Here is a 105,591-nt window from a genome sequence, read left to right on the forward strand (position 1 = left end):
GGAGGAAATAAAGAGGGTAGATCTGATGGGTGAGTCTGTTCTCAGCCTAGAATTAAACACAGAGGTCTTTTGCATGTGAACAGTTATATAACATCTGTGATTAATATATGTGAGATGATATCTTGTTCAGTACCACCTAAAAATAAAGTGGCAGGGAAGGATTATCCAGTCAATAATGGAATAAAAAAATTGATGGAACTTTGATAGTCCTGTAGGAAGCAAGTTATTCTGGCCCTTCCATTTCCTGTGAATATCTTTAACTTTTAAAGCAGTCTGCTCATAACTGAGCATCCAACAGAATCAGAATGGAGCTTAAACTGTAAGAATTGTCTGCTGTTCAAACTGCAAGGCATAAGACTCTGAAACAGCAGTTTTCTAAATTATACACACTGTGTGCATAGAAAGAGGGTTTCATTCTTGCATGCTGTAAAGCTGAACATTTTTGGCATTCTTTCATTCATTTGTTAAAACAAAGCAAAAATTCAGAATGAAAATAGCTAAGCATAAGTGTATACATAGAAATAAGCATGAGACTAAGATCACAATAGCACTCTAAAAAGAAAAGCTGGTCTGAAAAGGGACTTGAGAGACCAATATGGAGTGGATATTCAGAATAGTTGTCAGTAATCTGTTGCACCCATGGACTCACCCATGGACTGTAAAATGCAGCCGACTATGAACTAGCTTGCCCTGCAAGGGAGAATCACCTAAAATATAAATACTAAAGTCTCTGGGGTTTGTTAGGAGAAATTTCCTGTAATGACAGTTGAAAATGTATGGCCCTTCAAGTATCAGTGAAGATGGACAACACCCTCCTCTCTTTCAGAAAGGAGTGTGCTTCAGATTGGCACTTTCTAATCATCTTCTCTAACTCTCTTTCAGAACATGAAAATCTTGCTTTACCATCTCTTATTTTCTCCCATACTTTGATACTGTTAGATATTCCCCATTTTGTCTCGATTTCCCCTTTGGTGCCCCCATTTGTGGCTGCACAGCCACCCACACAATCAAACCACGCAAGGTGCTTCAGCACAAGCCACACAGGAGGCGGCCTTGACATGTGCAGGAGCTGCAGCCTGGCACGCACAGCTGGGCAACTGCAATTACAGAGGCCAACTGACCCTCATGTGCAAACACACATGTTTATATTGTAAATTCTTTGTGCAGAGGCTGGGGGTTACCAAAGGTTTGCATTGTATCTCACACAACACTTTCCCAGTTTAGGCATGGACACTAGAAACCAAAATCTAAAGCAGTGGAAATGTCGATCCAAGTAATATATTTCAAAATTTTGATTCAGGTATTACTTTAGATTATTTTTTGTCTGAAAATAAGTCCTCCTCGTGCTTAAGGTCATTTACTCTTTAAGCTCAAAGCAAGTTTTCAGATGATTAATTAGGTACTCTAGAAATCAGTTAAAGTATTCAGGTTTAAATTTATGAAGGACTGTTTGTATTTACATATACTTAATAGCAGTATAATGAGATCTCATGTTCTCTATACCTTCTCTAAAATAACTGAAATTATGTGCATAAATTATATGTGGAGGAATTATCTGGTGATTAGCTTCACCAGCTCTATCATTTAATAGATAAGGTCAAAGGAGCAGATCACAAAACTTTCAGTGAAATCTCTGACATTAAAGGCAACAAATCCAAAATCTTCTTGACATATAACTTGCTTCAACTATTTGATTGTTAGAAATGTTCCATGTAGAAAGGATTCTTACTGCTAGACCAGCTGACTCAGACTACTGCAGTTCTTAAATGTTCTTCAATTACTTTGTTGATGTTATCAGGGTGTAGTATGCTACAGTTTACTCTAAATTGATTTTATCTAATTGAAGGCCAAAACTACTAACCTTTCTTAGGTTCAATTCCGTAATTACTGCACAGCTTCCTTACAGAACTACGGGTGCTCTAGGGGATTTTAGGAGGCATTTCAAGGGTTACTGGAATTGATCAGAATTTTCTAGGGGACTTGCAAGCATAGTTTTGAGATAACTAAATTATTCATGTGTTTACCCTTAAAAGCAAGTGATACTTGCTTTTACTTTCAACTGCTCTTTTACAGAGTATTTCTGGTGAGGAATATAAATAGTAGCTAATGATAGCTACATTTACTGCTATTTTTAAAAAAATATAAAGCATTTCTTCTCATTTATCCATCAGCCAGCATGTATTAGACAGATATTATGCCGCAGGTAAGCTTCTAAAAGGCTTGTATTTGAGAAGCTAATCTTTGAGTGGAATAAGCAGAGACAAAATCTTGTTTGAGTGGTGAAATGTAAGGAAATGCAAAGCAAAGGTAGCACTGATAAGGGATGAAAGAATTAAAAGTAATGACCACAATACTGTGATACCACTACAGATAAAGACAATTAGAGTGGGACTAACCCCTAAGCTAAAGAAAAAGGACACTAAAAGCCTGAGAAGAAGTGATTCTTTAAAAAGAAGCAGTCATACATAAATTACACATCTAGGTTTTTGAAGGCAGTATTTGCTATAGATATGTTACATAATAACTATGGGAAACTTCTCTGTCAAGGAGATACTGTTCAAATGAATGATAGAGACATATGAGTACAAACTGCCAATTTTTGGCTAAGTGATACATTACTGTTCCATTAAAAAAGGTGAAAAATGCAACAGAATTCTATAGGTACTTCTCCAGTGTAGTATCAAACTCAAAGTCAAAGCTAACATAAAAACTGATAGTCCTGAATAATTAATTATCTTGTGTGACTGAACTAATTTAAACAATAAAATTAATTAGGTTTTTGATCCAGCAAATACTTTGATTTTCTGTTGGAAGCTATGGTGTAAAAAAGATAGTTGATACATCTGTGAAGAATGAAAATCAGGATGAAGGTCAGGCAAATGCTCTGTGCAGCTGGACTCCCTCCAAAGCATTTGCAGCCTTTTCTCAGCTCCTATTCTCAATACACTGATTTACAAACCAGAATGTTTTCTGTAGGTGTGTGTAAAGGTGTCTGTAGCTTTTGTTTCCACCGAGGATGGGCTTAACAGTAAGAGAATCCCCCATTAGTTGCCCATTTTGTTACTCTCTACCTTCAACTGCAGTGCAGACAATTTGAGTGGTTTTGTTTGGGGTATTTTTTTCACAGTGGTTAGAGTGAGACTATGTTTTGTATTTGTGCTGAACATAGAGTTGATAATGTAGAAATGGTTTCGTTATTGCTGAGCAGGGCTTACACATAGTCAAGACCTTCTCTACTTTTTGTATCGCCATGCTGACAAGGAAAGTTGGAGTGCAAGTGAAGCTGGGAGGAGACACGACCAGGACAGCTGATCCCAACAGATCAAACGGATTTTCCAGATCATATGACACCATGCTCAGTATATAAAGTGGGGGTAAGAAGGAGAAAGTGGAGGATGTTTGGAGTGATGGTGTTTGTCTTCCCAAGTAACCATTAAACATGATGGAGCCCTGCTTCTCTGGAGATGGCTGAACACCCTCCTGCCCATGGGAAAAAGTGAATTAATTTTTTGTTTGCTTACTCAGCTTTTGCTTTCCCTATTAAACTCTGTCTCAACACACGAGCTCTCTACCTTTTACCTTCCTGATTCTGTCCCCAGCCCTGCTGATGGGGCAGTGAGCAAGCAGGTGCTGTGTGGGGCTGCGGTGAAACCACAAAAAATGGTAAAGGGCAAGGGAACGGGTTTGTAACAGCACTCTGTCAGCTCCTTGTCAAACCTACAATAGCAGATCCCAGAGGAAATGCGATACCCGTGGCTAGTGGTGAAGTTTGCTTTTATCAAGCTCTTCTGAAAGCACAGATTGATGGAAGTACAATTCCTTCCTGCTCTGACATATCTCTTCGCATTCCAGGTGACTGGTCTAAGCACTGAGCTGTAAAGTGGTATCTTTCTGTCAATCTGTGTTCCAATCAATTATTTATGTGAAGTGGAGCAAGGACAGAAGCTCACCCCGGGATGCCCTTCAGCCCCAGGGCTGTGTGTGAGGGGTGCTGGTGCCCTCACCATTGTCTTGGCATCCCCTCCGCTGACTGGAGGGTCCCTGTGCTCCCCCTCTCTGGTGCTGGCAGAGTAGTTTGTGTAGGCAGGATTGGTCTGGGCTGAAGTGATCTGCTTTCTTTTTTGAGGTGGAATTACAACTTCAGTGAAATAAAAACAGCCTATGCATATGTTCTCCACAACAAAAATAAATGTAACAAAGCTCCCGCTGAAATCAACACCAGAGTTGCAGCATTTCAAAGGAGATGAGCAGTAACCAAGGAGAGTACCTTGGAGAGAGCACACCTATGTGCTTTTTCCATGAAATTTGAATTAGTTTTCATTTTCAGAACCTGGATGAGCTAAAAGAGAAGCAAATACATTTTATATGGTTACAACTGCATTCATTGGTGCTTCTAGAGATGCAATGGTGCTAGCAGCAGTCCATTTGGGACTAGGTTAGGTATTAAAAAGGAATTCTTTATTCTGTGGCTGGTGAGACAGTGGGGCAGGTTGCCTAGAGAAGTTGTGGATGCCCCATCCCTGGTAGTGTTCAAGGCCAGGCTGGAAGACCTTGAACAACAGGTTTTAGTGGAAGCTGTTCCCCAACATGGCAGGGAAGTTTGGGCTAGTTGATATTTAAGGTCCCTTCCAACCCTTAATATTCTATGGTTCAATGATTTCATACAATACTTGCAAACCTACTCCTTTTCTGAGCATAAGCAATGGACGTGTCACTGCAAATCTTGCTGTGTGGTTTGCACATGCTCAGCACATTGGTGAATACAGTAGCGCAGACTCCTCTTTCCTCTCCCCCTCCCTTACACGTAAAAATGACCATATATACTAAAAAATGACCCAGCTTTCCAACTCAGCATGGCTCCACTTTAAGTCCTCATGTCTGGGCAATGTGTAAATCATAGATATATTTACACCTATTTGCTCAAATGAAACTCATGTCCATGTTGCAGAAGTTACTGCAATGATAGCTCAGAAAATGAAAGAGCTTTTCCCAGAGCTAAACCTGTTGCTGTTACTTTATGTAATGATGCCGTCTCTCAGTTTGCCCCTCACCCCCTGCCGCTGCTTTCCCTATCAGTGGTGGAGGTTGTTTCCTGTCACCATGGTATGTAAGTCACCATCATCCCACTTTCTGAGGTTTCCTAAGTTTCTGTGTGTTCCTCCTCCTTCAGAGTTTGCAGTATTGCCATCGTCTACTGCCTCATTCAACCAGTGATCCTTCTGAGCAAAGTCGTGGTTTTAGCATGGCGTGTCTGCTTTCTGTGCACAGACACCTCCGTAATTGTACTTCTCTGTTACATTTATTCATCCTTCCCTTGGTGTGTTTACGTTACACGTTGTTCAGGGCAAGGTTCGGATTCTCTTTCTTTACTATGTACACATTCTTACTCTGTAAGAATATGGTCTTAAAACCAGCTTAGTCTGTATAGACTACATGTCAACATAGAAATGGCCACAGTTACAACAATATGCCCGAGGACGCCCCCAGTGATCGGATCGGGGACGCAGGAAGGACACGGGGAGGACACGGGGAGGACACGGGGAGGACACGACGAGGATAAGAGGACATTCCCGGCCGGGACGAGCCCCCCCCCAGTCCCCTCACAACCGGCTGGCGCGGGCCTGCAGCGCCCCCTGGCGGCGCGGGCGGGGCGCTCGGTGGCTCGGCGCTCGGCCGGCGCTGCCTGCCACACCGCCAGGCGGCCCCGCGCCCGCCGCGCACGCGCGTCCCGCGCTCCCTGCGTGGCTGCCCCGGGAGCGGGGCCGGGAGCGGGGCCGGGGCCGCGTCCTGCGGGGCGGGAGCGGGGCCGGGAGGGGGAGCGGCGCGGGCAGTGCCGGGTGAGGGGAGCGGGCGGCAGCGGCGGCAGCAGCATGTCGGCGGCGGGCGGTGGTCCCTGCGGTCCGGGCGCGGCCGGTCCAGCCGGCCCGGCCTCGGCGGCCGCGGGCGGCGTGTCCATGTTCCGCTGGCTGGAGGTGCTGGAGAAGGAGTTCGACAAGGCGTTCGTGGACGTGGACCTGCTGCTGGGCGAGATCGACCCCGACCAGGCCGACATCACGTACGAGGGGCGGCAGAAGATGACGAGCCTGAGCTCGTGCTTCGCCCAGCTGTGCCACAAGGCTCAGACCGTGTCCCAGATCAACCACAAGCTGGAGGTGAGGGAGGGCGCTGCCCTGGCCGGGCCGGGCCGGGGGCGCATCCCCGGGCATGCCGGGGTGGCCGTGCCCTGTTCTGTCCTGCCCGGGTTTCATGCTGCTCGTTCCCTGCCCCGAAGCAGCTGAGGAAGGTTCGCCAGGCCCCACGTTTTGGGATTCGGGCCTGGCTGTGGCCATCCTCCCTCTGGGTTTGATAATTCCAGCTTGGCATGGAGCGGTGCCTGCCTAAGGAGTTTTCTGTGATGTTGAAAGCAGGAATCTTGGCCAATAGATGCTGCTGACTGGTCTCTTTGCAGTGAGTCAGGACGAAGGGATGGAGTCTTAAGCTGCTCCAGGGGAGGTTTAGCTTGGACATTATGAAAAAGCTCTTCTCAGAAAGGCTGGTTACTCATTGAAATGTGCTGTCGAGGGTATTGATGGGTTCACTGTCCCTGGAGGTGTTTAAGGAAAGACTTAGTCTGGTTGCCATGGTGTTGTTTGGTCACAGGTTGGACTTGATGATCCCAGAGTTCTTTTCCAGCCTCATTGACTCCTAGATTCTGTGAATTTGGAAAAACTTGTGAAAGAAAGGACAGAGACAAGATCGAGGTGCTTAAGCCTTAGAGTCAGTAGTCAAAATGAGGACATTGTTCCTCCTTTCAAGTAAAGGAAACAGAAAAGTGGATTTGGGATGGACTTTGACAGGTCCTCTTGTTCTTTCACACTTCAAAGCAGATCAGAGAGAGAGCTCTCTGACAAGCTTAGCAACTGAAAATAATAGCGGGGGTCGCACATTCTGTGAGGACAATAATAACTGGCCTTCCTGATGAAAGGTTTTCTTCATGCCTGATACAGTTTCAGTCAGGGTGGGAGAAAATGAGCCAGAGACAAGTTATCTGATCCTGGTGCTGCTGAGAAGCTGGGCTGCAGGTCCTTTGGCCTGTGAAAGAGCTGGAGTGCTGTGGAAAGAGGTCCTGGAGAACTTCATGGTCATTTTATATCTATGCAACCCACATTTCTCTGGTTTAGTAGGTGTTACTTGTGGTGTCCTCAACACCTGTGTGAGCTGCCCTCTTGTCTGTTAATTACGATTAGCAGGCTTTTGATATTTCTTCCTCAGCTACCTTTTTTCTGGACTAAAGCCTTCCATTTTTTTCACTGTCTTGTAGACCATGCTTTTTAGACTTCAATTGCTTGTTCTTTTAACTTCTAAGGGTGTAGGAGTAAGAAGGGAAATTCTGAGACACCGTGAAAATATGGGCTTGGTAGGAGCTTCAATAGACAGAATTCCCTTCTTCAGTTCTTTGTGTTACTCTTATTATAATAAAAGCATTTTAGAGTCTTCAAGCAATAACCTGCTCTTCTGAAGGTGTGGAGGAAGTACTTATTTCAGGAGGAAGTAAAGTAAGGAGATTGTCTTTGGTTTTAATCAGATTTCTTCCTGGTATGAGGACACTGTTATGCTAAAGAATCTGTGGAATTTTACAGAGGAGCAGGATTTTTCAGAGTAGAGCAAAGATCTCGTTAAAGTAGGAGTTTTTTTCATCTCATTCTTTATTTCACCAGAATGCTTACTGTAGTGATGTTTATGTTCCTCTATGTGTTTATATTGATGGACTGTCTTATATGTTTCAGTATTGGGGCTATATATATATGTATATACACAGATACACATACAGTACCAACCTAGTTTATGGTTGATAATCAGAATTTATTGCACACTACACAGGTATGGTCGATTCTTGCATACAGGCCTGTAAACCAAGTGAGTTTTCAGGTTCTTTTAAGAGAATGGATTTCTTTGAAAGGTTGTTTCAAGCTTAAATATTTTGAAAGGAAATTACGTAACTCAGATGCTGAAAGGTTTTTTCTATCTAATTAAAATCACAGGAGTATGTAAAGAACTGAAGATCTGTGCCTAAATCTCTTGTGAGTTGAAGAGCAAAGGAGCCCAGTTAGCAGTTGCTAATAATTAGCATAATTATTGTGTATATCTACATGTTTGAGGTAATTGTTTGATAAAAATGATACTGACAGTCTAGAGTGAGTGCTTTGGAAGTGAATGAAAAGTCTTACTTTGTAAAGTACAGTAAATTCACGAATACAAGCCGCACTGATTATAAGCCGCATCTCTGGGTCTTGGCAAATATTTCGGTTTTTGTCCATAGATAAGCCGCACCCGAATATAAGCCGCTTTGTCGTTCGCAGCGAGGACCCGCGTGCAATTAGTAACAGAACCGCGGGAGGGCGGGGTTTACTGGCTGAGCTAAGGCTGTGCAGGCTCGGCCCGCTAGGGGCCGCTGACGGGGCCAGGTGGGCCAGCCCGGCGCTGCCGCTCGGGGCCGGCCGCCACTGCCACTGGGCTCGGTCACCCCGGGTCGGCGCTGCCCCGCGGTGGCAGGCAGGGACGGAGCTTCCCCTGCTCCTACGGCAGCGGCGGCGGGCGGGGACGGAGCTTTCCCGCGCCCGTGGCGCCGGCGGCGGGCAGGGACGGAGTTTCCCCGCTCCTGCCGCGGCGGCGGCGGGCGGGGACAAAGCACCCCGTCGGCTCCCCGAGCCGCGGCAATGGCTGCGCGGGGCTCCTGTCGGCTCCCCGAGCCGCACCAATGGCGGCGCGCGCTTCCCCCCCCTCCCCGGGCCACAGCAATGGCTGCGCGGGGCTCCCGTCGGCTCCCCGAGCCGCACCAATGGCGGCGCGGGCTTCCCCCCCCTCCCCGGGCCGCGGTAGGGGCGGCCCGGGTCCCCCCTCTCCTCCCCGGGCCGCGGTAGGGGCGGCCCGGGTCCCCCCTCTCCTCCCCGGGCCGCAGCAATGGCGGCGCGGGCTTCCCCCCCCCTCCCCGGGCCGCGGTAGGGGCGGCCCGGGTCCCCCCTCTCCTCCCCGGGCCGCGGTAGGGGCGGCCCGGGTCCCCCCTCTCCTCCCCGGGCCGCGGTAGGGGCGGCCCGGGTCCCCCCTCTCCTCCCCGGGCCGCAGCAATGGCGGCGCGGGCTTCCCCCCCCCTCCCCGGGCCGCGGTAGGGGCGGCGCCGGGGCCCCCCCCGTCTCTCCCCTGGGCTGTGGCAGAGGAGGAAAGAGAGCTCTCCCGCCTCTCTCCCCGCCCCCCGTGCTGCCTGCAGGCAGCCAGGCTGCACCCACGGTGCAACAGAGTAGCGATTTGTAACAATCGCAAAATGCCGACTTTGCAGCTGCTCGGCTCAGCACTCTGGCAGGCACTTCTGAGGTTGTATTAGCCGCTCCTGATTATTAGCCGCATTTCCGGTTTAGGAGCAAAATCTTAGTCAAATTGGTGCGGCTTGTATTCGTGAAATTACTGTATTTTTATTACTGTGAGTAGTATTAGGTCTCATAGATATAAAGGAGATTTTATCTTTCAAATAGACCTTTAGAAGACTTTAGTATTGCCTTGAAGGTTGTTAATTTTAGGACCTTGTGTTTATTAGAGTCATAAACTTGAAATGAAAGCTGCCATTTAAAATCTCCAAAAGATGGAGCTGGAGCTGCTCTGTTGAAAATGAGTGTCTTGTCTTCTTATGTGTACAGATTTCTAATCAAAAGCCCCAGTGACCAATATGTAGAGTACAGTTACATCTTTTGAAAGAAATCACTAACATCAGTACTGACATTTAGGATGTGATTGGTGGTTTTACTTCTTTTTTATAATGTGAGTTACTGTACTTCATGTAACTTTTAAGATTACAATGATTTCTTAATAATTCACCATTGTAACTTTATATTGCTTGTACATTTTAATACTAAGCTTTTGTCAAAGTCACAAAAATAATAGTCAGTAGTAGTTTACTTTGGTATACTTATTAAAGCCAATAAATTAGATCAATCTTGACAATACTAAAATACTACTAATAAAACCTTTATTTGATTAAAATAGTACTTGGACTGAATATAAGTGTGTCTAAGCTTACTACTGCAGCTACATTTGAATGGACTTGTCTTACTGAATAAGTGATATTATTTCATAAAGGAAAACAATAAAAAGTTATTAATATAATTCTGTTGTTTGTGGATACCATTTCCTCAACCAAATTTGTTGAGTCTTATACCATTGCAGGCAAGAATAAAGAAATACAGTTCAGACTTTGATTTATCCACTTTTTTAGCTTAATACGCATTTTCTGATTGATACAATTGCTTTTAAAAGGCACAGCTTGAAGTTTGGCGGATGGAAGCTCCTACTGTAGGACTTCCCAAAAAAATTGTTGCCATCTTGCTGTATATCTACTGCTAGAGAGAGGAGTCTAGGTAAGATATTGTATGAAGGATGTTCGTGGATAGTGAAAGAAGTGTCCCAGGAAGATAGTAGTTTCCAAAGAGGCAGCTATATGTTGGCAATTCTGGGCCAGGTTATTTTTAGAAGGAACCAGAAGGTATTTCAGATGCACAGGGGATGTATGCAAATAAATTTACTTGTGCTTAGGGTGGGGAAAGTTTATAAATCTACTACTGTGCTAATAATATTTGCAGTGTTAAATTAAACTAATATGTTGGAGGGAAGATTTGTTTTCGTAATTTTCCTGCTGGTCACAGTAGGACAGAGTTGAATTAAGTAGCTTGTCAAAGAGGAGAAAAAAAAGGTGTTTGGCAATACAAGCCATTGTCTTTTCTGAGATCAGCCTCATTTAGTTGTGAACAAATGGAGAAGTCTATCTTGTTAGTAGGATGCTAAGGATCTCAGTCTTTTAGAACTGGTGACAGACGTTTTAAAGGAGATTTTTTGTGATGCACTGTTGGAAAACCATATAAATCAACAGATGCAGGCAGGTGGACAATGTCTAAGATTTTAGAAAATGTTTAACTGAAAAGCAGTTCATAGGTTTTGTTGTTCCTGTGTGACTGTTGCTTGACTATGATATTGTCTAAATGTCCGTTTCAAAAAAAAGAAAAGTTCTGTGTATCTGCATTTTTTTAGAAATAAAAGAAGTAGGTCAATGTGCCAGTGAAAACTGAGCTTGACTTTAACTCTGGCACTTTGACTGCCAATCTGATTCTGCAATTTAAAATGAACAAGCTAGAAAGGAATGTTTGGTGGAGCACACCCTGTATCTTGGCAGATGTGTTAAGCCTGTGTATATGCTAAAGCTAAGGAAAACATGTACGTCTAAGAAGTTAAATGTAGTTTTATGTCCGTGATTACGTTGGAATCAGCATGTTTAGCAGAACATGTTTCTATAAGCTGAATTCTTCTGTAAATAACTTGTAACCTATAAAGCACATGTAGAATCATGTGGGTAATATGAAGATGTATATATTAAAAAAACCCAACTGCAAACTGGAAAAGTAGGTAGGTGGCTTTATGTGTATGGTGACTTTCCATAAGCATGCAAGTCCGTCTTGTGGGACACACTGCAGAGGTGTAGTCCTGCTCTGTTGTTTGGCAGTGCTTTAATGAAGGTAGAACCATACACCTTCTTAGGAAGGTCTGTCTGGATTTTTTTTTGCCTCTCTCCTTTATTTTGTAGTGAGAAATGCACTTTTTGAAGACCAAGATTTTTTTTGGAATGCAGGTATGTATGGTGTGTATATACATACATACAGAATAGTTGCAATAGCTTACTTGCTTTTTTAAAAAGTCATTAATATTTCCAGAAGTTACTGAGGTATTGTTTTGTTAATTGGACTTTTAATATTTTTTCTCTTTTGGAATAGAAATCTGTTGGTACTAGATAGAGTATGGGTTTTTTTTTTGAAATATCAGTGTGAGTGAGATTTGAGCTAATTTGGTATCCTAAAATGTAAGTATTTTTCACATATTCAGGAAATATAGATTTGCATGCATTTTTCCAGTCAGTTGTCATTGGTGTGATACCTATAACTTCTATCAGAATCGTTATGCCCTTTCTAATTACAGTTATGCCTGTACTTAATTAATATTTTCCTGTATCAGAAACTTATTTACTTTTATACAAATTTAACTAGCCTACTTAATTTTCAGTCTGTATGTGGTAAACTGTTTTCCTTTTCTGTCTCATTTGTTGGAAACTGCCAAAGAGAAGGTGAGAGGAAACCAGTATATTAGTTTATATTTTTTAGGTTTTTTTATTGAGTTATGTTGCATAGGTAGTATGGATTTTAAAATAATGACAGTAATAAAACTATCAATATGACTTCTTTATGTCTTCCTGATAAGCGGCTAGAAGCAAGAGCAACCTGACAAAAATAGTAATTGTGAGTCAGTCAGAAATTTGTCCCTGTCAGCAAAGTGAAAAAAAAAAAAGTTATTTGTTCTTCTGTAAGTAGGTGTAAACAGAAGAGTAAAACACGAAGTAAAACAGTATTGAGAAACAGTAGCTGGTATTTTAATGATAGAGGTGAAAAACATCAGTCACAGGCTTAAAAATGTTGGTGACTGCATCCAGTTATGTAAATGGAAACCAAATTTTTAAGATGCTTTATTTAAGATGTGGTATTATTATTTATCCTATAATTGTTAGGAGGAAAAGTGTGCAGAAAATTGCATTTCCAGAATGGTCTTCAGCAGAGATGAAAATGTAGGAGTGTTGCTTTGCATCCTTTTAATTTGCTGACCCTGAATGTTTTGTCAGGACTAGAATAGAACCTGAGAAATGGAGCAACTTATTTGTCTTATGTCCTTTGTCTTCTCTGTGGGACACAAATGAAAATGGATTAAATTAATGTATGATTAATTTGTGTCTTCAGTGTCATACATTGCATTTTTACCAAGACTACTTATGTAGCTACGCTACCATACTGTTTATTTAGGGAGTCATTAGTCATAAATTTTGTTGTTCATGTTCTTATTAGCCACATGATAAAGACTGGTTTTTTAAATTCATTGTTAGCTAAAAATTGAAGTCATAAAGGTCCTTTTTGGGGTCACAATAATAAGGAAATAAAGGCTTTTAATATAATCTAATAATCTGTCAGTAGAGTCCTTTCCAATAATATCTTGAAACATTTTCATCTTTGACAAGTGGTAAGCACTGTGGTGAAATTGGGAGGATTATTATAAAAATACAGTTTTCAAGTGTATCATCTATTCAGAAACTCATTTTGTGCAGCATGTGCCGCACTCTCACATTGTTTAGTTTTGCAGGGAGCACCATGAGATTAAACAGGACTCTGCTCTGTTCCATGGTTTCTCATTCAAAACAGTCCATCGATTGTGTGACAAATTGCAGCAAATGCTGCTTAGTAGACAGGAAGAATCAATTAGTCAAGACTGAGGAAGAGTAGAGTGTTCTTGTCTTTTGGAGAGCTCTAGGCAAAGTGGTTAAGTGATACTGGTGAGGTAATGGAGACAATCCTTTCTCCAAGGAGTTAGAGAAACATAGTACAGTAAATTCACGAATACAAGCCGCACGGACTATAAGCCGCATCTCCGGGTGTTGGCAAACATTTCGCTCTTTGTCCATAAATAAGCCGCACCTGATTATAAGCTGCTCTGTCATTCGCAGCGAGGACCCGCGTGCAACAAAGTTGCCAAATAGTAACAGAACCGCGGGGTGGTGGGGTTTACTGGCTCGGCTAAGGCTGTGAGGCCTCGGCCTGCTCGGGGCTGGCGACGGGGCCAGGTGGCCCAGCTTGGCGGGGCCGCTCGGCGGGGCCGCTCGGGGCCAGCTGCCGCTGCCGCCGGGCTTGCTCGCCCACCCCGGCTCTGCCCCGTGGTGACAGGCAGGGACGGAGCCCGCCGGCACCTGCGATGGCAGGAGGGGAGGGAGCCCGCCGGCACCCACCGTGGCAGGCGGGGACGGAGCCTGCCTGCTCCTGCCGTGGCAGGCGGGGACAGGAGCCCCCCACTTACCCCACGGGCCGCAGGGATGGTAGCACGGAGCCCCCGCCTCCTCCCTGAGCTGCGGGGATGTCAGCACAGAGCCCCCCGCCTCTCCCCCGCCTGAAGGAAGGAGCTCCCCCTCCTCCCCCGCAGCCCCGCGCTGCCGGCACTGAGCTGGCCCCACCCGCCGCGCAACACAGTAACCAATTTGTAACAATCGTGAAATCCTGGGTTTTACTGGCAGGTGCTTGGCTCAGCACCCTGGCTGGCACTTCTGGGGTTGGAAATGTCAGAAAATTATTCACATATAAGCCGCTCCTGAGTGTAAGCCGCATTTCCGGGGTGGGAGCAAAATTTTAGTCAAAATGGTGCGGCTTGTATTCGTGAAATTACTGAATTAAGAACTCTGACTACTTTGCATCAAGGTGCTGATGCAAAGTTTGGGGACCTCATGAAAACTTGGCAATATGTGGACTGTGCAGGCCAGCTTGTGTTGTCGTCGTTGCATACCTGGTGTCTGAGTGTGCGTCTGCAGCTCTCATGTTCTGAAAAATTGTTTTCTGTCCTGCGCTTGTGTAATGTTATGGGAACACTAAGGAATAATGATTTCATTGTTTGTAAAGCACAGCTAAAGATTTTTATTTTTTTACCTGCATTTGCCTTTAAATGACATTTCTGTCTTTAAAAAAAATGACACCAGAATGAAATTATAAGCAAGTATGATAGTGCCATATCTTGATGTTTATACTGCTTTTTTATGCATGTGCTGGGACAGGAGCCATGAAGTAATTGCAGCATTGTAGTGTGCTTTGTTGTGTTTCATGATCCTAGGTCCTGCAGCCTTTAAATCAGAAGGTTAATAGTCCTGATCAGGAGTGAATTTTGAAATGCATAAATGCATATGGTGAATTTTATGGAGTTTAGTATAAATTACATAAGGACATACTGCTGAGGGAATAAAAGTACCTCATAAACTTGATTTGTCTGTGAATTTTGGTTTGATCCCATAGCAAGATACATAAGGACCTGCCCTTTAACTATTAAATATATGTATATGTACATTAGAGGTGTTTTATTAGTAACAGAATTAATGGAGCTTGAAAATCTCATGATTTGTGGGGAATGGAAGCATTGAACACTTTCTCAAGTCACTAAGACCTTCTGATTCAGGCAGTTCCTGTTCCTCTTGCATGATCTGGGAGTTTCTGCATCACAGCATCCTTTCCTGTGCCTTTTCATCCCTACATTTTTTGGTTAGTTGGCAGCAGCTCAGTCTTCTGCTCAGAATTACATGTGTGCTGCCTCTACACCAGGCTGTCAGCTTCTGTCTCTGTGTGGATTAAACAAGTTAGCTAAAATCTGACTCTTCCCACTTCTCTCTCTGAAGGGGCACTAATCTGTCACTCTTTCCTACTTTTACACTAGTTTAGTGTAAAAGTTTTATGTTGTAGGAACTTTAATAATACACATCTTTACCCCCCTAATAGATTCATTTGTATCTTGAAAATTAATTCAGTTCAAATCAACAGGGAAGGAAGGTGAAATAGGGAGCAATGTAGACATACAGATAAAGATAGCACCAGGTGGCCTTGTTTAGGTAACTAAAAAATTCTGGAATGAACTCATAGCTTCTTTCAATTGGAGATTATATGGTGGAAAAAATAATCTTTAGAAAGACAGTTTTCAGACCTTTATGGGTTTAGAAGGCTTGGCATAAAGGCCTGAAATTAAACAAAAACTAAAGACATTTGATGAGCATTTGGCTTATGACTTCTATTCACTTGAGGCTGGTAATGGATACTTTTGTATATATCTAGCTTTCTTTTGCTGAAAAACCTGTGAGTTTTCTACTATGATCGAATTATACTTAGATTTTTTTGAGCTAGAAATTACCAAGAAGTGCATTCATTACACTTTGAGGTCATTCAGGTCTTCCTCTCATTTTTATTTGGTGAATAATGCCGCTGTATTGCCCTAGTAGTATGCAGGCCTGTGGCCCAGCTTCCCAGTTCAGCTTGGCTCCATTTTGAGTGCTCATATCTGGGCAATGTGTAAGTCATAGATATCTTTTATATCTGTTAGCTCAAATGAAACTCATGTCCATGTTGCAGAAGTTACTGCAATGATAGCTCAGAAAATGAAAGAGCTTTTCCCAGAGCTAAACCTGTTGCTGTTACTTTATCTAATGATACCATCTCTCAGTTTGCCCCTCACCCCCTACTGCTGCTTTCCCTATCAGTGGTGGAGGTTGTTTCCTGTCACCATGGTATGTAAGTCACCATCATCCCACTTTCTGAGGTTTTCTCTGTTTCTGTGTGTTCCTCCTCATGCTTTAGATCTTCAGAGTTTGCAGTATTGCCATCGTCTAGTGCCTCATTCAACCAGTGATGCTTCTGAGCAGTCATATGTAACTTGTGGTTTTAGCATCTGTCTGCTTCCTGTTGTGCACTTCTACACAAAAATACCTCCGTAATTGTACTTCTCTGTTACATTTATTCATCCTTCCCTTGATGTACTTGCATTGTAAGCTGTTCAGGGGAAGGTCTACACTCTTGTTCTTTACAATGTATAAACTTAGTATAAATCTTTGAGTCTGTCTCTGAGATCTACTAGAAATAAGTTATTCTGATTATTCTGTTAGTATGACTAATGGTCACTTTTCTGTGAAAAATGTACAGATGAGAGTTCAGACCATCATAGGAAAAATATTATATAAATTAGTTGGAAGAGGCTTAAATGCTAGTATTTTGTTGTAAGACTCCTGATGAAAAACATTAGTTAAGACTTTAAGAACTCCATGACTATAAATGCAATTAACCTCAGCATTTAAGATGGCATTTATTTTATTGCCGGCTTAAAATACATAATCTGTATAAGATAATTGTAAAAAACTAATTTTTTTCTGATAATTTGTAACTGCTTGAACAGGAAATAATTTGATTAAAAATAGGACATTGTCTGGTCTCTTTTGCCTAGAGATTTTAATTTTTATTTTTTTAAATTTTTGCCATGTTCTGTGGAAGAAATATTAATTACTTAATGCCATGATTTCTTTTCTTTTGTCTTCTATGGGAATAAAAAGATTAGTTTATAAATTCTTGTGTTATTTCAGTTGAAACTGGCATTTAATTTTCATAGCTGTAAGAACTTTGAGAAATACAGAACACCCGGTTAATGGCAAAATAGTGCCAAAAATGACTAAATGTTAGCCTTTCTAAGCTATTTTTCTGGTATCATCTGGATGTTATACTGTGTGGAAGATAAATGCTGGGTTTTGGTGTTTTGTGAATTTGACCAAGCTCTCCAGTTTACTTTAGTTGTAAACTTTTATTTAAAATTCAGAAATAGCCTGTGGTGATAATCTGAAGGAGTAACTTCGTGTCCTGTCTACTTGATTCATGTAGGTCTCGATGCAGACTTTCATGATTAAAGACTACTTCCATGACCACAGTCTGGTTGTGCTCTTTGCTGTGCATTGGCTGGGGCAGAGACACAAACGATGGAGCAGAGAGAAACCAAGGTGTAACTTGCAGTGTGATGCTTGCTAATGAATGGTAATTGCTGTTCTGCACAGTTCTATTCTGCCAGAAGGGTTCCTTTTTTTGGCTGAATCAGCAAGGTACAGTTAAGAGGAGGTTGTGAAAGTGAGCACACTACCTTCTCTTCAACCTCTGCCCCTCATTGTTCAAAGTTTCTGTTCTGTTTTTGTTGTTTAGTGGCCCTTCCTGAGCTCGCCTAACCGTGAATCTCAGTGGTCTCCTGTGGGTGGATGTTTGTGTTTCTGCCCCCAGCTGACAAATTCTCTGCAAATTCTAGGGTAGTTGCAGGTGACCACCAAAATACGTGACATCTCTCTTTGACTGTCATGTTGGAGAGTACATTCAAATTATAATATTAGTACAGTTACTTGTGCAGCATTAATTTATCCTTGTGTTTATCCTATTATGTTTATAGAAATTTAAATATAATATTATCTGACGCCATCTTTTTCTGCAGAGCCCTTGCCTCATGCAATGAATGGTGCTCTGGGAAGGAGTGGTCTTACTGATAGTCCCTGTTTGTGCTTGTGATTTCATCTGCTGTCTCTGCCCCACCCCTGGTTTTTACTGAGTAGCTTCCAAAATTGAAGATAGAGAGACTGAATTTCCAAAAGTTTTTTCATATGTTTTCTTTATGACAAATGGAGGGAATTTGGATTAAAAAAACAGTGCTAGTAAGAGCAATATAAAGGAAAATTAAGTGAGCTAGCCAAGCTGAGAATGGCAGGACTTCTGTGAAGTAATGTAAAGATTTGTCAACCTTCATAGAGGTAGATCTCAAGATATGAAAGCAGCTGGTTGTGTTTGCATTTTTGTATGACTCTTGTGCCTGCATCTGTTCCTGAGGATAGATTTATGACTTCATAATGTGTATACAGATTAATTTCATGATATATGGTGTTACCATTTATCATTTTGCTTTTTTTATTTTGTGCTCCTTATTTATGCAGGCTTTATGGTACCTGGAGGGAGGCAAGAAAGATGGGAGAGGGACTTTTTACAAGAGCATGTTGTGACAGAGCGAGGGGCAGTGGTTTCAAACTGAGAGTATGTTTAGATTAGATAATAGGAAAAAATTCTTTATTGTGAAGGTGGTGGTGCACTGGAACACCTAGTCTGGAGTGCCCCATTCCTGGCAGTGTTCAAGGCCGGGTTGGATGGAGCTCTGAGCAACCTGGCCTAGTGCAAGGTGTCCCTGTCCATAGCAGAGGGGTTGGAACCAGATCTTTGAGGTCCCTCTCAACCCAGGCCATTCTGTGATTAAAGCAGGATACAAATTTAAATGTTAGGTTATATGCAGAGTACTGTTTTAAATTTTTATTACGTCTTTCACAATCTTTTTGTGATACTTTTGGGGCATCATTCACCCTGCAAAGCTGGTGGCTATCATTCTTGCTGCTTCATTATTTGCACAGGGAAATTAATTTGTTTTTCTTACCAAGAACTCCAATTGCCCTTCTCTGTTAGGTGAGGATGGACAATATTAAATTGGTCTAATTTAGCTGTTCTGTCACTTGACCATTCTACAGGTCTTTTGAATTAGAGTAGATGAGAGAGCATGTGTGTGTGTATAAAAAAGCAATAAAAGTCAGCATGTTAAGTGTTAGAAAGGAACAAGACAGTGGTGGTCTTATTTTTTTTTAAAGTAGGCTTGATATATATATATATAGTATGTTATAATAACAAATTCTGTTACTATGTGAAATTGTTACTGAGTCAAACTGTTTCTTTTTTATCAAGGTCTTCATTATCTGTTCTGTTCTGTATCATCAGCTTTTATGGTGGTGATATTTTTATTTGTTGTGTTAGTTCAGGTGTACGTCTGCTTTTGTTAGAAGGTAGGTAAACCACAGCAGGGAGACTTTAACTATGGCTGGTCACTGGGGACAACAATGCAGCTTTGTAATTAACTAATTTCTCTGAAATTATTTGGCTTTTTGGTATTTTAAATATTGTCTTACTGTAAAAGTCAATTTCTGCTTTAGAGTTCTGCAAGGGTTTGCAAATTTTTCAAGGTTTTTTTGCTATTCTGGAAGTTGGAAGGTGAAAATGCACGCTGCTCCATTTCTTTGGCTAAAAGTGAGTGCTGGCCTGATCTGTTCAAGGGATGGGGGCGGTAGTTCTGCTCTGTTCAGTCCCAGAGGCGTGAGACTGAAGGGCACAGCCAAGAGGCAGGAAGGGAGATTGTTCTTGGTAGCTGCACGCTGGAGGTTGGCTTGATCCATCTCATCACTTGCACTCGGGGTGCTCTGAATCACCCCTGGAAGTGCCTACTTCTCTCTGAATTACTCTGGAAGCTCGAGGAGGCTGTCCATCTAAATTATGTACCTGAAGTTAGACCCAGTAAGTCCTCCTTACTGATAGTCAAATCCTTCCTGCTTTCTTTTTCATTAACAGATACAGATGTTTTATACCAAGTTACCTTACAACTTGAGTTGCATGTTAATTTGAATGTTAGTATAATGTTATTTAAAAGCCTGAAATACTGTGCTTTAATATGAGAGGGCATTTTTAAAGAATTAGTCACTTACTCATTTTGGTCTTTAGTTCCAAATCTTTTGCATGCAAAACATTCTCTGGGAATTTACCTAAAAATCCCCTGAAATCGTATTCTGTGTTTTTTTTGGCAAATAGTAGCTTTAAAGCTTATCTTAATGTAATTTATGTTACAAAATGCTGCTTGAACTAGGATAACAGGTAACTTTGTAAACATGTTAATATTTGTTCTTTCATTAGATATTTCTGCTTCTTAACAGAAACCCTACGTGAAAATGTTTTTTAAAATGTTTAAAAACCACTTTTTTTTCAAGAGTTAACTATTTCTTGTTTTCTAAATATGCATTTTAGGGGCATTTCATGGCTTCTGGTTTACCCAACTAATTTTCTATTTCAGTTAAACTGTTGATGATAGACCAGCTGTAAATAGGATTATTTGACTTCAGCATCGGATAAATACTTGCCACTTTGCTTTGAGCAAATTTTTTTCAGTAAAATAAATAATTTTGCAATTTTAAATTGTGTTTACATTGCTGTGGGTATAAATCCTACATAGGTTTAATGCCTTGTTTTGGAGTGGAGATCAGCATCGCATGCCATTGTCTGCATGAGGGAAAAGTTAGCTGTTGTTGCTCTTGGCAGTATGGTCATTTGATGCTGGTTCTGTGGCTGCATGAATTTTGTGGCAAGTTGGAGAGAAAATCCTGCAAATGATCCAGTGTTAAAGCTGGGCTACAGAGGAATGTGTGACAGCAGGTATTCTTAGCCTGTATTGCACCACGTACAGCATCCATGTACCAGCAAATGCTGTTACATGTCAGAGTTCTGATGACCCCATTTAATGCTTACTCTGTTACATGATGGATTATATCTTCGCAGGCACAGCTGGTTGATCTGAAGTCTGAACTGACAGAAACACAGGCAGAGAAAGCTGTGTTGGAAAAGGAAGTGCACGATCAGCTTTTGCAACTCCATGCTGTTCAGCTTCAGCTCCATGCCAAGACTGGTCAGAATGTTGACTCCGGGGCTATTAAGGCAAAACTGGTGAGTATGGCAACTTGAACTTGAAACTCTTCCTCTCCTGACTGCAGTTCTTCCTTGGAAAGTGTGAGTTAGCTGATTACAAATTTTCATGTTAAAAATATTCACTATTTTGCTTTTAAATAACATTTATAGTTGGTTGGTAACAATAATGAAAAAGAAAGATGAATAATATCAGAATGAAGAATAAGGATTTAAGAGTTTTTTTTTAAATAAATCATTTTTAGTGGTTTCTGAATATAAAAAAAGAAAATGTTTTTGTGATTTATAAAACTTTTCTGAAGACTGAAGTTGCAAAATATAATAGAAGAAGACTGTAATAGAAGGACTCAGTAAACTACATGTTTTTTAAAAATTCAGATCTTTACAAAGCCCACCAAAGGCTAACAATAATTAATCTGTGCAGTTAGTTGTCATTGACTTGACAACCTGGACATAGACTGCCTTGTTACTAGCCACACTGCAGATTCAGGCTCTAATAGTATTTAGGCTCTATCTGAAAAAGTGGAGTAGAGTTACATACATGTGATTTGTAACTGTTGGTACGAATCAAAGTCTGTCTCTGACTTTCTAAAGTTGCTTCACAGTTTAGTTGCAAATTCCTACTCCCAACATATGTGGATCATTAGCTTAGTCTCTTTTGCTATTTTGTTCTGTTAATTAATGTACAATAAAACACAGCAGTAAACTATACATTTTAAAGGATGTCTAGGCTAATCACTGAACAACAGAAGTAACCCAATTTCTTTGTGTTTCAGATTCAAAAGCTGTAATTACAGCTGTCCTCCTAAGGCTACATAGTTGTATATTTAGTATAAGAGCAACATTTTCTGGATTGTCCACATATAATTTATTCTGTACTGAATTATGGCTACAGTATGGTGAAGTATATTTAGAGCTCTAAATAATTCTCATGGCTTTTAAATGCGCATTAGTTAAATATCACCAGTATTTTTCTAAGTGTTAAACTACAGGTTTACTTGTAGAAAATTTTTTAAGTTAACACATCACTGTGAGTGATTTTGGTTCCCAGATTTTTTTAGTTAACTTTTGACTGACACAGACTAATACTTTTAAGTTTTTTGTTTCTAGTTACCTTGTTGTAAATGATTTCTAAAGATATATTAAATTTCCATGCTCTTGACAGCAGTCTTCTCACAGGTGACATAAATACATTTTACATACATTGTTTCAGGTTTATCTGTGTTGAAATTGAACTTTATTAACAACTTAGACTGATGTTCTATGCTTAATTTTCTTTAGTTTTTATAAATATGAAGACTAGTGTTTTGAATTTGTTTTACCTTGCCTTTAGGGAATTCATAGCTTTAATGGACAGAAGCTCAACTTTAAACTCTTCTAGATAAACAAGCCTATGAAAGTTTGCAAAGCTAGAACAAGCAAAACTGAGGCTGTTTAATAAAATGGGACCTCTGATATTAGGGTAAATGAAACTGTTGTGCTGACCTGCTGGCCATCAGAAGGTCTCTGAGGGCAAAGAAGAACTGTGTCAACAGAATGTGCAATGAGGAAATAAAGCTCTGCTGCTTGACTTCCTGCTTTCTTGAGGGAGAGACACTCTTATTTTGTATGTAGACTCTTTAGATTCTTAGCATAAATTAATACTCTGTAATCTGTAAAACTGCACATAGTGGTGAACTAGGACATTTTAAAATGATTAGATGGCTAAGCAATTGTTAATTGTGTAGTTTAGGCCAAATCCAGTTTTAGGAATGGGGAATCTTTTTAGTGCAGTCATAATAATTCTTTGTGAGAGTATGAAGTGGCCTAGTTGAATTTTTTTTGTGTTTTTGCACTCAATGCCTTTTCTGATAATTCTACCTGTCCTTTATGTCCATCTTGTAGCTCATATTATGTTCTTTCTGAAAGGAAAAAAAATCTGTTACCTGTATAACATTATATTACAGAATGGGTTTTCTTTGATTCTTTCATGTATATTGTATTATCTTGCTATTTATAGAGATCCTTGGTATTTTAGGAGAAGGTATTGTTTTCAATACTACACTAAAGTTAAGTTTTTCATAAGATTTTTAAATAAATTTCACCACAAAATGCCAAAATTGTTGCTAAATAGAATTGTAGCAGTGTGCTTGTTCTTTATATCTAATGAAATGCGCAATCTGCTGGTGAAGTAGTTTTGGAATGAGTAATTTATGTTGCATTTTCTTGAAGTTCCTATTGCCCGTTTCTCTAATTATGGAACTCTTTTCTTCTGTCTTAAGTCTGTCCTTTCTGTGGATGAAATGGTAAGTATGCTGACTGCAATTTTTTTTAATGTTTAAGCAGTGCTTTTGTTTTGTGCAACAACTTGTATATATGTTGGCCTCAGAAACTGGCAAAACAGATCTGGCTTGTTTCTTCTTCCCAACAGTTGGCAAGATGCTGTCTAAAGAATTTCCTTTGCATTTTAATTTTTCTTTTCTAGATGTGGTGCCCTCTTTTCTAATTCTGTATGTATTCTGTTTATTATTGCTACAGCTAGTTGGGATGGTATCTGGCAACTTGGCATTCTGAAGGATTGTTCTGGCAGTATCTCAAAAAATGTTAAGGTGTTATACAATTGCTAAAGCATAAACACTGTACACATCTATGAGTGTAATATGAAGTATTCTGCATGTTGTATTTTTTAAAAATCCTGTCAACTTTTCCTTTTTTCCCCTTTTATTCATGGGCAGGATTTAATATGGTTTACTGGCTGATGTAACAGCCAAAAGCATATGAACTCAATAATACATAGATATAAAGAAAAAGTGAAGCAAACTTGACTTTTATCTTTTCACAGTGATAGACTTGAAAGGTTTTTAAACAGATTTTCTACTTTTATTATGTTGCATGCTTCGCTGTCATTACTCCATATTTGATTTTTTGAAAAGCCACAGGATAGCTGATAACTATAAGCTTTAGTCTTCAACCTTACTGTAACTTTTTTTAATGTATTACCAACAGAAAATAAATTTTCTGTTTTCAGAATCTATGCCATATTATGGACACTAGGAAGCATGAAACTATTCTGTAACTTCCTTGATTTCTTTAAACATTTGTGAGACTTTTGTCAAATCTTTTGACAGTCATTCAAAACAGGACATGCTCTTTCAGGACATCTTCAGAGATTCTGTATTGCAAACCTTTTAATTTTTTTTCTTTTTTTAATTCATGTGGTGATCATTTGAAGGCAGTCCATAAAAGATTGGCTTCTGGGCATAATTTTTCACCTCTGTCACAAAAGAGTAGTCATAAAAATGGAGAAAATAGGTAGAAAATACTTCTGTGGCATTGCATTTGGCTTGTATTTTAGGTGTAACATTAAAATGCTTGACTAAAAGTGATTCTATGTAGAAATGTGACATTTGGCTTCCTGTTTAATTTAAATGACAAACGAAATTCAGAGAAAATCACTGGAAAATATGAGTCTAGATGAGGGTGCTTAAGCAGGCAGCTTTGTGTAAAGACTGTAAAATGTGCTGCATGAAATTCGCTGACATAATCAAGCATCTTTGATCACTTCAGCAACTCACTTTTCTGAGGGAGGTTGGAATATGCCTATCTTAAATTCTAGTCTTTGTCTTTTTATATTTGTCAAATGAAAGATGTTTTAAAAGGACAAACAGGGAGTCTGTTCTGCTATTAAGATCACCTTAATGCAATATTGACAATAGGAACAGAGCTAACAGGAACACTGTATTTGTATATGAACTTTATAGCTACTGTAAAACAGGTGTTAAGTCTGAATTGTGACCCTTCTTTCTTCTCAAGTGTGTGGCAGAGACAACACAGCATGGTGGCACACTTGAATTCTTTTAATGAAAACCCAAGACTAAAATAATAATAGAAAAAAACTGGTATAATCTTAGCTACTCTTGTTCTTTAAATGTAGATTAGTCAAAATTCTTGACTTAGGAGTGATCCTGCAGTTCAGAAAGAGATCTGCTGCAGAGTCATTTTCGCAAGAGCCCCAACCCAAAGGTCAGAGACCAGAAGTGGCTTTGTGTGACATGTTTTCTAACATGCGTGTGGAGCCAAACTTGATCTGAAGGTGGGTCATCATGGGAACTGCAGGAAATGAAATGCCAGTGATTTCAATCAATCTTTGAGCTGTTCCTCCTGAGCACTGTTCTGGGCAATTCTTGACCAACATGTATGTAGGTGTGTACTCTGTTCTTCTAAGCTGATAAAAGTATTTAACAGGTGAGGGAGGCAGTAGAGTCTGTCAAGGTCAGAGGTGACTTTCTGGCAAAATCAGTAAATGCTTCCATGTATCTGTTGTGAAAATAACTCCATTTGGAAGGACCAACCTTGTGTGATTTCTCAAATGTGGTAATATCGACCATATTAATGGTTTTATATCCAGACTTGGAATAGGGAATAGCATATGCACAATTTGATAACAGATTTGTCTTGCCAGTTCTGTAAAATTTTGTATCTGTCCTGTTGCTTCTTTAGTAGCACTTCCTGGTTTAATTTGTTTAACAATGTAATTGGTACAGGTACAGAGATCTGGGGTTTTTGGGTACTCCAGATGTTTTCAAAAATGCATTATGGTGAATTTAGTTTTTATTGCTGTTTCAGTTGACAGCTATTTTTGAAAGGAAACAGTATTAGACCCTGTGTCTTTACTGTAATTTTCCTGGTTTGTGGTGGGGGTTTTCCACCACTTTGTAAAGAGAAGCAAAGCAAAATATTAAAGATACAAGTTATCAAGTATGCTCTCCTTAAAGTAGATTTTGTGGATTAGCAATATAATTCCTTTTGCACCAGTACCCTGGGCATTAAAACAGGTAATGACTATGCAGTTTCTGTCCATTTGGGATGGAGCAATGTGGGACTAGTTTATATTTCTGTAATTCCTGGTAAGGCAGATAGCTTGCTTAAAGTGTGGTTTTAGTGTGGGTTTTGTTTTTGTTTTGTTTGGTTGTTGTTTGGTTTTGTTTTTTTTTACCAGAACTATTTTGCACTAATTTTCTTTTAGTTTTGTCAAGGTGGGCATCTTCATGTGTAGAATCCTTGGCTTTATTTATGTGGTCTTCAGACTGTCATCTGGAAATGTCCCTGGCTGGACGTTTCTTGGTTGTTTGCATGAAAATAATTGTCATTTTAAGCACATACAGACTTGCATTTGCATGTCATCATCATAATAATAATAGTTAAAGAATTTAGTTAAATTGAAACAAGTTAAATTGAAATATTTACTAGTTTCATGGTTGCTCTTTAATTTTAAAAATAGTATTGCTTAACTTTGAATCTCCTATTTCCAAGACAAGAAAATGTAAGGATGATATTCAGGCTATTTAAATTTTGCCACCTTTGTGTAGCATAGTATGCAAACCACTAGCTGTAGTGCCAGAGTCCCCGCTTTCTTTTTTTTTATTTCTTTTCCTGCATGCCTGTCTTGTACACAGGAAAATAATTTCAGATTGTGTATGCAGAAACAGTAGGTGTTCTTTCATTATTAAATTGGATAAAAGCTTTTTAACATTCTTTTCTTGTTTGTTTTTTGTTTGTTTGTTTGTTTGTCATTATAAAGGAGAGAGAACTTGAAGCTAACAAGAAGGAAAAAGTGAAAGAAGCTCAACTGGAAGCTGAGGTGAAGTTGCTGAGGAAGGAGAATGAAGCCCTCCGTAGACACATAGCTGTGCTTCAGGCTGAGGTTTATGGAGCAAGATTGGCAGCCAAGTATTTAGATAAGGAGCTAGCTGGAAGGTATGTGGAATCAATCCATGGCCCCTAGCATATTTGTTGTTGTTTCCTTCCTTTGCATCCCCAGAGGCAGGTTCAAGGTTAAGACTAGATACGAAAAGCCTCTCATTTCCAGTTAATTAACAAAAGGAAGAACAAAAGTACCCAGGGTTCTTGTGCCGATTGCTGAGTGACCATGTGCTGTAGCCACATGAGGTGTACGAGTCCTACAGTGCATTGCTTTTTCAGTCATAGTGCAGCATTGTTTTACTTCTTGTCACTATGTAGGGTCCAGCAGATTCAGTTACTGGGCCGGGATATGAAAGGACCTGCTCATGACAAGCTGTGGAATCAGCTGGAAGCCGAAATACACCTTCACCGCCACAAAACTGTTATTAGAGCTTGTCGAGGTCGGAATGATCTCAAACGACCAATGCAAGCACCACCAGGACATGTAAGTTGAAAAGATGAGCCGCTTCTCCATGATTTCCAGACATGAGTTACTTCTTCATCTTTGTGATTGTTTTCACTTCCGTGTTGTGTTTTTTTCAAGTGTCACTTGTAAATATGTTGTTCTTTTGTATGCTGAAGGACAGATCAGTGCTGAATATCGTATCGCTCTATATGACCCCAGAAGGTGACACAATTCCTTTGACTTACCTAGGAACACTCAGTTCTTTTGTAGACTGAGCCTCTGATATAAATAAAAATGTTTATGTGTATAAATACAACTCAAAGAGCAGAATTTGTAACCTAGGTTTTAAAATGTGGATCAAACTTATTTACAAAAACAGAGAATAAAGTTTTTAGCATTAGATTGAGCTGAAATTGGTTTTAATTTCTTTTCTTAAAAGGCCAGATAAATTGACGCTCTGTAAAATAATTATTTATTCCTCCTGATGGTACTTTTTAATACAAAACCTTTAAACAGCATTTCACTATGGATATCTTTGGTAGAACTCACCCAGCTTGGGATGTCCCGTGTTCAGTACATAAACCCAGACGTTTTCAGCAAAGTGCTTTACTTTGATCTGTTCTAAATACCTTAGTTGGTCAGATGAGTCTTACTGCTTATGTTGCTAATTGCATATAAAACATTGGTGGACAAATTTATTTAATCTCTCTTTTAGATTTGTGTTCAATGGCTTTTGGTGTGGTTTATTTTTTATTACAATAAAAATAAACTTGAGCAAGCAACCTCTTCCTTGGGAATATATTACATCATCTTCTGTCATTTGGTTACTTTTAAGAGGAGTTTTCATCATATAACATTTCAGCAGTGATCAGCACTTCTTCATGTAGTCCCTTAGTATTTTTAATATGTGACTAATTTCCTTCTTTTGAAGTTAAGTTCTGTGTTGTGTGTTAATCAGCAGTGAAGTAATTTAAATAATTATTCTCATCAGAGGTGCATAAGAGGAATCTTTTATGATTTCATTCCCTTTCTGTAAAGGGGCACTGTACGTATGTCCTGCCTGGAGCTAGTCTAAAACTCTGTTGCTCATAACACTGCCTGTATATAATTACATAAATGCAAAATGCTGAAATGCATCAGTTTTTTGGTCACATATTTATGTTTGTTTTTTATCAAACTAGGATCCTGATGCCTTAAAGAAGAGTCAAGGTGTTGGTCCAATCAGAAAAGTTTTGCTAGTTAAAGAAGACCACGAAGGACTAGGAATTTCAATCACAGTAAGTATTTGCATTTATTTTCTATGACACGGAAGCAGCAATTCAAGTTTGTATTCCTACTTCTGTAAAATAAATGGATCAGTAAATGTGTGGTTAGAAGAAATGAAAAAAGCTTGCACAAATCCATAATTCTGGTCATAGAACTTCAAGACTCATTTTGATAGATTAGGAAATAGATAATTTCTACTTCATGTTAAACTTAAGATTTTGACTTATGTGTAGGATAGAGACACTTTAGATTAGCCAGTGGTGATTCCAGGTGTAAGTATTTAGAAAAGCAGAAGCAATCTGAGACCTGACTTCCAGAGCTTAGCTGTTGTGATTGTAACTTTTTTTAAAGTATCTGTATTGGCATCTCTCACCTAACAAAAGCTGTGTAAACGTTTTGCAACAAATTTGGAAAATCTGACTATTACATTTTTATTCTAAATATGAATATTGTTTCTTGAAAGTCAATATAGTGCATGATAAGCTTTTTTAGTGAGGTTTTCAGCTTTTCATTAGTTTGTATGTGATTTTACAGTTTTATTAGTATTCAGATTTGCATATTCAAAATTTTCTATTCTTCTGTGGGGAGAAGAATTAAGGGAAGCAGTTCATTCATTCTTAAACATTCTTTGTTTGAAGAATGATTTCTAATTTTCAAAAACAGAAGTTTAAATAAACACTTCAGGATCTACTATCTGAATTTTATGTTAAATTTAATGTCAATTTTATGTTAAATGGCATCTCAGTAAATTAAAATTTGCTTCTTTTTTTTTTAACAGGGTGGAAAGGAGCATGGTGTTCCAATACTGATCTCTGAAATCCATCCTGGGCAGCCTGCTGATCGATGTGGAGGACTGCACGTTGGTGATGCTATTCTGGCAGTAAATGGAGTTAATCTAAGGGATGCCAAGCATAAAGAAGCCGTAACTATTCTTTCCCAACAGGTCAGTTTGGACCTGTTATCCATAGGCATGTTTAGGTGCTTCCTGTGTTCTGCCTGTCGAATTTCCTAGAATTTTAATGTTTACTGTTAAGTACAATGTAATGCTAAGCTACAGTGATTCTTGAGGCTCTATCACCTTACACTTAATCCTCTTACGTTTTGCAATTTAAGGAGAAGAACGCTGGGCAGTAGCATTTTTCTGTGTTATCTTCTGGCAGTCCTATTAACCTATAGTTGTCTTACTGTTGAAGCAAAATGTTACTCCCTTTGTGAGAGCAGTGTATCTTAAACATGTATTGGCTAATCATTATTCAGTAAGGCTGATGAAAATCAATTTATTAATCAAATTATTGTCCCACAGAAATAACTATTTAATAACATATGCTTTACTCTTACAACTGAACAACCCCAGCCAAAGAATGTTTCTCATATGCTTTGTGGTCTAGAATCTTCTTGATTTGCTTCCCATTTTCAGACAGTGAACAGATGTGCTTAATTTATCAGAAAACTTCCTCTTTAGAAATCACTGTTTGAAATGTACTGGCATAAAATAAATATGGGTAGTTTTGGTAAAGCTTAGCTATAGAGCTGTTCTACTTTAGTCAGTAAAAACTTAGATATCTATCCAAAATATTCAACATAACTGTAAGTGTGTTTACAACACTAAAGTGTATTTGTTTTAGTAACCTAGCTCATCTTGGTGATCTTGCTGGGTAGCTGTGCAATAGAAAGTAAATTTGTATTTTTGGCTGCATTTTAGAGAGGTGAAATCGAATTTGAAGTAGTGTACGTTGCTCCAGAAGTTGATTCAGATGATGAAAATGTAGAATATGAGGATGAGAGTGGACACCGTTACCGTTTATATCTTGATGAATTGGAAGAAGGTGCAAATTCAAGTTCTCATAGGAAAGATGCAAATGTAGATGTCAAACCCTCACAAGGTAAACCTTCTAAAATGTATTACATGCAGTTTAATTCTGAAGTCTCAATATGCAAACCAATTTCTGGAAAATACTGTTTTTATATTCATTGTAAAATTAATCTGCTGTCAATTCAATTAACCTACTAATAGGCTGTCAGTTCATCTGGTTGGTCCCTCACTGTTTGGCCTGGTTTACTTAGATACCACTGAATTAACTGAATTAACTTATGAACTTTTTTCATGGTCATGTTTTCCCAAAGGTTGAAATTCAAATTTATGCTTATATTCTGCTACTTCTGACTAGGAGTTGTTAATTCCCCTTAACACTTCATGTTGGTGGCTTCTTCAGATACATTTTTTAAATCAGAAAAGCAAAGAAACAGTTCCTATTTTCCTGCCGTACTATATTCTGCTAAAAACCTGTCAGCTTTAATTTTAATAGTAATTTCAGCAAGCATTCCAGCTTTTGAAACAAGGATCACTGATCTGTCCTTCTCAAGATTACTTCTTTCCTTACAATTGATTTTCTTTTTAACTTGCAGTGTTTGATAAGAAGCTGAATATTGATGGACATGAAAATGGAGACCTGGGGAATTCAGTGGAAGCTTCATTAGAAGACACTGCACCCAAATTAGCCCGTTCTGCTGAGTCTTTATCCTAAAAACAAACAATCAAAAAAAAAAAGCAAAACCTGGACAGATCCCATCTTTGGGAACAATTGATAATCAATATTGACTGCTTAAAGTTGCATATACTAGTGTAGGTTGTAAAAGGATGATTAAATGTCAAAAGGAACTGTTTTACTGTTGCCTGGAAAAAAGGCGGTTACCTCAGGGCTTCATTGTGAGCAATTCTAAATGTGGAAAACTGTCTTTTGCGTGACACACAGTAGTTATCAAACACACAGCATGTGAAATGAATTTCTTTTAATAATAAGAGAGGAGTCCCACCAAAGTGTGGGATTTTTAAAGTGGATAACCTCAGTACGTTCCACTTTTAATCTCATTGATGTCCCTAAGGAAGCAGAATAGTGTATGACTAGCCTAATTTTGACCCTTGGATGTTTTAAAGGGACAGCTGATGTTCAGTTTGGTGTGAAACATGCTTTAATCCTAGACAGATGGGGGGACACTTGTTCTGTTGCATCCATGTGTTTTGTATTTAGGATTTTTGGACTGTAACTTTAAAAAACACTTTTTTTTTTCTTAGAATAGTAAAGATGAGAACTTTTATTTGAGCAAAGACTGTCAAAACCCACGTAAGCAGTGGAGCTCTTGCTAATTATCATCGTTCAGCCCATGATAATTTTACAAGTGAGGTTTTTGGATTTGTTGTGTTTATTTAAATTCACCATCATTTGTACCATTTGAAACCTGCTCCAAAAGTAGTTAAACAGAGTAGTGTGGGGTTTTAAAAGTGAAATTAGATGAAAAATTACTCACAATTAATGTGAGCCCTTTGGTATTTTTTTTCTGAGCATCATCAATTTAGTGTTTCTTTTTGTATGGATATGGTTACTGCTAATGCAGAATTGTTTGAGTTGATCATCGTTAGCTTGACTTTATGAAATGATGAGTGCTTTTGATGGGTACTGAACATACTCATTTCACATTAAAATAATCCTTAAAGAAGTAGAAATTGAGTGCACAGTACTTAACAGGAGGTTCTCAGAATAACACGGTGCCTGGCCCTATCTGTTATGTTATTGCAGTCCTATTAACCTATAATTGTCTTACTGTTGAAGCAAAATGTTACTCCCTTTGTGAGAGCAGTGTATCTTAAAATAGTTTTTATATTGGTGTGCATCTAAAGGCCCCCAGCGTGGCTGCAGATGGGGAGGTTGAGGATGGTGTCTTGAGCAGTTTGTCATGCTCCATTTGTAGCTCTCTTGGTGAAGTGCAGCACACTCCACAGACAAGCTCTGCATTGTCTTCGCACTTACTATTTCAGCATGCAGTGCCATCTTTCCTGTTCACTACTCTGCAGGCTGTTGAACTGTAACGTAAAATGTACATTGAAAGAGGAACTAATGTGAAAAGACATCTTTGCAAGTGTTAACTGTGTAGGGTATAAATACATAAGAAAAAACCCTCAAAGGCCTTTAGAGTAACATCAATTAATCTTATGTTCTAAGTTGTGATGTAGAACACAGTTACCTTGTCTCTCCTAGGAGCACTATATATATATATTTATAGAAAAAGCCTAAAAATGTATATACTTTATTCAAAGATTTTGCTATTTATAAATTCCTTAACTTCGCTATTTACATGATCATTTTGTGTGTGTGTGTGTGTGCATGAGTTCCATTTACTCAGTGGAGTAACATTATTTGGTTCATTTTTTATACTAGTGTTCATCATGCAGCATACTGTTGAAGGTTTTTAAAATAGTCAAGGCTGTACAGTTTTCACCGAGCAGAAACTAGTATTTAAAAATAAAGCTGTGTGAAGAAGAAACAGGTCCCCAGGCATGTTTCTTTTTCTGAAGCTTCAGAGACTTGAGGACACATTGACTGTGTGTTAGCAGATGAATCCACTGCCAGAACTTTTGCATCCAGATTTGTGTTTTTCCCACAGCTACTCAAGCAGAGTGCACTCTGAAACTGTCTGTGGCCTGGAACGCTCAATGTCCTCTGTCAGGAAGGGACAGTTCAAAGCTAAGTTGTGGTCATCTTATCTTTGAAAATCCTTGCTGTGTGAAATCTTCCTGCAGTTCTTAGAAATTAGACTTGTCCAACTAGTCTTGTAACTTTTTTTAAAAGACATTCAATTTTCCTGTACAGTTTCCCTTTATTTGAGGGAAAGGTGAAATTTTTAATTTATTTTTTCTTCCTTACTTCATGGCGCACTGTATTTTCTGTTCAATGCATTTGATCAGTTTTAGCCTGAAGTGGAAAAGTGTTTCTAGAGTTATTTTCCTAACATTCCTCATCTGCCAGTTTCATGAGATGCTGTGCTCTCTTCTTTATCTGCTGGACCTTTGCTCTTACCTTCTTTACTTTTATCTCTATATGAGATCAGAAGAACAATTGCTGAGGAAAATTACTGGGAGCAGACATATCAGGTAGCAGTAAATTATCACCAGATTTCCTTCCCAGGAGTTTTTACAATCTTTGTTTAGGAAACTGTGGATGGGAGGATTTTGCTCAGACACTACATTCTGTCTCCACGTACGCTGTACTTGTTACCAGCTGATTTAACGTACTGTTTTATTTGCAATCATACTGAAATGCTTAGAGAATAATATTTAAACTGAGAAAAGTTTTGCAAGTTGAGATTTCCAGATTCAATGGACAAATGTGTATTCTCTCCTTTGTCAGTAACTGGAAGACTCAGTCCTGCTGATTCCCAGAGATTGAATGAGTTAGATTTGGAAGAATTTCTGAGGAAAGTCAGTGTTCAGACTCCATTTTTATTTTTTAAAGTGTAAAACAGTTTACTTGCGTGTGTATATATATTTTTACTTAAAAATAAAATAATATTCTGAAGATAATTTTGCAGTTTTTTTGGTATATAATTCTTTTCCTATTAAAATCTTCAGTAAGACAATTGTATTTTAAGCTAAAGGTGGACAGTGTTGGCATCTGGGACCAATGTTAATTAAAAGCATGTAAGATAAGGAAAGTGCTTTATGGCAATAAATTTAAGTCTGATCAAAGGTTGTATGTAGTATTTTCTTTGTAGAAGTGTTTTCTTGGCAGTGAAGAGGGCTTGTATTACATCCAACAAAATACGGATATTTATTGTATTTGTCCAAACATAATTACATCATGGGTTACTCTAATTTCTGTAGCAGATGGAACATTTTGCAAAACATGTATACACCTAGCTAAGCTGAATATATTTTTATTATCCTGTAAATAAATATAGTCTTCTGCATTGCAGTGATTTCTGCACCTAATTCAGAGTTGTATTTCGTTTTCTTCTCTTTTTATATATAAAAAAGACCCAACCCTGTGTGCATTTTTGTCTGTTAAGCCTGTAGTCCACACTTGGCCAAAAAACTAATATGGGGGAAACCAAAGTAGCATACTGTGAAGTTTGACTCTAATCTAGTCTTGGCTGGCAATAGTTAAGAACGAGCAAAATACTTTTTTTTGAAAGACGTAGTTATAGGACAAATTTCACTGAGATGCATTTTCTTCTGAATGTTTTTCAGTTAAAAAACAAAAAATATTTGCAGTGTCTGACTGTATAATAATACCATAAATATTCTGAAACCCTTGACTAGGAAGAGCTATAAAGACCTAGTCCTGTCAAAAGGTTAAGTCATTTGGCTAAAATTGTGGAAACTGCACTTTATCTCTCTTTTTTTTGGTTGGTGTTTGTTTTCCATGCATTTTGAAATACTCTGTTTTCCAGTGAAGTTACAAAACACTTCCCTTTAGGTTACAACTTTTAGTCCTGATATATAAGTCCTTTTGTTCAGATTGAGTGTCTATTTTGTATTTTAAATTATATTTTAAAAGAAATAATCTCTCACCTATACTTGTGATCATCTCACCCTAAAACATGAAGTTCAACTGAATGAGCAGAGAGCTCAAGTGAAAGGCAATAGTGTGGTAACTGGTAGTAGTATAATTATGGTAGTGTTTAAGGATTTATTGGGAGTGTGTAAGCAGAGGGCAGAAAACTGTGAGCGTAGGAACTGTCTCAATAGACAAGGCTGAGTCATGTTGGATGAAAAGATGTAGAATGTACAATTGGTAAGGGCTGAAACTGTTAACTATTTATTTTTGAGCTCTAAATTTCTTGGAGGTTTTAGATATGGGTGACTTCAGCAGATGGAAGGAAGAGGGAGAGTGTTGTAAAACAAGCAGAGGAATAGAGGCAGCTATGAATGAAGATGATGGAAAGAGGAGAAACAAAATTACTTCTTTATGTTACCTGAGGTCAAAGAAGATCATTCAAAATTTCTTTCTGTTCTAGTGGCCTGCTGGAGGAGCTCAGATGCTGCTCCCAGTGACTGTGGAGTCCTCTGCATTTTTTTCTTCCACAGACCCACACGTGATAGAAGAGAAATGCATCCTGACTTTGGAGATGTATAAGAAGTCTGTTTTTGCTGATTGAAACTCAGCTCAATGGCCTAGAAAAGAACAGGCTAATATATTTCAAGCTTGCCTTTATAAGCTTGAATTTACACTACAATAATTGGAAAATACTTCCACCTTGTCCAGTGTGTCTTTTCCAACAGGAAGCAGTTCCTAATTCTTTAGAAGTTTTGCAGTTGGAAGGGAACCAAGGAGTTGAGAAATGGAAAACATGCTGACTTTGAAAGCTAAATACTCTATTTATTTGGATTTTCTTTTCTCGTAGTTTTTTTTTCCCTCATGTTGCTTTTAATGCTTCAGGGTAGCCTTGTCCTAGCTACTCTGTTCACCTGGTGTTCCCTTTGTACTTTGGAATTAGTTTGTGATGCCCGCTCTTGTGTATGGTGCAGTGCTTCCGAGTCAAATGGTTGAAAAAGGCCAAGTAGTATTTTTTGAGGATTTTCAATTCCTTGGTGAAAACTTTAGGTCATTTGGGTAAATTTTCCACACTCCATTGAAGCATTTGATTCAATTGGCTCCAAATTATTAGGTGTCTCTTTGTCAGCCTTCTGTCTCAATCTAAGGCTTACATTTCCCTAGCTAAGCATTGGAGCTGCCAGTGTTTTGAAGGCTCTGCAGGAGTATGATCTTCCAGTCAGCTGCAAGTACAGCTTCCATGCGCTGTGGCAGGTATGTTAAAAGTCCATGTAATGATCCCAGGAACACTGGTTACAGTTTTTCTTTGTAACTTTCTACTGGAGATGATGATCACAATTCCCATCTCAGTTTTTGGCACTTTGTATTTCTTCAAAATTCCTTTTTGAAATGCAAAAGCACTGCAGCCTTAGCTGGCTCCCCAGTTTCTCCTGCATCCAGTGGGGGTCCGTCAGCTCTCTGCTGCCTGGTTTTCAATGGCTGTGTCTCTCAATCAGGCGGTTAGGAAAATGGAAATACAAGTAAAGTGAAAGTACAGGCATTCAGACATGTTTTGATTGCCTGTAGTGCTAGAAGTCAGGGGTGCTTGGGAGACAGCTGGTAACTTTTCTGTTAAAACTGCAAGTCTTCAAATATATCTGTAAGTCTCTGTAAATCCTGTTCATTAAATCTTCATTTGCCTATGAACTGTCTAAATATTTGCATAGATATTACTTCTGTCAAATGAAGTAAGTCAGATTCCCATGAAAATATTTTTTCTAATGTTACTTTACTTGCTGTTGTCCAAGTGTTTCTGTCTGTCATCAATTTATTTAGGGGAATGGAAGCATTAAAAGTCATGCTGAACTGGAATAGTTACATATTTGGTCCGCTGGGCTTACACTGCGGGAAATATCCTTGACTTGAATGCTTTCTCTTCCAATAAGGAATGGAGTGTCCCTATTCAACCCCACTGTAACAACCTGTAGAGAGTGCCACTATTGACTCTTCTTCTGCTAAAGGTCAGGAAAGTAGGTTGCTGTAGGTTGCCCATGCTGATCCTCTTGTAGAAGTGAAGCCTTTGAGTTATGTCCATAAAAGCACCAGTTCTTCTTGGTTTAATTTATAATTTGCATGGTAGTCTGTGGTTCTGTGAGAAGGGGTTCCCCATGGGTGCTGCAATTTATACCCTGCAGTGGGTACCCTCAGCTTCTGAGGATAGCAGGTTTGGGCTTGGGACTGAGATATTGGCTTTTTATATATGACAAATGGGGATTTCTGTATAGCTGTCAATTGAATGCTGCTATAGGCTTTCCTGTTTATTTGATCTTCCTTTTTTATCCAGTGTAGCAGTTTAGGTGTTCTCCTAATTTGTGAGAAATGTGAGATTTTATAAGGCAATTCAGGAAGCCAGCAGAATTAGGGTGCTCCTTTAAGTATTATTTGAAGTGCTATTTTTAATCCAGGTCAGTAACTTTTATTTTAAAATTAAAGACATGGCAATTCTATGTATTATGGCCTCCACATCTTACTAAGTTAATGGGGTTGTCTTGAGTCGTCTGGGTAAGTAGCAAGTGTACTTGGGGCTGTGTCAGTTTTTATGCTGTTTTCCACGTCCAAACTTATCTATTACTTAGTAATTGCAATTTGTGACCAAAATCTTCTTTTTTCGGGCTAAGTATTTGCATTTGTATGTGGTGCCAAGAGGGGGCAGCAGTTTTCTTCCAATTTTCAGCATTAACGAGCCTTTGAGAAACAGAACCTAATGTTTCATGGGTTGGTTTTTTTGTGGTTTGGTTGGTTGGTTGTGGTTTTTAATTAAAAAGAAAATAGAAAAACTTTATTCATTAGAACTATTTCTAGAAACACATAACCTTAAAATAATTAGCATCCAGTCTAATTGACATCCTGTAGCAAGTAGTTTGCAGATGGCACATATTACAGTTAAAAATTGTCCTCTCTATATATCAGTATAGCATATGTCCAAACACACATAAACACAGACATGTATAATCACATACAGCTCTGCATTCATGACTTGCTAAAAACCACAATTACTTTAAAAAAATGAGTGCTCTGCTCTCTTATAAGCTCAGAGACAAGCAGTGAAATGTTTTATCTCTTGTTTGTGCATGGGTTAAGGCTTTCCAATAGAAGGGACCGAATGCACTGATAAAACATGAAGTGAGATGCCAGGGAGGTTCGTAAATACTCCTGCTTGCGCTTTGCCAGTGCCCTTCAACCATGGTACAGAACCAGCCTTGTCACTTTCCTGGAATCTTTGCTGGAACGGAGACTGTCTGTGGTAATGTCAGGTGAGAAGCGGGAGAAAAAGGAGATGACAATTCTGTTTTGCTCTAGTCCAGGTTCATACAGAAGCCTCTTGGTTGGAGAAAGAGGAAGGTCAGTTCATGTTGACCCATCACTGTCTTTTCTTTACTGGTGCTCCTTTCCAGAGACAACCAAATGATAGTCCAGTCTGCAGATCTTGTTTGTTGTCATTAACCAGGTGCACAATAGACCTGTCAGCAGAGACATATTTATGTCCTTGGTGCTGGTCCTTGTACATTGTGTATTACAAGCTTGTATTGTAAAGGGGGAAGATTTCATATGTTAAAAAGTTACCAATATACGTGAATACTTACCTTAAAGGAGTATGAATGCCATCTGCAAGGTCATTGTAAGATAGTAGAAAACTTACTGCAGCATTGTTATCAAAAGCATGGCTCACTTTGTGTTGTGGCATGTCAGATAAGGCTTGTGTGGCCTTTTATGATGAGATGCTGAAAGTGCTTGATGCGTGAACCATCCACAACCTTTCCACATCCACGTATGACACTGGCATTTCCATATAACAGGCATGCTTTATCCAGGTCACCTTATTAAAATTTTATAAAACTGTCTGTCAGAACAGATGGTGTCACTTAAGGATAAAAAGCTTAGCCATAGATGTGAAGAAAAGCTGCCTCTTCAAGTGAGGTCTGCTAGCTCGTCTTTATTGCCCCTGTTTTCCCTGCTCAACAGAGGACTTTTCACAGGTTTGTGGTTGGTGTTTTCAGAGGCCTTTGCATTTTTGGATAGGTTTGATTTGTTGCTACAGCTCTGGACAGGTGGCAGCATATCTGTCTATCTCAGTTCACCCATCTGTGAAATGGTGTTTGCCTGGGCCAGAGAAATTAAGATGCACAAAACACATTTGTAAAGACTGGTTTGTAGTATATGCTCAGGGGTGTTCAGACCAGGGGCAGGGTAGTGGATATATTACTGTCTTTCTGGGTCTCTTCTCCCCTTGTTTAATGGCAAACATCACCATCTTCTCTGCTATCTGCCACTTCTCATAGAGGGGGACTTCTGATAAGCTCCCTGTCATGGCTCAGGCATCATTCATTGCTGTGTGTTTCTACAGTGCTTGTTTTAAATTGGTCTTGGTGTTTCTTTTAAACCTAGAATTTTTGGCTCACTCCGTACCTTTTTGCCTGCCTTCTAGTAGGCAACGTACATGTGTTTTCAAAGTCTATTATTGTCTGTCGTCATCTGATTTGGCTGAGAGAATGTTACGAGCTTTGAATAATTTGTTATGTTTGTACATTTTCTCGTTCTTTTTGGTAGCTCAGATTTAGTAGGAGGAAATGCTGGGTATTCAGAGTATTGTTCCTCTTTGGGTTAGCCAATAATGAAGATCATTAGTACATTAAGGGAGCTTTTCCAGTAAAGTCTGTTAAAATTTTTGCATCAAGGCAAAATTATGGATTCTTGAGGTCTGTTCAGGGTGACTATTCAGGGCACAAATGCCTTAGTAACACTACTATGTCATATTTGTTGACTTTTTTTTTTTGACTATGGTAAAAATTTATGTTGTGCTTTAACTTGATTAAGTTGTCTCCTTCCTGGATTTCTCTTTTTTATACTTGTGACTATACAAAAATAAACAGGATGATAATCTCTTGGATGTCACATGGCAGAACAGTAGCTGAGTTGTGAATGTTTAAGTAATGAATTAACTGAGCCCAGGACAAGAGGTTACTGTAGATGGCAAAGGTTTTTTCAGGCCTTACAGCCACTTAATATGAGGCAAAGCCTAAACAAATTGGTGACGTCTCCAAATCCTCATGTCCAGACTATACAATGAGATAGCACAGAAAGTCAGATGTGAGGCATCCTCCTTATCACGGGTAGCATGAATTTTTTCCAACAAAGGATGTCTTCCCTCTTGTCTTTATCTAGTTTAGAAATACTTCATTTGACTCCTTGTCGCATGTCCTTAATGGATTATAGGACTGTACCGGGGGGAGGAAGGGGGCTTCAAAAAAAGGAAGCCCTCAGGAGAGCTTTCTATTTTAAGTTTGAAACTGGTTGTGCAGAGATGGCACCTTCCTTTTAAATCAGTATGTTCTCATGCTCTATCTTCAGTAATTCATAGGCATTGCAATGGTAGTCTTGTTAACCCCACGTAGCTATGGCAGCGCAATTTTCAGTGTGGATATCAACAACGCTGATGAGTTTCAAATGAAATGGTAAATTCTGCTTTCACACTGTACTAATCACAGTGGAGGCTGGAGGTCAGTACAAACTTGCATCATCACTGACATTGGAAAGAAAAGGTCAGTACACAATTTTTTATTATGGAAAATAATAAGGGAAAAGGAATGCAACAACATAACCTTGTCATTCCTTCAGTCTGGCCTGATTACAGGCTGGGATTACAGTCTCACTTGCTGAGCAAAGCTAACGTGATTTTGCAGAGAGAGTGGACAGAAGAATACAGATGGATTTCCACAAGGTTACTTTTCAGTGGGCATCTGATCCTGCATGACTGCTGTGAGACCATAGATTCCCTTCTTAGAACTCTCATTTTTTCACTTTTTGTTTTAATGGTAGTGATCTACCGAACAGGTAAGCACAGTTAGGTATCTGCTCCAGTAAAGGGACCCATAGCCTGATATTCCCATGTAGGGAATATTTTGTGCTTCAGACAGGGTTCCACTAAAATCTGCCCATGGAGTGAAGGACTGCCAGTTCTCTGGCAGGCAGTGGGAAAAATCTGATAGAAGTCTGTATCAAAAATTTAATCTTCCCAGGTTTTAGCCATGCCAATAATGCAGACCAGCCATTGGATTCACAAGCTGATTCTAATCAATGGAATCCAACCTCCTGTGCTTTTTCAACACAAGGAAGCAGGAATCTGTCCTTTACATACAGGTGCTAGAGACACTGCTGTGACTGCTACCATTTTAGCTCAGTGCTCACAGAACTCAGATGCCAGGGGTGCAGATGGGCCTCAGGGCTTTCCCTGCCTGCCCCCATCTCTGCAGACTGCTGTAATGAGGGCTACTGAGCTGGTTGAACCCATCTTGTGCATGGTGTCTGGAGAGGGAGGTGAGGCCAGGCTGTTGATCCAAAGATCATAAAAGTGATGTTCTAACCAGGACATACCCTGAGTCAGGAAATCGTAATTCCAGTCTAGGGCTAATTTTAATCTCTTACCTGTTGGATGTAAAGATCATGGTAGGTACTAAGGTAAGGTTTAATATCTGGTGTTTAGGAACTGAAAGTAATTGAAAAATACTGTTCAGAATTACACTTGATAGAAAAAAAATGTTTTTGTATTGAGCATTAGAAAGGTACTTGATAGAAGAAATAAGAATTTGTGATCTATTTGCCGGTCTAAGGAGGTCAGGGCAAAGAAAATTTGTGGTTTTGCTGTGGTATCTTTGGAACCTTTGTTGTAGTTGGGGGTTTTTTTTGTAAATTTTTTGTGTTTTAAATATAAGGCGCCAGCTGGAAATGCATGCTGTCATTTTTTGAGTTGTAGGTAGCTGACACCATTTTTTACATTTTCTTACTTCAAGAGCCACCTCCTTCGGTTCCCTTGGTCAGATATGCAGTTAGAGCTGTTCCCTCGTTCCCAGCAAAGTCAGCAACTTGCTGTCAACATCAATGGGGCAGACAGGTCCCAAGTGCCAGAAGCAGTTAATATTTAACCATCTTGTGGACTCTGACTTGGCTTTACTGTTCCAACCCACTGGGAGTGCCTGCTCAGGGAAGAAGTTTGGTACCAAAACTCCACTGAAAGTCTCTGTTGACCAGAGGATCAGACTCTGCTCTCACACAATCTCTAGAGATGCTGGAGAAACATCCAAGAGCTAACAGGCCTTCTGAGTGTGGAAATATCCCAAAATGGTGCATACTCTAACCTTCACTGTGGAACAAAGGCTTTTAAACCTGTGATGTTTTATAAGGCTGCCTATGTTATACCTGCGTCTGGCTTTGGCAGTGAGGATAGGCTGATGTACACAAGCTGGCGTTTGATGTGTCATTATGTAAAAAGCCATTCAGAGGATGGACCTGAGGATGGTCACTGGCACTGCTGAGGTTCAGGCAATCCTCTTTCATTCCTACACCAGGATTTTGTGTCTCTACCATTAGGGTACAGAGATGTAGGAAGTTCTCTTGTATATCTGCTGCTAGGGTTGCTAAAAATTTCCTAGGCCAAGATGGAGAGGCCTGAGGCTTTTAGTGTTAACCACGCTCAGCAGTCACTCAGATGTGAACCATGAAGCACCATGGTAGTGACCAGGAGATGTGCTGCCTCTGTCCTTGTCAGCACTAAGCCGCTGTGAAGGGAGGCTGAAGATGTTTGGGGATCTATTTTAAGCCACCTTTGCAGGTTTGTTAGGTTTCTTTTGAGGGGGGTAGGGATGAAGGCAAAGTGTAAATTGAGACCAAGCTTTCCATTAGGCTAAATCAGCAGAAATGGGCAGATGCTGCCAAGAAGCTTTTGACACTTGTATCATGCTGCAGATGTGCCAAGCATGTGGCAGAAATATGCAAAAAGTTCATTATAATACAAGTAGTGTCATCTGCTGCCTGGTCCTCTTGCTTTGCTGAGTTACTTAGCTGCCTCATTAGGTGGGGAGTAGGCCTGATTACTGACTTGTTTGTCAAGTGACAAGTCAGGCTAATTAGTTGTGTGGGCAGGGATTGGTTTCAAGCTCATCAGGAGGGCATCCTCATCCTTTCCTCAATCATATGCATCCAGCAGTGGCGTTTGGCGCAGGAGTCTGTTTGTGGGTTCTTCTCTAGAGCTTATGGACAGAAAATCTGGGCTAAATGGGGCACTGAGAGGATCTTTTTTTAGCCTGTCACACTGGGGCCGTGAATTGCAGCAGCGCAGCTGGCACTTTTGCAGGGCGCGAGGAACACTTCCTTCTCACCCTGCAGGGTATGTGGCGGGAGTGGGCGTGCAGTGACGATCGAGTCACCGAGTGAAGTGGCAGAACTGTGTGGCTGATTTACAAATACCAGTGTTCTTTATTTACACAGACATGTAAACAACAGAAGGTAAACAACACCGCCCAGCTCGGTCTAACAAACAGGCTGCTGCTGTTTCACTTCAGGACCTGAGGTGTTTTAGACATTTCACAGAAACAGTATTGACAGCAAACACAGGAAGGCTACGAGGTTACCTTGACTCTTTCTTCTTTGCACGGGAATCGCATGCACGGTGCGGCAGCGCGGGGGATGGCACCACCTGAGGCCGCAGAACAAGGGTACAAAGAGCCCACTCAGAGCTTGCCTCGAGTTCAGGTCTGGCTGGAGTTAGCAGTATTCATGAGCAGTACCACTGCAACCAGTCTGTCCTCTGACAGCACTTTGCACCCAGAGATCTGAAAGCACTCCGATCAATCTTTGTTGCGTCCTTTGCAAATCATCCCATTTATATACAAGGAAATAAAGGGAGAGCCTTCAAAGGGCGACTTTCCCAGAGCTCAGGTTTTGCTGGTCTCGTTTCCCAACCTTGTGCTTTGAGTATAGCACCACTCTTTCTTCACAGAAGTATATAGCTTCTTGACATTTTAGGACAAGCTTTTGAATTCAAAGAAATGCCCCAAGCACTGGAGGTAGAAGGGCAGTGAACGGTCCCAGTCACGACCAGAAGCTGTTCTGCTCCAAAGTTGCCCCTGCTGAAAGAGGAGCCAGCTGCTGTGCGATACATTGCACCCAATCCCAAGCTTTTTCAAGTTTGTCTGAAAACGGAACTAAGGGAAACATTAGCTGTAAAAGAAAAACTATTGGAAAACAACAGTGCTGATCTGCTGTCTTGCAAATTTAACTGCAACTCTAACCTATACACACACCGTGTTTTAATTAGTTGAAATACTTCTAACAGAAACATTACACTAAATTTGTAAGACAGAAAAATACCTAGTGGAGAAATGAGGAGTTCAGGAAGTTTGCTGCTTTGTGCCAAGGAACAAATTTCCCTATAGTTTAGCAGCAAAAGAATCAGCTAGGGCTTGAACAGCATTGAATTCTCAGCCGCAAATTCACATTTTGGTTACACACACACTTTCTAAATAAAAAATTTAAAAGAACTTCCCCAGATTAACTGGTATTGGATATGTTATTTGGTTCTGGTTTTTTTTTTTTTTGGTTTGGGGTTTGTTGTTGGTTTTTTTTTTCTGTTGTGTAGTGATAACCATGGCTTGAACCCAAAACCAGTTTCAGCCTTTCTACCTGTTTTCTAACATGAATTGCAAGTTAGATGGGCTCAGCTTGTATGCTAGATCAAATTCAAGCATGTGAGAATTGCTGCTAAAAAAGCAGCTGGGAAGTTGTGTTTGAGCACAGTATTTAAATACTCAGCTGCCTTCTCTCATGCACATTATGCAGAAAGTAATTTAACTTCTATCCTCCCAGTTAGAGCTACAGCCCTATCTTCAGTTATCATAGGAAAGGAAATGAATCAACACAACCATAAGATACACCATTTACAGCTGCCAGTACAGCAGCAGGTAAGATAAAGACAGAAAAAGAGGACTGTTTTTCTTAAATAGGCATTCTTGCAATCCTTTCAAACCCCCAGGTGAAAAGGAAACCTAAGAAATTCTCCTTAAATAAAAGCTATGTACAAATTGCACACATTGCAAATGGAGCACTGAGATCAGTTACAGAAAATAAGATGTACAGTCTTCACTGATAACATCTCTCTTGCTATAAACAGTGATAAACAGCATATGCTTTCTTCAGATGTCAGAACCCAGCAAGACAGCAATATTATGTACACAGGGCTTGTTTGCCTTCTGCCTCCCACAGCAGAGTCCCTCCAAACTCTGTTTTCACTTCAGAAAGCTGTGCAGCGACGTTCCTGCGCACCGTGCCGCTCCTGCTCAGCAAATCACAAGAGAGCTGTCATTGCTGTCTGGCTTATGGGCTTTAGGCAGTCCCTGGGCGTGGAGTAACCCTCGCCCCCCAGAGCAGTTTGCTGCGGTTTCTGGTAGTCTGTGCTGTAGCTCACGGAGGTCAGAACACCATTAGCTTTGGGTTTGTCATAGTTTATGACACTCTGGGGTGTCTGATAGTCTCCATTCCTGGTGTCGGTTTTACAGGAGCTGGAGAAGCTGCCAGTAGTAAGGGTATGTATCTGAGAGGAGGCGACAGGAACGTTGTAGCCGTTCTCAGAGGGGAAATTATTTTCTCTTGCTATGTGCCGCTCTATGATGGGGGTGGCATACTCGGGCTCTTGGCTGGTCAGGGGCAGAGCATATTCATGCCTGTTAGCTCTGTGAGGGCAGTGATAGTGATTTTCGAACTCAGAACTCCCCCTTCTTCCCTCCTCTTTGGTGTCCATGGGGCGAAAAGTAGATCCTTTACGTGTTACCGTCCCAGTTCCGATCATGAGAGGCTGCTGATAATCTAAAAGGAAGCATGAAATGCTCAATAATGCATAGATTGGTTATCTTATGTATATAATACTTATGTATGGATTGGTGTTTTATATTGAAAAGCTGCTCTGTTATTTTATCAAATGTGTGGTTATTGGGGATGCGGAGAAACCTTTCCCCAACAGCAATCCCGTAACCTCCTTCAGCGAGCAAGAGTTGCAGAACATGGCAGAAGCTATTCCACAGAGAAGCTCCAATCTGCCACCTCTTTTTCTACTCCTTCCCTCCCTTTGCCTACCTACCCTCCCAAATAAATTAATGTTTCCGGAGTATACTTGAAAGCCCTTAAAGAGAGTGAGGTCAACAAAATATTAGCAACAAACTGGACAAAGGACACTGCATGAAGATCCACAAGCGAGAAGTTCTCCAAAACGAGTGCTCCACTTTTGGAATAATTAAAATGCCCAGAGGATTCTTAACCAGCCGGCTTTATTTAAAAGGCATCTCACAGTAGCTGACTGACAAGAAGGATGAAGTTAGGCAAAACGGCAGCCAAGAGAGTCAATGGAAGTGTGAAATGTGCTAAGCCAGCTCAGCACGGCTGCAGGCGTGCCAGGGGGGATGAGCTTGGGGAGAGAAGTGGGAATGGTGCTGCTGGAGGCACTGGGCAGTCACCCTGTCAAGGGGGATGGCAGGGATAGAGCTGGCCTAAGGCAAACGGCCTGAGCAGGAGCAAGGAGTGAGAAACAGGGCCTCAAGAAGTGCATGTTTGCACCTCTGGTTAAGGTAGGTGCCAGGCTGCGTGTGAGGAGATCTGAACAAGAAGGTTTTCTGAAAAAACAAGTCACATTTTTATGAGAAAAGTGAATGTTCTAACTTTCTCGCTTTGGCGCTGGTGACAATCTTTTACAGATACATACGGTGGCCTGAACAGCTCTAGTAAGTGACACTGCTAAAGTATCGTGTTTTCATGCAGGCGTGAAGAAGTTAGCTTGGTTTTTGTTCTGGCATCGCAGTTCATCTGACATGAGCGTCGAATTCGATCCCATATGTCCTGTGAATCTTTCTGGCAGTTTCTGGCTATGTCCCAAACTTCAGCATGTAGGGCGAAGGTGTTATGATATTTCACTAAGTAAGTAGTGCAGCTCTCCCCAGCATTGCTGCTGCCATCCCCAGAAATCTCTCTCGCTCAGGATGAAGCATCTCGACTTCCTCCTGGCTGCCTTTGGGAACCAGCAGTCAGCTGGGAGTCTGAAGTGAGGGAATTCCATGTAGCATGAAAACCTATATGAAAATCGTGTGCTCCCTGGAATTGAATTATTAAATGGCACATTGCTAGGTTGCACTCACACACTTATTTCATGGTTTTTGTTTCTAAGGAGACTGCAGGTGAAATGCTAAGGCTGGGAATATGCCTGAGCCAGGCTGAGAGTTCAAGACTTCCCACAAACACAGCACAAGGGGATGGTGGAGAGAACAAAGATTTCCCAGACATGGCCAGGGAACCAAATAACCATATTTTGTGAGCAACCTTTATTCATTCTCTTTCCTTAAAACTTCTTTATAGGTTTCCGCATATTTATATTGAAAGTTTCTATAAATGACTGAAACTGTCTTTGAAAGATATTGAGAGCAGCACCATATGGAATTACAGTAACCACCTATTTGTTTTTTTAATCTATTTCTCTGCCAAACACAATGAAGAAATTCTATGGAAATTCTAAGATCTGGAGGCTGGAAACTGCAAACTAATCTTTCTTCAAGAGTGCTGATCACTGATCCTATGAAATGGCTGGTCTCACTAGTCTTACCAGACAGACTAGACTAGGCGGGGATAAGATGTGCTAAGAGGATGAATTAAAAAAAAAATCATCCCTTTGGGATGCAAATAGTACTGATGCTCTTTCATTGGGATTTGCTCTACCCAAACAGTGACCTGGAGCCAAGGTAGCAAAGGAGAGAAGTGCTGTGGTTGGCTTTCTTCTTCTCTCTCATCTGCCTGCCTCCTCTTCGGGAGGCCTTATCTCCCAGATAGTTTAAGAAAGCTGCACAGGGATCTCAGCACAACTTCCAGCTAGGCATGAAATCCTACCATAAACCAACTTTTTCTGTTTGATCAAATATTCAAATTTTTCTATTTGATCAGCAGCAAGGGGCATCATATTTTGTTTCATTTCCAGAGACACTTGTGTTTGAATAGAAACACAAAAATTAGTCAGCTATGGGAACCAATCCTATCCCAGGCATATTCTTGCACTTCACCCATGCCTAAGTGCCTTCCATCATTACCTTCAGCTGTAACTATTTCAGAGTCAGAACTCCAAGAAAACAAATTTCCAAAATAGTGTGTCTTTCCCTGCCTAATATATTTAGCTGCTTGACTATACATTTGGGATGAACATGAATAAATCTATTCCTGGTCCTCAGTTTTCATAAAAGCTGAAGCTCGTAACATTGCTGGGCCATTCCTCTTCCCAGTGCTGACTCTGCACACAGAGCAAAAAGAAGCATCTGAAGGGGAGCAGCTGTTACCTGCCATGTCACTGGTGACCAGATCCAGCTTTTGTGGTGTCTCCTTCTCGTTGTTATAGCTGATGGTAAATTCGGTTGACTGATGTCTGGTAAAGGGCTGCTTGATTTGTTTCCAACAACCTATGAAAAAGAAATAAAAATAGAAGGCTTATCAGCAAGTTAAATGCTTAGAATCATAAGACTTAGCAGAAAGTTTAATTTTTGGTATACACATTGCTGTCAATATATTAAAATAGTTAAAAAACATGACTAAAATGGGCTGTTTGTTTAAAAAAAGCCCCCTAAATATGGAGGGTGAAGGAAGAAGTGAATCATCAACTGGGATTTCCAAGTTTATATAAGATTTTTTGGCAAGAAGGGCTCAAACTCTGTAGGTGCCTACAGCAATGCCTTAGCAAAGTATATTGATAAAATACCAATTTTAAGTCAGTTATGTTTTGGCATTGAATATGTTGCAAAAATAATGCTTAAAATGTCTCCTTTTTTCAGTAGATTAGTGTGGCTTGCATTTCATTGGTATCTGAGCACCTGCCCTCATGAATTGACTTGTTCTCAAAACATCCTTGTAGGACAGAAAAAAAAAGAAATGCACAGTGTCAGGGACTTGCTGGAGCCTGTGCCAGGAGGTCTGTGGAGAGGTGAGTTTGATTCACAGTTTTCTAAGCCCCAAGTCTGGTTCACAAGGGCTTAGGAGCTTGATTTATGAATCAGACATACAACAAATCAACTGACTGGGTAAGAGGCTATCTCCAATTTCTTGGGATTTGTCCTCATTAGCAAGTGAGAAAGGATTATGATGTGACCTTGAAAAATCATATTAGCAAATATGATGTTAAGTACAAATTAATTTTCTAATGAGGGCGAGCTGCAGTGGGTAACAGCACTCCTTTCACTGACGTCAGCACCTGCTGAGGGATGAAATTTTGGAGCTGAGCTACTGCAAGAGACTTGTCAAGAGACATATGAAGTGCTTAGTGGTTTGGGTTTTTTATGGAAAGCTGAGTTTCAGAAGAATATTCCTCTACAGAACTGGTTGGCCAGGACAAACACCCCAACTGCCAAGCTGATGGGAACCCCACTCTAGAAAATGTTATTAAGCAAGACAAAGAAAATACTTCATCGGGATTTCGCAGTCATCTCCTAAAGCAGTGTGCTCAAGCCAATCCCTCATTCAATACAGTTTAATGTTGTTAGGTTTTATAAATACAGTTTCAACCAGGCAGGGCAGTGAGAAGAAAATATTAAAGCCATAAAAAATTATTATCCCTTGCTCTCTTAGAGAAAGGCAATCCCCTCTGCTGTGGGGAAAAGAAAAGCAGCAATTTTCTGCAAAATAGGTATTTTGGAAGTGGGAAGGAAAAGGAGGGCACCTGGGAGCACTCTTACATGCTAATTTATGCACTCTGTATAATAGATCTTTTGTTAATTGCCTTTCTGTCATAGAAACCAAATTATATTGTTTCTCAGGGCACTGTGCTAGGATGACACAAGTGGGACTATCATTTGCTGTTTCCCTTGTATGAAGAGGTGAATTTGAATGAGGAAATGTGGATGCTGTTCCACAAGAATTAAATGCTTGGTTGCATAAACCCCTTCCTGCTGGCCCAGTGGACAGGACAGGACAGGACAAAGTGCATGATTCTCCACTAACCTGATTTCTGAGTACTGGATAATCCATAGGAAAGTCCTTTGGCTTCTCGCCTGCAAGGAGAGGAAAGGATTTATAAACATCAGTACTTACAGCATTTCAGCTTCATGCCTTAGCTCCAGCACAGCCTTTTTACTTAGGGGCTGAGGACAAGGCTTCATTTCAAGTTCCTGGAGGTTGCTGTTTACTAGAACCTCAGGCATGCAAAGCGGCACTTTGACATTTTCTTTTTCTCCATCTATGTACAAGCTGTGAGTGCTGGTGTCCAAATTTCTGCGGCTGGCATTCATCAGTTTGATGTGTCTATGTCTATATGTGTCACTCTGGGCTATGTTTGGGTCTGCTCTTCTGAACTGTTTGGCTATTTTATAGATTTAATGGCAACCCAGGGGAGAACTTGAGCATCACTGGTGATGAAGCAGCATCACCAGAGCATTGCTTACACTTCCAAATCCCCATCTGCTGACAGAAGCATTTCCTTGTTCAACATGCAAGTGCAGTTTCATAGGAATGGGCATCTAGCAGGAAGCATAGTTAGCAGTGCTTCCTCCACTCCTCAGTCTTGTGAGATGAAATAGCTTTATTTTAGCTGCTCACACCAGTGTATGTGTGTGACTCCATAGAGCCAAGCTCTACTTTCAGCCTGCTAGGTTATGTGCTCTGACTTAAGGGACTGGGAAGCAGAAACACAACAGGAAGGAAATAAAAGAAAATGATCCATATAGATAGCTCAAATCTTGCCTTCACTGAATTTTTATTTGGCTTTGGTGTGGAAAGTATCCTGTCTTTGACTACTTTACACCTCAATGCTTGTGGGTATGTGCTGGTTATGCACAGTTCTGCTTTACCTTCATTTTTCTCTGACTAGGGGAGGCATACAGTAAGAAATACAATTTACAGGGACAGATGAGTTCTACTATAAAGACTGACAAACAGGATCAATTCCCAACTCCCTGGTAAGGAGGTTATGGAAAGATTTGGACATGCTAGCTAGGTACCCACAAACACCTCCTTTGACAAAAACCAGTATCTTACTTGCGTAGGGCTGCACAGATACAAATTCCAGAGAACACAAACAGAAACAGCACGATGAGGATGGGAGCAATTATAGCTGTAAGCTTTAAACCTGCATGAGAAAAAAAAGGGGTAAAAGTTTAAAAGGTAAATTACTCTAAAGCCGGTAATTTTTACTACAGCAAAAGGTAGATAATGCTTTTTGAAGAGAGCATGAAAATATAAAACTGTTAAACTAAAAGACCACTCCTCAGCCATGGCTGGACGGCACATACCTTGTGTCGAACAATGTTGAAACAAAACAGTTGAATAGACTTTCTCAAGGGTTACACTTGACTTGGCATCTATATGCATCCTTACAAAGAGCAGTTCTTTCTTATTACACACTAGATGACTTTTTAAAAGCCACTCATACACACTCTGTTTGCAGTTGCTTATAAATCTGCCAAAGGAGACTGCAATTTTACACGCCAAGTATCTGGCTCATGCTGAACTGGCTGAAACATTTCAGTCAAAATAGTTCAAAGATTTCCATGAGGGAACCTAGGGAAAAACCTGTTTAGCCACTGTTAAATTCTAACACAACATGCTTTAGAGCAAGGATTTGAAAATTAGCAGAGGGGTGGCTCTTGTGTAAGGAGTGTGGCATTCCCTGTTTCTACAGACACTTGCCAGCTGTGAGAATAAGGCAGTAGAAGTGTCCACAGGGTATTTACAATTTAGCACATGAAATCTCAGTAGGTTTAGTTTTCATTGAACATGGATATGGTTTACTCATACCATTGCACAGATAAACCAAGCTTGTTTGCTCTTGGAAAGCAGCTTCAGGACTTTTTTTTTTTCTTCCTCTGATTGCTTCTTACAACCAGTTTTGTCACAGAAGCATTTCTACAACTATCAGCTACCTAATGGGTAGTAGCATTTGGTACAGTGGGTCTGGAAATTCCTGCATGGCTATGAGCCCATGAAACAGCCAGTATAAACACCCAATTTTGTTTGTTTGCTTTTTAAGGTCTAAGAAGTTAGCTCCACAACATTAAACGATGAAGACTGCAATATCATGGAGAATTACACAAAGTAAAGTTGTCTCAGCCCCCATGAACACAGGCATTATGGAAGACTGTTTAATTACATAATCTGGCACTAGTGTATGCTACTTTCAGCTGGGAACTCGCTCTGGAAGGACTCATGGTTGTGTGGAGAGAAGATAACACTTTCGTGAGACGACTACTTCACATACTAAAAAATTCTAAAATACAGGATGAGAGTGAGGAAGAACTCTCCCAAAAATTGCTGCTGAGTGCTCACTGTATTCCCTTGAGCCACCCACCAGGCATGGCAAATCAACCAATATGACAGGGAAACCAAAGCCCAATGTTTAACACATCAAGGAAAATTAGGGCTTTCAATCTCTTTCTGCGCCTTAAGACAAAAAGAACCCATTGCTCCTCCTTCTCTCTGTCATTAATAAAGTCTGAAGGGAAAATAAAAGTTTTGATTTGTGAGAAAGTTTAAAGTTCACTCAGATTGGGCTGAAGACACAACGAAAATGCAGCACAAGGTAGTGTTACCCAAGTTAGTTTCTTCAGAGGGGATGGGCTCTGTAACAGTCCTATCTTCTTTTCCAAGGGAGGTTTCTGTGCTCTGGCTCGGTTTCTGCCACATCGAATGTGTAAAGGAGCTGTTGGCTGCAAGAGAGAAGGGGGCATCAGTGGCACTGGGGCAGCACAGTGGGCTTTAGAGGCAGTGTGCACCCCATACCTGGCATTATTCGACAGCCCATCAGCTCCAGCTTCAGTGCTATTCTTTGGTTCCAGGTTTGAGGGATAATCCGCACATAGCGGGCCACTATGGGAGGGATGAAGTTATTGCGCACTACTTCAGCAGAGTTGGAGTTGCCTTGGAATACCTGCAATGAAAGGTGCACACTTTGTCTGCCCTGTTTTAAAAGTCTCTTTCTTCAGAGTGCTCCTGATATCCAACTTCAAAGGTTTGCATCCTAAGACTGACACACTGATAACCTGGGATTCAGCCACAGGATTTTAGGATTTGAGTGTTTTCAAATCCTGAAAGAAATAATCTTTTTAGTTGTTCCAGATGACCACATTTTTCTGTTAGCTCGGAGGGGAAACATTATCACCATTTCAATACTGTGTAATTTCCAGTTAATGTATGCTGGTATAACATTTTTTTATTTAAGAGCACTGCAGCACACTTTCTTTGAAATAGGGGATAGAAACATAAAAAGAAAAAAAACCTGAGGTGAACCATTTCTAGACATTTTAGTAAAATGGTCAGTTTTCTATGTCAAGCTTGAAAAATTACTATTAACTACACAGTTGTAACTGCACTTATACAGTATTTCCCAGAATCAGCTCAGCCCCTTGTGCAGAACAGTCATCCTTGCAATATTAGTTCTTGGAGATGCTTCAGCACAATCTAGGAAAACTTAAAAGCCTGATGAGATAGAGAAGTGAGCTCAGCATATCTTAGATAAAATGCCAGGCCACATGGGGCTCTGATGGGACAGGTTCTGGCATGCACCTTAGTTGAATGAAGCTAAGATCACATATAATACTTTCAAAGGATATTTGTATATAACAAGTCACTGTGGGAAACTGCAAGCCTGCACATTTAAAATAGCTAACCTTTGCAGTTCACCCACTACTAGGCTGATTCGTCACTCTTTGGGCCAGCATCCCCTCAGTTTAACATTTATAAAAATATTAACCCCATTAACATTGGGCTTGCCATGCAAGCTAAGAAAATCAGAGCTAGCAGGAAATCTCTCTTCAGCTCTGCCAAATTTTCAAAAACTGCCATCAGGCCTGAGGACCAGGTAGAGCCTTCTCCTGAGGCAAACTGAGATCCCTCAGGAATGATGAGTGGAGGTCTGACTTTGAACACTGTGGGGACAGGGAGAAAGGCTTTTGGGTTTTCTTTTGTTTGAAAGGAACATGAGATTTTCAGGGGAAAATGTTTTCAGACAAATTCCACCAGGAGCTCTGCCCTTCACCCGAGGGGTTGTCTCATTTGGCAGGAGGAGGTGGACTGACCATCCTGATGCAGCTGGAGCTGACCCTCATCTTTGCTGGTGCCATGCCAACAGCATCCCTGGCATGGGCAAACACTGAGCTGAGCTAAGGACTTGCCCCAACAGCTGCTGTACAGCTCCAATTACATTGCTTTTTAAAAAGAAGGGTGCAGACATACACATACCTCCCTGTGTGTGTCCCACAGCTTCACCAATCCCTGGATAACTCCCTTGTTTCAACAAGCTCGCTATCTTCTCTGTAGCCATAAATTACACTGGTGAAGACAGCCCAAGTCTAGACAAGTTTGAAACTCCTAATCTTTCTTGACAGTGAAAGCCTGCCCTTCAATGCCAAGACAGCATACACATTGTTTTTGTTTTCCTACCCTTCCCACTTTCCCTTACCTTTTCTTCATTGCTCAGAATCCCTTTGTAAGTTCTCCATTTTGAATTGTTATTTTTATAGTTCATTGTAAATGTCTTCACATAAAAGTTGAAATTCATGGATCCAGAACCAGTGGTCTTAATCCCTTTTAAGAAAATGCAAGAAACATATTCATTTGCTATGTGCCTGTTTTAAGGGAACATTTTCACATGCAAACACAGAAGCCAAAACAATTCAGAAAACTTGGTCTTCAAGATGTTTATTTTTCAAATTGCATTGAAATCGAGTTTAAAAGTAAGGTGAAGAATGTTTTAAATTGTGAACTTAGAGCAATGGACATTTTTTACAGAGCACAAAAGGCTGGGAGCTGGGTCTCCTGTTCAGCCTTGAGAAGAGATGACTGAGGGGACCTCATCAATGTCCATCAGTATCTAAAAGGGGGATGTCATGAGGATGGATCCAGGCTCTGGTCAGTGGTGCCAAGCAACAGGACAAGAGGCAATGGGCAGAAACTGATGCACTGAAAGTTCCACCTGAACATGAGACAGAACTTCTTCACTGCGCTGGTGACTGAGCACTGGAACAGGTTGCCCAGGGAGGTTGTGGAGTCTCCTTCACTGGACGTATCCAAGAACTACCTGGACACCATCCTGCACTGTGTGCTCTAGGATCACCCTGCTTGAGGTTGGACCATATGACCCACTGTGGTGCCTTCCAATTTTACTCATTCTGTAACTCCAAAACAGAAATTGCTTTTTGATATTATGGTTTGTATCAGCCATCTTTACATCTTTAACAGCAACTGCAATTTACATTTTTACAACTAAACCAGGAGATCGAAACAGGAATTTCTTTCACCTAGGCCTGGTTTCAAAGGCTTTCATGATATTGATTCCTGATCATCCACCCAGACTCTACTGCTCCCTGTGCAAGTATTTTGTTCTTTCAGCATGTTTACAGATCAGATGTGCAAGACAGTTGAGTTCAATCCTATATCCCCAGTGGAATACCAGTCTTGCAAACAGCCATGATGTTTCAAATAGGAAATTAATATTCCTAAGTGCAGAACATTTCATTACATTTAACAAAAGAAATGTTGCATTAGTGCACTGTTGGCTTTTCAGCTGCATTTCGGTTTCTTCTCCAGATTTAGCACCCATTTCTAAGAACCAGAGAGTGACATACCTGTTATTCTCTTCTTCTCTCCCAGGTCTATCTCCAGCCATTCACGGTTGCTGCTGTGGTTAGAGGCCCAAGACAGTCCCGGAACTTGTAGCCAAGCCTTGTCTGGAGACCAGAGAAGCAGCTGCCCAAACTCATTGGTCTCCTCCCAGTAGGAAGATGCAGTAACCTGGCTCTTGGAGAGGAATCCCTCTTCCAGACTGAGAGATTTGTTGCAGCCTAGGAGTCCCCACACAGACAGGCAGAAGGAGTTATTTTGCATTTTCACAGGATATTTTTATATTAGGCTAGCAACATTTGAAGACCACCCACAACAGCAAAGTCAGACGTAGCTGAATCTAGTGCTAGCCTGATGCTCTCCATTAGCTGTGGTGTTTACCAGTCAATTTGTAGTGTATGATCCAGTACCAGAGTGCTGCAGTACCAATCCTTTACCAGTCTAACTCCTACATACATGACACCTTCTGACTACATCTGCTATTTTTGCCATTTAGTTTTTTAATTTCTGCACTTTTGTCTATTCCTGTGAAGACATTTTTTATTTTTAAATTTTTCCTTCTGAAACATAATATTTATGTTTTGAGATTGGCATTAACTTATTCTGCTGCACAAAACATTTCACAGATGAAGGCACTGTACTGAGAGGAATACTTTACTGTAAATATTTCATGATTCCCACCTGCAATTAGGGCTAGGAAAGTTACTCATTAGAGAAGCTCCTTGATACTGCTGCCAAGATGTGATATCATGAAGATAATATCTGCGGGTAAGTACTACAAACTCCACCAAAGTCTCTGCACATCAAGGTTCTTCAGAGAAAACACGCCAGTGGAATATGGTTCAATGAAGTTAAAAATAAATCCTTGGCAGATTCAAAGGCCTATACATGCTCCACAGTTTGCAGTAGAATAGTAAATGATTTTATCTCAAATGAGTGAAATATAATTCAAATGAACGAATGCAAACTTTCCCCCCTCCTCTCTGCTGTGTTTTATGCAAATGAATGGCTTGACAGATTAAAAGAGGATTTTGCATCTTGGAAAGCCATAAACAAAACCTCCTTCTGTATCAGTGCAATATAAATATATTTTCATTTCTCCTATGTTTTCTTTCTCTGCTTGTATGATGAAGATGGAAATTACAAATGTCTTAAGAAAAACTGCTTTCATTTTCTGTGGCCTAAAGTACATAAAAATGGGATTATCTGATTGTCATTTTTCATATGCTGGCACCAGAAATGTAACAGCAGAATACTATTTCTGTTTCTCATCTATGTGCGTGTGACCGCACCGCACATATTCTGTGGCTTTTTTTTTCTAGCTCACTTCACATCCTTTCAATTTTTTTATTCACTTGCCAATTTTAAAAAACTACTGTCCTAAAATATCCTTCCTAGACAGAGCCTGACATTCTCCTAATTATTTTTTAAAACTTTTACAGAAAATATTTAAATAGCTAAAAACAAAGCAATTATTCTTACCATTTGAAGTAAAGGTAAACCGCTTATCTGATAGAGAACCACTGCAAGAAAAGAAAAAATAATTCAGCCTTTCATGAGGTGGTCACAGGAGTGCCTGAGGTAGAGCTTCAGAATCACTGTTTACCCAGTAAAATATCCCTGGCCAGACAGCCACTTTCTCTGCTGGCTGGATACTGACCCCTTTAAGAGCACTCTTACTTTGATTGAATTCAGGTAATTTTTTAATGGTTTTGAGCATTTTTTAGAGCTTTGAAGTGACTTCCCATTGCATCACCCTGTTACTCCTGCTGCTTGTGAAAGAGTTACACTTGATGGAGACTAAACCACACCAGCTATGACCACTCCCACTTGGGCTACAGGTGTGCCATAGGATGAAAATGGGATGAAAACTACTCCTTGTTTTAATCTGGGTGGGAATCAGTTCAGTTATAACCATGGCCAACATCTCCCATCAGGAATGGCTCTTCATGCTCCATTAACCACATCCTTGGCTCCCTTTTTCTTCCTTCTCCTGACATGGACTATTTTGCTTCAGGGGAAAAGCCATTTGCCATTTCTTGGGCCACTCCACATCCTTGCCCTTGAAGCAGATCAAAGTGTCCTACACATGTGCAGCCCCGCACAATGCAGGACAAGATAAAATTACCACTCTAAGGGAAAGCTGAGTTTTCCTTGGCCTCTCGGGGAGCCGCTTTTTTTTCCCAAGGAGATGCCCCTGAGGTATCATTCCAGAAGCAATGACTCCAACTGGCTGCCTAATAAAAAGCCAAGCCAGGGTTTTAACATGAAATTAGTTTGGATTTCTTGAAAATCTGCCCCCTCCGCTGTCACTTTGATTAGCTGCACACATCACTGGCCCCTTTTGAAAAGCCTTGGCCAGCATGACTAAGCAATAAAACAACTTCTGCACTAAGCATGGAGACAGCTCCCTTTAAGGCTGCTCTTTCTTTGTTTTTGGCCAGGAAAATTTCCCCCAAGGTACTGTCAGCAGCCTTACCGTGGTGTGCAGGGCTATATGTTTTGAGAGCACTGCAAATGGAAAACAGGAAAGTAGTCCTATGTCAAGGTCAATAAAAACACTGCCTTTTTTTGTCACTGAGGGAAAACTAATGACTACAGGCAAACGAAGCCCTTCAGAGCTCTGGGTGGGAGCTGATTTATTTGGGCATGTAGGTGACTGAGTAGCTAGAAGGGGAAACACAAGCCCTCCCTCCCACATCTTCCCCACAGGCAATCCTCAGGGGCGATCAGATACGCTCTGCTCACTTCAAACCAGTTCGACATCACAGCCAAAACAGTTGTTGATATTTTAGTGCATGCAAAGTAATTAATTTCAAGAGAAAAGAAGAAAATAAATACCTATGTAATCAGTAAAACAGCAATCACAGTGCTCCTTGAATATTTATAATGAAAAAAAGTCAACCAGAACCCTTTCAAACAGAGGGCTGCAAACTTAGCAAGTAGAGGAGGTTAGCATTTCTAAGGTCTACAAAGCTATGAAATCAAGCTGATAAATTTCTACTGTAATTCACTAAAGAGAACAAGCCAATTCAGTAAGTGGTAATTCATCAGTTTCCTAATGTGACTGCCAGAACTTGTCAAACAGGCTCCACTTTGTCCTTTAAGGGAGGGTATTGCCCCATGTTCCTCATTTGCCTGACAACCTTCAGGATCCTGCCTTTTATTTTTTTTTTGCCAGAACTGGTCTCAAGCAAGCTTTTCCTAAGCAGTCCAGGTTAACCCAGAACCTCATCTTTCACTGTTGACAAGCATGCAGTCTCTTGCATTTTCAAAGGCAAATGATTCCATGAGTGCAGATGCATAGTCACAGGCCAGGCATGTTACAACACCCTATGTATTTGCACTGGGGTATCAGAACCGCCCAATAAATCCACCCAATAAATCAGTCTTCATTACATCATCTGGGGGTGCAGGTTTGCACATGGATCATGGGAAGGGATGCTGGAGCGTAACAAACACACTGAGAAGTGGAGTGGGGAGGCCAAGGTCAGCTCTTGCAGGGTGGAGGGTGAGGGAGACATAACTCCACGTTAACAACACAGATACTTAACAGCTCGATGCACTCCAGCAGAGCTTTTGATGAGGTCAATTTCAGCTAAAGTCGCTAAATAATTTAAAGCTTTAATACTGAAATCCACTACAAATGAGATTTTAAAAGCTTCAGCAAGCTCTTATTTAAGAGCATCTAAAAAGCTCTTAAGGCACTTCTGCTCAAGCACCAATTTTTTCTTGCAGGGTCTTATCTGCAGGATTTTCTTCAGCATGCAGGTACTGCAGAACAGGGAAACCATGCAGCTTTGTAGATACCTCTTATAAAAGATTTTTTAAAGTACAAAATGCATTGGTATATTTTCTTAGTAATCAGGCCTACTGTTTTGAGGAGCACTTTTTCGTGTTCTGAAACAAAAGCATTTCCCCACATACTCCAGTTTCCCTTCTCCTGGGCTCACACCAACAGTTCATCTGTTCTAGAGGCTGTCCCAGCTGCCAGGTGTGGCAGACGCATCCTAGGAAGCGCTGTGCTGACACTCCCATTTTTCTCAAATTCTGTGCCATCTAGTTTGTAGGCATACAGTCCAGTGTGAGCCTGTGGCTCCCTGTATTACCTGTAGAAAGCTACAGGTGTCTCCTCAGGGCAATTCTGTCTCTTGGAGATGCTCGAGGAGTACCTCTGTCTGCCCTTATAGACAGGAGAGCTACAGGGGCTCTGCTCCTCCTTAGAGTGCTCTCTCACATTAAATGGGCTAAACCCCCCAGCACGTGCACACTTGCAGTCTCATACACTTCATTCTTTGCCCACTGGCTCTTGTGCTTGGAAAAAAAGTAAAAATGGGAATCATGACTCTCACTATATAATTTTATGTGCTACCGTCCGAGTTACCCCACTGGGATTATCAAGGCTCACAAGCATACAAATGTATGTGAACAGTTCTGTAACATCTTTAGATAGGGTACAAAATATTTAATTTAGGGTTTCCTTAAGCTGGTATGTGTGATGGAAAGAATCTGTGTTGTTTTACGGAAGGGCTTTGTGCCTGAGCAGAGTTCTCAGTCTTGCTTTGCTTGAGACAAGTTTATACTAATTTTCTTTGGCAACTAACTTTCAAGAAAAATAGAAAATATTTAGGCTGTACAGTTCTTTGGCTATTATCTACATACTACTCAGCTTTGTATACTCCAGTGCCATTGTACAGAAAGCATTTCAGTCTGTGCTGAAGTTTAAGCACAGAGCACATGAATGCCTTTTTTTTTTTAATGAATGAAAACTTGATTGTAAAACTGTCAGGAGGGTGTGAGAAATCATAGAGAAAACAGGAAAATAGTATAATAAATACATATTGCCTTAGCTCTCATAGGCTATGGGATGGAAATTTCCCTTCTTAAAAAAGAAAAAAAAAAGGCCTCATGTAAAATCCAGATAACATTTGAAAATTAAAAATTATAAACCAACAGGAATGACAGAAGCAGTTGCTGGAAGGTCTTACTGTGCTGGATAGAGATTAGAGGATTTATTTCTACTTCAACAGCAGTACAATTAAAAGTCAGAAGATAAGTGGTAAATATAACACCCTTGCTATAAATACTGTAAAAGAGAAAAACTCTGAACATGTCAAAAGCACAATATTTAAGAAGTTATTCATTAAATCCCCTATAGTTCAATGGCACTTTTTACTTACTAATTTTTCCTAGCTTTTTTAAACTTCAACATGAATTTACCATGATTTATTAGCACATTGATTAAAGTAGTTTGTTGCAGAACATCATACTCTCATATGTCTGCTAACAAAGTAATTTGCAAAATATGTTTCAGAAGAAACAGAAGAAAAAAAAAAAAAGAAAATACCACCCTACATGGTGTAGGGGCACTGAAAACCTGGAACCTCTTCCTATCTCCACTGCCATTTTAATAAAGCCCTAGAAACACACCTAACATCTTTTTCTCTCCAAAAGCATGTCTCCACCTGCTTGTGCTGATGGTGGGCAGTGCCCCTGTGCCTCAGTTGTGCCCCTGTGCCTGCCCCAGCCCTGGTACTCACTCGAGGGAGGGGACACCGTTGGCCACGACGCCCTCGTAGCGGCTGATGCCCTTGTGCTGGGTGACGCTGATCTGGCCGCCCAGCTCGTCCGCCACCACGCCGGCGTGGATTGCAGCTTTGCACAGCAGGGACGTCTGAAAGGCAGGAGTCAAGGCTCAGGAAATCAATCTGACAAACTGCTAATGCCTTCCCTCCCAAGCCACCGGTATACAGGTGTTACAGCTCATAAAATCCAGCAAAAGCTCCAGAGGAATAAGAGGCAGGGGAGGGAGAAAGAGCAAGTAATTTTTCTGCTCAAACAAGAAACCAAATAATCTGCTTCTGAGAAGGTGCTGAAGGATTGTCACTCCTCTGGGAAAAAAAGCCAAAGGCAAGGCAATACTTCCTTGGGAAGATAAATCAATAATTCCTTGGTGTTCTTGCCCGAAGAGAGACCTATCTATTACTGCACCTTAGGATTTGAGTTGTGGTATACATTAGGAGACTTGGCTATGTGTTGAGTAGCTGCTGCTGAGTTTAAGTGCATCCCATTCCCCAGTATCTTGGGTGGGATAGTGCTGAAAAATACAGGCAGGACAACTCATGTGCCAGCTAGGTGGCAATAACAGGACCAGGCCAAAGCAGGAAAGGGACAGAGAAAGGTACAAAGGAGACTTTCCTAGGGGCTGCAGGCAGAGGTTCACACTGTCCCAGTTTGAGTTGTGCTACTGTACAAGCTGGGGTGCTGGGCTGTTCCCTCCAGGGAGGGGTGGGGAGAGTGGAGGCACAGAGGCAGCACATCTCCAGGGGAGCCCTGCAGGTTCTTCCCATCAGAAAATCCTCCTTAATGGTGGAGGGAAAATTTCTTTTGCAAATTCCTCAGTGCAGATAAAATCTGCATGAGGTCATGCCATGTGCTGCTTTTCTGCCCTAATCATTGGAACTAAGGGCAGAATAACTCCAGCTAATGAGAATGTAATGTGGCTTTTCTTTGTTTCTTCAGCTCTGCCACTTTCCAGGCTGGAGCTAGCATGCTTGAATAACTGGATGAACAGGTTAAACGTGAGCAATGACTTTTTGGAAACTCAGTGACTGTGATAGGGTAGGATTTTTCTTCAGTGGTATGATGAGGCTTACTGCTCTGTGAGAGAGGTAAAGATTTCACAGACATGACAGGAGAAGAGTCCCGGGTGAGGGGCACAGAGAGGGCAGAGCTCTGAGTGATATGAACCATGGATAAATGGAAGCACTTCAACTCTTTCACTTTAAAGAACAAGAAGCTAAAACAATCCAAGAGGTTGGTAGTTACCAGTGGGATGTGGTAAGGCAGTGTGCAATATTTATTTCATCTCAGAGCATATGCTAGGATAGTGCAGGCATAATCTTAAAGAAAACCCACGTGTTACTTTTTGTATCTTTTTCAAATATGAACATCAAACAAGTAAAAGCTAAAATCATAGAAATATTTTGTACATGGATGAGCACTGCCCCAAGAAGGACAAACACTAGGCAGGCTTTTTCCAGAAAGCCAGAAACCACAAGTCAGTAGGTATATTTGACAATCAGTGGACTTTGTTCTCACACAATTGATGTCTGTTTGAAAAGTATCTCTGTGTGCTTATATACTGATAACTTACTTATATACTGATAATAAAAGGTGTAGCAAAACAGCCCAGAAGAATTACTAACAAAAGTCAAGCAGTAAAAGTTGAAACCAAGTGGTTCTACTCTGGTTTCTTTTGTCTTTATAAATTTCCCCCCATTATCCTGTGTACTTACATCTCTGTATCCTTCTCCAATATTCCCAGAAATGTCACCTGCTATGTCTCTGCAGCCAGCAGGACAGTACCTGCTGCAGTGAGAGAAGAAAGGTTTGTTTAAGGCATGAACTGTAGTGAAAATACACACAAACAAACTCGTATAAAAGAAATGCTCTCAAACCAATAAATATTTTAGCTTCTGGCTGTTAGTGAGCATCATCTAGGAGCTAAATAAATGGGCCCTTGAGTTCATAGGTGGACAGAACACAGTAGCACAAAAGAACCACAAAAGCACTTTAGCAAGGGCATTTCTGTTTAATTCTCTTGTTCTAGAAATGCTACCACACAAGTTTTCAGAGTAAGATAAGAAGCCTATATGCACATCCAGAGAGCAGCCAGAAGAGCACAATTTATTACCATTTCAAACCTATCACAAAGTTCAAGGTACCGAGAAATTATAGCTTGTCCTCAGATAATCTTGTATCAGCTGGGATGTGATCTGCTCCCAAAGGAAGCACTGGAATTTGAGGTTACTTTGAATTTCAAAGTGGAAATTCTTTTAACATATACCATGTATATGTATGCACTTAATGAGAATTGCTGAGAGCTCTGCAACTTCGTTCCATCACTTTTCTGGGCCACAGTCTTCCATTCTGCACTACTGCTTCTCACAACCAGGATTCAGACCGTTACAGCACTGGGGCCCAACAAACTTCCCTTCTCCAGAAAACCAAGACTCTTTAACATTTTCTAACAATTGAATCAGTTGCCAGATATTGTAAAGCAAGCCAGAATGCAGAGCTGCAAACCTTCTTTACCTGAATTCAGTCTTTGTGTAGTGGTTTGCTCGTTCCAAACAGGTGATTAGATCTGTGAAAAGTTTACAAATGTCAATTCCCGTTGTAGGATGTAAAACTACAAATATTTGCCCGAACATGAAATTACATTTAAAGACCTCTCTGTATAATACTTAAGCAATTTTATTAGACTCTAAGCAACAGCTATGATTTTCTTTCAATATTTTCAACTTCCTCTTCTACTCTTCTTATGCTTTATAACTTCTTCAAAGTTGAACAGACCTCCAGAACATTGAATGTGGGAATGAAAACCTAAATCCCTCCTACTTCTCCATTCTATCACAGTGTGATTGGGTGCTGGAGCTCAAAACACAGCAGAGCTTCAAGGAGAAGGTGTTATTTCCCCCCTCCATTGGCCCTGTATTTCAAATGGCCTAGGTAGGATTTCAGAAGCTATTATATCTGGTTAATGTTACAACTGTTTCTTGCACACATGCTATTAAAAATACCATGGCTCATGCTAATCTGGAAATATTTAGGAACAAACATTTAGGCTAAAGCTCTATATGTGTAGAGATAATAATTAAACAGGGGGAACTATGCCACTGATCTTTTACTATTTTTGGATATCACCTTACCTGGATGATCACTGCTGGCATAGGACAACAGAAAACCTCGTCCTGACACGTGGGATCCACTCTCAAAGTGAATAGTTGCCTCATTGCTATCTAGAATGATTTCTTTGGGGACAGGCATCACATTACCACAGTACGGCCCTACAGACAGAACAAAGAAGATTTCAAAAGTTTAGATGACATAATTGGGCTGGAAAAGTCTCATGATTAGAAAAGAATTTCATAACATACTCATTCTCTTTCAGTATCAATCCAAATGTTGACAAAAGGGTTTTGGCTTCAGTCCTTTACGGGTATGAGCTCTAAAGCTACCCTGACAAGGAGTGGCCAGGATCCAGTTGTCTCTGCATGGCAGCAATTCCAGCATCCACATTTCTCATCACATAAGCTTTAGGAGAAAGATTAATGCCTTCTGACCTTTGAAGTACAGCATGCTTACAACCAGTAGTAAGTCATTAGAGAAAATGACACTACATTCAAAAGCAATCCAAGGGATCTAGGCAGGGTCCCCAAGATAAACCCTCCAAACACACACAGCTCATGCCATTGTGGCACAGCAGCCAGTCAGAAAGGATTAAGATCAGAAACAGAGCACCTGGTTTTCAAAGACCTGCATGCCACAAGCTGAATTGTACTACAAGGTAGTAACGCTTCCCTCAGAACAATTCCTAGGCATTTTCCATTTAAAAACACCATTAGACCATGGAAGTACACAGTTCAGGTCTCTAGAGTTTAAAAAAAAAAAGAGAGGGAAAGGGGAAGATGAAGGGAGTGGGGCAGGGAGACAACAGCCTTGCACTTACAGTGAATTAGATAAGGGTTTTATAGCTACCAACTGCAGTATCTTGGACCAGCCTTTGGGACACTCCTTTCTTGTGACAGCAGGTGTGCCCAGGACTCCTAGCTGCTTCCTCAGAAAGTAATTTCCTGAGGGGAGTGTTCCTTTGAGACTGCCACAGTCTTTGCCCTTCCCTTCTGTCACCGTACCTGGGTGCAAACACCCATCCCTAGCTGCCCTCAGGCACAGATAATACCGAAAATTCAAAGCACTTTGGATATATTTGTTCAAACCTATGAGTCTATTTGCAATATAAACTGCAAAGAAGAGGTTTCTGTAAAATGGCAAACAGACATTTTTCCCCAAAGGAAAAAAAATCCAAATGACCCTTTACAAGCCCTCAGCCCATCAGTTCTGTTGAGGTGAATGACAGCTTTTGTGTCCTACAGCAAATCTTTGGGATGAAAAACAATCACTTTGATTTTTTCTAGACAACCTTATCTTGGTGGTGGTGGCTACTTTAGGGCAACTTGGAACTGACTTCTGAGACACAAGAAATTACATTCACATCATGACGCAAATTTGATGAGTGATACCCATCGTAACAGGCTCCTAAAAGCTTCTTCATTTTGCTTGAATACTCTTTGGTAAGGAAGGCTCTTTTCCAAATACTTCATTTGGCTTACAACAACTATAAAGTCAGCCTACAGAGTATCCCAATCAGAGCCAACAACAACCAGCTGTCAGGAGAATGGGACAAACAAAAGGAGGAACTCTTGTCCTTTTGGCTTATAAAAATCATATGGTGAAGCCAGGCAGGCAGAGAAACAAGCGACGAGTGTGACATTTCCCTGGAGTACTCATGTGTTGAGAAATGACTCACGACTTAGTCAGAGAAAACAATGTCTATAAAAAGGGTTAAACAAATTGCTTAGGAAATGAACTTATCAAAAAGACAGCATCTGACACTGTGTCATACCAGACAACTGCACGAGTGATTTATTTGAGAAGGTCTTTTGTGTCAGGTTGCAGTGGGAGAAGTAAAGTGCTAACTTAGATTTCTTTTGAGAGAGAGAGAGAGAGAAATGGGGAAAAGACAGGGAGCATTGCATGTCTTCGAAATAAAACACCTGAGAAAGCTTTAGTCCTTTTTCTCCTCTTAAGGACTGTCTCTACATATTTTCTTACAAGTGTTCTTTGGCTTTCTCCCTGGCAGCAATTGGCAGTGACCTATCTACTCTGGAGGTATAATTTAGATGGCTGATTCATGCAGCCACACATCAGCTGGATCAGGGATGAGTGTCTCCTCCAGCAGCAAGTCTACATACGTTCCAGATAATTATACAAACAAATCATACATCATGAGCAAAACCAATAAAATAAAATAAAATAAAATACAAAATAGTCTAGACACACAGACATGTATAGTCCAAACTATAAAGCAAGAAATTCAGAATCAATCAGCTAAAGAAACCAACATTCAGTGTCTAAAGACAAGTTTCTGCTATTAAGTAATAAATCCAAAAAGCTACCAGGCTATGGTTATCTCCTGCCAAGAGCAGTGCTGGCGTACCAAGAGATTCCTATGGGTAGCTCAAAATAAAGGGAGCCTAGGATTAATCCCTTAAAGGATATAGAAGCAAGAAAGAATATATAGTCAAGCAAGGAATATTTTCTAAAGGTTTATAAGATTTTGCAAAGATTTGTAAGAAAAAAAGAGGGGAGGGGGCAGGTGGAATTTATTAATACTATAAATCATTCACTTGTTCTTTTGTTGCAAACTGAAGAAGCCTTGAAAAACACTCCAATATATTTCTTCTCAATAATTCAGGTAATACCACATAAGCACTACACTGTCAGGTCTCAGACTTGCCTGGGATCTAGCAGAGTTTATTTCCATGTTACCAAATAGCAAAATAAGTGCTGAGAGGGAGGGTTCAGGAAAAAGTGTAAGCATTATCTCACCCCTAAACTGCAGCTCTTAGAGAAAGTGATCAGACACCAGTTTGACTCACAGGTTCTTTACTCCCTGAAAGAACTAGAGATGTGCACAGTCTGTTTTTTAGGAAAGGTGTTAATCCACCCTTTTTGGTGCTTACTGTGTTTAATATGACCAGTGTAAAAGTACCCCTCTGATTTGATTTACCTAATAATACTGGGTTTGGTTAAGCAGCATCTCTCTCCATTTTGCCAAGTATTTGCAGAGTGGTCTTTTTAACTTTAAATTCCCATTCTTCCCCTAATCAATTTATTTTACATCGATGGTCTTCCAGAAAGCTTGCTAAGGAGACAATAGTAATGCTTAGAAAATAAAACTGATTCAGGAACAAAAAAAAATTTTTTTGGGTTCAGTTTTGACTGATGAGAGATATGTTTTCATCTGTTTGTAAATTTTCCTTAGAATAGTGGTTTTTTTGTACTTTTCCTATGCACTTCCGTACGTCAGTCCTCTTATTTCCTTTCATGTTGTAAAGGCAGAGACAGGACAGTCTCCCAGGCTCTGCATTTTGGCTTGTGGCGTGTCTGGTTAGATGCACTTGCTATAGACACAACAATACCTGGTAGGTTTGCTCTCCATGGACTCACTATTACTTCAAATATTTATATTGTGAGAATTTATAGACATTAGAAGACTAAACCTAGCCAACATCTATACACATTAGACTTCATCTGAAAACTGTATTTAATCTACTCAGTATTCTCCACCTGCAATTAAAGTGACAAAAATACCTTCACTGTTTACTTTAAAAACTCATTCATATGTGCTCCTCATCTTGTCTGTCCATCCCACCTGAGATTCATTGATTTCCCTGGGCTTTCTATATGAATACTGTACAACCATAGTAAAGATGAGAGATGATGAAGAAAGCCCAGTATGAAAATGAGAAACTTGCTTATAGGGCCCTGTTAATTTTTACTACAGCATTTGGACTTGACTCTGGATAAATATTTAATTCCTAAACCTGGGACTTAGCCAGAAGTTTTTTAAGATCACTTTTGAGAACTGCCAGATCACGTTATCAGTTTTTCATCTTCTAATGTTAGTTGTGAGGTGGGTTGTTTTGCATATTCGGCTTGAAGAACGAGTCATGAATGCTGATCTCTCTCAGCTTCCTGTTAAAGTGACTTGGCTGGAGCTCTGCTGGGGTAAGTAGGCAGGAGTATTTGGTTTGTTTATAAGAACAAAGGAAAGAGTTTGATTTAATAAACAGATGTGTTACATGTGATGAAGCTGAGTAGGTGTTCTCCATATTTCAATATTGCTATATCTAGATGCCAGGGCCTGTTCTTCTTTCCATGTCTCATTAAGAAGTTGACCCAACTGTGGTTCCGTCTGGTCACTCCAGATTCCTTTTATATATATTTATAATAATTCTACAGGAGAGATATTAGAGGTCTAAGGATTTCAAGTACACTAATTTTAATATTCTCCATAATTGAAGTAACTTTTAATGCCTTTCATGCAGAAGATTTGATCTGTTTGTATGGTTTAGGTGGCTTAAATGAAACACTTTTGTTTCCAAGCAGTATTAACATCCTGCAAGTTACACAGTAAATTGTCTCGTGGATATCCCTTGGCCGGCCCCGCTGGAGACTGAAGAGACTATTTTACATGTTGTTTATTTTTTAAATGTTAGCAATAGCCTACTACTTTTGTCTTTTTCATAATAGTGTTGTTTTGCAAATCTGATGATCTTTACAGCATTGTCTGGTTTTATGAGGTCTAGTTTACTTCTATTGTCAACCAGGCTCTGGCACAGCTCCTGAGCTTTCTTTGTTGAATTATATTCCTTTATTTTCTCTATTTCCCTTAAGATGTACCGTGCCCAGAGGACTCTTCTTTCACACCAGCTGGCAATGCCTACATGCTGCTTATTTCTTTAGTTCTTAATACTTTCTGCCTCTTCTGTAAGGCTTTTTCTTCCTTTTAGCAGCAACTATTTCCCTCTTCAGCTACTGAATTGCCAGTTCACTATGCTCATTCTCTTTCAAATTCTTCACATCATTTGAAATCTGCAGCTTGACATTTGCAGGTCTTTAAGAAACTTGGTTTGGATATTAAATAATGACATCCTGTTCAACAGAGACTCTTCTCCCTTTTTTCAGTCTTTACTTGCAAAGTAAGCCCCAGCAGGCAGGCAAGATGCAACAATCCATGGATGTGCCTCTAAAAGATTATCATGTCTTAATGCATTTGTTTGGGGAAAACAATGTTTTACATTGTAGCCTTTTCTCAACTAAATCAATTTGGAATTACCTCAGTTGCTGGGAAAGGACAGAGGATAAAATGAACACAGATCACACTTGTTTCACTTCAGAGCTAAATACTCATCCATAGTGCAAGTCTTTCATGAATAGCTCACAAAACAAGCAAGGATCTGTTGTACGAAAACACCTTCAGTCTCAAAATTCATCTCCATCCCACATTCACACAAATACTTTGATAAGCAGTAATTGCCTGTCCCCCTTACCAAGAAAGCTCCTCTTTGCTCCAGCCCTCACACACACACACACCTGCAGTGGGAACCAGCAGGACCCTGCGAGGACACAAAGTGCTGCTCTGTGTCCTTCTTTGCAGGATGAAGGGAAGGTGTTTAACACGCTGCAGACCCGAGATGACAGAGTGGGTAGTCAGGACGAGACAGCCTGGTTATTCAATGTTTAACTCTGTGCAACACAGTCTGACCTCAGGTTTAGTGGTAAGCATTTCTTGTTTTAGGAAAAACAAATATAACTTTCGGTTAACATTTCCAAAGGGTCGCCAAAGACTGTGATAAAGGAAAGAAAAAAGCATCAGAGGTTGGAGAAGTAATCACAACTTTAAAATGGAGTGTCTGGGCCACCTGCACAGGCTGATCTGCCTGCTTGACCTCAGGTGAGATCCTGCCTTTTAACACTGGTGTGGTTTTAGCCAAATCCAAAGACAGAAACACAGCAAGAGCTAGGAATCATAAACGAAGATCTGTAGTTTAACAAAAAACAGGGACTAATACACTGTATGCAGCTAACAGGAAAAAGGGTCCAACATCAATCAATTTGTTGCATCAATTCTTCCTGAAAACTCAGAATGCTGCAACCACTCAGGTGAAACTGTTAAAAGTGTTTTGAGTGTTTAGAAACTGCTCAACTTGATCTTCAGCAAGAACTTGTCTGGGCATTTCTCTGGGTTTCCTGAAATACCAGAAACAATACAGTAATAACAAGTTTCCTTTGAGGGATGAAAAAGAAACCTGGACACACCTTTTATTCAAACAAGACGTTTATTTCAATACACAATAAGGAGTGACTGGTTTGATGAATCCCCTCAAGTGATAATGACAGGTAGGAGGCATCCAAAGGCACTCTGTACCTTTAGTGATGGGGTGTGGGGAGAAGAAAGCGTTTTCAGTAAATTCTCTATTTCATGTTAGTTACCAGCTGTAAATTATGCAAGAACAAGTCAACTGCACTAACTCTCCAAATTATTACTAGTCACTCAGCAGCTCTGACATCCACCCCAGAGGAACACATCAACCTCCTACTGACTGCAAGTGAATGAGGAAGTAAGTAGGCACTTATCTCTTCTTTTGGCTTTCTCTCCAGTCAAGACTGATGATCATCTCACAAAATTAAGGGAAAAAATACCAAGCCATTAGAAGAGGAAGAGATAGAAAAAAGAAAAGAAAAAGGGGTCAAAAGAGGTACAGAAATCTGATAGAGACATGAAAAGAAGCAGACTAAAAGCAGCTCCTGTCGAACTTTTAAAACATTTATGATCCACCTTCATAAGCGTGCAAATTTTGTTCTTGAGAACTACAGGGCTGACATGGTTAATCTTGTTTTCACATATCCCTTTAACTAATTAAAAAATCAGAAGCTCTACTTCAGAGCTCAGTATTTTTAATATGCTCAGATAATGCAATTAACTCGAGAAGAAAAGCATTTTGGTAAAGGCTGCACCTTGTCTGCACTGTGAGATTATGCTCATATTAATTTTCTGTGGGACTAAAAACACCATATTTTAATCCAGTCGAAAGCTGTGCCTTTGCAACAGAACATGATCATCTATTTATTTCTCCTAGAGACAACATGTGCAAAGCTGTGCTAATATTTAAATGTTTGTCAGACAAAGGTGACTCAGTTTCACCAAAACGGGTGTTAGACTCCCTTTGCTGACTGATGATTAATATTTTCACAGCTACGTCTGGATACAGAGCTAACAGCTTGAAAGAAAAGGCTTGCTGCAGGTTCCTTTCTCCACTGAACACTAAATAAAATAATTTGCAGAGTAATAACTCAGACATACAGTGTTCTGACACTGTATGACTCCAGTTTTAGAGTTTCATTAAAATTATTTATCTTTTAATTGCAATATTGGAGAAATCTAAAATCAATAGCTGTTTTCACAAGTCCATCAAAATTGAGAATTACCAAAGGTGACAAGAACTGTAGTGTCACATTTGTGTCTTAGTTGAGACTGAGAAAGGCTTCAGCAGATCAGCACACAGCAACACTACATGTTTTTCTAGGAATGAATCATACTCTTCTATCCATCTGCAGAATTCAAGGAATGCCTTGGACTTTTATAAAATTTGCATGCAAGTGCTCCAATTTGTAGTCACCAACTTAAAAAAGTATCGTCAATGTTCCCGGTAACATAAATCAATTAATCCCTTAATTTGTATTTAACAGCTTCCCTATACTGCATGGAACATAAATACCCCAAAGACAAATAGAGTTACTCCTTGCTGTATTGCAAGAATCCCTGCAGATGGTTATAATGATGAATGAATCACAGTTAAATGTAAAGACAGGAATAAATCTGAAAGGAAAACAATACTTTATCATCTGGAGTCTTCTTCACACTAATTTTATATTTGTACACACAATCTAGTATTTTGCCTCTGACCGATTTTCTAAGCTTCACATACACTCCTTTACAGATGTTTGTAGTCATACTGACATTCATGTTGTTGTCTTCTGTAGAGCTGAAGAAATCAGCATGACGTTTAAAACATATTTCCCTTTGGACCTTATTGTCTTGTAATTGCAAACCTCCTAAATAAAGAGCAAAGGCTGCTCAGACTAATTTGAAACATGAGCAGTATTCACATTGCCAGCTTTCATACTTTGCTTTTTAGGTTTTCGTTTTTAAACCTAGGTCAAAAACACACAAAGATTAGTTTTTAATTGCTCAGATGTTTTCAGTGTTTGCAAAATATTTTCAGCTCTTCATCATCTCATGAAAGAATTTTGATGTCTAAGGTCAGTATCTCCTTGGCCAGAGGGAAGATGTTGACTGCCTGTAGATGTTCATGAACAGAAAAGGGTTGCAAAGAGGAGATGTGAGTCCAAAACAGCTGTCTAAAAGGACACTAAACAGACTGAATGGATGTAGCAGAGCTTATTCACAAGGCTTCTTTTGCTTGCAGAAAAGCATATTGAAACCCAAAGCTACAGCAAGACTGTTGAAAAAAATGACTTAGAGAAGCCCTAACCTCATCTAAGAATTCACGTGTCTTTTAAAACATAAGCAACATCATTAATTTATGCCTGTAGAACTATTTCCACATCCACTCTGCATGAATTTGCCTGAATGTAGAATAGACACTCTGTAGGTATGCTGGTGGGAAAGTTTACAGTGAGCTGCAGACCACAAAAACCATTACAGAAGGTATGCCTGCCTAAACTATAAGACTGGTTTAATCAGATATGACCAAAATCTGCTAATTGTGCAAGAATGCAAATTACAGTCCACATGCATCAGACATTACCAATCAGATCTGAAAATGGGTGTGGGAATACTTTCAAAAAATTAATTATGTGGACTTGATTGCATAATACACAGCTATTCTGTGCTTATAGGTGGAATGACTGCAGTATAAATAATGTGAAGATGTCTTCAGGCTGATCTGTAAGGAGTCAGAATTTCAATCAACATCCAAGTTTCATTTTTCACTTCAAAAAACAATATATTGATTTATTCCTCTTTCTGAGAAGATCCTTAGATTAGAAATGTCAAGACAGTATCAATAAAAATTATTCAAAGATATACTAGTGCAATAATAGCCACTTATTTCTTACTGTGAAGTACAGACAGACTGCTTCAGCGAACACAGCTCATTACTTAGTTATGAAATGGATCACAGAACCGCAGAACAGCTTAGGTTGTAAGGGATCTTAAAGGGCATCTAATTCCAATCCTCCCTGACATGGGCAGTGACCTTCCATTAGATTAGGTTGGCCAGGTCCCCATCCAACCTGGCCTTGAACATTTCCAGGGATGGGGCAGGCACAATTTCTCTGGGCAACCTGTTCCAGTGCCTCACCACTCTCACAGTGAAGAGATACATAAATAGCATTAAAAAATCCCAGCACACATGAAGAGATGCTCCTTATGCCTCAAATCAAGCTCTGTGCAGGCTTAGATATCAGCATGTTGCTGCCCACTCTTAGTGAAGGTTGTTTCAAAATGTAATACCTCCCCCAGGAGAACAATAATTACCTTTACCTTCCTTTGTGAGCAAGCCTTTAATACCTCACTTGATCTTCTCTTACCAGATGAGTGATAAGCCTATCATGCCGATAAATGAAAGGCAATCAACCCTCCTTACTCCTAAGATATCCTATGAGATCTCATCTTTTGAGAACTACATACTTTTCTGAGCCAAGCAGCGAGGTGGGAAACCTGCAGAGGCTCTGTGCAGCTCATAACTTCATCACATTTTTCCCTTGAATCCATTCTGCTTGTTAAGTCCAGTATAGCACATTTAGCCTCAGCTGACTGAAGGGCTACACAGCCCACTCCCAGCAGGCAAAAATTTATGAACTGTCAATGCAGGAGTGTATTCCTATATTGCAGAACTCCTTGCAGCTTTGAATTTAAATTGGATTTCTGAAAAAGGGTGCATGACTTGAAAAATCAGTTTGACTCTTCTAGAAAGTGCAGATCAAAAGCTTCAGTGACAACTGCTTGGGAAAACCATTTTGAGGAAGGCCTCAGGTTCTCCCTGGAGAGAATCCTGTTGCTGTTATGATTGTTTTAAGTGCACAGCTGTAGCAGATTATTTGCTTATCTTCCTGTGCAAATCTCTTACAGGAGTGCAGTCTGGCTGTATGCATTTAATATCTGCAAGTATTAAAGCCTGTACATTAGTAAAGGTCTTTGAGCCATGGACTGCCTAAGGAAGAGAAACACACAGGGTGATTGACTCCTATTTTTGAGTTTGTGAGGAAGCTCTTCCCCTACAAAGGAAGGGAACAGGGCTGACATAGATCTAGGGACTTGCTATACCAAAACTGTGATGGCCCAGCTCTGCAGGTCTGAAGGCAGAGCCCCCCTGCAGCACAGCATGGCAGCACCCTCAGCCTTGGCAGAACTACACACAGTGGGACAATGGCTTCCAACACAGGGAACAAAACACTTGAGCACAAAAAGGAGGAGGAGAGGACAAAGGCTGACATTTCTTGCATTTTGCTAAGCTGCCTTTTACTCACACTTTTATCAGTTCATGGATTCACCATGGCGTTGTGTCTTGGGTCTCTTACATACCATGCAATGTTGAAGAGCTCTGGATGGTAAGGTAGCTGGACTCGCATTTCTGTGATTCAATATCCAGGTCTCCAATTTTCAAGATCAGGCGTTTTCCTGGAGGTACTTGGATTTTCTTTTCACAAAGAGTGTAGTTTGGGTATGTCCCAGGATAGTTCTTGGATGCCAGTGTCCCACTGTCTTGATACATCACTGTGTGCCCACATCCATCCCCTGCAGTAGGAAAATAGGAAGAAAAACAGAATGTATTCCTCAATAAAATAAATGTAAGAAAATAGCAGCTGCATAATCATGTCTTGTGCACTTTTCCCTTTTAAATAAGTATTTTGTAATACTCCACCTCAGTTCTGCTGCTGTTGGAACATAGGTAACTGAAATAAATATAGTCACATTTCTCTTGTAAAGCAGTAGAAAGAAAGCTTGGAAACACTCATGAACTAGGGTGTATTTGACAGTAATGTAGAAATAGTGTCTCTCTGGCTTTCTGCTTTACAGCCAAACTCTACTAAATCCCTGAAGATACAATTCCACATGTAAGAAGCAGGATCCTTCCATAACTAATTTTCTCCCAGTTATCAGTCATCATTTAATTTCCATAGCAATAGCCACCACAGAGAGGGTAACTGAGTCATACATAAAAGCACAGACATGATTTAACTGTGTGCTATCACAGACCCAACACTTATTAAAATCTTACTTTCCTGTTGCTTTTATTGTGCCACTTGCACAATACTAACAGCACAGGGGACCAGGTAAAGACACAAGAGTGGCTCCCAAAGTGGGGTGTGCACTGTTAATGGTACACAGGCTACTTTGCAGCAGCATGCCCAGAAACACACATGCTGCTGCCTCTTTGCTCGAGGGGTGAGGGTAGGGGTCCTCAAAGCATGTCTTCATGGCACTGTGTAGGAGCCAGCTCAGCTTTGGAACCTTTCCTTGGTGGAGAGGCATCTGAGGACCAGCTGCAGCAGATCAGAGGACAACAGGAAAAGGCGCATGGAAATACATGGGGGGATGTGCGGACTGACATGGAAAACAGGAAGCATCCACAGAGGGGAAAGGAAGCAGGTATCAGATAAGAGACCTTGACTACCGAAGGAAGTAATTTTTACCGAACTATTTAAAAGCATACTAATAACTTAAAATTTGTATACTAAAGCTTAAGTCATTTTGTTCTGCTCAATCTTCCAAATAATCAAAAAATTTCTGACAATGGACTAGTGTCACATACACATACATCTAAGAGGCAGTCCTCAGTGTCAGGTCATTTAGGGTGTAAGCACTTTCCATAGGAGTCTTGCATATGGTTATCCTTTATCTTGGAAAACTGGAGGTAATCCAAGAAGTGTTAACAAAATAAAGAATCCTTCAGAGCTGGGAACTCACAATGTTCGCTTTAACTACCCACAATTTTATTTTTGGGGATATTTTGGTTAAACTCTTTTGGTCTGTGGCATTTAAATTACTACCTGGATTTCCTTCTAAAATCATTAGGAAAAGCAAACTTAAGGTTTGATAGGATTATTTAAAAAGGAACAAATAGGAAGGAAGTGTTGAAAAAGAAACATGCCATACCAAGGGATGGGGGGAGAGTGGCATGCTGTGCTAAGATAAGCTCCAAGCTATCAAACTTTGACTTGCTACTGTATAATTACACTGCCATTTCATCCAACTCACTCATCTGCTTTTTCACAAGCAACCACATTTATTTTGAAGCTTTGGCATTACTACTAGCTTTGTTGCCTGCTATTTATTTTTGTCATGGGTTCATGCTGGGAATAGAGGTGAATTGGAGATGTAGATCCAAAATCATATCACCATAAAACATATTCAATATGGTTTTTTTCAGATCTCCTTTTTCACATGCTTTGAAAAACATCTGTTGTTCAGGCTTTTTAACCAAGGGCTATTGATTTTAGGATGCCTAGGAAAATACTCAAGATGAAAGGCAAGCCAGCCACATAAGCAAATCACCTTTTAATGGAAACTCTTGGCAATAGGAACGAAGAGATAAAGATTATGGTAGATGAGCTGCCAATCTTCTGAACAGAGAGAGGGGTCCATAGAGGTCTAGCCAGTGTAAAATCAGATTGCTTCCAGCAGGACACAGGACAACCTTGATGCCTGTGTTGTCAACTGCTACAGTAAAAAAAGAACTGCCTATAGCCTTCAATTTAAACTCCATGTTTCTAACTGTGAGAATTTATTTTAACTGGAATAAAGAAACTACAATATTGAGTTTCGTTTGCAACTTACACTTATTAGGGAAGAAAAGGAGAAACAAAGAGAAAGTGACAGAACCACATGGGGATGAATTCCTTAAAATGGAAAGTCCAGTGCTCACACAGACTTCATCTTACTAGGCTGTGCTCCGGCTGTGCCACCTCTGTACAACACCAAAGATCTTTTGTGGTGCAAAACACTGTTCAAAAAACTGTAAAGACCTCGCTATCATGATAAGACCTTGATGACAGTCCAGGTCACAGAGCTTTAAATCTCCGCAGAAAGTGCACAGGCAAAACTGTGCATGAGAGCCTGCCATCCTCCTCTGTGAGGTTATACAAGGTCTTGTTCCCAGGGAAACTTTTTTATTCCTTTTTTCTTTTTTTTTTTTTTTTGGTTGTTAAATCTGTCTTTGAGCAAGAGCATTAACACCAGAACATCTTTTGAGCTACGAAAGCAAAAATGCTCTTTTCTGACTTTTCACTGGTGGAGCACGGCCATCCAAACACTCCAGCTGAGGACAGGAAGCCTCAGCATCAGCCTGCACCTATAACATCCCTTTCTGCCTCAGTTCTGCCTGCCTGCCACAAAGCAAAAGCTAATGATAAAAGCTTGTTTGCCACAAGAACCAAAGTAGTGTCCTAAAATCAGACCAAGTCCTAGTAACTACTACTTCTAACAGAGAAGGCTGGCTGCAGCTCTGAATTCTGTTTCTCAGCAAGATTAAGATTTTTCTTTCCTCTGGTACACAGAAATTTGCTGGAAAACACACCCAAAAGAAGGAGTCAGAAGGTAAAGAGGGAATGTAGAATAAAAGTCAAGATCTGACACCTCAAAGAGTGAATTAATGACTAAATGTCAGTAAAAAACTCACAAATATAACATCGCTATATAACAAGGGCTCAGAAATGGAGGCAAGTTGTAGAGATTCAAGTACATCCCTAGTCACATTATCAAATGCAAAATGTGAACAACACTGCCATTAATTTTGTTCATATTATTTTTCACAGGAAATTTTGATTTTCAGTAGAAATGTGTTGGCCAAACTTAAAATATACTGAGTTGAAAACACAACTCCCCCATCCCTATGAAAACTATCATTTAAACACCCGATGTCACACACTTTTCTATAGGCACAGCTCTTCTGGATGGAAATGCACTTTTTTTAACCAGTCAGTCTGACAGACTTTCTTACTGACACTAAGTTTTCACTTATCATTACTTCCGAGAACTGTTTCCTATCACCCCATTTGGCAAGAAGCTGGCAGCCTTGCCTCAGACATCCAGGTTTCATCACTTCTCACTGGACAGGAGCAAAGCAACATATTTGAGGACAAGCATTAAACAACCAGAGAATCTAAACCTACTCAGATTAAATAAAATCTCTCCTAAGCACCAGGAGTTATTGAAAACACATCAAACAGGTTTTTAGAACAAGTTCCCACGGGCATTTGAATCAAGACCAAGATCATGATCTCTGAATCGTGGGCAACCATCTATTGGCCTACATGCAGGTTGTACCAAAGATCACACAGCACTGGAATTAAGGCAGTTTACCAGAAACAGAAATAATCTCCCATGGCAGATGATGGAAACAACGCCCCAAGAAGAAAGAACCACAACTGGCACCTTCTGCCACAGCAGAGGCACACCACTCACACCTTGCCCTCTCTCACACCAAGAGGCAGTGCCAAGAGCAGCGCATGTTTGTAAACCCAAACCTGGGACTCCACCAGGACACACCAGCACATGAGGCTGTGGAGAGGGCAAGAGGAGACACCAAGGGGCTGGCAGGTATCCCACCCTCAGACACTCAAGTAATGGATGCATGTGGGACAAGGTGGAGAAGTATCTCCAAGCAGCTGTGTCTGGGCTGAGTCTGACCATGGCTGCTGGTACACAGGCAGGAGGGCCTCCTCCAGGATCTAACCTGCCCAGGAAGGACAGAGGTGATGAAATCAATGCCCACAAACAAGTTCTGGCCCCATCCTGTGAGCTGCCTGGGACACAGCCCTTGACAGATACTGGGGCTTTAGCACAGTGGTGGAGGTACCAGAAGCAGTACAGAGATCCCTGAAGATGATGCTTCAGGTACCCTCTTGTCATGCAGAACCTGACTGGACAGACTCTCTCCTTATTCCTTCCAAGGCCCAGCACACAAGCTGAGCCATGGTGTCTCACTCCTCTACTCCCTGGGCTTTTCCATCCCTTGGCTGCACACACATGTGGATGCACACAGTGCCTTCAAACAACCATTCCCTTCTGAGATAGGGAAAAGGTTGCAGTTTTTCAAATAAGTGCTATAAAAAGTTTCCATGTGCTGCACCTTTCAGAAACATGTCGAACTGGCCAACTACAAAACAGTTACAGAGTAGGATATCAAAGCATTTTCCAAAGCATTGCTACAATATCCTGGCAGCAAACAGCTGCCTTTTTCATCCTTCTGATTCACCCTCATGAAGCAATTCATAACAGCCTTGGACTCACTCCAGTGCTAAATACATGTTATACCTAGGCGTGATCACGCACTCAGCCTGCAGCTCCCTGCCCTCTTCCATTCTATGGGACGAGCCCTGGGAGCCCCAGCATTTCCCACTTGGACTCCCTGGTTACAGACTACTGCTACCTGATGTCCCTTGGCTGCCCATCTTTCCACCAGGATAAAGTCCCTCCAAAGTAACCCTATTTCCCTCCCTGCCTCCTCTCTCCCAGTCTGACATCCTTTTGAAGGTCACCTCCATGGTGGTTCTTGGAGAAGGCAAGCTCTCCCTACTCCACTATGGCTCTGAGAGCTCTGATGAGAAGCCCCACAAGGGGAAAAGAGATTTGTCTCATCTTCCACATTGTTTTCACTGAAGTAATAACTCCAACTTATTAAAAACTACAATAATAATTGAGTCAAGGAGTTTTGCATCTGTGTTTGAAATAAGATTTGAGTTATGCACAAGAACAGATAAGTATCTAAAAAATAAAAAAAAAATCAACTCCTTCCAGTCAAACCTGTGCCCTCTCTGCTCACATGGGATAGGAGAAAAGACAGAAAATCCAAGTTTCTTGTCAGATGCCATCCAAATCCACTGATGTAGTCTGAAAACACTTTAGGTTTTCATACAGCAACTCTAACCTTCATCACTAACAGAACCATGCATGCTGCAAACACAAACGGGTTCATGCCTTCACTGCTTTCTGAGGTGATGGGGTAAAATGCAGAGGTAAGTGTTTAATCTCTAACCTCTCTGCTGCCAAACCTGGGCCATGAGCATCAGCTCTTTACTGTGCCATTGTAACAGAAGAGGCACCTCCATGAAACCAGGACCTACATCTATTCCACAGAGAATGGTGAGATGTCAGAGCGTTGTGCTTCTCCTGGCAGTGAGCTCAAAGCGCAACACCAGAGCCCCGAGGCATTGCTGGGCAGGTGAAAATCCCCAATCCTCCTCCCCAGCAGCGCTGGGGCCCAGAGCCACAGGCACCATGGGGAAGGTAGAGAGAGAAATGGCCACACATTTGGGGATTTCACAAGCCCCTGGGTTCAGGGCAGATGCCATTTACACCAGCCAAGCAACTGGCTGAGTCCTGCTTCAAAAGTATATAAATCCACAGCAGGATTTTTTCAGAAGTCCAGTTTTATGTTCTTCACAATATTTTGTGGATACAGAAAAAAATATTTTTAAATAATGAAAGAAATAATTAAAAATCAAGGCAAGTCTGTAAAGAAACAAAAAAAAACCCCAAAAAAGCAAAAAACCAAACAACCAAGAAGTGACTGTCATCCTCCATGGCTTTCAAATTAGTATTAATATCTTTTTAAGGGAAAAAGTCTCCCACATCACAGTATGCCCTATTGCAAAAGGAAAAACAAATAGCACGTAAATATTTTCTTTGAGTGGCATTTTAATTTAACTCCATTGGGAAGTCAGGAAACATTTTATTCTCTGTGCTGCAGCAGTTCCTAAGGACACTTGTTTTGCTGCACAAGATAACCAAGCAGTGGCTGGCAGGAGGGCCAAGAGCAGGAAGGGAACGTAGAGCAGCAGAAGAAACAAAGGAACACCACTGAGTGCTGATTTTGTTGCCCAAATTATTTATTTACCAACATCAAAGGGATGCAAAAGGAGAAGGAGGTCAAACAAACAATGGCATGTTTTCCCCTCCTCTTCACAGGCATTATTTACTGTAATGTCCCTCTTAAAGCAGAAATGAGAAAGAAGCAAATGACCTCCAATTGGTTCCGCAGTGTTTCCACAAACCACAAATTCCTACCACGTGCTCTGCTGCAACCACCCCACAGCCATTCAGACTGTGGCTGGGAACTGGCTTTCCTCAGGATGTCCCCTGCAGCCAGCCTCAGGAGATGCTCAGCCTCAAACATATGAAAAGTTATTTTGGTAACTAGTTGGATTGCCACCATCAGGTAAAGGAAAAAAAAAAAAAAACCCTGACAACCCTCCTGTCTTATCTAGCAGCATAACTTACATCCATACTAGCATTTCTCAAAGTCTGAGGTTTTAACCATTGCAGCACAGCCATCTGGGAGCAGTCGGGGAAATCCTTCCAGCTGGGCAGTGACTTTTCTGCAACTGACCTGGGTAGCATTTAGCACCCAAGAAGCCTCTCACCTTTGGAGAGGTTCACAAAGACAAATACATACCAAGATCTGAGATTTTGTTTATTTAGCTGCTAAAAGGTCAAAAGAAAGCAAAAGGTATCTCCTTATAAGCAACTTCTATCAACAGGAAGCCATGTCTATTAACAGAACTTTACACTCAGCATGCAGGTTTGACACCTGAACAAGTAGTAAAGTCTTTCTTACACTAACACAAATGTGAATCACGATCTGGTTCCAATGCAATCTGTGAAAGACAGACAGTACCAGAGTACATGTCAAAAATAAGCATGTTTTAGTCACTGCTTCCAGGACTTAGGCACTATACCCAAATGTAGCCCGCCAGAGAAGCAAGCTTCAGTACTGTAATTTGCTTTTCAGCACTCTAAATACAGCAGTCTTGAGCTTGTGGGTGTGAGAAAACTTCTATGCCTTTTTAACTGCTGAAACAAAAGAGATTTGTAATATTGCACAGCTTCATTTAAATATTTTTCAATGATTTCCTTTTATGAAGGTGGCATACTGCTGCAACTGACCACATCAACATTTTATTGTTGTGCGGATTTGGACAAATACGAGAATGGAGCTACAAATATATGGAAATTATATGGAAATTTCAGAGGAATCTTAGAGTCCCATTTTTCCAAAAGGGAAACTAATGTTTTGGTTTATATATAAATAAATTATTACTATGGCACATGTCCATATTACAAACCTCAAGTGCAGAGAAGGCACCAAGTCCATTGCCAAGCACTTCTTGTACCTGCATGCTCAGAAAGAGCCGTGAAGGACCATAAATAAATGGGAAAATGGCCATATTCCTCCATCAGCCACCCATGCAGAGTAACTCAGGACCCTGGTGATGGTTCAGAGCTCTGAAGGCTATGAGGAGCAAATATGCCACAGACAGCAGTTTATTCCCTGCCCCTCTGCCTACCAGAAATGCGTCAACAACTCAGGGCTGGAGCAGGAGATGGAGCTCCCTCCCACCCTGTGCTAGGGGGACATTTTGCCATTAGGGCATCTCCTCTGGTTCTGCTGACTTGAGGCAAACATGAAGTTGGATTTTTATTAAGGGCTTTTCAGGCAAAGTGGGAAATGCTAATCTTAACTAAGAGTCATATCATATATATGCAAATTGTTTGCTCTACTTTCTCCATCTGTTTTCTTCCCAGGTTTTTCTCTGCGCTATGCTTTACTGGAGATTAACTTACAGTATATTGCACCAAATTTGGACTGTGTGGGAAACATATGCTGCAAGCTCAAGGCCAGACTCGAATATTGGGTTGCACAGGAATAGGAATATTCACAGCAGTGCTAAGGACTGACAAACCCACAGGGACAGGAAATTCAGAGACACCAGGGTAAGGAGAGGCTGAAGCAGAACTGTTCCAGTTACAGTAGCAGGTGGGAAGGCAAGATTTCAAAACAGTTTTAATTTGGGCAAGAGGAAGTGGTTGAACATGATAGAATTAAACCACACACTCCTCTCATTTTAATATGCAATTACCTTGTTAGTGTGATACACATCAAGCAAGATACAAAGCTATCAATGATGGAGGATGGTCTTTTTTTTCCTAGAAATCACACCTGTCCTGACTTACTTGAAAAATCACGCATCCGCCTTTCATGCCTGTACACCTGGGTGGAATGCGATTTGTTAATAAGAAAGGACAAGAGAAAGGACGCTACTTTTCTCAAAGTGAATTATACAAACACCCCATTATCCCCAAGATGTAAAATAACAAATATCTCAAGAGAAAACAAATTGATTTGTGATGGAAATGATAATTGTCATTTATCAGCACAACAAATTTTATGTCTTTTGATTCAGTGAACCCAGTGTCTAAGAAACTATTTCCTCCATGGTTACTGCAAATTAACAAAATGGTTTCTTGCAACTCCAGTAGAAATGGAAGTAAAATTTAACTGATCTATGATGAAGAACCAATCAAAGAACTACTCTGACCTGATGCACTGAAAGCAAGAAATGTCTTTTATCAGTATTGTCACACAACGAGCCTGCTTGATACTCATCCTCAAGGTACTAAACAAAACGGCACATGCAGAACATCCATAAACTTCTGTGATCTTCCCAGTTCATTGTGATTACATATAGTTGTCGTGAAAGATTGAAAGATGTTTTAAATTTGAAAAAAAAAAAAAAAAAAAAAAAAAAAAAAAAGGAAAGCAGCTACGTAATTTCTTATGTACTATAGCATTGGTTGTGGCACCACCTGTGACCCACAGCATAATTTCTGTGTCTTCTGTGACATATTAATGAAAGGTATTTACTTATGGATGTGGAAAACAGCAGAGAGAAGTTTATTTTATGCCACCCTGTGTACACTTATACTGAAAACTCCACAATTCTACTTTGACCAGATTCTTTTGATTAGCAGTAGTATTAAACAATCACATTCTCAACTTCTGAAACAGGATACAGCAGAAAGGTCTGAACAGTTTTTCACTCAACCCAAGAGTGACTCAGTGTAACTGCTCAGTTTATTTTGATACAGTTTTACTTTGCTTTCCACCTACAAAACACAGCAGCTAACTTTCATCTAAAAAAGAAAAGTGGATTCATTTTCAAAACATGAGCATTAGCAAGGACCATGAGTCTAACCATGTTTCTTCTGTCTGTGCTAAATCACTAGATCAGTAAGTGCTGATTCCTTGGGTTTGAAAATGTTAACACGACCACCCAAAAAGCCTTCAGTAGCTCAGAGGCATTTGAACTTCAGTTCCCCTGTAGCATGTTGACACAAGAAACATGGACTAATGCAAACCCCTGCCTTTGGGAGAAAGCTGACAAAACAGGGAAGGCGACAGCTCAAATGCAAGCCATGGACCTCGCTGCTAAAGCATCTCAGCAGAGGGAGACCCATAAGATAACTGAATTTATTTCAAAAGTTAAAATATATTTTTGCAGACCTGGAGGAGAAAGTGGATTTTTGTTGTTCTTGTTATGAGTTCATTTTACAAGAGAGGCATTGCTGACTATTTAGGCGAAACAACACCACCACAGAACTGGTGTGGCATCAGAGCAAAACACGAGTAACTTCAGGCAGAAGCCACACATCTCCTTTCTGCACAGTTAGTGCAGCTGCAACAACAAGGCTCAGGCACGTAACAAAGCCATTTTGTTCGGGTGGGTGAAGAAATCCACCTATGTTTCCAGCCTTTTGAAGCCTCTCCTGCTACTCCATGAAGAAAAGTTTTGTTTGATTTCTGACAGGACACACACAGGCCTTTGTATAGCATGAGGGATCACATCCAGAATTCCCCATGTGTTTTTGTAATTTGAAATAAAACAAACAAACAAAATTTTTATTCAGTAGACATGAACATCTGGAAGATGACATCAACATGACTTCAACTTTAATGTCAAAGCATTAGACTGAAATCCAATATTGTTGAACAATTTGTGGTGGAAATGCCAGAAACCTGAACATCATGGAATAAAACTGTGATAGATATGAGGTTTCTGCAGCAACTGAAGGAAGAAACAATGTTTTAGAGCTTAACTAAATGCCTGATGAACACGAATGCAATTACAGATGCAGCTTGGGCTGAAATGCAAGATACTAAATATAAAAATAACCACCCTGGTCCTGTAGGAGGCCTGGGAACTGGGATTCTAGCCTTGCTCTGCTTTCCCCATTTATTCTTCTGTCTTTTATCATGGTTGGCTTGAAAATACCTTCACTGAAGCTGTTTGGAGATGGGCAAATACTGCGTAGCATGGGTGCACTCATCCTCCTCTGTGCCTGTTTGTGGGAGCAGAATGGAAATGCCACCAGACAGCAATCCTGTCCCATTAGGGAACGAGAAATAACAGATACGGTCACGGTGGAACTGGAAATCTTGCTCAAAGAGTATGAGAAAGTACCACCACCAAACTAAGCCTTCATATCTTGGAAGGAAACTCCTGAGAGGCAAGTCCTGGGTCTGCCAAAAGAAGAGATAGGGAGAGAGGCAATGCTTCCTCTCCTCAAAACACTCAGCTCCCAGGCCTAATTATACAGGATCAACAATCCTAACCAAAACTACTGGCAGCCTCTCTCTATGTACAAGCATCCAGCCAACCTCAAAAATGTGGCTTTAGTACTCACACAATTTTCACAGACAAAATCAGTTTAATTAGATAGTTTGTAATTTCTTTTGAAACCAAAAATAAAGGTATATGTATACTCTTTAAACTAGTCAAACCACTATCCCTTTTTTATTTAAGCATCACTATTAGCTTGTCCCAATTTGAAGTTTCCCACTCCCAGTTGTAACACTAATTAAACCTTTTGGGGAAGTTGTGTGCTCATTCTTATGCATTGCTATTAATATTTTTTATTGCAGTTAGTTGGGATCCAACACCATTCCACTGAATCCAGTCAGAAGGACTTTATTTTGATTTTGTCTGGCTTGTTTTATTCTTAGCAGATGGTGCAAACCCATATGTTGATGAGTACATGCCACAGGAGAGCATCTGATCCGATACAGCCAGCCCCAAACTACAGTGATGCCTATGCTGAGGACTTCAGTGCCTGCCACCACACAGGACCACACTTCTCACCATGTTGTGAGAGCTCAGATGGGCTTTCAAAACTACACTAGTCCTGGTACCTAAGATACTTTTGAAAAGGTACCTTAGACATCCCCATACAGTAGCACGACAGTCCTCAAAACTGGCATTCTTTCAAACAAATTTTTACCGTGCTACCCACATACCTCAGATGGACTAAAGGTGACACAGTGCTGATGAATATAAATTAATATATTTTTGCATATGCAAACCAACAAATAATTTTCATGAAATATGATTCAACAGCCATGCAGGTAACAACTTTTCCAAAGCATCTTTTTCTCCCTGCATTGTCAAAGAGGCTCTCGCTGCCCTCCCTGTCTTTGATTTTGTTTGAAATACATCCCCTGATAACCTAAAGAGAAGTACTTACAAAGAGCTCAGACCTATTTATAGCAAAGTCTGTGTGACAGAAAACATTGCAGTTTTCTTGTGGTGGGTACGCGCATTGCTTATGAACTGCAACTGGAAAACTGTTGCCTCCCTCTTTAGCAATTCTAGTCAGCATTCCCAAGGCAAGAGAGAGGGAGCCAAGGAAGGAAACAGACATAAGGACAAAACGCAAACAAACTGAAAATTTACCAATCACTTATATTCAGAAACTGTAGCACGGGGTTTGGGTACAAGAAAGACTCATCTCAATCTGCATTTCAAACTGCTGGAAACGGGCATACAAAGTGGATTAGCATGATCACACCAGTATTCTTCAGCAAGGGTTTTGTGCAAGCCCCTGAGAACAGGCATAATCTCTGGTAATTACTGGATACACTGTTGTCACATTGAATAACAGCCTTTCCTCAAAACACATAAAAGTCTACTCCCCATCGATTCTTCCAACTGGGCACTGGGTGCAACTGTCAACAGATCCAGGAATACGGCAAGCAAAGCTCTCTCCTGGATGCTGATCTGCAAATCCCACATGAACTAGTTTCATAGCTGTGTTTTAAGTGAAAATAAATGAGGTACAGCAAGAGCAGTAGCTTAAATCTTGTACTTAGTAGATTAAAATCCTCATTCCTCTTATGCCCTCCTACAAACAACCAACCTTCAGATCAGTTTTAAGTCCTACTGGCCAGAAATGCAATAGAAAATGAGTCAAAACTATGAAAGATTCAGATTCAACTCTGACTTCTGTTGCCCACAATTACATGGTTCAATGTTTTGCTCAACACCACCAGAAGAAAAAGCAGGGAATGGTGAAAGGCAAAGATAGTACGTTCAGGGTTGCCTCCCTTCTGCCTTGGGTTCTAACCACTGGAGGAGATGCTTAGAAGAGATACCAGGATAAGGGGTAGCTGTGTGAGGTTGGCAGATGGGAAACAAGGTTTGTTTTGTAGTTCTCTGTAAAGAACTGGCAACTGAAACCCCAAGAGAAGATTGGTGTACAGCAGAATAAAAGAGAAAAGAACTGCCTTTTATTATAAATCCCAAAGCTATATATTACTCACGGACAGTCATAGATGTAGTACTTGTTCCCAGGCGAGAGCTACTAAGCCCATAAATATTTTTTAATTAAAATAGTTTTCCTTGATGCTTAGCCTTCCGTATTATCATTTTATGGACAACAAAATTCCACATTCATAGACTCCTCAAACACACATTTAACATATTTTCAAGAACAGAAAGAGTGCTGACACCCAGACTCTACACAATCACACTCAGATACAAGCCATTCTCTGAAATAACCAAGAACAGGTAAAAAAAGGTTTTTCCTTAATTTGAAACTGAGGTAAAAGAACAGAAGCTGTAACAGCCACTTCATCCTTGTTCTGTAGCACCCCTCAAGAAAAAGTTAAAAGGGAGGTAAAGGCTGCATGTTGTGCAGTTAGCTTATGAAGAGTCAGAAAAATGTAATGCTTCATTTTTTAAAATCAATATACTAAAACCAGTGCATCTTTGAACCCGGTGGTTGGAAACACCAGTGGTGAAGAGATACAGAATTATCTGAAACTCGAGCCTGATTCACTCTGGCACTTCTCCTGCTCCATTACAACTTCTAAATCAAGTCAAGAAGCTTGTGTAACAGGAAGTTTGTATCCACTTATCCTTATCTCCTTTCTCCACTGGTGTGACTTCAGAACACTCAGCCCTTAATTTATAAGGTAACAGTAATAAACAAACACAGAAGAGCTCCCCCTGTGGAGAAATGAAGTGGAGGGGGATCAACATCTTTTCTGCTTTCTAGACATTGGACAGATAATCTTGTAAATCCGAGTTTGGTCCAAAGAGAACCAGGCAAAATAGTACTTGTGTTTCCATTCTGTTGATTGTAGAAAAATTTTTAGCACGGATAAAACAAAAGTGCTTTTACCAATTAATTTGGGAATGTGGACAAGAAGGGACATTCATACTTACTACTGTGTTACTGTATGCACCAAAGCCCCCTGAAATCCCAACAGATTTACTATTACCCACTTGCCTCCCAAATAACTTTCTTCTCCCTGGTGCCATTGAGTGAGCGAAAAACATCGGTGAAAGAGAAAACAAATAAAACCCACTCCAAATAGTGATGAAAAGAGGGAATTAAGGGAATGCTTTTTCTTTGCTACATATGTTTCCTGAAACATATCAAATCGGAGTCCCAGTACATCGAGGACAGAACAGCAAAATTACCAAGAAGGTGGCAAGTGGCAGGACGACTCATACCAACTTCTCCCTTTTGTGGAGATGCATATCAGGAACCTCTGTTAACAGGAGGTTATGGGAAGAACAGGTATTAATCAGCCGAAGTACTTTCTGCCAATGCCTGTATACAATGCCTGTATACAGCTAATGGCACGGCGCTGGGTTCTGGAATGTGCAGCCAAGTCTGAACATTAATACAGGACTTCTGAGTTATCTGAATGCATTGTCGAGCTCATTATGATGCTTAGTTTCCAGTATTAGCTATTTTATCGGTAGCTGCCAGCTAAGTCTTCCAAGACGGATGCATCAGGCCATGCAATGCAACAGTCAAGAGGTTGCAACTCCGCGGTCGGAGATGTCAGCTGTAGTGGTAATTTACACAGGAAGTTTAAAAACACAGAAGAGCACCCGCACTCTATTTGCAACAAACTGCACTACCACAAAAAGGCTCGTAACGTCTCCTAGAGATGCCTACTAAACTTCGTCCCGGCACAAGTACGGGCATTTCACTCTCTCCCCGAGGCGGTGTGAGAGCAGAGCTGCCGTCCGCGGCTGTGGGGCAGGGGCTGCTGGCCCCAGCCCCGGACGGAGCAGCCCCGGCATTGCCGCTGACCGAGCGCCGCCCGCCGCGCCCGGGGCTCCCGCCGGGGCTGCCGAGGCGCGGCCACAGCGGGCGCCCAGGTGGCCTCTCCCTACCTCCTGCACGCAACTTTTTCGCCGCTTATCCGACTTATTACAAAAATAAATTTTAAAAAAAGTCCTAATTAACAAAGATCAAGAAAGTCGTAGTATAAATTTACCGTAAGGCTGGTTACCACTCTAATCTCGCAGCTACTCAGACACAGGGATAAACCCGGCGAGGATTAACCAGGTCAGCTATATACAGCCCTGAGAGCAGCTCAGGCTACGCTCCCGCAGAGCAGCGAGGCGAGGACGGCGGGGGTAGCCCGCAGCACCCCTCGCTCGCCCAGCGCCGCGCCCGCCGCCCGTCCCCGCCCGGCCCCGCACTCACCCAGCGTCTCCGCCCGCAGCCAGAGCGGGGCCGAGGCTCCGAGCAGCAGCGAGAGCAGCAGCGAGGGGGCGGCCCGCGCCCCCCCGGCCGAGCCCATGGCTCCGGCTCTCGGCGGGGCGGGCAAGGCACAACTTCCCCACTTCCCTCCTGCTCCTTTCTCTGCCTCTCCCCTTCCTCCTCCTCCTTCTGGCTGGGGCGGCTCCGGAGCCAGCCCGCGCTCCCGCGGCGGGGGGCGGCCCCCTCCCGGCATCCTTCCCCCCGCAGGTGTTTCTGCGGAGGCGGAGAAGGGGCCGTGCGGGGCTGCCTCTGGCCCCGTGCCCCGCCGGTGGCCGGGCTGCAGCGCTGCCGCTCCCGCCTCCCCGGCCTGGGGCTGGGGGTGGAGAGAGGAAACGGGAGAAGGGGAAGCGCCACTATTCCCATTGGGCTGCCGCTCGGGGTATCTCCTCCTCCTGCCGTGGACCGAGGGGCCGGCCGCCCCCTCCCCTCGCCGAGTGCTGCTTCTCCCGCCCGCCGCCGCTCCGGGGTGCTGCACTGGGGTCGCGGCTTTCCCCAAACCGTGCAGCCCCCAGCATCGCCTGCGAGCCCCCGAAGTTTGCAAGCCACGTACATGCCCGTATATATATATTTATATATATATATATATGTGTGTGTGTGTCTGTATACACACACAGAGACACTCATATATACGTGTATGTTCTTGAGGAAACAGGATCATTTTGCCGTTTGCAGGCTAATTCCCGCGCGTCGCTGCCGCTGCCAGGCGGGAAGGGGCGCGGGGATGCCGCAGGGTGTGCGCGGGGGCGGACACAGCGGGGGCAGCGCGGCCGGACGGGGCGAGCGGGAGCGCCCGGCCCCTTCGGCACAGCTGGGATAGTGGTCGGGCTCCTCGGTCCTGAGGAGGTATCTCCACGCAGGTTTGCAAACCGTATGGTTAACCTGTGCCAGCACTGTTTGTTACAAATATGGGCTGAATTAAATAGGAGTTTTTAAAGTATGCTGTGGGCATGTCTTTGTCTGAGTAGGACCTTGGCTGCCCGGCTCTGAAGAAACCTGTGGCACAGGGAGGGTTATAGCTGCACGATAGGGAGCACAGTGCCAGCAGCCACAGGAGACCCGAATGTTAAGCGGGCCCCAGTGGTTTGCCTTTTAAAAGTACGCTGGAGAATGGAAGGTGGGCTGTCTGACCCTGTACAGCCTTTTCGGGGATGGATTGCTGTGAACCAGGTGGATTCACACTGCTGGCAGGTCAGGAGCACTATGCTGCTATGCTAAAATGAAGTATAGGTTTAACATGTATGTCAGAGATAACATTGCTAGATTTTATATTATGTTAGAAAAAGTCGAGTTTGGTAAACCTTTATTCTAATTGAGCTCTTGTTTTGTAAGTGTTAATGTCTGTTTTTTAACTTTTCAGACACCATATGTGATCAGGCATATTTTTTGCCATGTACCCAGTACATTATATTCTTGGTATATGTATTTAACACACGTTGTTAGTATCTGAGACCTACCCTTCATTTCAAAGCAGAGTTTGAAATCTAGACTAAAATGTTAGAGATGGTATAAGGCAGAGAGAGAGTCTGTTAGTGCAGCAGTTTGGCGGTCAGACTGATCCTCACTGGATTTTGCCAACAAATGCCAGCATCCTTCTGGTTGAAGAAGGTTGAGATGGGTGTCACTCTCTTCAAGACTCTGAAGGCTGAGAGACTTTTAAAGAGGAGTGGGTCCATGTGGATAAAAGTGGCCTGTTGTACTTGTCTCACAGATTGTCAGGAGCAAATCCGTACAAATTAGGGTGGTTATGGAGACAAAGAAAGAAAGTCAAACTCTGCAACAGCCTCAAGACTGGATTTAAAGACCCCACAGGAGTGGTGAAAATATTGTGGTCGCAGAAAATAGTTTTTCTGATACCAAATTCTGGTTCAAAACCTACAAATGAGACTCAGTATAAATGGAAACATGGGGGAGAGAGATGGATAGGATAATATATATATTGCAAAACATATATCATCTTTCACAGGGTGGTAGTTGTTGAAAAGCAATATAACAACATATGAGTGTGCATTGTTTTGTATTAGTCTCAGCAGGAAATCAAAACCAGTCAGTCCTACACGGGTTGATACTGGGAATTATACTGATTTGTATTCCATCAACTGAGATCTCAGATAGATTGTCTAGTAATACTGCCAGGTTCTAGTTATATTTGTTATGGGTTATCATAAACACGGACAGAACAGTCCTGTAGGTCAATCCCAGCTAACCTTAGGGAAGCAGTACTGTGATAAACCAGGTTTAGTCATCTTGGCCAGTTTAATGTGCAAAACACTTTGCCGTGGAGCTCGAAGATAATGTCAAAGTGCTGATCTCTCCACAGAACTTGGATGGCTGGTAATTGGTAGAAGAAAGTTAGGAGCCTTGGAAGACCACAACATTTTTTACCTGTCACACACCTCTAGGAGGTTTGGAACAAGAGGGAAGGTAGGCTGGCAGTTACCATGAAAGGAGGCTTTCTTCATCTCCTGGGCTTGGCAGTGCCCTCTTCGACAGAGAGATAATGATTCAATTCACAGTTATTTTTATTTCAATGATTCGTAGTGAAATGATAAGTCATTGCCCTTGAGACTGGGGCTGTAAAATGTCTGGGAGTGGTATTTGTTTTCTGTTCGTGGCCAGTAAGGAGAGCACTGGTGGAGGGAACGCGTGCAGGCTGCCTTTTCAATCTTCTCACCACTCTGGGCGCAGCCAGAGCCGGTCACTTGTCCAAGGCCACGTGTTTCCTGTTGCAAACATGTAGTGCTCAGGGGGAAGCCCTGCTCCTCTGGCAGGTGTTGGGAGCACAGCTTTCCTATTGACTTCAGCAGGATAATAATAATGCAATCAGTGAAGAAGCTTCTGTATTATTTATTTTGCTATTAAATTCTCATTACTATGCCCTCTCTCTGTCAGTTTTCAATATGCTGTAGGCAAAGAACTTACTGTCAGCTTCCACCATTAAATAATAATCAAGATGAATGAAGTAGTTTATAGCTCTCAAAGCTGCTATTCACAAAGACTCGTGTAACCCTTGTCACATTGCTATACCGGTTCATGTGTGCTTTTCCAAATTTCCTTTTGTAAGGAGGAGAGTGAAAACCAGCTTTTCAATAAATACAGTTTTAAAGGCAAGTGCTTTGAGTTAAGGCAAAAGATTAGTTCAGAATGAAGACATACATTGAGCCTGACTGATACTTTGTCACACAGTGGGAGCTTCACAACGGGAAAACTTCCTGCCAAACCACTTCTGACAGCTAAATGCAACTGATTTTGGTCACTAATACTGGCTTAATTTGGAAGAGACCTGATTCACCCAAACACTACTTTTTAGCATGAGCATATGCCTTTCTTTTACAGGTAGTTTTCCAAGGGTACAAGTTAGGAGTATTTTGTGTGTTTGTTGCAAATGATATTAACAGACTCACCTACAAGAAGATAATGTGTCTCATCGTTCATTGTATGGATACCTTTACAGTGCAGCCACCTGCAAATGAGTAATTGAGTTCTTACTCCACGAACCTTTGACCACAAGAGATGAACAAACAGCAAGTGAGGACTTCAGGACAAAATCAGCTCAAAATACTTTAGAAGGTGGATGGTCGGTTTGGGGACATACCCAGGTTTCATTTGTAGACTGGTAGTTTGTCTGGGACAAGGGGCAGAGGAGGAAGGAAAAACACACCACCTAAGCTTATCTTGCAAGCTTGACACTGTATATATTCTTCCTTTCAAAAGCACCTTGATCTGTGCAGGTTCTAGGGAAAAAAATAGAAACTGAAAGCTTGATTTATACGAAGAGGTTTAAGCTTCATCTTAATGGAGCAGGCTTACTTTTGTGCAGCCAACAGGAAAGTTCCTGTTCTGAGTAAGTGGAAAGCTTTTTTTTTTTTTGCATAGAAGAAGGGGGAGGGATTGAAAACACAATGAGGTGGAGAGGACCTGAGGTTGCAAATTACAAAACGGCAAGAACAATTCTAGATATTGAGAGGTATGTTAATCTCTTCATTAGCAGAAGGATAGCTTGCAGACTGAGGCCTTTTAGCAGTCTTTATACATGGGCCGGGTTTTGCATTTTCACTGGGGCAAAAGCAAATGGTATAGTGGATTTACAGAATAAAGCTGAGAACAAAATGCTGTGATTGCTGATCTCTATGTGTTCAGGGACTGTGTTCTGCCAGAAGTGTATGTATGTGGTGGTTATATAAAATATTCAGAAAATAAAACACATTAAGTAAAATCATGATGTGTGCCTAGATGCAACATTTATATACACTACGTGTATACACTACTGTTAAAAATGATCAGATTACAAAAGCAAAGTCAGTGCTGCCACAAGGCAGCTTAGAAGTTTAGCAAATTCCTTGAGATATACATGAATTATTCTACGTATGTAGAGTATTTTATGGACACAATGCTTGATGCTTTGTTTTTATCATTGGATCTAAGGGCTTGCCCATGGAAGCAGCACAAAATTTCAGCCACCTCCACTAAGGTCTGCATACCATTAAATCAGGAGATGGATTGACCTCCAGGACTCCTCTGGATATTCACCTAGCTACTGTTGCAAAAAAAAAAAATTTTGCAATTTACCCATTGCGATCAGAAAAAATCTATCCATTAGTAGTACACTGTGGGACTGTGCCCTCCTTCTCAGAGCCAGCCTGGGTTCTGGTGAAGTTCATGTTAGCAGCTTCCCTCCTGGCTTAATGCAAGCATCCCTCTCCAGGTGTGAAAATGCCCAGGAGGGAAGGAGTCAGTAAAATAACATTTCCACTTTTCAAGTAGTTCTGACCAAGTAGCTAGGAGAATATTGTGACTGAATGCTTCCTTTTGTACTTTAAGGTAAACATGAGGCAAGAACCAGACAGAAAAAAAAAATCTTCTGATAGAAGAAAGAGAAGACACTTGCACTAGCACAGGTCACTGACTGCACCCATATGGATGAGTTGGAATCATATAGTGTCATTATGTAATTACACTGGTAGCAAAAATCCCCAGGGGGGAGAGACCGTAAATTTTCTTAGACCTTAAGAACATGGAAAAAGAAATTACAGGCAATAAATTCTGGGAGAGAAAACTAAACTGCAGCAGGCTTCAAGACTTTTGTCTTTTCAGGAGCCTATAGGTCTTGTCTGAGTAGGGGTGATATCAGGGCTCTCCCCAGCACTGGTAGGGAATGTCTGTGGGATAATTGGATGCTAAGAGATAGGCAGCCTCATTCACTGCAAGAGCAGCAGTTGGGTGTAACTCTAATGAGAGTCATATAGGGGATGAATGTGCACTTTTCATCACTTTAATTGCTGTAACCTATCCAATCATGTCACCTATTATGATGTAATTATGAGATCAAGTTGAAGACTAATCATTTGTCCCACTGCCACATATTTTGCAGTTTCTCACAGCTGCTTGGGAGTCTTAGGTCATAATTTTTCATACTTTCAAGGAAAAAGAAATAAAGTTGCTAATCATCTGGATTTTGAAGACAATCAACCAAACATACTATGCTGCTGTCAAGAAATATGGGGCAGAATGTTCCTTTTCATTTAAACATATTGTTTTAGGGGTGCCTTGAAAAATCTTATTATCTAAAGATTAATGACGCTCTGTCAAAACAGAGCCTACTATTTTATAACTTACCAGTTGGCAGCATCTTTGGTCATTGTCAGTGACAAAGCTCAGATTGTTTTTTATAAGTGTTTTCAAGAGTTTTTGTGTTTCTGCAAGGTATTAGTCCTCATACTTTTAAAAAATCTCAGATTTTGCCTGTTAATACATAAATACTATGTAATTTTTAACACTAGCATGTTTGGGGTTTTAAAGACAGAGTTCACAGCTGAATTTGCACAGGCTGCAGAGTTTTTTCCATGGGAAACAGGTAGTCTTAATCATTTAGTCATGTTTAGGAGGTTACATCCAAGTAGGAGCTAAGAAACTACTTGTGCAAAATATGAAGCAATCCAGTGGTCACTTCCAGGAACAACCAATTATGTTTGAATCACATGTCTTTTAAATAAAGTTAGCAATTGATCTAGTTATAATCTTTCCCCAAAGATGTGAAGTAATGGGAGATAAATGCAAGTTGATGATTTCTAATAGAGACAGTGTACCATTTACTGGACAGGGCGGTTGATATGCTGGTTTATTGATCATGATTGATGGCTGTATAACTAAGAGAGCTGAAAGCAAATATAAGTATGAGCTGAGTGACTGCTTGAATTAAAAGAAGTCATCCAGTTTACTCCAGATCTAGATCATCTTCCTAACTTCAGGTGTATATGCCATGTTGCAGTTTCTTTGCAGGGTGTGATACGAACTCAGGCTGAAAGTCTCAGGAGTTGAAAAGTAAGACCTTCTTTCTCTTCAGTTCCATTTGTTTCAAGAGAGAGGGATGGGAATCATGCTTATTAATTTAGCAATTATCATGTGTGGGACTGTGGTCCCTCCCCCCTCCCTGTGCTCTGTACAGGCCCTGTGGAAGCCTGCACAGAAGTAAGCCAGTTGTGCATACTGGAAGCATAGCTCATAAATCTGCAATAATCATTATGTGTGGAGAAAAACCTTCTTGTGCAACTTTTCTGCATAGCATTGGGCCACTACGCCAATGAATCACAAGGTCAAATTCTTGTAATTCATACTGTCACAGCTGTGGTTCACAACTGTATATATAGTTAAAGGATTCACTATTAAATGCTTTTGAAGCCAGGCTATTTATTAAATGTAAAAGCCTGATCAAATATAATCTGTCGCTGTAAAAACTTTTTGCCTTTTTGCAAATAATTAGAAAAATGTGAGTTTGAGTGAATATTTTCTCATATTTTAATTACTTTAATTAAATTCATTTTAATATAGTATTTTAATGTGCCTGTTTATGAAATACAAAAAATTAGGGCCTACTTTAGCTTCCTTGTCAAAGATAACTGCACAACAGAAGTAAATATAGCATGTTGGTGAACATTGAAATCAGTTTTGAATATTCCTTCTTCATAAGATAATAAACATCAATAATTGAAATTTGTTGCTATTTAAAGTTAGGTTTGTGTGGACAGTATATATTCCTTCCCAAAGCAAGAACTTCTCTTCTGTCTTCTTTTCATTAAAGATACTGTATTCTTAGTTATGTCAGACATGCATACTGGTAGTTGTTCTTGGCCCTGGGGTCATAAATTGTCCTAAAAGTCTTTTTCCAAATGTGATATACAGTAATTTCACGAATACAAGCTGCACCATTTTGACTAAAATTTTGCTCCCACACCGGAAATGTGGCTAACACTCAGGAGCGGCTAATATGTGAATAATATTCTGACATTTCCACCCCCAGAAGTGGTGGGTGCCGAGTCGAGCAACCCGCCGGTAAAAGCCGGTAAAAGCCGGCATTTCGTGATTGTTACAAATTGTTACTCTGTTGCACCGCAGGTGGAGCTGCTCCGTGCAGGCAGCACGGGGGGCAGAGAGAGAGGCGGGAGAGCTCTCTCCTTCCCTCCTCTGCCGCAGCCCGGGGGAGAGACGGGGGGGGCCCATGCTGCCATCCCTGTGGCCTGGGGGGAAGGCGGGGGGCTGCTGTCCCTGCCTGCCGTGGCAGGAGCAGGCAGGCTCCGTCCCCGCCTGCCGCCACTGCCACGGGAGCGCTCCATCCCTGCCTGCCACCACGGGGCAGCACCGGGCCGGGGCGAGTGAGCCCAGTGACAGCAGTGGCCGGCCCTGAGCGGCCCCGCCGAGTGGCCCCACCGGGCTGGGCCACCTGGCCCCGTCGGCAGCCCCGAGCAGGCCTAACCTGCACAGCCCGAGCCAAGCCAGTAAACCCCGCCATGCTGCGGTTCTGTTAGTATTTGGCAACTTTGTTGCACGCAGGTCCTCGCTGTGAACGACAGAGCGGCTTATACTCAGGTGTGGCTTATTTATGGACAAAGAGCGAAATATTTGCCAACACCCAGAGATACGGCTTATAGTCTGTGTGGCTTGTATTCGTGAAATTACTGTACATTGAGCTTGAGTTAGGTCTGCTTCCAAGACTTCAATTCAGCCTGTATTTAAATTTTTTGCTCTATATCCAGTATGGCATTTGTCCACCAAAATCAGACGTTCTTCCCCTCCTTCCCTTGGGCTTGATGAAGGTTTTGGTGCTGGGTGGTGGGGTTGGGCTGACTGTCCATGTGGATTCAGCCCAGCCATTCACTTCCTGTGGGCTGCTTGCCTGCACAGGTGAGAGATGTTAGGGCCAGGACCAGGCATTCACTCTGTGAGCAGCTCTGCTCTCTAACCTTGGTTTCTATCTCCTGCTACCTAAGCATGTCGAGTTCCCACACTTAGTGTTGTCTATTTCATATGCATTTGTCCTCAATAGCTTAAAAAGTTTGTGTGAACCCATAACGGCTTCATTCTCCAGAGAATGAATGGTGCTGAGCATCTGGGAACAAGAAAACCTTCATCTGTCATGACCAGCTGTGGCAGAGAACCCCTGTTTGGGGCCAAACAAGTCCCTTAACAACGCCCACCACCCAGCCGGAGTTCCTCATGTGTCGAGAATCAGAGAGCTTCACAGAGGAGATGCCTTGGGACAGTGAGGATTAGTCTGGCATGGAAGGATGCAGGATGCACACCCAGAATGCCAAATGGTGGGCATGGTGTTGGTGCAGTCAGGCACAGCTAAGACTTTTCAGCTGCTCCAACCAGGCCAAAACTAACCCTGGTAACAATTCCCTACTCAGGTTCTGCAGTTACCTCTTCTCTCCAGAGAACATCTGAGTCCCTGCAGTTTCTGGCTTTCTCATGCAGCACCCTGTTTGTGAGGGGTTTACAAGGAATCAGCACCTTTTCAGGAGTTACCATAGTCTTTTAGGCTCAGCCTTCAGCTATATGCATTTGAGCACTGTACCACCTAGGCACTTGCAGGTATTTGACTTACTGTTTCAATAAAGATGAACATGATATATTAATCAACCATTGGGATTCATGTGAGCATGTGGAACTGTTTTCTAGCTGACTTTGTAGCTTTTACTTGGAAAAGAGTGATCAAGTGGATTTTGATTAATTTTCATGGCATTATCTGATTCCTCTCCCTCACTCCCACCAATACGCTCCTATTACTAGGGATCTAGAGAGGCAAATCCTATCCTCTAAATGAGCAGGAGCAGGAAGCCTGGCTGCTCTTCAGCCTCCTCAGTTACAAACCACTCTGGAGCACATGTAGGTAATTTCACATTGGTTTCTGCTGGTCACAGCCTGGATTTGGTGGACCATGAACCTTCACTTGCTTCTTTGCATCTTATGCCCAATATTTTTTTCTTGATGTTCCTTGTACTGTGTTACCGTCCCAGGAATTTTTTGTTGTTGTTGCTTTGATCTGTAGAATTACATTAATGCAATAAAATAGCAAACACTGAAGCAAAGGAAACAAAACCAGCATGACAGAGATACCATAGTCAGAAAATAATGATAACATTTGCAGACAACCATTCTACCAAGTGAAGGCTAACTTGTTACTACATAAAGGAAATATTTATAGCTGTTTTGTTGTACTAGTTTTATAAAGACACACTTATAGACTATTTCTCATATGTATTATATTTATCTGAAAAGCTTGTGTGAAAATGCAGTGACTATTTTTACTGGCATACAGATATTGAAGTACATCTACCTGGGCACTCTGTGCACCTGGAATCGCCACTAAATGAAACATTACTGCTTAGCAGTCCTGTTTGGGCAGGGTCTCCTTCTTCAGATTAGTTCTTGGGTCTAATCTAAAGTACCTTGAAATTACTGGGGGAACCTCTGTTGAGAGAAGGACCAAGTGCTCATTTGGGTCCATGCCTTCTAGATTCTGATGCTGTAATATTTCAAGATTGTGCTGTATCCATACCTCTTCACTCTGCTCAACTTCTGCAGGTTGCAGAACAATGGAAGACAGCATATGTCTGCACCTCATTTAAATTGCTGTTAGAATGGGTATCTGCCAGTACACTGGACTGAGAACACAAATGCCCAAGGAGGTTGAAGGATATGGTCTTTATTTAATCTGTGGATTACCACAAAGGGGCACATTAACCTTTTATTCAGAGAATAGTTTTTCTCTGGTCTGTAATTTAGTATAAATCCAAAACATACCTGGAAAATAAATTTTTAAAAAACCAAACAACACCCCACCCAACCAAACTGGAAGAATCTTCTCAGAAATAATTGTTTTAGTTATTGTTTTAAAAAGATTCATTCTCTTATATCCATTTTGGTATAGAGATTTCCTCTTTTTAGTGCATCCCTTTCTTCTTTGAGCTCCACTGAGTCCTTTCAGCCTTAGAAAAGGCATATCATTGTGTTTGTGTAAGTAATACTGGAAAAATAAAGAACATTTCATAAACCAATTTAGATCTTTAATCTTGGGACCAAAAACATGTGAACCTGTATGGCATCCCTTGTTTAATGTTTCTCCTGTCTTAGCCTGCTTTACATGGAGATAGTGTTTGTCATTACAGCTTAAGCATGTCATTGTTCTGCAAATCTTTTAGGAGTCCAGATGCACTCACAATTAAAGGCCACCTCTCACTATTTGTGTTATCATAATGCAGAGAGAGGTCACTGCTCTGTTGTACAGGATCACATTTAAACATGTCATGAGCAACAGACCCTGCTCCCCAGGCTTCCCTCTGTTAAGGGACAATGATGTATCAGACCTAAATTTAGTTAACAATAGCAGCTGTTAGAGTGAAGGCTCAAACCAGCTGGGTCAAAGGGTTCTTTTCTTTGCCTTACTTCCCCTCTTCCTGAAGCTCACCTGATGTTGTGTTGAGCTAATTCAATTTGCTGAGGTAGCAGAACATTCTGTCGACAACAAGGTGGATGGCTTTCCGTTGTGATGGGGACCTGAATTAGCTCAGTGGAGGATCAAAACAGCACCAAAGCTGGTGCAAGGGGGAGGGAGGGACCACACTGCTAGGGCAGGGCAGGAAAACAGGTCTGAGACCATGACAGGGAATGTCAGGGCTGATGTCCTTCACAGATGATAAATCCTTTTGGCATTAGGGGAGGATATCATCACTGGCAGAGTTCGGGTGTAGCCCTGTGTGCCTATCCCCTCCTTGCTCTGGCATCTGCCTGACTTCTCAGTAAAGAAAACTTCCTGAGGAAGGAAACTTCCCTCAGCTGGAAGGAAATTTCCTCAGCAAAAGAAAATAAAAATCCAAACCACCATCTCGATGTGATTCTGACAACATGTCTGTGCCAGCCAGCTCGAGGGTCAGCACATATGGCTGTGGGCAGATAATACTTAGGCTGTTTAAAAGCATTGCAATTAATTTAAAATCAATACATCTAAATTCTAGTGACTGCTGCTGCAGTCAATGGAGTTAGCAGACTCAGTTCAGTGGCCTTTTGAGATTCTAGGATGGTCCCTCTGGCTCTTAGCTGCTGGTCCAGAAGGGCAGGGGTTCCTTTGCTCTGGGGTGACACTTGCAAGCCAGGCCCTGGGGGCACACCTGGGGTGGGCTGGCTCTGCCCAGCTGCACTGGACGCCCCCATCCACCCAGGGACCAGGTCCCCATGCCAGCCCCTGAAGCCATCAGCCCCTGCCCTTCTGGTGCAACACCAGGGCCACTCTCCAGCCCTGGGCCAACATCCTAACCTTGGCTTCTCTGTCCCCAGGAAGGGCCTGATGATGGCCCTGGCTGCCCTGCTCTTGGCTGGGGGTGGGATGGGTGCTACCCTGGGAACCCCCTGCTATGGTCCCTAAACACTCCTAGTCCTGGGTGGACATCTGAGGCTCCCTGCAACAGGGAGGGTGTCACTAGGAACCTGTGTTTGGGGAATGGGACCAAGCCTCATGTTCCTCATAACAGGGGGTGCCCAGTTGAGCGGCTCAGCAGGGGCTGGCCCTCATCAGGTTGATCTGAATTTGGGGGTTGTGGAGCTGTTCTCAGCCTGCCCTTGCACCCAGAAGGGTAAGGAGCAGACCTGTCTTAAGTCATGGCAGCTGTTGGTGTTCCAAAGGGGTTTGAAACTCTTGAAGGATAAAGCTTGAAGTTCACTGGGCTGCCTGTGGTGTTGGTGTATGTTAGCAAGTCGAGACGAAGTGTTGCCTTGCCCACAGCACTCACCTTTTTAGCTGTTATTGCAGGTGGAAATGATGTGCTGGATCACCATCCCCAGGATTTCTCCTGATGACAGATCCCAGCTAATTATGGTCTTCCAGGGAATGTTTCCCTCTCCCTCAGAAAAGGAGGGATCAGATGTATCTCTAACTGTTTGCAACAAGCCTGTGTTTTAGAGAACATCCTTAATTTTTTTCCCCCTACTACTATGAGGAGGATTGCCCTTGCTTATGTGGAGAAAGGGATCTGCTTGCTCCTGTAGACCAGGGGTACTGCTCTGTCAAGGAGAGCAGTGTATGAATTTGGGGGGGAGAAGGGTTAGGATTCTAGATACTTACCAAAATGTTAGTGAGCAATACATCTAAACAACATTCCAACACTTTCTCAGTCTGGTGACTGAAATGGTCAAATCCAGTTCCAGTCAATTCCTGTCTCCATAGTGGGCACTGTTGCTTCTCAATCTATAAGGGACTCAAGGCAGATGGGCTCTCTCCTGGATTGCTGGATAAGCAATTTCTTCTTATGGAACTACTGGGAGATGAAATGTTCAGGTATTTGGGAATGCCATGGAAACCAGGAGGTATTAGAGGTAGAGGGTTTTATGGGAGATGTTTATGCAAAATGAACATCTGACTGTTCTGAAGATCTTTACTAAGATTGTGTAGTCTGCACTACTGCTTCTGTGCCTTTTGTCTTTTTCTCCTAATCTTGATTTTATATCTTCTTACACACTGATCTACATGCTCAGAGCGATAAGTCACTTCCTCTGTGATATGCAATCTTCTTTCCTTCTGTTTCTCTCTAAAATCCTTTGCACATCTTAATGCAATCATTTTCAGACATCCTGCATCAGGCCATTTTACACGTACACTGTGTACTGCCTGCTACTTGTGTATGTTGAAGTTTAGTTTTCTTCAAATTTCAGACAGCACATTTGATTAGTAATAATCAGGATGTATCTAATAGATTACACAGTTAAAAAACAAATCACTAAATAGCTTTGCAAATACCTTGCCAACTCATCCTCTTTAAAGCAATAAAGCAAAAAGAAGTGCAAGCTTTATCTTCTTAACAGTAAGGTTTTTATTGTCACTTTGTGCTCACTGGCTCTCCTAGTGTTGTGTATGATGATCACACAAACATAGTTTAATAAGCCATAATATATTATTTTTCTTTTAGATTTGAATTTTTTTAGCAACAGATAGAGATCCATGTTGCCCTTTAGCATTCCTTATATTTTCTATCCTGGCCTAGCTTTTACATCTCTTCATGTTAATCTCAGCAGCTCAAATTTGCTAGTCTGGAATCCATCATTGTGCATCGTTTAATGAGACATTTCTGCAGTCATCATTACTGCAGATCAATAGGAGCAAATCCCTGTCTCCTGACTGGTTTAGCTAAGGATCTCATGCATGACTGTCTTTCCAATTTGATCCAGTTTAACAGTCTGTTTCTCCCCCCTCCCCAACCCCACTTCTCTAATCTGCAGAGATAGATATAAATCTTGAGCCAGACTCCAGGGGGTTTCTCTTGTATGGCCTTCCCTCTGTTTGTGCACAGCACTCCCTGACCGACTGGCTGCTATTGCCAGACAAACAGCTGTCTTAGCAGTTGCACTAACAAATAAAAGGGGAAGGAAGGAGGCCAGGGCAGTGGAGGGAGGCTTTTTGCCCTAAGGGTCCTTGCTCACTTATTTTACTAAGAAATTCAAAGTCTAATGGGCACCCAGTTGCTGGAGGGAAAATGAGAATAATCTATTATCTTTGGAAAAGAGTGAAAATCCATCATCGTTTAGTGAGTGCTTCACATCAGCATATCTTTTCAAGATGACCTCTCCAAGACAAAGAAGGTAGAAACTGATAAGTAAAAGCTGAGATTTTCCTTTTCATTGCTCTGCCCTGTGGGCTAGTTGAGGGAATGACAGTCTTTCCTTCCTCACTTTCCCAACTTTCCTTCCCATCAAGACAGGACACATGAACAGTGGTCTATCTTTGAGGAATTTTTAGTGCTGTGTGACTGGACACAAACAGTCCAGATTAGACACAAACATCTGTGAACTTTGGGTGTCCCCCTGCCTGCCTGCTCAGCCGTCCCATGTTCAGTTTTTGTTGTCCTGCTGATTCCTGCTGTGTGCTGCCGTTTTGTGAAACTGTGCACAGATATGTTTAAGAGGCAGCACATAGAGAATTGTTTCATTTGATGAGATTTTAGGTGCCTGCCTTGAGTGTGGAAAAGATTAAAATTAGATTACTGGAGTGGATATTACAGTGAGTATTTTGGCCTACCTTTGTGATGGAGGTTGCTGTCACAAGGGCAGGAATCATGGCATGGTTCCAGGTCTGGATCAGCTGGGAGCTGACCATTTGAGAGCTTTTTGGGATTTGCTTCTATTAAAATAAGCTGAAGTTGCCATCAGTTTATGTTAATGTGTTGGGCTGTAACCTTTTGGCAGCTCAGAAGGTGTTTCTCAGCTGATCTTTCTGGCTGTATGTGCTACAGCCTGTGGCTGTACACTGGGGTGAATGGTAGAGGAGGCTGCCAACCAACCTTGAGCCAATAATTTTAATCTTCTGCTGTAAGTGCAGCAAAGCACTAAAGCTCTGTGTCTTTGATCCTTAGTCTGCTTATATTATGCTATTCATGTATACATACACACAGTTATGTGCATGTTCATGCACAGGAAAGCTTTGTCTTTATGGGTCATGACAATTTCAGGTATAAAAAAAGCTCTTAGTTACTTTACTGGCAGTAGTAATGTACATGTTTCTCCTCAAGCTATGATTGCCCTTATTCATTGCTATCAGAGCTGACCATTTGTCTGTGCATAGTTCTATTTCTCTTAGAAGAAACTCAAAACGACTTGAAAGATGAATCCATAGTTTGTAAAGAGCTCTGATATGTACTTCTGTCCAGGTAGGGAATTGTGATCAAATTTTCTTTTCTCTATTTTTCTCTTCATTCTCAGTCTTCTCAATTGCAGATGTGCTGGTCTGCAAGCACATCTGCCTTGTGCAGGTCATTGGGATAAAGGAAATTATATCCTTAAGGAGATCTGTAGTGTAAAGGACAAGGTTTATTAATGATATCTCACAAAATTTGGATCCCTAGTTCAGGGGGCAGTGTTATGGAAGGGATGTACTTAAAAATTACACTTAATGCTTTGTCATTTACAGATATTGCAAGCAGTCCTTTTGAAATTTGGCTTCTAAAGCCCATAAGTACTCTCTTCTTGTACAATTCCTGAAATTCAGGTTAAAAATCCAAAGACTCAAGTGACTGTTTACTATTTGTTCTCCCGATATGTTCAAAGGAAGCTAAACAAGAAAGGAGATATTTTAGTGCTTTTTTTCTTTGAAAGTCGTGGTTTATGGGATGTTACAGTGACACCTGGTGGAAAACGGTGTTGGAAGTTTCAGAAAAAATTCTGCACCATTTAGTAGTTCGTTTGAATAGTGTCTTCAATATTTCTATTTTATTAACTAACTGTAACGATCACAGCCCTTTTGTGAGAGGCATGGGTGCACTACCCCTATATAAGTGTGCAAAGGCTCACTCACAAGAATTGTCCTCATCAGTAACAGCCAAGCTTTCCAGTTACAGAGGGTTCATTATGTGCATTTGATAGTAACCACATTTCCTTATCCAAAAAGCAAAATACTGTTTTGTTATTGTTATGGTGCTGTGAACTTTTTCTTCAGACTTTAAGATGAACCTCGATTATGTTCCTCACCAGGAGTTAACCTGGTTCTTAACCTGCTGGAGTCACTATCTCTGGAAGCATTCAAGAAAGCCCTGGACATAGCATTCAGTGCTATGATTTATTTGGCATGGTGGTGTGCAGTCAAAGGTTGGACTCCATGATCTTGGAAGTCTTTTCCAACTATAATGGTTCTATGATTCTGCATTTCTCATCTAACAGTGCTTCACTCTATACATCCTGAAAACACCCTAGACATCCTAACAATCAAACAGTTCCTTAAAAAAACACAAAACAAATTTTAAAAATACGTTGACTATATAAATGACATTAAAATACTTTTTTAAAAAAAGTTTGAACTTAGGCATGTTTTATTACCTGCACTACATCTAAGTTAGTAATTTAAATCCATGCCAGCCAGCATGCTTAATCCTAAGTGACCACATGGATCAGTCGTTGAACTCTGTCTGATTTTGATCCACATCATCACTAGCACAAATAATATCCAGGAACAGTGTGGGATATAGTAAATCTAAGAGCCATTGTCCATAGGTATTTCAGCTATGCCCATCCTCTCTTGGATTAGAGAGAGATTTTTAAGTGTGGATGTGGCTTATCCCATGCCGC

General features: G+C 41.0%; 2 protein-coding genes across 2 annotated transcripts; one reads left to right on the forward strand and one right to left on the reverse strand.

Annotated features, from left to right (window-relative positions):
* Positions 1-5,861: 5,861 nt before the first annotated feature.
* GOPC (golgi associated PDZ and coiled-coil motif containing) lies at positions 5,862-33,847 on the forward strand. The gene is made up of 9 exons (XM_033055656.1): positions 5,862-6,152; positions 20,790-20,954; positions 23,195-23,218; positions 26,494-26,669; positions 26,934-27,099; positions 28,242-28,337; positions 29,105-29,269; positions 30,029-30,209; positions 30,733-33,847. The coding sequence occupies exons 1-9, from the start codon at positions 5,871-5,873 to the stop codon at positions 30,849-30,851; spliced, it is 1,374 nt and encodes a 457-aa protein (XP_032911547.1). The 5' UTR covers positions 5,862-5,870; the 3' UTR covers positions 30,852-33,847.
* A 9,074-nt stretch (positions 33,848-42,921) lies between these two features.
* Positions 42,922-89,492, reverse strand: DCBLD1 (discoidin, CUB and LCCL domain containing 1). The gene is made up of 15 exons (XM_033056092.1): positions 89,158-89,492; positions 74,113-74,325; positions 63,806-63,943; positions 63,189-63,240; positions 62,390-62,462; positions 60,632-60,765; positions 56,574-56,614; positions 55,097-55,312; positions 53,932-54,056; positions 52,254-52,401; positions 52,064-52,180; positions 50,514-50,604; positions 49,482-49,531; positions 47,831-47,950; positions 42,922-45,329 (listed from the first exon to the last, which is right to left on the reverse strand). The coding sequence occupies exons 1-15, from the start codon at positions 89,405-89,407 to the stop codon at positions 44,812-44,814; spliced, it is 2,286 nt and encodes a 761-aa protein (XP_032911983.1). The 5' UTR covers positions 89,408-89,492; the 3' UTR covers positions 42,922-44,811.
* Positions 89,493-105,591: the final 16,099 nt, after the last annotated feature.

This window comes from Catharus ustulatus, chromosome 3 (genome assembly GCF_009819885.2).
Source record: "Catharus ustulatus isolate bCatUst1 chromosome 3, bCatUst1.pri.v2, whole genome shotgun sequence".
NCBI lineage: Eukaryota > Metazoa > Chordata > Aves > Passeriformes > Turdidae > Catharus > Catharus ustulatus.

Excerpts from the sequence above, each read along its gene's own strand:
- GOPC (XM_033055656.1), top strand. The coding sequence starts at position 5,871 with ATGTCGGCGGCGGGCGGTGGTCCCTGCGGTCCGGGCGCGGCCGGTCCA. Across the intron at positions 26,670-26,933 it reads GATAAGGAGCTAGCTGGAAG|GGTCCAGCAGATTCAGTTAC; the intron begins GTATGTGGAATC and ends GTCACTATGTAG. Across the intron at positions 29,270-30,028 it reads TAACTATTCTTTCCCAACAG|AGAGGTGAAATCGAATTTGA; the intron begins GTCAGTTTGGAC and ends GCTGCATTTTAG.
- DCBLD1 (XM_033056092.1), bottom strand. The coding sequence starts at position 89,407 with ATGCCGGGAGGGGGCCGCCCCCCGCCGCGGGAGCGCGGGCTGGCTCCG. Across the intron at positions 55,313-56,573 it reads GTTTACCTTTACTTCAAATG|GCTGCAACAAATCTCTCAGT; the intron begins GTAAGAATAATT and ends GGGGACTCCTAG. Across the intron at positions 49,532-50,513 it reads ATCTGTGCAGCCCTACGCAA|GCGAGAAGCCAAAGGACTTT; the intron begins GTAAGATACTGG and ends CTCTCCTTGCAG.